Source organism: Hipposideros armiger, unplaced genomic scaffold (assembly GCF_001890085.2).
Source record: "Hipposideros armiger isolate ML-2016 unplaced genomic scaffold, ASM189008v1 scaffold_27, whole genome shotgun sequence".
Classification (NCBI taxonomy): domain Eukaryota; kingdom Metazoa; phylum Chordata; class Mammalia; order Chiroptera; family Hipposideridae; genus Hipposideros; species Hipposideros armiger.
The window spans coordinates 4,509,058-4,653,236 of NW_017731377.1; the positions used below are offsets into that span (position 1 = coordinate 4,509,058).

Below are 144,179 nucleotides of genomic sequence, written 5' to 3' on the forward strand. Positions count from 1 at the left end.
TAGGGGATGTTGACCACGGGGGAGGCTCTGCTTGTATAGGAGTATATGGGAAATCTCTGTACTTCCTTCTCAAATGTGTCATAAGCCTAAAACTGCTCAAAAAAGTAGTTTTAAAAGAAGCCTTTTTCACACATAGCAATGGCATACATTGTCAAATGCTACTTGAAGGTTATAGAGGACACAGGACAAAAAGATTGTTTGGGCTTGGCCTGCCAGAAGTCATTGTCTTCCTAGTAAAAAGAGTTTCCCTCAATGGAGAGAAAGGAAGCCAAACTGTAATCAGCTGAGGAGTGCATGGGAATGAAAGTGGGCACATCAAGCGTGACTATGCGCTTAAGAAATGTGATCATGAAGAAAAGGAAAGACACAGGAACTTGATGGATAGTTGGATCAGGAGAAATTGGCGGTTGTTGTTTGAGGATAAGAGGGACTTTCAGCTTATTTGGAGGCAAACACCAGTAGAAAGAAAAGATCCAAAATTCTTAAAATTAGATAGAACTGATCAAGGAGGGCCCATAAGATAGCAGAAAGTATTGAGATGCCAGCCAGAGAATGCTCCTTTTTCTACTCTCTTCCACATAAATGATAGCTAAATTGTTGTCATTAAGGATACTTTTTGATTGAGGAGTGTGGGATGTGAATGTTGGTTTACAAGTTAAGTTGCAGCTCACCTCTTTATTATTATTATTATTATTATTATTATTATTTTAGTTAAAGTTTATTGGGGTGATAATTGTTAGTAAATTTACATAGGTTTCAGGTGTACAATTCTGTAATACATCATCTATATATCACATTGTGTGTTCACCACCCAGAGTCAGTTTTCCTTCCATCACCATATATTTGATCCCTTTTACCCTCATCTACCACCCAACTCCCCCGTTACCCTCTGGTAACCACTAAACTATTGTCTGTGTTTATAAGTTTTTGTTTTTTTCATTTGTTCGTCTTGTTCCTTTGTTGTTTTCAGTGCCAAGACATGGAAACAACCAAAGTGTCCTTCGATAAATGATTGGATAAAGAAGATGTGGTATATATACACAATGGAATACTATTCTGCCATAAGATAAGATGAAATAATGCCATTTACAACAACATGGAAGGATCTTGAGATTATTATGCTAAGCAAACTAAGTCAGACCTCTTTATTTATTTATTTTTTAAATCAACCTAATTTCGATTTCCAAGCCCTATCCCATTGGGCAACTGTGAAACCTATCAGTCCTTCTGTGAGAGCCTGTCCCTGCCCAACTCAGAGTTGTGCTCTGGTCCTGGGGTCCCATGAAACGACATCAGGGCTTCCGCCCATCTGCAACCATCCTTGCAATTACCAGTGTTCCTTTGACCCTGTTATTATGGCTCCTTCAGCTGTGGCAGATGTGCTTACGCCTCCTTAGGAATCTACTGTGACATTGTGTAAGGGCCCGGTGCCAGCGGCTCTGCCATGGCCCCCCTTTGGGAGCCCTTCCAGCTTTCCAGGCACTGCCACTGAGGATGCAGATCTCGCTGCTCCTCTGATCAGCAAGCGCCTCCTTCTCTCCCTCGGCTTTGGGACCCTCTGCGCAGTCTGGAGGAACGATTGTTCCTTGACGGTTTTCCAAGGCACTCTAGCTCTGTCTTTAAATTACACTGCCCCTCCCCCCTCCCCTTTTCCTGCTTTCTTCAAAACCTAAATCCTCTGAAGGTTTGAGGCTTTGAAGAAATAAAAGAACGATATTCAAGCCAGTTCCACTTTCTGTCCTGCCCCTGAATTGCTTGAAAGGTTGGGTCTGGGGGACAGAAAGGAAGCAGAAAATATGGGGTGGTGGGGGGGCTACTCATACACACACATGCATCCAAATACATCATGTGCCGCATGTCTACCACTCGTTTTATATGTACTGACTCATTTAATCCTCATATAACCACACAAGAGAGGTAATATTATCTTCATTTTATAAGTGAGAAAGCAGAGGCTTAGGGAGATTAGATTATTTGTCCAGGTATTAAAAAATAGTACAAAGGATAACTAAGAATCTAACTAAAAAAATAAGCTTACCCCCAATCTATCCAATTTATCACTCTACTAACCTCTGCTTAACGATAAGCTTTCTAAAGATAAAATTATATGGACCTCTGCACAGACCCACTGAAACAACAAGGATCTTCACAAAGGTCTGACATTTATGTACAATTGTGTAGATTTTCAAGACATGATTTAGCCCTATTTCCTAGAGAAATGTAACAAAATGAACTTTATTTACCGTGAACATAACGCCAAATGTTTATTTGAAAATTGCTGTATTAATTTTAGGCGTCTTGAGGACACGGTTAAGGCTTCAATCTCCCCCCATAATGCCTAACACATTTCCTATAAAGAGTAAATAATACATAGGAATTTATACCCCCACCTATAAATAGATCTGGTGAGTTGCTCAATGAGGCTCATACAGTGCTTGGTTGCAGGGGCAGGGGTGAGGGGCTAGATGCTGACGTGGAGAAAGTGTCCTGGGAAAGCAGGGTCCTTAGACATTGCCAGGAAACGTGCTTATCTTGAGACGCTAGAACTTTTTTATGTTCGGGGCACTCTCAACTGTTGTGCTGAGCCATAGTATACTGGGTAGGCAGCCTGGTGCTTCCCCCAAGGAAACACAGCGATATAGTGGGAAAGCAAAGAAAATTGTGATGACCTTTTAGAAAAGGAATTTGAATATATGTACCAGATTTTTTTGTAATTCATTCTTGTTGACTCAGTAATTCTACTTCTGAAAATTTAACCCTGATTGCCTTTTGATGAGCCCACTTGGCTAAACTACAGTTCTGTTATTCACAAACATTTATGTCGGTGTTGCTGTGAAGGTATTTTTTTAGATGTGATTAAAGTCCATAATCAATTGACTGCAGGTCAAGATTATCCTACTGAATAAGAGTGGGCCTTATTCAATCAGTGAAAAGGCCTGGCATGCAGCTGAGTCTTCTTAGAAGAAGAAATCCTGCTGGAGAACAGCAGCTTCAGCCCGTTCCAGAGAGTTCTGGCTGGTCCTTTCTAGCACTCTTCCCAACAGATTTCACACTTGCCCAGCTGCCCCCAGAATCAGGTGAGCCCGTTCTTTGCAATGAATCTCTTACTGTGTATCTCCTCGGAGTTCCCCTTCTCTGGTTGAACCCTGACTGATACTTTAAGTAAAAGAAATAATCTGAGATTTGTGCAAGTTTCATAAGGTGTTCACAAGAGCATTTTTATAACAGCAAACAAATGAACAACATCGTGGTGTTAACTAAAGTAGTTATACATAGTCGGTTGGATTTTTTAATTACATGCATGAAATTTTGGTAATATTCTAGGAAAAACTTATGTTTGATTGTAAGTTTAAAATCAGGATATAAACTGTATAGAGTATGGTCACAGTTAAGTAAAAATGCATCGCAAGAAATCCTAGACAAGAACTTGTATTAAAAGATGTTGTCTTTGGGAGGTAAAACTATTTATTATATTTTAAACTGGGAAAAAATAAAGTAAATTTTAATCTTTAAAAAAAAATCCAGTCGTGTATATTAATGCTACACATTCCTTCAGGATTTAAGAACACTTCCAAATATACATAACTTAAAATTTACTGCTTCTAAATTCACTGATTTTTCAAAGAAATCTTGTGTTTTAAGATTTTATGCAATAATATATTCCTACATCATACATAAACTTGAATAACTGTATTGCAATCCTAGTGAGCTACTTGATTATAGAACCAATGGCATGAATGAGATAAAACCAGAAATCATCATAAAGGAAGAAATGAGCACTTAAGATTTTCAAATACTTTTGGTACTAAACCCTAACAACTTGTCTTTATTCTAGTCACATGTTGTGATACATGACAGAGTTCAAGTAAATGTTTACTATAACTAGCACAATCAATCAGAAAAATAAGTACATAAAAAGCACAGATAAAATAGTTATGATTGTTTGGTGAACAGCTGCCTGGAATTAAATTTTGAGTTGGACATTTTTTATCAAAATTAGCTATAATTTTATCAGCGATTAAAATAGGCATATGTTTTAACTCATATATCTGATTCTATGCAAAATAATAATAATTACGGGTGCTTCTCACAACTCCACCCCTCCTTCACCATCACCACTCCCCTCACACCCGCCATCTGTGTGTGTTCTGGCAGTTCTATGCATATGTATCTGAACATATATTCCCTCTGTTCAGCTGTCTTTGTAAATCAACAGTTTTTGTCAGAGAAAACAAGGTGGAATCAGGGCTAGAGAACACGAGATTATTTAAATAGTTAAATCAATCTTATGTGTGTGCAGAAATAAGATACATAGTGAATGCTGTGTCTTCTAGGATTTGTCCAATGAGGTAAAAACTCAGTACTATATTTTAGTCCTACCTGTCACATTCAGTTATTTACCATCTAACCTATTACTGTTTCTTAAACATTTTATATGTATATTTAAACAGATATTAAATTGAAAGCAAATGTCTCCAGAGCAGAAACCATCGTTCTATGTTATTTTATGTGCTTTATATTGTAGAAGAACCCATCTTTCCTCATGTGTCATGAATACCTTTATTGTGTGTATGTTTATTCATAGCAATATTGATATTTCAATTTTTAAAAATATATCTTAAAGGCACAAGAATGTGGACACCAAATACAGGGTCAGTGGATATCCTTTTCTGCTCGCCTTGTGTCTCTGGATCATGGAAACATTCCAGATTTTCAGATTTGAAAGGAGTCAAACTTTGGAAGATTCTGAGATCACACAGCAGAGGTTAGGCTAGTAATGTCCTCGAATGCATGTGTGCCTCCCTCCCCCAGCACCCCTGGGGGTACCAGCTCCTTTGAAAAAACATCCTGGGAAGGCGTGCTCTCTAGTCAGTAATCCTGAACTCTATGAGATCATCATCATAATTTCATACAGAAATTTTGGAAGAAGTCAATAAACTTTGGCAATGTGCTGTGGGCATATGAGCTAGTTAGAGAAAACATGTAGTGATCATGAAGAGTTGATGACAATTCTGGATCCTCTTCTTTGAGGCATCTGTTTTCATTTATATTCAGTTGTTCATCTGCTATTCATTCAGGAAGGTTTATTAGTAGCTTAGACATAGTTAAGCAGTTGAATAGTTGAATCTACATAGTAAGCTGATAATATAGTCAATAGTCAGAAAAGATTAAGACAGACTTTGTTATATGTATACATATATGTGTGTGTATATTATATACAAACTACAATAGCAATTGCCCTCTTAATTGTAGCCTTATTGCTTTTATTTGTACTGGAATCATTATGAATAATAATGTTAGTTTCTAAGGCAAGTGGCCATTCAATATTATGATTCCCAACCTAGAGTTCTTATGTTCTAAAAGTTTACAGCCCTGTGCCATGAAATCCATGTGGGTTTTTATCCTGGCACATCAGATAAATTCACCTCTCTGTAAATCATTATATTTTATGTTAAGGTAAGGATGGTTATTTTGTTAAATCGAATGCAAGATTTGTTTTTAAACAAAACATTTGGACCACTTCAGGCTATACCTTTAAACTGCTAGAGCTACACTTTAACTCTTCTCAACCACTTCGCATTCACTCATTCAACCTTAAACAGAGCACCAAGTGCACAAGACATAAAAGAAAATAATTGGTAAATTGGACTTCATTAAAATGAAAAACGTTTGTTCTTTGAAAAAATGCCATCAAGAGGACGAAAACGCAAGCCAAGAACTGGGAGAAAATATGCACAACACATATGTCAGATGAAAAACTTGCATCCAGAATATATAAAGAACTCTTAAAATTTGATAATAAGAAGACAACTCAAAAAATGTCCAACTGTTCTCCAAGGTAGCTGTGCCATCTACCAGCAGTGTGTGAGAGTCTAGTTGCTTATTAACTGTGTGAACTTTGGGAAATCAGGACACCTCTCTCCACCTCAGAAACAATGCAAAAATAGTCACAATTGAAGTCCTTCCAAGAAGCTATTTCCCACCCTTTGAAACCTGGCAGGCCTGGTGACTTTCTTGACCAACAGAATGCACTAGCACTAGAAAAGAGGTTGCTGTGCTAGTTCCAAGCCTGGGCCTCTAGAGGTCTTGCAGATTCCACCCTGGAGCTTTTGGAACCCAAGGTGACCATGTGAACAAGCCTGAGCTAGTAAGTAGGCTGGGTAATGAGAAACTTTGTAGAGAGGCCCTGTTGCCTCAGCTAAAGCCTTTATAAACCAGTAAGGCTCCAGCTGACTCACCAGCTGATCACAAGCTCATAGAGCTCAGCCAGATCACCTAAACCTGGTCAAGAGCAAGAACCAGCCAGCAAAGTCCCCCCTCAAATCACTACCCAGAGTCTGAGTTCAATTCAGGGTTGATATTATAAGCCACTAATTTTGGAGGTAGATTGTTAATCACAATAGAAAATTGATATAGAAATCTCATCAGTACCATAGGATAACACAAGTATCTACCTAATGAAATTGTTGGAAGATTTAAATGAGATAATATGTGTAATGATAATATATGTAATCCAATCTGCCCAGTCAGAGTAAGTACTCAAATGTTAGCAATGATTAGTATTATTGTTATTATTGATAAAGATTATCTTGTCTCCACAAGAAGGGGCTTTTTCAAAAGTCTGGCACTTCCTGTGGCTAATGTATTATCTCATAGCCTATGAAATTTCCCATTTTGAAAAACATATGTACATCACCAGCTACACTGCTGCACTCCTGCTACAAGGGCCAAAAATTACTCTTCCTGACAAGATGGAGGCGCCTCTCCAGATGATCGGTGTTAAATGTAAATATATGTTGCTGGTAAAGAGAGGAAGAAACTTTATTGTCCTTTGCCCTAGTCATCTATCAGTTAATTGTCTATCAAATTAAGTAAGCTTTTTGTCTTGTGTGGCATCAAGTTGGACCAAATAGATGTGAGGGAGGCCAGGAGGAGAGTGTGGAAATAATAGTGCTAAGAAGCCAGGGCTTCCAAGAGGACATAGAGCAAGCTTGAGCAGGATATCTTCTTGATTATTGTTTTAACATTAATAGGACTCAACATTCTATTAAGTTTTACTACAAATAGTGATGTTCATTTGAATATAATATTTAGAATTTTATTCCAATGCATCTTCACTTCGTGCTCTCAAGCCACAAAATATAAAAGATATATTTCTAAGAAATATTCTAAAAAATATATTCCTATAAAGGCTGATCAGACATTAATCCTTTTTAATCTTCCCTGTCTTTTTTTTTTGCATCATTTTCAAATTTTTTTACAAAATCTTTCTCAACAATGCATTAATGTTACACTAACAAGTGTTAATGTAGTTCCTGTCTTTCCCCGAAAGGACTATAAAACTGTAGGCTTTTAGGATTTAAGGCATGGATATAAATATTCAACCCAGGTGTTTCTAAATCACCTTCCACAATCTCAAACGATGCTACACTTAAATAGCTCTGGCAAAACGTCTTAAGAGTGTCGTCTGTGTTTGTATCAAGTTATGTTACATTCAGAATAAATGCATAAAATAAAGCAAAGCCTGCTGACATATTTATTTTCAGGATAGTTCTGTCATATGAACTTTATAATCATATTTGAAAATCCAGCTGTGGAAAGGTATGCATACTAGATAAATGGCTATTGGGCATTTGCCAGACCACAAAAATTGAACCATGTATAGTAAAGAAAAATTCTAAACCAATGTTAAAGCAATTCATCTTTTTAAGTTAAAATCATCAATTAACCACCTAATTTCTGTCAATATCAATATGACAATCCTCTTTATGCCTATTAAAAATAAAAAAGATTACATTTTTCTGAAATCCCCCTAAAAGTGATTTCTGGCTTTTAAAAGTCTTATCTTATCTAAAGTGTTTCTAGGAATACGCATATAAATGTCTTCTGTGCCCAGTGTAATCAATTTTCCATTTTCAGTAAATTCCAAGGAACTCTGTCCTCCAGAAGAAGTCCTGGCTCAATATCCTGGTGGATTGTTTCTATTAGCAAGTGTGTTTGTTAGAGAGGCATGTCTGTCTACATGTGTTCTGGATTTCAGTTCCAGGAAGGCAACAGGTTCCAGTCTAAGCATTATTTCCCTGCAATTAGGAACAAAATTGTGTTTATTACTCCAAAAATGCATTGCTTGAGCCACCATGTATGGATATGCTCAACTCGAATAAGTTTCTTTAGGCTAACGCCCTTTATATTGAGCAAACATCTGAACCAGAACAGTAAGTGGTTGTGATTAATGATTACATTGCTTGAGATCTTTGGCAGTTCGCATGTGAAGCACATAAAATCTCTGCCATTTGGAGACCCAGACCATTTGGGGAGATATTTTCTGTTTTAAATATGGTCATAAAAATTAGAGTGAACTTTATTTGATGAAAATGATGTAAAAAAAATTATATGCTAGCAATTTGAGGAGTCAATAAATGCAGTGAATGGAGCCAAGGCCTATTACATATGGTCTATGGAAATGTGTTTATAATATGTGGTTGATGCAATTAATAGAATGAATCTAGAGTGTTGCCAATGTTGCATGTTCAAAGAATAAGCAAATGCTATCCCATCATTTTGCCTTTTTTTCCATTGCCACTGCTTTCTCTTACTCCACTGAAATGAATGGCGTGGTTTAGCTTAGACTGTATAGTCAACACAGAAGTATGGATCTTAGATACAAGGGACTTAATTTATTTTCTCCTTATTGTCCCAGTTTATATGGAACATTGTGCCTTTAGACTACCAAACCTACAAAAAATTATCTCATTCACCCTGCCCGCCTTTTCCCTGATGCTTTCACTGTTGAGCTATGTCTTCATTCCTTCCTCCTTCTGCCCATATTTGTCCCTTTCACTATGCTGGATATACAACACTTCACCTATATGGGGACTTACTAGGCAATGGGGTAAAGCAAGGATGGGCTACTTTGGTACTTCTGTAATGTTTGAATTTTTCTCTAGTGATTTTGACTAACTTTTTCTTTTTCCCTAATGTCAAAATATTTAAGTTAATGAAGCGGGTTTTCTATTTCAAGAAAACATATATTTTCTCACCTCCATAGCCCCCATTTATGACAATAAAGGAATATGAAAGCTATAAGCCCACATGAAGAGTATGGGCTACAAGCAGAGGTTTTAAAAAATGTCTCAAAAATGGAAATCAGATAGACAAGTATTGTCTATGCAGGAGAAAGGAAAAGGCCACAGGTTAGGATATACGACAGAAAGAGCTGGAACTGAGGAGGGAGCCACCTTTCCAGGCAGAATGCTGGAGACCCTCTGGACTAAGTGAATAAGCTCCACTAAAATATCAGCAACAAAAGGAAGACATGGACTCCAAGAAATAAAAGACTAAGTACAGGGAAAAGGCCAAGGAAACTTCTATGATGAATGGTATGGAGTAGGCTTAGAGAGCAGGCAGCCCAGGTTGGAACAGAGGATGGAGTCCTCCATGTGGGAAGATTCTAGGAGGGAAACACAAAATGATAGACTAAAATATGGTATAAACATATTGGTGGGATGGGAAGATAGAAATTTCTGTGCTATTTCTTCCTCTTCCATAATACGTAGTCGAAAGATAATGCCTAAAGTAGACCAAACAAAAACTATAACCACATTACTTAGAAATCCATAGGTAGATACCAGGAGAAACAGTTAAAATGATCCAAGTTTTTTCCTCTGGGGTGTGGGGCTCAGATAAAGAGCTATGGAGATAAAAAACACCTTTGCAACTGTCCTACTTTAATTAAAAATTAGTAATAAATATAATGATGATATAATTCATGAACTAATTAAATTTTAAAAATGAAAATATTCACATGTAATAAGTGTATATTTCAACAAAAATCCCTATAGAAGAGTAAAACTTTTACAGACATAAAGCCACAAATAGATACTAATTACATTAATCACTGCATACACTAAGATAATATCCTAAGGAAATAATATCATCAAAGATTTACATGTAGAAATGTTTTCTACCATGGCACTTTTTATATTTAGGAACTTTATAAATCAGCAAAATAAATAAGAGAGGAATTATTTAAAAGATTATGGTGTTAATGCCTGGCACATTATAGGTCAAATGTTTGTTAAACTTCTAGGGGAGAATATTTTGTAGCTATTAAAATCCAGATTTTGCATTTAAAAACATTTAATGACATGGAAAATGCTCATGAGTTCCATGAAAAAAATGAAAATAATATCTAAAATAGAATCTCCATTTTAAAATAACCCACACAACCCACATAAATACACACATAGAAAAAGGTAAACAATGAGATGCACCAAAATATTAACAAAACTTATTTCTGGGCACAATTTGCTCTTTGAACTTAAAAAAATTTTCAAAACAAAAATAAAATAAATGTATTACTTTAAATATGTTAAAAAATGAATGTGTTATATGTTCAAAATAAAAACAAAACGACTATATATACTTTTATAGTTATTTTAATAGGGAGTATGAAAGCTGAAACTATAATAAGAATTCTTATCTAAAAAATTCGAGTTTACATAGTCTTTTAGACCTAAGGGTAGAGGATGTTATTTGCAACTCATCCAAACTCATGTTTAAAAATTTAACAAGACAGTTCAGTAGTCTATTTTTACCATTAATCTATCTTGAGCAAGAATGTTGATAACCTGAGGTTAACATATATTCATTAGCATTTTTTTTTTTACTAAATCAGAGAACAACATAATCCAAACAGTCTAATCCAAACAGTCTTATCCGTTTTCTAAACTCCCCCCCATCCCCCCCCCCCCCAAAAAAAAGCTGTGGACTACCTTTTGAACTTTTTCCCTTCAGTTTCTCATAGCATTAGATTTTTAGTTCCCATGAGTAAAGTACATTCTTAAACCTATAAAGTGTGAGAACATTCTCCTGGAAGCAAAATGTTATTGTTAAACTACCAAATATATTTTAACATTGACTACTTTATAACTTTTATAACTTTGAAGATATATCAGAACAATTTAATAACACATGTCTCCTTTAACTTTAGCTTTTACAACTTAAAATCAGTTAAAACTGTACTAAGAGGGGAAGGGCTGACAACATTTCAAAAATTCTTATGACTAACTGGTTAAAATGTGGATTTTTTTTGCATTTGAGTAAAGTGCTGTTCTGTGTATTTTTCTACTCATCCTGATTCACCTTCCTAATAAAATGGGGAAGTATAATTGTCATTACTTTTTATTTCCTAATCTTAAATGGTAATGGTTTGTGGTAAATGTTTCTATGTAACTTTATGTAACAGATTTAAAAGGCCATTTTAATTTATATTGTTAAAGAACACTTTGGGTCTGGAAAGTTAAGAGCAATTGATACCTACTATGTAGAATTTAACTAGTTTGAGTTGTATAATAACAATACCTTTACTTGTATCAAAATATTATGGTTAAAAAATCATATCTGTTGAATAGTTCTTTGCCATGAGAAAAGAATGAAAGAAATGTTTGATTTTTTTTTCTAAAAAGTACACACAATTTTCTGGATGTATCATTATATCCTTAAGGCCTCTAATAATAACAGCAGTATATTGGTTCATGCTAATGAAGGCTTTGGAAGAAACTTCCTCCAGCATTTCAAACACTGACTTACCGTTGTAGATATTGGCTTCCTCTTTGGTCTCCGTGTGGTAGCTTTTCACTAAGGCACAAATAACTGTGTCGACCCCAGGCCCACATCCTCATGCTATACTATATGGAGAGAGAGTCTCCTCTGGTCAGCTACTGTGGAAAAGGAAAGAAGTTTCTCTTTCCCAGAATACCAAGCTTCTAGCCTAAGTTGCTGCTCACCTGTCAATCAGTGCCTGGGAATAAGTATTACGTGAGTGGGCCTACACCTGAATGCACTCCATTTAAAACTACATGGCTCAGAAAGGGAAGGCATTGCCGCCCATTAAGAACTGTGGGTAAATTCCCCAAAGGAAGGGAAGTGTTTGAGTAGACAGAAAAAATAAAGTGTCTGTTATATCAATCACAATTATAGACGTTATTCCTTATTAAAAAGTATTATGCATTCTCACTGAAAACAACCAAGAGAAAAAAAAACAATTCTAGTCTTTAATTCAATGAGCAAAATGAACAATGTAACATACTTTTGCCTTGAAGGTAGGTCCCAGTTGATGAATCCACAAAGTCTACCTTTTAATATCTTTGAGAGAATGGAGGAGACAGGAATAGTTCCATGACGTATCAGAGATCATCTTAGGTAGTATTAAGAAAAAGAGTTGTGTTTGAGCCCCTTAGGAGAACTTTGTGAAACTACTGCCAGAAAATTATCATTTAAACTATGCAGAAAGTAAATCATTGTTTGGGGTAGACATTGTATTTAATTCATATCCATCATACAGAGGGTGCCAAAAAATGTATACACATTTTAAGAAAGAAAAAAAAAGCTGCATTAAAATGGTAATACTCAATATATACCAATAACAAAAGATGAGTACAAGTCATCTATATACATTTTTTTGGCACCCCCGGTATATAAACAGTCTATCCAACAAGTCAATGTATTTATTTAATTATTTGGAATTACAGGTTGGAGGTTATTTATCCTATTGGACCCATTTGAAGATAAGGTTCTTCAAAAGTGATTTTTCACGGGACCTCTGTAAATATTTTTTGGTGATTATCATCCATTCAAGACAGAAACACCCTCTCTTTTCCTTTCCTTATCCAGTCAGCCAACAATTCTTTGATTCTGTCTCTGTAGTATTTCTCTTTTCTGTCTCCCCTTTATTTCCAATGCTATTTCTTTACCTTGAGCCCCATTTCTCTTCAGAATACTGTAATGGTTCCCTAATGGCCTTCTTGCTTTTTCCTCTTCTAATTCCCCTTCTAAAACACCACCAGAGTAATCTTTATAAAATGAAATTCTGGTCTCTATGGCTTCCCATTGTTTTGCCAGGTAGAGTTCCTTAGGATGATATACAAAAGTCTCCCTCTCCAGTCTCATATGTCATCAATAGCCATTGCCAATTTTTTGGCAATTTCATGCAATGCTATTATGAAGACTATGGATATTCTTATATATATATTGTTAAGTACTTGTGAGGGAATTTATCTAAGGTATAATCCACAGTGTATATTGCCAATTCTTAGAATATGGACATCTTCACCTTTGTGAGATTTCCCCAAATTGTAGACAAAGAAGTTGTACTGATTGCACTCCCACCAGAAGTATTTAAAACTTCCTGTTGCCTACAACCTAAAGGAACTTAATATTCTTGACTTTTTAAATTTTAAAAATTGAGTGGGTATCTCATCAGTACATATTTTCACGTGCATATTGGGTTCCTTTTCTCGGTAATTCCTAATATCTTTTCTACTCTTCTATTGGATTATTCTTATTTATAGGTGTTCTTCATATATTCTGAATACTAACCTGTTGATTATTTCTATTGGAAACACTTGATCTCTGCTTTATCATCTCACATTTTCTTTTGATGAACAGAAATATTTTCAAGGGATTCTCAAATTTTTATTTCAGTGATGAAATCACATGGGAATAAATCACATGAACATAAAATTTACAAATGGAGAATGAGGTATCAGCTGGAAGTCATGGGGAATAAATGTCCTAGTCCCTGGGGTTCCTTTTGGAACTTCCACGTTTTCTACCAAAGCCCTCCAGCAACTTCTAGAAACCTCCAAAGGTTCCATGGTGCCTAGCTTGAGAGCTAGTGCCCTGGGCCAAATTTCCCCATACAAGGGAAGAAACCAAGGCTCAGAGAGGTTCAGCTACTTGCCCAGGAACCCTGGTAGTAGCCCCCTCCACCACTGCCATCAGGAATGGAAAGGGTGGGAACATATGCTGGAGTGGTGGTGGTGGGGGGGGATCAGATGGTGGTCTCAATCTTAGAGACCTTATTCTCCTCCAACAAGGCCATTTCAGTAGTTTAGTGCCACAAATGTGCAAATTGAGGGCTTCATTCAGTATTTTCTCACACTTGACCTTGTACCCTTGGCATCCAGACTGCCAGCTGACCTCCTGAATCTTGTTGACTTCACTGTGGATATAAATGACCTCAAAGAAGAAATATGAACACTGGAACCATTCTCTTCATGTGTTTTATTGGGGGGAAACCAGGGCTGGCAGAGAAGATAGTGTAGATCAGGGCAGTGCAGGAAATGCATGGATGAGGAATAATCTGGACATTCTTCAGGACTGGCTGTTTGATCTTTTGCTAGTTGAGGCAGAAAAGGCTTTCCAGGTTTCAGGTGGAAAAGGAGACCACCTCCACTTCATACAAAGCAGCGGAACAGCTCTCTGGAGTTGGAGGTCAGGTTTGACAGCCAAGCCAAGCCAAGCCATAACCAGCAGCACTAACTCATGCCTCTTGCTGATCCTGTGTTTTCCCATATGAACATCTAAATCATCTTTTGAGAGGCCAAAACGTGTTGTTTTGGGAGCTGCTTAACCTCTCTAACATTGACAACATTTTCTCAAACAGGTCCAGACAGTTGTCCCTCAGCGCACATACCTGGACTTTGTGGGCAGGTGTCCAGTGGAATGGCAGGGTGGTGGTGGGGCAGTCAGGAGCCCAAGCTGCACCTCCTTCACACAGGATGATGGCTGCCCACAGTGGCCTTAGCCCCAGGGCCCCATTCTCATAGCCTTCACAATTAGAATTTCCACATGGTCACAACTCAGCTGTTTTCTCCTCTTCCACCTCGGTAATATTTCTGGTCTCTGCCATGTCTATGGTTCCCTTTACTTATCAAATTGATGAGCCAGTACATTCCCTTTCATTCTTAAGCCAGTCTAAGTTAAGCTATTTATGCAATAGGTGGAGGATGCTGAGGATATCTCCAATCACCTTCCAACCTGACATATTTGCAGGGCTACTTTCTGTGTGAACAACCAATCCTCCAGGAAGCCACCATCGTTCCAGCCAGTACATGTAACTGAAACATTTCATTTTAATGCCTAATTTCTTTTTTTTAAAAGGTTTTATTGGGGAGTTGGGGAAGGGGAACAGACGGATTGCTGTCCTTTTTGCTCTTCAGTGTTGGTATTATCATTGCGCTCTTCCTGGTGGGGCAGATTGGTCTTGGCCACTGGACGGCCAATCACGGCGGCTCTTGGCAGCTCACACTGGCTGCCAGCCACTCACAGTAGCTTACCGCAGCCCACTACAGCCTCACTGCAGCCCAGCTCCAGGTTGAGCTGTTGTTCACCATCTTAGCTGTAGAGGGCAGTGTCACTGTCCCTAATGGGAGATCTGAACTGGGGCCCTGCTGCACAGAGCTGGCATCCCAAGCCAACTTCTAACCAACGCGCCACTCAGCCGGCCCTCGTTTTTTATTTTTATGGCTTGTACATTTTGTGTTTTAAGAACTATTTTCCCTTCCCAATGTTATAATCTCCTATACCAGTGCTTCTCTAACTGTAATATGCATATTCTTAAAATGTAGATTTAGCTCACAGGTGATGTTAATACTGCTACTCACAGACCTCATTTTCATATTTATGTCCTTAATCTATCTAAATATGATTGTGCATGGTGTCAAATGAGGCTCTAAAGCAGCGGTTCTCAACCTGTGGGTCGCGACCCCTTTGGGGGTCAAATGACCCTTTCACAGGGGTCACCTAAGACCATCAGAAAACAAAAAGATATTTACATTACGATTCATAACAGTAGCAAAATTACAGTTATGGAGTAGCAATGAAAATAATTTTATGGTTGGGGGTCACCACATTAGGAAGGTTGAGAACCGCTGCTCTAAAGTCATTTTCCCCCATATTGACAGCCAGGTATTCTAGACTAGTTACTGAACAACCCTTCCTTTCCCCACTAAACAGTAATGCAGTGTTTATCGTACATCTTGTTGTACAGAGTCTGTTTGGGGGTTCTCTGCTCTGCTCAGATAGCCTCTTTGTCTGCCCTACACTGCTATGTTTAACAATTCTAGTTACTGTTATAATTATTACAGTTTTATAATAAATTTAAATATCTTATAGGATAAGTCCTCACTTGTTTTTCTTCTTCAAAATTGTCTTAGTGAACTTTGAGATGTTTCATTTTTTAAATCTTTACAATATTAAGTTCTAAGGGGGAAAACTGTCAAGACATTGATTGGAATTAATTGTAATGAAATTATAAACCGAGTGAGAATGAACAATCTTTATTGAATCTTCCTAACATGAAGATGGCATGTATTGGCACTAATTTAGGTTTCATGTTTTTATTTTACTTTATTTTATATTTTATATTTACTTTATTTTATAATTTTCTACACGGGGCTCACATCACATACACCTTTTATTACACTTGGTCCTATAGACCATTTATTATGTTTCCTTTTACATATATCTTTTTTTAAAGTAAATCTCTATTCATGGCTCCTCTATAAAATTAAATTGATTTCATATATTGATGTCATATTGAAAAATCCACCAAATTCTATTAATTCTAAAACTTTGTATGCAGTTTGATTCTTCTAGATAGCACTTCCCATTGTTGCTATGAACATTAGAATACAAGTCTTTGAACATTCATTTTTACTTTTCTTGGGTAAATCTAGGAGTGGGGTGGCTAGGTCACCTGATAAGGTTATGTTTAACTTTATGAGAACTGCTGAACTCATTAAATTATGCACTGAAGTTGGTGAAATTTTATTGTGTGTAAATTATTCCACGATAAGCCTGATGAAAAACACGAGGGAAAAAACTCGCAAGGCCTGAGTTTCCTACTTCAGCACATTACTTCAGGGAAGTTGTCGATTCAAGCTAACATAACACTGAATTTCTGCTTCCTCTTTTGTCTCTTAGGATTATCTTTTAACTTCTTGTGATAAATATTTATTGTATTTTCTCTAGAATATTTGATGATTTGTTGCGGGAATTTTGTTTTGTTTCTATAAGCAGGAATCTCGTTTTCTCTAAAAAGTAGTCTTTTAATGCTTTAAGTGAAACCTAGGTACTTTTTTGTGTAAATTTTTACCAATATAGTATTTCATAAAATTTCCTCACCTTTTTTATTGCAAGAAAGTCATTGTATTAGGGCTCAAAAATATTAATGCTTTAAGTATGGAAAACGATTTTTAAAATGACCAACTTGGGAATTAATGTTGCAAATTATAGTCCACATTTAAATATATTAGCATATACAGAAATCTAATAGAACATCCAAATAAATTGTTGATAAAGACACTGAATTTAGAAATCAGTAAACGTTGTCTACAAAATTCAAATTATATAGTAATAATAGGGGTTGTAGGGGGTCTTAAGTCTTCATCTATCCAACCAGAAAGTGAATTTAGAATGTCCTGTGTACCAGACATTGTGCTAAGCATGGAAGATACACAGTCAACAAAACTCAGGATCTCTTCTCATGTGAAGTTTACAGTAGCAAGGAGGACAGACCTTATACAACTGCAAATAATGTATAAATTGAAATGAAGAAAAATTACAGGGGATTTTAATAGTATGTTAACAGGGAGACTAAACTATGCTAGGGAATTGGGGGATATGACCTGGAGGAACTTAGGTTTAATCTGAAACCCATGGGATGAGTAGAAGTTAGCTAGATGTGCTACAGAGGACAGGAAATGAAGAGCAGGGAATAACAAGCATTTCAGGTAGATGGTAGAGTATTGATAAAATCACGGAAAGTCTAGCACATCCAAAAACTGAAAAAGTACAGAATATGAAGGGGGTAAGTGGAAGAGAACACAGTGATTCAAAAAATGTTGCAAAATCTTCAGATGTGGGTTTTTTTCTCTTTTTTTTAGTTTTCTAGTTTGAATATCAATGGGCTAACAATTATCAGAATTAATAAACACAAATCAGATTCTACTAAGTTCAGACCAATACGCCCAGGCTTAAACAGAAGACAAGGCCGACGGAGGGCATCAACTGTGTAAAACTTTTGAACTCTAGCGCTTTCTGCCTTCCTTTCCTTTCACTCTCCTCAGACCCAATCCGTCTACTGACACTGCTTCTTAAATATTTTTTCTTAAATTTGGGATGCATTGTATCCTCCCACATTTTTACACTTCTCAAACTGGACTGTACTTAACAAATTTTTTTTTCCAAAGTTAGGACCATATATCAGATCATTGAATTTTAATCTAAATGTGAAATATGGATCCCTAAGAATAACTTTCCATGTCTTCAAAAGGTGACTCTGTGACACAATATTAAGAGGTCACATGTGTGCAGAAGATTGCCCGTTACACTTTGGGCAGCATAATTAAGGTTAAACAAACAAACAAACAAAAAAACTAGGAAATTTCTCAGCACACACAGAGATATTTCAAAGATGGAAGATATTGGTATGACCTGTGCATGCTTAGCAAAGGATAATTAAGGATGAGACATAAAATACTAATTTGTGCAAAGTTTACACCTAATTTTGGAGAAAGGATGTTTTAACTCAGTTATATATAATTCGAGTAAAAAAATAATTTAAATGCATTCAAATCCCTAAAACTATCCATATTGAACATGGATTATAAAAAGTCATATTTAGATGAAAGCAATTCAAAAGAGTCTGAATTTGAAGGCATAGACTCAAGTGTTGATTGTGATAGTGAAGCAAGAGGTATATAAATGTAAAATAGTGCTTCAGAACCTTAAGTTACCTACAAATTACTCTGAGATTTTGCTGCAATGCAGAATCTGATTCTGTCAGGAGATGGGCTCAAGATTTTGTATTTCAAATAAGATTTCAGTCCAGGACCAATTAGGCAAGGTATTAGACCAAACAGTAGTGTAGTATCTTCCCCATCCCCAATGCAGATACTAAATCAAAGATTGTCCTTAAACTGATCTCATTTAAGAAGATAGTCTTAAATTGGAAGAGATAGATTATCTTTAAAATCCCATTATTTCCCTCCATCTCCACTGCCATCTTAATCTGAGTCACCCTGGCTATCTTGTTCTTGGGTTGCTGTTAATAGCCTCCTAAATGTTTTTTTTTTGTGTTGTCTTGCCACCTCTTAATTCTCTGCACTAAAGCACTAAAATAAATCCTTCAAAAACTCAATCTGGTTATATTGTGCTGCTTAAAATTTTCAGTGAATAAAATACAAACTGCTTCTGGGCCTGTATAAACTGACCTCTAGCCTCTGTCTCTCTCTCACACACACACACACACACACACACAGTGAATTTCTTTCAAATGATCTTTCTCTCAAGCCTTTGTTCATGCTGTTGCAGTTAGTCCTTTTGCTTAAGCCTTCTTCCCTGGCTGCCATTCATCCTTCAGGATTTAGATTCATATCATTTCCTCTTAAAAGCCTTCCCTCCACTCCAGATTAGTGAGATGCATCATACTCCCTTTTGTACTTGTTAGACATTGTTATTGCTTATTTAATTGTCTTTCCTGCACTGAGAACAGGAACCATGTTTGTCTTGTTCTCTGGCTCTGACCAGGGCCTGGCACACTGACTCACACTTAGTTAACTTTCTATTAACTTTCAGTCTAAATCCATTTACTAACATACTGACAAAGTATGATGACTCTTTTCAAGTTTCAGAGACAGCAAAATAATGAAAGTAGAAACACTGTCCACTGAGGAACCAGAAAAAAAGAATCCACTCAGGGTAAATTTAACTGGTAAACTACAAAAGTGAAAAGTAAGAGGTGGGAGTAGATATGGGAACTTATGGTCCAATCAATAGGGACAACCAAAAGGTTTTTAAGAAACAGGTATGGTATAGAATAATTCTGGTGCGTATCCACAAGTGTCTTACAAGATTTCAACACCAAATCAATTGAAGAGCTAGACCCAATCATTTAATAAGTTGATTGTGCTCCAAATCCATATCAACTTAAGTGAACTGAAAGATTAAATATACAAACTAGGACTTATTTCATAATATTCAGCCTTCTCATTGCTCTAATTCCCACTATTCAACTTTCTGTAATTAATATTGTCATTCTCCCTTTTTTCTTTTCTTCTTAACATCCATCTATAACAAAAATGCAAATACTTTGTACATTTGGGATACTTATTAAAGTCCATTTTAGAATGTTGAGTTCAACATTTTGCATTTAAAACAATTAAAAATTTCTATTAATGATTTAGTAAATTTCAGAGAAAACTAAGACACACACACTAGCTAGTCCCCATTCCTACAAGTATTAGATAGAAATAAAAATCATGATAAAGTGAACATGGACTTAAAAATGTGCCCTCTTCCCAAAATAAAGCTGCATGTTCTGAGTGTTGTCAGTGCTATTGGACCGGTTTTCCAGTTTTCTTTACTTTTTGAGTAGTATAAGAAACCTGCCGTTTTCACTGGAAACATTAAAGCTCAAGTAACACAACAATTAAAGTTTTGATTTTGCAGTTTAACATTCAAGTTTCACACTACCCCCACCTCTCCACCCTCTCCACATCCTTCAGCTTGAAAGAAAGAGGACAAACCTGGGGGTTGTTAAAAAGTAAAAATGAAATCTATAATGTTATTTGAGCTCAAAAAGTGTTGTAGTTTGTAAAATTGACAAGGTTCTTTTACTTTTTAATGCTTCCCCAAGTGCCTGTCAACTATATAAAGTGGAGAGTAATGAATGGCATAAAACACAGTTCCAAAGTCTTTAAGTCTTTATTTTTTAGGGAATGTAGTACATGTTAAAACATTACATGTTAGAGTAAAACAAACAAAAAAATATAGAACCACTTTTTCCCACTTATTAGTCCTTAACAGGAGCATTTGAGATCTTGCTACCCAGCATATGTCGTCAGTTTGGCTCAAATAAACTCTTATAAAATTTTTTTTTAAAAGTAGTCCTTAGCTTTCCCTAGAATTTTCTGATAATTTTTAATCTGTTCTGACTAGTATCTTAGCTTATGCATTCTTTTTTTTTTTTTTTTTAGTTTCAGGTGTACAAATCAATGTAATAGTTATCCTTTTCACCCCTTACAAAGTGACAACCCCCCTCCCCCATCCACTGCCCTCCCACCCCCGATATCATACATATCTATTGCAATTCCCTTGACTCCATTCCCACACTATACTCCACATCTCATGATTATATATGTATTAAATTATAGTTGACATATAATATTATTCAACAGCAGCTTCAGATTACAGTGCAGCGGTCAGGCCTCTACGACTGGATTAAGAAACTGTGGTACATTTACACAATGGAGTATTACTCAGCTATAAAGAAGAAAGAAATCGTACCATCTGCAACGATATGGATGGACCTAGAGGACATTATGTTAAATGAAATAAGTCAGTCAGAGAAAGACAAATACGTCATGCACTCTTTATGGTGTTCCTATATGATCTTGATCCAGACCTACTCAGAGTATAGGACAATAGGGCGGCATGAGCTGCTGATGTCTTTGTTGTTAGTATAATAAATACCTTTCATCCAGCTTATGACAGAATTAAGGGGATGGAGTTAGTGAAAACCCAGCTAACTAAGGGTTTAATTATGTAGCCCCAAATAATCTCTCCAGGAATCTCCTCCCTCACTTTCTCAAGAACTTAATTAATCAAAAGGGGCTGGTTTATGATTACAAGGTACCGTATTTGCCGGCGTATAAGACGATTTTTTGGCCCTGAAAAATATGCCTCCAAGTGGGGGGTCGTCTTATACGCCAGGTACACTTCAGATAGACTGCCCATAGTGCTTGCCCCGTGCCATAGTGGCCTCCCGATGCCCGCCCACTTCATTCCACATACCGTTCAGGCATCAGCAGCGCTGCTGGGTGTATGCTCAGCTGTTATGCGATTTTACCACACTCACAAAATCGCACACAGCCGACCATACACCCAGTATGATAGCGCAAAATCGCGAATCGCGATTTATGTATATGTTTGATTACATACAGCCTTGTGACAGTTTTCCTGCATGTCATAAACATTTGAATATAAATATAAATGTTGAAATCAAATCTGATATTGTTTTACCTTTTATTTGGTGTGTGGAAGGTGTGCGGAAGAGGGGGTAGTCTTATACGCCCAGTCGTCTTATACGCCCAGTCGTCTTATACGCCGGCAAATACGGTACTTACCAAATTGCCAAAGAGGGAAAACTTAACTTTTTCTACAATTTCTACAAAAGGTAGAATAATAAATCATTTGGCTATCTCTTCATTAATTTCAACAAAGTAAACTTTGCTTTCTTTTTTCCAAAGATTATGCTGCCAAAGTAGTAAAGGTCTTTGTTAAGTGTAAATGTATGGTGTTACTATGAGCTGATTTCATTAGCTCTTGTTTAAGTTGTTATATGAAAGTATAATAAAATTTGGATTCTAAATTTCCACTTGATAATGTAAGACATTTTGTACTATATTTTCAGTTGATATTTATAATTTGCACACTACATGTAAATTAGGAGACTAAAAATGTTTCAAATCATATAACTGTGTGTATATGCACACTACATAAGGAAAAAAGGAAATAGAATGTCAACTATAATTGAAAAAAAAATTTTTTAAAGAGGGAGGAAAGGAAAACAGAGATAAGGAGACTTACTTTTTCTCCTGTCTTGCACAAAACTTCAAAAATGTTTCTTTTTAAACAAAATTGAATTGAATTTTGAATTGAGTTTTTCAAAAAGGAAAATATGACCTTTGTTTTATAGGAAATCTTTTGTTTTAATAAAAGATAAAATACTTTTTGTGGCAACGAACCACAAGGTGGTGCTATAATCCCACGCTAGCACTAATATTTTTAGAAGTTAATTGATATAATAGTGTTTACTTTTATAACTTAGCTCTTGATTTTTTATAAATATTTTGTAATTGAAAATATGAAACTAATTGGATTCGTTCTAGAAATATTAACTGAAATGCTACTAAATTCAAGATTGTATATTAATTTGAAATTTTCATAAGTTTCAAGAAATGACGTAAGCATGTATTAGAATACTAAAAATGCTTTAAGTTATTTTACTTAGAATCTCAACTTAATGTTTCATATGCGACAAATTTCAAATTATACATATATATAATATAAACAGATGAATAAATAAAATATAATCGAATGTACTAAATAACAATTTGAAAAAAAAAAAAAACTTTCCTTTTTCCCTCCAAAATAATAGAATCAATTTTCTTGAAGATTACCCAGGACAATTATTACATTTTTTATTTATCAAGTTAAAAAAAGTAATTTATCTAGTAATTTAAAGTGAATTTCATTTTTCTCTTGATTTATTTAACTTCATCTAAGACTTTTTCTCTCACCAGAAAAATCTATTACTTCCCATCACTTAAAAAGAAAAAAAACCTCACTGTGTATCTTGTAATACTGGACAGCCACCATCTGTGTCTGTGCTGCTGGTCTTAAAATGTGTTACAGAATAGAGCACTAAAATACTCAACACATTTTTCACAGTGAACTTTCCGGCCTGCTTCTTGATACAAAAAGAGAATCATACCCTTACTTTTTCAATGTGAACTGAAAATGTGTTGCTGTTTTTTGACTAAGCATAAGATTGCTGTATTTTTGTTTTATGTAATTTTCAATGAGCATTTTAAACTTTTCATTACAACATATTCATCAGTACAGATGGCAAGATGGTATGTACGACAGCCTCCTGGGTACAATATGCAAGTCGTAGTTGGAGTGTTTCCAACAGGATGTAAACTATGGTCCCGAAGCCTGTACTTTGAAAAACATATTACTTAGCACACTGCCAACAAATGTCAACACAAAAATACAGTGCTGTAATGACTTCACTCAGTAAAAGAAATGTACTGGCACATAAGTTTTCCTGCGGAAAGTAAAACAGAGTAAAGCCGTATAATCATAGTGCAAAAATATTTAAATATTTATTCACTATTGAATGAAAAAGCTCAGATTAAAAATGGAATTAAAATTCTTAATAAAAATATTGCTGTATATTAAAATTCGAAGAGAATTCTTAAAATATACAACATGTATAGTAGCCAAAGTCCTAGAGAAGTTCATGTAGAAAATTCTATAATTAGTGATTTGGACCTTTCAGTAACTCTGCAGTTTCTTCAAACCTGAAAAATAATAAATAATAAATTAATTAAATAAATATCATAATGAGGAATAGGATTTAAGTTGTTGAAATAATGCTTTTGAGCCTAAAATAAATTTCAGTATTTCTATTATTTGTAGGTATAGTTATTAAAAAATTAAGCATACTACAGCCAGAGGAAAGGACTATAAATAAAGTACAATCAGATAAACTAAATAATAATTTAAAAAAAAAACTTTCCTTTTTCCTTCCAAATAATGGAATCAATTTTCTTGAAGATTCAGGGTGATTATTATATTTTTTATTTATAAAGTTAAAAAAAGATAATTTATTTAGTAATTTAAAGTAAATTTCGTTTTTCTCTTGATTTAACTTCATCTAAGGCTTTTAATCTCTCCAGAAAAATACGTTACTCCCCATCACTTGAAAAGAAAAAAAGCCTCACTGTGTATCTTGTAATACTGGACAGCCACCATCTGTGTCTGTGCTGCTGGTCTTAAAATGTGTTAAGTCAATTAGGAGTCTTTATTTCTTGGGCATAAGTTATTTCAGTACTTCTCAAATTTCAAAAAATATTATAGTTTTTTAAAGTAGTAGGCTGCATAATAATTTAAATACAAATTGCCTATTTCCTTTCAACTGCTCTTTAGATAGAAGTATCATTTTTAGTATTACCTTACCAATAACTTTCTGAAAAGGCTAGCAATACTTTAACAATGCTTAAAATGTCTCCAAAGCATCCATCTACATACATTTGGTAAACCAGTTATCAAAAATAGATAATACTCTTGATTAACTATCAACCAAAAATATCTCTGCACTCTTTAATCTGCAATTAATTCCATTAACAATGTTTCACATCACTTGTTGGAAACCAAAACAGTGACTCATCTCACAAACACATAACTGTAGGTGGATTTATTATCCACTTGAGTCCTGAAGGAAATTCCACACCTGATCGAGAGACCTTTAAGGTTTGAAACACACATGCACATTCTATATATACTGTAATCCAATACAATTCCCCATAGAGAAATGAATTTCTGTTGCCCCTTTCTGTTACTTACATTTTTTTCATCCTTTCCATTTTCTGGATTGTTGATTCCTTTAATTTAAAAAGCAACAAATTTAGGCGATTTCTCAAAGTAAACCATCATCAAAGATGGACTGTGAACATATAGAACACAGTCTAAAACATTGCATTAAATACTGTTTACTCATCACAAAGAATTTTTATGAGAGATTAAGATTTACACGGCTTCACTATTTTTCTACAACTACATCTAATGCTTGCTTGTTCTCCTGACCTTAGAAAGGAAATCACCTAATCAGCTGCCAGTTTTTCTTACCTCTGAAACATCTTTCAAACCACAGTAATTAATAGTTGAGGTTCTGGGAGTTGAATCTACTGATGCTGTATTAGGAGCAGAGGACGGAGGAATGCTTGCTTCTCTCTCTTTGCTTTTTCTGTCTGTAGAGAAATTAATTTTTAGGTTATCTTTTCCTTTCACAGTGGAGTCAAATATCTAAAAATTTTATGTATATATGAAAGAAAAACAAACATTATTTTAATATAAGTGGTTACTGGTATAGATACAGATGAGTTTTTAATATTCTTCTAAGATAATGACCTGTATATAAAGATCTAGATGTTAAAAATTGGCCAATAATAATTACAAAAGGCAATATTATCTTTATCATGATAGCAATGAATTGAACAAATAGGCAAGTTAATAAATTATTCTTAAATATAAGCTACTGACTCATGTATATTCTTTTCTTAAAATGGTGGCAACTATTACTAAAACCGACTATATAAAGTTTTTAAAAATCAAGAAACATTCTATCCTGAGTTGATGTGTGTGTGAAAAAAATAATGCTTAACATTCAGGATTCACAGATTTCTTTTCCTAAAGTACTGAAAGCTTTCCACTTCCAGTGTCACTTATTCAACAAAATGATGGCAAATCTTTTCTACAACTGAATTATAGAACATCACAGATAAGACATGCTCCTGTTGAATCAATCAACAGGCTTGAGGACCATTTGGCTGCAAAAACAAGGCCAAAAAAAAATTAGACACCCACTTAAACTGGTTTACAGAGACAGTTTTACTGTAAGCCTACACAGACAACCTCAATTAGGGAACAAAGTATTACCACATGAGGACTGAAACAACCAGAAAGACTTCTACTTTCATCTCTTTTGTTTACTTCTCTTGCCTATTTGCTCCATTCCTCTGCTTACTCATCTACATGAACTTGGAAAAAATGGCCAGCCCAGACCAACCTCAACATCATTTGATTGACTTATGCTTGGTGTCCTAATTCCAAATTCCCAAGGAAGACAGAATTATTTGGCTCAACACCTTTTGTACTGCTATTCCCTGGATTAGGTGTCTAATCTTGATCGAATTATCTGAGCTCAGGGGTCAAGATCACATGGAACGACTTTGAAGACTAGCTACATCTAACTCTTAGCTGACTGCAGGCTGTTTCCAGGTTACTGTCAAATGCATTTCCTTACCTGTTAGTTACTTATATAAAAGCTACTGTTTAAGTTTAAATGAGAAACTTTGCAGGTCCATTTTTATTATTCTATAGCATTTAGCAATTAAAAGGGTAAAACATCTGTAAAAGTTTGGAATTTTGTACATTAGAATTCATTCAACCACTATGTCATGAAAAATATGTGAGCTGGCTTCTTTAGCAATTCTTGACTTCAGTAGTCTGTAAGTTCAATATTTTCTTTGTTCCTAGGTAGGAGCTTTGTAGTTTCTAAAATATAAGGCTTGGGAATATTAAAATTAATGAATACCTATAAAAATCATTTTTCCAAACTCCTAACTATACCACCAATACTAATACCATAAGAACTTACCAGATTTCAGAATATCCACATCACTACTAGAAGCACAGTCTTCCTGTATTTCATTAAACTCTATGTATTCATCATTCTGGAATAATATAGTGTAGTAGTTAGAATGAAATGAAAAGAAAAATGTTCTCATTTTATATTCTTACTAATAAGCATAAAATATAAAGATGACATGATAAATGTTTAAATATTCAAATATTTCATTTATTGAGCAATTAATATTCCTATGTATAAGACAAACTCCTTAAATGTAGAATCAGAGAATAACCTTCTTGACTCTAATAACTTTATTATTTATGAAGGAAAGATAGACTAGGGCCAGAAATTGAAATCCTGAGTAAATAAGGAAACGAATTCCTCAGATTTGATAAGGCAAGGCAAATTCGGTAACTATATCTATGACATTTACAATTTGGTTGAAGTAAATGAGTGAGAAAAGGGAATTCTAATTTTCTTCACCCTGTAAAATAGGCCATTTGTACTATTATAGGATATAAAATAATTTCAAGCTTTTCATAAGCAAAATGAAACATTTTACCTCATTTTAAATACTTCAAGTATTAACAGCTCTAAAAGCTCAATTTAAAGGTTTGTCAGGTTATTTTACTCAAGGAAGAGAAAAGCAGTAGCCACTATAATAGCAACAAAACAGGCTATGTCTAAACAGGACTTCATTCCCACTAAATATTTTTCCATTGCTTAAATATTCCCTTATTAAGCATTTCCAAAAGAATACACATACAACGAGTAAAAACTTCATTGTATCTGAAGTATCCTATAAATGGTAAGGAAAGAAAATACCTTTTTGGACAAAAGCAATTCTGTTTCGAGAAGAGTGACACGACTTAGAAGATTAGTCCAAGTTTTTTCATTTACCATCACTTTTCCTTTCATTTTTTCTTCCAAAGAGTCTAATCTACTCTCTATCCAAGGCAGTTTCTTAAGCTTTTCTTGGCATTCAGCAAGCATAGTCTGTAGTGCAGTAATCTCAGAATTAACTTCTATATCCTAAAATGATTAGAAGGATTAAAAATATTTTCACACAAACTGAAATTCCTTTCACAGTCAACGTATTCCCATTTCCACTGTGTTATTTCAATAGCTACAATAGGCAGTACAGCACGGAGGCAGACTTCTTTATGGGCACTGAATACTAGCTCGTCGAAGATGTATGACCTCGATGCCTCAACTTCCTCATTTAAAAAAACAACAACAGTACCTACTTCATATGGTTCTTGTGAGGATGAAATAAGTTAATAAGGCTCTTAGAACAACGCCGAGTAGTACAATAAAACTATCACTAACTAGCTTCTCATAACAACACCTAGTCCAAAGCTAAGAGGAAATGACCAAGAAATGACAGTGCATTGAAACTGTTCAGTTTGCTATAAGCAGGAAATAAGTCGAATGGCCATCTGGTAGTTCTTATAAATGTCAACTGTATACTGAGATGTATGAAAGTCACAAAACATAGAAGAAAGGTAGAAAATGGAGTTCTAGTAGAAGCAGTCAAGATTAGACAGTACAATAGGGTCTATGGCAATAAAGCAATAGAAAAGGTACTACTCTAAGAGAGAAAAGAACAGCAAGGGCCCAGAAAGGAAAAGGAGAAAGCAGCAGCGTACCAGTTCTTTGCCATTCATCAATATAGGGAATAGGTGGTAGAGAACCTTCTCCGTACAGAGTAGTGTATCTCTGTCTCATTAAACTGTAAATTCCTCGAAGCCAAGTACTATGTCTTATTCGTCTTTGAATTACCCATAACACCTAGCCCAGTATCCAAGCCTGTGTCGCAAATAATATCGATTCAACTATATCCAGCAAGACTTACTTGTTACTAAGTAATGGAAACACAGGTAATGTGTCATGATTAGTAATTCAAAAGGCTAGAGATACTCTCAAGTTTAGATGCTGAAGTCATCATGCGCATCAAAGAAAAAAACATTGGCATCCATTAAAGAAATGCAAAACTCTTACTTGTTGCTCAGACTTGATTTCAGGGAGCTTTTCTTCGGGAACCTTTATTTCAGTATCCTTTAAGTTACCCACATCAAATGCTTCATTAACATCTGTTACTGTACTTAACGTATCTTCAGGAATGCTAACACCATCTTCATTATACAGGTGACGAATCACCACAGCTTTCTTCTGAATAGAGAAAAATATGTCAGAGCTGCTTCAATGTTCCCCTACACAATTATTTTAAATACACGCATAGTAGCTTTGCAAAAGAACATCCGATCTTCCCTTTAAGATTTACAAAAGTTTAAATTACCACACATAACATCTATATCAAACATTAATTAATGTTGTTAATATTTTATATGTGATGATGACATTGTGGTCGTGGTTTTTTTTAAATTTTTTTATTCTTTACAGCAGATGGGTAATGTACTGATGTCATAACAAGATTTGAGGGGGGTACATCTCATCCAAGAGCACAAAACCAATCATCATGCATATGAAATAGAAAAGGATTGGGTCATGATTTTTTTAAAGCATTCTTACATATTAGAAAGAATACTGAAATATCTCTTCAGTGATGTCTGGGATTTGTTTCAGATTTGGGGGCAAAGATGTTGGGAAGAGCAGTTACAATAAAGACGAAACAAGATTAGCAGAGTTGATAAATTGCTGAAACTGGGAATAGACTATGCTCATAGGTGTGTGAAATGTTCCATTATAAAACGTTATTCTAAAAAGTTACCACATAATTCACATATAAATAATGAAGAACTGGCTCTGTGAATAGGATTCATTACAATTTTGTTTTCTATTAAACTACAAAATATCAGACCTTCAGTTAACAATTCAAACTTCATAATGACAAAGGTTAAGTCCTGAGAGTAAGGCATTAGGTTAAACTATGCTATCACACAGGGCTCATTCAGCCACAGGTGCTCAAAGCAGACAAGGACAGGGAAGATACCTATCAACAAAGAGAAAATATTCGGAACACTAGATCATAGGTTTAGGAACAGTCAAGCATTGAATACTTCACATTCCTGGCAGAGAAATACGAACAGAGGTAAATGAATCATCATAACCTACATCTAATGGTATGCTTTTCAAATGTTCCCACATTTTAGGAAGACTAGATACATCATTAGGAGTCAATGTTCATGACTACATAATGTAACCTTCCTAAATCATTGCTATTCTATCTGGGAAACACAGCAGAAATAGGAATGAAAAATATAAAGAGGAAACTTGTCCAAGTCTATATTTCTACCCTCTTATAACTTTAGAATGTTCCCCAGATAATACACAGTATGCATTGTTAAAAATCCTTATAGTTTAATATTGGACTAGAATGTTTTACCAGTTACTAGTTTGAAAAGTGAATCTTGTACATTGGGTTAATTAGGTAGGTAACTCTTAACACAATGACACATTTTCTTTGTGTTTTGCTACCTTTCCTGAAGTCATAAACCTGCCACTGATGTCAATGCCAACAGGTTCTGTAGATGTCTTCTCACTGCTTGAAGAAGGTTCTGACTTAACAGAACTGATTTTCTTTTTCTGTTGTGATGATGAAGTCTAAAAAAAAAGTATTAAGATGTAAAAAATTTTGTGTGAAAGCATGTGTGTATATTTAAATTCTATTAAAATTCTCATATGAAATATGACTCTCAAATAATGAGTGTCTAATGAAACTACACATCTTTTGAAAACTAAGAAGCGATGAAAACGTACTGTGTTTGAACTGTTAGTTTAAGACTAGTAGCTCCAAGTCACAAATATGTAAAAACAAGTGACTAGTATTTAAAGCAAACATCAGGTCTTATAAGGTTACCCAAATCTATGAATAATGCAGTAATTGTACCATGTATTAATTTGCTGTCTAGTAGGGTATTGGTTTTACACACTAAAACACAGCAACTGATTAATAGCATAAGTTAAAATCTATTAAGAAAATTACCTTCTCAAGACTACTCAACTCTTTGTGCTTTTTCATCACACAATTCAAAATATCACAAATAATTTTGATTTTCCATTCTGCAAATCCACACTGGAGAAACTGCTTTTTTGTCAAGATTGGTTTATAATTAAAGTGATCACGAAGAAGCTGTAAAGCGGGAATAGATCAATGTAAAATTGGAAGCAATTTCTTTCGAAAATCCAAAATCATAAATGGCCACTTGGTCAGGGATATAAGCCATCTTTGAGAGGAGGAGGAGGATCAAGCCATTAAGTAAAGGGTACTAAAGAGATTGTAGGGATGGTGTGTAAGTCATGACCAGGTAGAAGTAGCCAAGTAGAAAACAGGTAGCAGGGGATGTACCGGACAATAGATGACTGTCCAGAGAGAGTAGCCATAACACATGGTTCCACATTTCTCTCCAATTTCCACTAGCATGCCAAATTTTACTAAAGTTTGATATAGAAGGGCCAATTGATGACCAATGACAAATGCTTAGCAGTTGTCATATTTAATAGAGTATAAAACATAAAGCAAGCCTGAATTACATCTTGATTATAATAAAGACTGCATTTAAATGAGATAAATGCATAGGAAAATATGGTCAACTGTCCATGCTCATGTATTTAAGGAGTTATTATAAAAACATTTTAAGATTTTTTTTTAAGATTTTAAAAAACCATCACTGACTTCTAAAGCAATCATTGTTTTATAAATTCAAAAATACCTTATAGACAGTATCTATAAAGCGCAAGTCATTCTTTGCTATGAGCTCTAGATTGGATTCCATCAAAAGTTCTGCTACATAAGGTGAATATGAGGTAAGGGAATAGCTGATGATGGGCAAAGATGCTGCTACATCTCCCTTTACCAAACTGTTGGGGAAAAAAGAAAAAGAATTTTAATGAGCATAATTCCACAAACTTGGATAATCAAGAAAATACACGAATTATTGTCAATAATTAGTAACTTAACATTATAGTCATAATAATTGATGCAGACCCTTTAGATTCCATTCCCTACTCTAAATCAGTGTAGCCAAATTATTATGAAATTCTATTATTCATTTCTTCAAACAGTTGCAATAGCTCTTTGGTACTGACAGTCTATTTACCATAGTATTTACTGATTTTCCAAAGTTTAGCCTTACTCAATCTAGTCCATTTTCTAATAAAACAAATGTGCCATTACAGTGCTCAAGTACAATTCACACTTTTGAAAACACTTGTTATGTTAACTCATTTGCTTTTTACCATAAACCTGCAAAGGTAAAATATTATGAATTCTAAATTACAGATGAGGAAAACAGGGCAGGCATTTATGGCAACTAGGCTGATCAGTTTACTATCTTCCACCTTGTCAGTCTCCTTTGAAATCTGCATCTTATTAGATTATGCTAATTTCTCCAGTCTAGAAAGGTATCCCACTCTTCTCTGCCTAGCTGTTGTTCATACTTTATGAATCATTTGTCAAATCTCAAGCTTTCCATGAAGTCATCTTCAACATTTGATCTGCATTTATCTCTTCCAGAATGATTTCCGGGTATTCAGTATCTGATGCCTCATGCTGTCTTGTATTGTTTTCTAATTGTCTACATATGGGTCTTATTTTCTCAATACCCTCTCAGTACCTTCACAGATTCTCCCACAATAAAGTACAGAAGAGATTTGTTCAATTAGCCAGTTACATTTGTTCAACTAAAGCAATAATGCACTTACATAAAACATTTGTTTTCCACAAAATTCAAGACGCACATAAATCTCCCTATCCCCACCCAAATTTTTTTAATAAGGCAGAGAAAAAGACAGCATTACATTCTGTTTTTCAGGACAAATATAAATTGTTCCTCTTTTATGTTTATGGGTATAATAATATTTTACCCAATGAAAAAGTTGCTCTAGCAACCTTATCTACCTGTAAGACAGTTCAAAAAAAGAATATGAAAAAAAATACTTTGGAACAGCAAAATCTGTCCCATTTTATGCACATTATGAATAGAAGACAGCCAGGTCTGCATTTAACATCTCTTATATAAAACAACCTCAAAAATCTCGGTTATCTAGTTTCTAAGGACTTTGATTAGAAACAGTAAGACAAGCAGATATTATAAAACCAAAATTAAAAAAACAGCCGGCCGAGTAGCTCAGTTGGTTAAGAGCTCACTCAAGAGTGCAAACTGAGTAACAGCGTTGCCGGTTTGATTTCTGGGCCGAGCTGAGCTGTCGCTGAGCTGCCTGATGGCTCAGCTAAAAACAAACAAACAAACAAAAAAACAGCAGATCACAAGAAAAATTTTTAAATGGGAAAAAGTAGAAAGAATCAAAATAAGTGTGTGGGGGGCTGTGTGTGTATATGCGTATGTGTTGGGGGGCGAATCTGAAGAGAAAGCAGCAAGTAGCGTTACCTATCTCAACAGACCTTGCATTACTGTTATGACACTTTACTGTTTTTAATGACACTCTTGGGTCAATAAGAAAATCAAATGTTTAAATGCTGTACTCAGAAGAAAGGAAAATAAGCATTAGAATTATTCCCATCCAAAATGTCTTTTAAAATGCTTATGCTTAAAGTGGTAAGAAAAAAACTTGGCTACTCAAACCGGTTAAGTCCTGGCAAGACTAGACAGACATTTCCGTTAGGAGGCAACCTATGATTGGTACATACTATGGAATACCTTCAGCTTCTCACTTATAATTCCTGTAGCAACAGTCAGTAGAGCCCAACTTTCTCCTTATTCTTACTATCCTTTCATTTGCAGTCATCTCTTGGTGTTAGCTCTCCCTAGTATATAACCAGAACATCCATTTTTATATGGAAAGCCCATTATTTGGGGTTCTACTTTGTAGTTGGTTTAACCAAGATTCACTCTACTACTTAAACATATACCTAAGCTGGACTTGTCCCTTGACACTTACTCATTGACTAAATACCTAATTAGCTTCTAACAGGTACCAGGCATTATTCTAGATGTGGACATACTGCAATGAACAAAACAAAGTACTAGACTTCGGTTTACACTCTAGGGGGGAAAGATTTAATCAATAATCCCAGGTAAGAAGAAAAAAAAGTATTAAGGGATAGAGGATAACAGGAGTACCATATTAGATTGGCATGGATATAGAAGAAATGTATGTTGCTACATTTTACAAAAGCAAGTAAGTCATATTTGGAAAGTGGAAACTAAGTGAAAGATTAAAAGTGGAATCTGTCAAGTGAGTTAGCTTAATAACAATCTTCAGGCATGGCATAAGTTGTCATGAGAAATTTATTAACTATTATTATCTATTATCTTCCAAATCAAAAAGAAATACCACCCAACTGAATGTAAGAGGGTGGTAAATTATATAACTAATGAAATTCATTATATTTCTATGAGTTTAAAAGTCATAAAGAGACCATACTTTATATTGACATATATTGTGCTTCTATTTCTAAAAGGTGTTTTAAATCTCGTGTTGAATTTTTTTCATTAATTTATACTTTGAAACAAACTCCTGTAATTCCCTGCTTTCTAAAATATTTTAATCATTTCAAGGAAAATTTTTAAAATACCCAGATAAAATCTGTCTTTATTTAAATACTCCTCTCATGTCAAATATTATCCCAAATCATTACAAAAAAAAATACAAATAAGTTTGATATTATAGCATACCCTACACAATCCACCTCTTGAGGATAATTTAGCGAGCGGAGAACTTGTTCTAGGTTCCGTAAGCTTCTCTTTAAGTCACCTGTTGCCATTATTTAACATTACATTCAGCTTCAGCTTTTGAAATAACCTAATTTTCACCTAAAAGTAAGAAATCCATAAAACACTGGTTAAGTGTGTATATTTTTGAAGCTTCTCTAGTCTATTTTGTTCATATCTCCTATAGGTACTTACCATTTTTTATCTTATTGTAGCTATTTCTCCCCTAATTTATCTTCCCTATTGGTCCAATACTGTCAAGTACCATTTGGGAAGAAACATCAACCTCAAATAATCTCATCAATGACTATTTTAGATGCTTATATAGGCCACATAATAAAATCAGTAAAAAATGAAGACAAAGACATTTAGCACAGATTGAGCCATTATACCCAGGCTTCTGACCTCATGCAGTTGCCAATTGGATGCTTTGCTTAAAAAATAAAAATAGATGAGTTTAAAAAAAATATATATATATATATATTCAGAGTTCAGCTGGTACAATACAGCAGATCAAATGCATGTTATCTTCATTCCCGTTTTCTAAACATCAGTAAAACCACATATACTAACCAGGGCAAACAGAACTAGAAGGGATTCCACTTGACAGAAAAGGTATCAACAAAATTTTAGGAGATAGAAAGCAGAAGGATGAGTGATAACCAATCTAGCAGAGCAGAGATAGGCCAGTCCCATTTGCCTATTTAGGAGGAAACCAACAGCAACAAGATAGGTTAAAAAATGAGGGGTCCCTAGCAGTTCTGACAGGCTGAGGAGTAAGTCCATGGGGACTGAAATAAGGATGATTATTTGAAAGTTCATACAAGGAGCTGCTAAACCCTCGATTTTTACTTTTCCTCCCCATCCCACACACAACGCAGCTGGACAACTACCTCTCTGCTTCCCTGGATTTACCAGTGAGTTTTTAGGTAATATCAGAGCATAATTTGTGAATTAAAAAATTAACAAGTTGTACTTCATTAAAATTAAAAATGTCTGTTCTACAAAAGCCACTGTTAAGAGAGTGAAAAGACAGGGAGAGAATATTTAAACCCTCTACTGAATAAAAGACTTGTTTCCAAAATATACAAAGAACTTTTAAATTTAAGAGTAAGAAAACAAACTACCCTATTAAAAATGGGCAAAATATCTGCACATACATCTCACCAAAGAAGATGTATATATGGCAAACAAACATGCAAGAAAAGATGCTCGACACCATGCATCAATAGGCATTTGCAAATTAAAATAAAACAAAAAAAACAAAACAATGATACCACTACACAACTATTATAATAGCTAGAATCCAAAAAACTGACGATACTAAATGCTTATGAGGATTTAGAGCAACAGGAACTTTCATTTACTGCTGGTGGGAATGCAAACGGTCTAGCCATTTTGGAAGACAGCCTGGCAGAGGTCAAACCATTTTGTATGATACTGCAATGGTAGCCATATGACATTACGCATTTCTCAAAACCTATAAAACCGTAGAGCACAAAAAGTGTATGCAAAATTTTAAAAAGCCATTTAGGAAGCTGGCAAATCCTAGGAAGAAATGCAGAGTGTGATGAGAGAGTCGAACTGTATTACTGATTAATGTATGAAACCACCTCATAGTAAGGGATGAGTAGAAAAGGTGCTAAGTAACTCTGGAAATGAGTGGACCCTGTGAGACTAATGGCAAAATAACTGCACGTAAACACTGCTCTCTAGTTTATAAAGTTGTTTCCCATGTATATGTGACTTCATTCTGATACTTTCATACATATATACTGGAATTGAACTATTAAGGAAACTGATGGCTAAACAGTAGGAACCAGGTTTCTCACTGCTGGAGTGGGACTTGACAGATAAGCACGGGGAGGAGCATAGAAAGAACCATGCCTAATGGATTAGAATTAGAGGCATCAGTATGAATTCATGTTTAGCTTAATATAGATACAGAGAGTTTCATACTGAAATATTTATTGATTTGTGCATACAGACAGCTTGGTATACATACATATATTTCCTTTCTCTCCCAACTGAAAGTGACTAAAAGCAACAACGCCCCAGTAGCAGAGAGCACACCTGGCATCCAGATCTTGGTGTGTAATGCTATTCTCCAATAAAAGAAACCAGGGCTCCCTGGAGAAATGGCCAAATCTAGGACTGGAGCAGGAAGCATACAAGATGAACCTGAAGCACTGTGCAGTTCCAGAAAGCAAGAAAGTGCACACAAAACAAACAAACCGATCCCACAATGATGGGGGTATGTCAAAAGGACCCAGGAGCCAAATGAAACCGCTCCCAATGGTCCAAGCTAAAACAATGTGAACATCAAAATTAATAAAATACGATCAAATTATAACCCAACAAAAAATCAGTATAATTCAATACATTAACATTGGTTAAGAGAAAAAATCTTATAATCATTTTAATACATGCATAATAGGCATTTGATAAAATTCAACATTCATTCATTACATAATTCTTAGGACATTAGGAATAGAAGGAAACTGCCTGTATATTTGATAAAGGATATCTACAAAAAAAAATCTAGTGCAAACATCATACTTAATAGTGAAGTATTAAAAGCTTTCTTCCTGAGATTAGGAATGAGGCAAGTTTATAGACTCTCATCATTTGTATTCAACATTGTACTAGAGGTGGTAGCCAGTACAAAAATGAAAGAAAAAGAAATAAATGGAATAAAGACTATAAAGGAAGAAATAAAAATGTCATTATTCACAGCTAACATAATTGTATATGAAAAAATCCAAAAGAAATACATGAATTTAGCAAGGTTGCTGGATAGAAGGCCAATGTAGAAAAATCAATTGTATTTCTCTTTATTCTAAAGATAATTAGAGAATATGTTTAAAAATTATATATGTACAAATAATTCACTATAACCTCAATATGTATCATAAACATGTGAATAAATCTGAAAAGTGTAAGACCTCAAAACAAAAAACCATAAAACTTGACTGAGATATATTAAAGAAGCCCTAAATAGAAGAGGTATACACCTTGATCAAGGATTGACACAATATATTAATCCATAGATTTAATGCATTCCTTCCCCACCCCACGCCCACCCCCCAAAATCCTGCGTTTTTCTTAGGTCAACATTGACAAGTTGAGTCTAAAATTTATATAGAAATGAAAAAGATAAAGGATAACTATCAAGATCAAAATTGGAGGACTTAACCACTGGATATTAGGACTCATTATCAAGTCAAATTTGGAATTAATGAAAAGATGTACAAACAGAACACTGGAACAAAATAGAGTCCAGAAATAGATCATGCATATACTAATACTAGATTTATGACAAAGTTGATAATGAGTATCCCTGGAGAAAGAATGGTCTTTTTCCATAAATAGTACTGTGTCAACCGAATATCCAGATGGAATAAATAAATCTTGAACCCCTGATGTAAAGGGTACCCCATATCCTTCACAAAATTAATTCCAGGTCTGTTGAAGACCTAAACGCAAAATGTAAGACAATCAGGTTTTCTGGAGAATAATATTCTCTTCAGAATACAATAATCTTTATGAGCTTCAGGTACAGAAAGATTTCTTAACTTATGACTGATAAAATGAAACACATTAAAATTAGTAATTTCTGTTCATCAAAAGACACCTTTAAGAGAGTAGAAAGATAAGCCATTGAGTGGAAGATGATGCTGTCAATATATATATAACCAACAAAAAATTCATATCTAGAGTATGTAAAGAAATTCCCACAAAGCAATAACAAAAAGAAAGACAACTCAATAGAAAAATGAGACAGAGGCCTAAAATGGAGTGTCACAAAAAAGTAAACATGTGAAAAGATACTCAAACTCATTAATTATTAGCAAATTGCACAGTAAATTGAAAATGTGAGGCTGTAGAAGATCTGACACACACAATGCTGTGAAAGGGTCAATTAGCACCAAATTCCTTTGGAAAATTTACTGGTGATATGTACTAAAGCTGACATACATAGGACCTGAGAGACAAAAACACAACTCCAAAGAACACACATAACAGAACGTGTATGTGTGTGCACCAAAAGACACAAAAAATATTTGAGATTTTAAATTAAATGGTTCATTTTTTTAAATCCCAAAGAAAATAATACCATGGAATTATATTTTTAAATGACTCTTTGTATTTCATGGGATAGTGACTTTGTTAAATTCTCAAAAAAAAAAGGTTATTTCCTAAGGAAGTTAATAAAATAACTTAATAAACACATATTGTACTTAAGAACCTTTGCTAGAAAGAGATGAAAGACTTTTAAACTATAACTCTAGTCAAGCAGGAAGGCAAAAATCAATAACACACTTAAAAATATCTATTTGTAACTGTCCATAGACACTTCATAAATGGAAAATATACCTTGAGCAATGAAACCTCTGGGGATGAAGCTCCTTTAAAATTAAGTCACTGACATTAAAAACAAAACACAACAATTCATAAATCAGGTAAAGTTGGATTAGTATGATCTTTTCCCCCTACTCAGCTTTCCAGCAGTTGCTCAGGGTACAAATCATCTCCTTACACACCTCTGTATCTGTACTTACTACCTAACGGCAATAAGGCTAGCAATTTGAAAAATCCTATATTTAGTAAGTTTGCTAGTTTAAGCCTCTAGCCATCCAATTCTGTACCCTTTCCCCATCTTTGGGAACACAGTATCTTCCTGTTCCAAATGTCCTCTCCTTTATCAAAATGGTAAAGAGCAGGTTATTGAATATACTTTTATACACTCATGCATAGGTTTTAGTCAGTATTTTTCAGCCATTCAATTATTTCAACTAAACGTTTACATTTTTAGGCAGAGGGAATTTCAGGTACTGTCAAATGGGAGAGAACTAGAAAAAAATGAAGTGATCCTAAAATCACATTATACAAAATACTGTCCAAAAAGGTAAACCTTATTTAACATCGGTTAGGATGACTGGCGGATAGATGGACATATGGAAGCAATAAGAGAGATGACCTCCCATAACCAGCCTTTACTTTCCTGGGAAGGATGAAGTGGGAACTTATCTGGCTGTAAACTGCAAAGTATAAATATTCCTAGGTATTGTCATTGGCCAGTATAGTAGGTCTCAGTTTGTTTTAAGTTCCAGATTCATCTACCTTAATACAATTCTTCTAGGGTACCTTTTCCCCTAAGACATTCTATAACTTTAATATAGATTGTATCTCTTCCCACAGACTTCCTTTAATCATTCCAGTTGTATATTCCATCTTTCCAGTACATGTAATTTTGTTTTTACACTTTACGGTATCTTTCCATCTTTCCTTTCTCTGAAGTCCTGGAACATATATCAACATCTCATATTATTTCTACCTCTGGTAATGGAATTTCTGACAACAAAGTATGTCCCTGGAACACACACTCTTTAGTATCAGCAAAACAAACATTTTGAAGAAGAGTAATATACAAGTACAGCTTGGATCTGTAGGTAAAGGAGATGTGATAAAACAGGATAGAATAAACAAAGGGATAAAAAAATGTATTATAGAAAAAAATTACAGTTACTGTTCTACATTTTTCATGAAAGGCTTTATTTACTGTCTATTACAATAATGAAAAACACTAAAATTAAGATATTAAAGGAAGTCAATCTATGGCTTATGCACATTTTAAGTTTCAGAGACAAAAATAGCTTGTTACATTTAAAAATTAATATTTTGACTTTATAATTCTTATCAAGGGAAATGAAAAGGAGATAATACTCAGCTTGTAGCATAATCCTTAAGATCTCAATATTGTTTCTTCCAGAGAGCTGTCTCTACTCGTCATCTGTGCCCAACTGAATTCATTACCCAAGATGTTGTGAAAGCAGTATACAATAGAAGTTTATGATTTTTAATCTAGCTCGATTTCATTGCCGTTAGAGGTCATTAAATGATGCCTCCCAAAGGAATGCCACTGAACTCAAGAGTGATTTTTGTTCAAAATGAAGCCACTACACTGACTGTAACCATTACTATGGTGGATGACTAAGAGTTTGTGACAAAGCTCATAACTCTAGATACTATCTAAAAACCATGTGTATGAAAAATAAAGAGAGGAGTAGAAATGAGGAAAAATTAAGTTTATGAAACTTTCAGCAAAAGATATTTGAGAAATACTGCTCTAAGAAATAGGGAGAAAGATCTGGGAAAGAAAAAACATTGGGAAAATTAGGGAAAAAACAAAGAGGAATAGGGACAGTATAGAGTTCAGCAGGACTGCTGTGTTCACATAAAACTGTTAAAAGGTTTGTAGATAATTTTAGAAAAAGTGTCGTACAGCTATAATTCCAGAATTAAAATGTCAAGATTGATGTTTTTCATAGTGAGGGAAAAATCAATAGTTGTCTAGGAAAGTGGAGAAATACTAAAACACCAGGGGAACGCAAGCAAGGAAAACATCCACTACTTTCATCTCTCCCTTCTATTTCCGATGAAGCTGAATCGCTCCTCAGCTCAGGGGATCCAATAAGAGGAAATAGATTATAACTTCCCAATCATAAATCACAACCTAATCTCAGAGGATGAGCTGCCACGATTTTTTCTACTTCGTTGTTACAAAAGGATGTACCAGTTGGGTATTTAGGAAATGTATACCTAGGGCTCCCCTCCTTCCATTTGATTTAAAAGGATGAAAAGGTAGACCTGGTCATTAGCTCCCGCCGGGGTCTCGGTACGGGCAGCGGAGAGAGGAGCCCCCAGCCCAGTCTAAGGTGGAGCTCCCCCCGGCTCACCCAGCAGCCGGCGAGCAAAAGAGCGGGCTCCGAAAGCCTCTGGCCCCGCACAACTGGGAGATGGGGCGGTAGCATAGAGCCACAGGAGCCCAGCCTCCAGCAACTAGTCCCTGCGGCCCCACGCCTGCGCCCGGGCACGATTCTCGCGCCGACCGTTTGTATTCGGAACAGCGGGTGGAAGCCCGCCACGCACCGCGGCAAGATCTTCAAAGCTGCCCGCTCCCCAGAGCTCCACGATTCCTCGCTGCAGATTCCACACCGCGATCGACCAGACTCCTGAGGAGACTGGCTCTGCTAAGACCCTCCTCAATGGCCAGTCGGACCCCAGGCTGCAGATTAGAAGTTTGCCTAATTTTGATGTTCAGAGTGGCGAGGTTCTGCCAACCGAGACGCTCGGAACCTACAGCGAATCGTATACAGCGGGGATAAAAATGCTGTTTCTTTATGGCTCAGACTCGCAACGTCACTTCCGGCAACAATAGGAAACGTCAAAACTCGGGCAGGCGGCAGCCCTGGCTGCTGCTGCTTTGAGGTACCCTGAGTTCGGAGTGGGCCAGGGCTGCTTCAGGGATTCTCGCCGCTGTCACCTCCACCGGCGTGAACAAGTAAAGTTTGATCCGACTTCTCCATGGCCTGGGCACCAGTTCCCGGCTGAGCCATTTTCTTTTTGGCTAAAAGCCCCCGCCCGGAGGCCGATTCGTCGCGGCGGCGGTGGAGATCGCAGGTCGCTCAGGTAAGAGCATCCGGCTAGATATTTCAGAACTCTTGCCTGTTTTCCCTGTACACTCCTACTTTTCTTCTTGGAAATAAAGACAACCGGTGCTTGCCAGTTGGCAGAAACTTGCCAACCAGCTAGACTTTAGGGCCAATGACAGTGCAAAGCATCCTGAATGACAGCGGTGATGGCTTATTAAAATGAGGAATCGGTGTCAGGAGGCGGGAGTAGGTGTGTCCCTTGTGTTTCTAGGCCATTGGGGTACAGGTCAGTTTGGGACCCCACGAAGTGACCCGGCTCCATTCTGTAATAAAGCCGAGAACGGCAATGATGACTTTCCTAGCCTAAGTGGTGCTTTTCAAGTAGAGTGTGTGTGGGGGTGGGGTGGGGGGGCAGTTTTCAGTTCTTTACATACAGTTAAGGTCACGATGGATTGCCAGTTGCTTCAGTTGTCAAACTTTGGTTATAAATTTGGCAGATTCTTAATTTGTTCCGTCTTGTTTGTTTCTCTGTGACTGGGCTCTAGTGTTTTTACATGGTGGATGCTCAATTAAATATTATTAATTGGATGAAATTACATAAATGAATCCTAATCCTCAGTCATTTAAGTTTTTTGTTGTTTTATTTTTAGGTTCTTTATGTATTTAGTAATTTGATAATTGAGTCGACTTGTTTCAACAAATGGAATTTTTATTTTCAAAGATCCTAGGTGTTTCTTTCCAAATCAATATATCATGAACTTTATTACTGCAAGGTGAAGCTAATTTATGTTTTCCATTTTAGCTTTTCTTCATTTAATATTTGGAGTTTGTTAACCACATATTTGAGGTAGAAGAGTTCCCCTCCCCCTAAGAAAATGGTTTACAAAATTGAGCAAAATGAAGAATAAATTTTATTCTATTTTTCTGGTTGAGTAGGAAGCGTCCCATTTTTATCCAGTTAACTTGACAATTTGTCTGATGAGATATTGTATTAGTTATCTATTGCTAAGTAACAAATTGTTCCAAAATTTAACAGCTTAAAATCACAAACATTATTTCAAAGTTTCTGTGGGTCAGAAATTCGGGCACAGCTTAGCAGAGCACCTCTGACTGGTGGTCAAGCTGTATCTGGAGGGCTGAGATCTCACCTGAAGACTCCATTGAGAGGTAGAAGAATCCACTTTCAAGCGCACTCACCTGTGTTGGCAGGCCTATGTTCTCCTGCCAGGAAATCCTTCATGGATTTCCCCATAGGGCGGCCTCACAATATGGCAGCTGGCTTCCCCTGAGGTGAGCTATCCAAGAGAGAGCACTCAAGACTCTTTTGTAACTCTATCTCAGAAGTGGTATCCCTTCACTACTGCCATATTGTATTTGTTAGAAGTGAGTCAGTAAGTCCAACTCAAAATCATTGTAGAGAGGATTACATAAGGATGCAAGAGTCTTTGAGAGCCATCTTAGAGGCTGCCTAACAAAGATACCCTGGCTGATAACTTTTAGGAGTTAGTAGGTGGGAATAACTGAGTAAAAATGCAGTCAGACAAGGAGAAATGCCAAACTGTAAAAAATAAACTTGTTCAAGCCATATCTCTCTTGGAAAAGTTTTTTGTGTCATCTAATTATCTGAAGAGAGGCTTAGTATTTTGCTTGAGAAACTTTGCCTGAGGGAATGATGTGTGTGAGAGGAATGTTTGTGATTTTTAGGGTCGACATGAGCAGAGCATATCACAGGTGGAGATTTGTATTCTTTACCCATTGCTGTTTTATATGGTTGAAATTGTATCAAAACAGACATGAGCAAAGATAGCTTTTAAGGGGAAAAGAAGTTAGGAAAGAGTAGAGGAAAGCCTTCCAGTGTAGAAAGAATGCAGGTGAGTGGCAGTCTTTATGATGGTACGAGATCAAATAGGGAAGGGAGAGGTGTATCTTAACAATAGAAATGTGTCTTGGATGTCTGTTTTTAAACATTATTAGGTGGCAGGTACCACCTTTTTCAGCATTACCTGGATACACATTACCAGCACAACTTTTGTCAATGAACCATATAAATTTATCGGAAATTAAAGGTATAGGCTTCAGGGATTTTTTTTGTTTGTTTTTTGTTTCTGTGTGTGTGTGTGTGTGTGTGTGTGTGTGTGAGAGAGAGAGAGAGAGAGAGAGAGACAGACAGACAGACAGACAGACAGACACTATTTGGCTGTGACCCATTGTAAAATTGCCTGTTTCCAGGCTTGAAAGATGTTGTAAATCCTTATCTGTTAGCAAAATATTCAAGTTTATTTTTTATACCTCAGGGGCTTAATACCAGCCTCATTGTGTCAATTCTCAGAATGTAAATTTGGCTTTTAAATTGAGGCTCCTTATCAGCTTAACATACTTCATTTATAGTTGTTTTGGGCCCTTAGATATCTGCAAAATTTTAAACAGATGCTTGCGAAAATTACACAGTTGAAATACTTCCATCCACAAAATATCTTATGATAATAACTTATAGATAAGCTAAAAAAACATGCATTGAAATGTATTGTATATGATCAGTTTAATAAGTAATGTTTTGTGTGTTTATTGTGCTTTTGTGTTGATTAAAACATTGAATTGCCAAGAGATGATCTTTCCTTTGATCACAGTAGATTGAAATTAGTCATTCCAATTTATGATTTTATAGTTCATTGCTTAAGCAACTGCTATGTACAGCTATCTATTTTTTTCCTCTATCTTGATTCAAATTTGGAAACTTAGGCTAATTCCTTAGCTGGCCTGTGACAATGTATCAAAATCATTAATACTGAAAGTCTATGAAATATATATCTTAACTCATGATGTTTTTCATTGAATTATTTTACTTAATGTTTTAAAAAAAATGAATGAAATACATTTACTTCTAGAAATTTGTGTTTGCTATATCTTTATTTTTTCTCATAATTTTGTTACTCTGACAAATTTATGACATAGAGTCTACAATAAAACTAAAACATCCTGATTTGAATACATTTATATCATATTAGGGGCAAGTACTTTTGTGGTGTAGAGATGCAAAAAAATACTGTGGTTTCAAGTTTAAACAGCAGATTTAGGGAGTTTAGCTCTGTGATCAGCAGTTTGTATGTTCTTCAAGAATAGATTGCATAGCATTTCATAAGCTATTTGAAAGAAGGAACAGGATTTTAGCAAGTGAGCCATGCTTGGAGAGCCCCTATCTGCTCATACTGAGTAGTGGTTTATAGAAGTCATGAACATGGGGAAAAGGAGAGATGGAAAGGACAGATGCTAAATACAGACAGACACACACACACACACACACACACACACACATCCATCTCCATCACCTCTTCATTTTACTTTTATTTTAAAAATTGTTTCTCATTTTATTTTTATAGAATCATAGAATTTTATAGTTTAAAGAGACCCTAGAGATCAACTTCAAAACCCTTATATTACAGGTAAGGAAACAGACTTCAAAATTTGAATGATTCGACCAATATTCACAACTAGTTAAAGTGGGAGCCTGAATCAAATCCATATTTTGTGTAGATCCTTTTTCATTATTATATGTTTTCTCATCTCATTTATGATTTTCCTCCTATTTTGAGCTGCCCTGCCCTCGATATTTGTTTATTTTAATACCTTGTTTTATGTGTATAAAAGCAGTTAAGTGAGAATTACAATTTTTGTTTTCTTTTGTTTTTGAATTCCACAACTCTCATAGGAATGGCCATTGTGGTTAGTGGGCATGGAGTGTGGTATGACCCCGAGGAGGGGAGTTTGGATATGCTGCCATGGCAGCTGCTGATTATAATTAGGCTGAGTAAATAGTGCAGTTAAGTAAGAACCAGCGTAATTAAAAGTAATGCAGATGAGAAGTATGATAAATTTTTTATTGAAAAGTTAAAACAGACTGGAACATTTCTTGCAAAAGAAATTAAAGAAATTAAATAAGTGAAATTAAATAGGCCCAGAATTCTGAGCTGTTACATTTAAACAACTTATCTTAATTTTTATATTTGTTTAAATTCAAGAACAGGAAAAAAACTTTCAGAAAACAAAGTAATATTGTAAATCTTTGTGAATTAAAAAAAAGTACAAATGGTATGCCTTTTAGTAACAAAAACTGCTCTTGCAGGAACAGATCTTTAAATTTAATGAGTGGGTTTTTTTTTATGTGTTTAATGTACCCTGTGACCTCTTTGTACTGAGCTATTTCCCTTTTCTCCTTAGAAAGAGCTCCTTGTGGACTTACCCTTCCTTCATTTCTCTACAGTTGTTGCCTTTCAATTTTAGAGGTGTGATTGGTTATCAGGTTTTTTCTTTTAATTCCTTTCCTTTTTTTTTTTTTTTTTAATTCCCTACTCACTCTCTTCTAAACTACTTTGGTGGTCTGTTCTTTTGGAAGTAGAGAAATAAATGCTGGGGTGCCAGATTGATTCTAAATGTCTCATAGAAAATGTTTTCTCACAGAATCTCCATGTTCTTATGCTGTTGAGTAATATCACATGATATCACTTAAAGATTTTTAAAACCTAAAATAACCAAAGATCCAGTTGTTACTTTCTACTAGGAAAACATTGAAAATTTCCAGAAAGATATAAATAAGTGACTATCCTCATCTTGAAGTCTTAATAGAAATTGTGTTTTAGAGATAACTCTTGGTACACACTTTAGATCTTTATCTGAGATAGAAAATTTCTTATTTATAAATTCCACTATTTAGACGTTTAAGAAATATTGAAGAAAACTAACCATTTATAATGAGTATTTATAAACAAGATTATTTGTGGCAAGCATCATAAGCCAGTGATTTCACCCCGTTTGCTCAGGAAGAGACTTAGGGATTCAGTTCGCTTCAAACAGAAGTACTTAAAGCAAAGTACTTTTCTGTGACCTCTGGATTTCTTTGTGTTCTTCCCATCTTCCACTGTTATTCTCCACCTGAATAGTATATAAACCATTATTTATTACTTGTAGTTGTCTCCACAGCATGTGCTATTTGAATGTTTAGTGCCGTGGAATTACTAAAAGCATTAATTAGTACAGTTACCTTTTTCTTATAGAATAGCGCTTTATTTGATGTTTAACTGTTACAAAGAGATATTTGATATTAAGCTACTTAATAGTTTAAAGATAGGCTTTGTATTAGATATACCAACAGCTATTAATGAAATTATTTGTTATTCTTTTGTAGAAATACTCTTTTGAAAAAAGACAATACATTACAAATACAGTTAAAAACACTATCCCTTTTAGAAATACAGCCATCTACTGGAAGTAAATAGAAAAATATTATTGTTCTTAAAAACTTTAATAAATTAGTAACTCATATAGTTGATGGTAATTAATCTAATTTGCACTGCCTTCTAAGTAGAAGTTCATTTATGCTGTTATAACAAATTCTTTTAAGCTAAAACTTTACTTCTTTTTTTTAAAAAAAATGAGAAAGTACATCTGAAATCACGACAGAAAGTACGTATAGCTGTTTCTCAGATTGCATTAGAAAAAAAGAAAGTGAGGTAGAATTGACATACTGCTTTACCAATTAAAAGATGTTCTTATATGTGTTTTCTTAGTTAAGGCTCATAGCAAGCCTATAAAATAGATAGTGAATTATACCATTTTATAGGAAACAGAAGTTTAGAAACCTTGCTTGAAGTATTTAAGATCATACAGCATGTAACATAATTGAAGCTCCAACTTTAAATTCACCCTCCAGAGTAAAAAACCTCTACACAACATTCTTCTCAAATGTGCACCAATATCTTATTTCAATTGTTAAGCTATGTTATATATTTTTAAATCTCTCCTAGAAAAAAATATGTATAGCATTTCACTCTAGATTACTCTGATATTCAAAGCTAAAAGAATGCCTAAAATAGATAACAGGATAGCACATTACACTCATTAAAAAAAAAAAAGGAAGAAAGAAAAAGAAAAAAGAAAACCTCTACACATTTCTCTCAGTCATGCATTAGCATATCAATAGTGATTAAAAATGATGGTAGTACTTAAAGCCAAAATGGTATATCTCTTATCACTGACTGATGACTAAATACTTGACCTTATTTGTCAAGCTTTGTTTTTATAGATAGTGTATCAATCTAAGCAAAGTTAGTTTCTACTTACTTTATATATTTACTAGTTACTTTTTTCTCCTAGCAAAGGTAATTGGTATCTCTCCAAATTTCATAGATCTTAAATTAATGAAATCTAGAACCAGGATTATGACGACTCAGGTATTTAAATCCAAAATAATCATGGGTACTCTGAAATGGAAGAACCAAAGTAAGAGTTATCATTTCAAAAGGGTTAAGGGGTGGCTACAAAACTACCTCTTCTTGTAAACTACCTACTATGGTTCTAAGTTCTCTAAGTCCCATTGGATAAGAATTATCCATCATTTTACTGATGAGGAAAATGAGGACCACAGGCTCATCATATTCTGTGTTGGAGTTTAAACTGGATCTTTTTTTCACATCAAAGCCTATGTGTTTTCTATGAGAACAGTAGTAGCTTGAGAGAGAAGCTTCAGCTGGGAACAAGAATGGAGGTAAATAAGCAGTGACAGAGGTAAAAGATGTGAGCCAGTGATGAAGAAACATGGTAGACTATTGCTGTTGCCATGTAGGTCCAAACAGCTTGGGGCATGTGGTTTGGTGGTTAAGAATAAAAGCTTTGGACTCAGACCTGAGTTTGAATCCTTGCCAGGTTACTTCTCTGGGTCACTGTTTTCTCAACTATAAAATTAGAATAATAATATCTACCTCTTAGAGTTATTGGGAGGATTAAAATGAGATATACATAAAAACTTTCAGAGTTCTTGGCACAGAGTAAAAAATAGTGGTTTATAGTACTAAAACAATATTGTTTAATACTTATGTTATTAGATGGTATGTAAATAAATATTATGTACATAATATTATGTACAAAAGGAGGGAACACAGCCAGGAATTCCAAGCCTTAGTCTACACACACACACACACACACACACACACACACACACACACACAGAGTTAGTCAGAGGGGTGTTTTTTCTACTTTCTTTAAAACTTTTTTTCCATCCTTTAAAATAAAAATTTCTATCAAAAATGGCAAAAATAATTCTTACTATTTTGATGTTTTCCTTGACAGGGGTCTCCTACTACTTTTAAGCCATGATGCTGAGCATTTATATCCTGTTATTGGTTTTCAGTCTGTATGACACTAAGCCCTTGGGCAGTAATTCTTAAACTAAGTACACATTAAATTCAAAAGAGTTTTTTCAAATATATTACCTGGATCCCACAACCAGGAGATGTTTGTTTACAGAAAGGTTTTAAGATGAATTAAAAACAGTTTTCAACATTGCTGTATCATTTTCTCTATACAGAGATAGACGTTAAACTGTTGTTCTGAACCATTTGAGAGCCTTAACACTAAAGTGTGTTTCCTAAGAACAAAAATATACTCTTACATAGCCACTGTACAATGATCAAATTCAGGAAATTTAACACTGATGCAATATTTTTATCCACTCTTCAGCCTATATGTCTACTTTTTCAATTATCTCGTGTCCTTTATAGCAATTTTTTATTTCCTGTGTAAGACCCAGCCCACATATTGCAGCTAAATGTCATGTTTTTTAGTGTCCTAATCTGGAACTGTTCCTCGGCCTTTCTTTGGCTTTCCAGCTTTGGCATTTTTGAAGAAGAAAAATTCTGTCATTTTGCAGACTTCATTTGGGTTTCTCTGATATTCCTCATTATTAGATTAAGGTTATACATTTCTTGCCTGGAATACCGTATAATTGATGTTGTAGCCTCAGAGTATCATGCCCAGAGGCTCACAATGTCCATTTGTGTATTATAGATAAATGTTAAATTTGATCAAATGCAGCCTGATTCCTTAATTTCTTTTTGTAATTAATGACTAATATGTGGGGAGATACTTTGAGATTATAAATACCCCATTCTTTATCAAACTCAACTCCACATCCATTGATAATTCTTGCCTGAATTATTTTTTCTATGTTGTCAAATGATTTTTCTGACTCTATTATTTTAGCTTTATTTGTCAGCATTTTACTGTAAGGGAGAGCTTTCCTTCTTCATTTATATATGTATTCATTGATCATCAACGTAGACTCATGGATTCTATTTTTGTATAATGGATTATAATCCATTACCGTTCTTATTTTTATTTTGATGCCCAAATTGTCCCATGTTTGGCCAATAGGAAAGTCTTCAAATTAGCTCCTATTGTTCCTTTTAACATTATCCCATTGCTTTTGTTTTGTTTTGATTTGATTTTAGCTCACTGGACATTCATAATCCATATTTAAGAAACACTGCCTTAGGAGTTTCCCGGTAGCCCTTAAGGGGGTCCCAAGTGGACTGGGAGAAAGATGTACTTTTTACCATATTCATATATAGCAGAGCTTCAGTGGGTTCCTAGTCGAGGCAAACTCTCAAAATATGTAATATGTACAGTATATGATTTGTAACTATGTCTATTAGATTAAAATTAAAGTTAATTTTACTGAAGAGTCACTGGATAAAATCGGGAAAAAATAAACCAAGTGATTGTTATGTTAGTGTTTCAGCCATATTTTAATGATTGCACATTGGATCTTTGAGACAATAAAAAGCTGATTTGTAAATGTATGCATCTGTATAAGGGTGCCCTTGCTTTTGAGTGATTGGTCTGATAGCCATTATGCTGAGCCACATGTAAATACTAATAGGAAAGGAAGGGAGTCTTTTCTCTAGGACCATTCAATTTCTTTAGTGAAAATGCTTCTTCATTTTACCTTGGTAAGAAAAGGGGTTGAAGTAGATGTCGAAACATTCTAGACCTGTGTAGGGGGATAGGTTGTGATCTATTGTTCCATATATGCATATTTAATTCAATTCTCACAAAAACTGTAAAGGGGAATTTTTTTCCTTATTGTGTAAGTAAGGAAACAGTGACCCAGAGAAGTTAATCCGCCGATTTTTGTTCCTCATTTTACTCTGTTACTCCCATACTTATACTGTGTTTTGGACCCCCAAAAGCCTGTTGAGGTTCTGCAGGGTAGATAAGCTTCTGCTTCTCTCTCTGCGCTGTTCCAGACCACCCCCTTCCTCTTCAATAGGAACCACCCCTCCTTCCACTTAATGTGGTACAGAAATCTGTGGAACTCTCATGCCCACTCAACATCCTGTTTTCTTTCTCTTACAGGCTTATTTCTACCTTTCTTATTCCTTGTCTCTCATTTTAATAGGAGGGGAAGGTAATAAATATATGTGCTCCATCTTACATCTTTACCAAGAAACCAAGAGTTGACTATAGAAGATTTTTCCAAAAGTGGGTTAGAACATCCTTCTTCTATTTACTGTCCCATTGCTATCTTATGTCATAAATCATATTAATGAGATATATTTATCTTGGTCTTGGCTTAAAACCTATTCCTAAAACTATGTTAGCACTAATCAAAATAATTTTAGAGTTCAGAATGTTAAAATTATGCTATGTAATACCAAAAGAGCTTTTTTAGAAGGGAAAACACCAATGATGCATAATAACCCTGTGTGTAACCCAAAATGTTGACAGGAAGGGGTACAACAGATCATTTAAAAGTGATAGTGGCTGTTTACTCCATGAGTGGATCTTATCTAAGTAAGAAGCTTTATGTACTCTTCTTGGTAAATATTTTTCAAAGACTTTATTTGTGAAAAATGCTGGAATCTTCCTAAAATCATGTTAATTTATATTTATGTCATCCTAGTTAATGGGCCATAGCAGCTTAGGACTTCAGGAACAGAAAGTTAAATTTGAAATGTAAGAGATGATAACAAACACCACAATATGAAATTTATATACATGAGATTAAAATAAAACATCCATCTACTTTTCAGCTGATGTGGCACATTTATGTGCAGTACCACTGAGTATTCAAGGTCACTCAGTTTGGTGACCAATCCCTGTTCAATAGCCATTAGCGCCAGGCTTTTGAATCTCTTGTCCACTATGGAGTGCATTGATGGGTAGTGTAAAACTGAGCATGAATATTTGGCTCTTAAATCAAACAGTATATAAAAGCTCTGAGACAAAGACAGCATTGTTTGACCACTGTATTAAAATGATCAGGATTACATAACATTGATAGTCATGTTTGCATAATTCTAGGAAAAGGTAAATTCTTGAATAATATTCATTTGCCTATTTGGTCATTGCTTCATTTGATAATTCATCCAATTTAAAAAGGTGTTCTGGTTGTATCATATTTTCATATTTGCATTAACCATTTCCTGTGAAGAATTTAAACCTACTGAAGAGTATCTAAATCGTTGTTTATAGTATTGATTTTATTACCATTCTGAAAAATGAGAAAATACAGTATCCTAATTACCTTGAATTTTTTCCATAATTTTTTTTCTCCTCTGAAAGGAAGAATTTCAAGTTTGAAATCTTCCAGAGAATTTTTTGTTAGTATAATTTCTCCTCCGTAACCTAAGTAATTATGAAATTGTTGCTTATTTCCATTAAATGATAAATAATGGAGTACTGTTTTTACTTTTGGAGACCAAGAGAAAATATCTTTGGTTTTATTTTAAAACTCTAGAATTTCATAGAGACTCTGAACATAAAGAAACTTCAAATAAATTCAAAATTTGAAGAAAATGCATAGGACATGTTGAATTATATTAATTTATAGTTCTCATTACTTGTAGATTTTGTATTTGTGAGTTTGCCTATTCACTGAATTTTATTTTTTTATCCTCAAATCCATATCCGTGGCACTTTTCCAGTTATTCTTGGATATGTGCAGAGCTGCAAAAAATTTGCATCTGTGGAGGCGCACATTCCCAGCCAAGTTTGAACAAGGCAATGCTCTGCCTTCTTGTTTTATTCAATAGTTCTTCTCCTTTTGTAAACAAGTCTTTTTAGTGGTCTATTTAGTGCCATATTTTTTCCATTTGTGCTGTTCGTTGATGATTTTGTGATTTAAAATGTCCCCCAAGCATAGTCCCAAAGAGGTTCCTAAGTGCAAGAAGGCTGTGATGGTGCTTTATAGAGAAATACCTATGCTCCATAAGCTTCTTTCAGGATTGGTGGGTTCTGTATTACTGAATCAACAGACGCACACATAAAATAAGGTTATGTATTGATCAGCCGGCAAATCTGTTCTGTCCAGAGGCTCCCAGGAACCTGACCCTGTGTTTCCCTTAGGGGCAATAGTTCAGTATTTGCTAATTCAGTGTTTGCAGACTTTATAGAACTATAAGAATTCACTCTGTTTCTTTTATTTGTACATGAAATAGATTATGTTCTTATAAGAATAACGTTTCCAAGAAATAAATACCTATTTCCTCGACCTATTTTGAGTGAACAAATAAATTATCAGCAGTGGATTCATCACAACTATTTATTTCAAATACAAAATCTTCTTTTGTGTTTATTTTTTTTTCAGTTTGAAACTTTTTGCCTATTCAGTGATTCCACTCTGTAGCTTAATTTTTTTACCAAATAACTGGCACAAATGACAGACTTCAAGAATTTAAAGCTATGCAAGTACCCAGCATCAAATTGCATCATATTTTATATCTTTCTTAGAGCCAGATGTTGACAGCTTCCTAATGATAACACAAGGACCGCTTCTTGCCATTTCTGTTGGTTGGCACTATCGTAAAACATGCTGACTTTTGAAATTTTTCTGTGAAATGTAGCACAGGATTTTTTGTTTTTTACGGTTTTTTTTTTAATTTGGTCATTGATATAAAAGAATTGCATTTATGAGAAAAAAATAATCATGGCTAAAAAATCAGATCACTATAGGAGATGAAGTATTACAATATGTATTACAAGCCTTACAAAGCTATACAAGTATCCACATGAACAAATGAGTTTATTTGGCAGGCAGAACATCAGGACAATTGAAGTATCATTAAATATGTTTTACCAAAGTGCTCACGACTTTCACTTTTTGAAAATATTATTTTGTCAAAACAAATTAATAGATAACATTTTATTGATTATTAGCTGTGGAATTAAACTTTATATGCATGATCTCATTTAATACAACAGCGTTTTGAGCTATCAGTATTATTATTTTCCACATTACATGTGAAAAAACTAAAACGTAGAATAGTCACATAAATTCCCAAGGTCCTGTAAGTAATAACCAGTGGAGTGAGGATTTCACCTCCAGTCTGTTCACTTTCAGAGTCCACAACACTACTGCCTCCATGACTTGCTTCACAATGTCTGCAATGGATTTCATGTCCTTTTGAGAGTTTTATCACTTTTCTGACAGTTCCACTCACATTCCACATCCTTGTACCCTAAGGAAGATTGGGAGTGGGTGGAACCCTATAGATACCCTTTCCTTTCTCCAAAGGATAAACTTATGATATTAATCTTCCTCAAGTGGTTTATCCTACTTTGTTCTTGCCCAGTATCAACAACTGCTTTAAATGGAAAATGGAGTCGCAAAAGGGCAATTTGCAGTATTATTTAACAGTAGGAGAGTAGAAAATGCAGTTTTCTTTGTCTGAATTATATGTATATGAGCCTGGACTTCCACCCTCCCCATCAAGGTTTTGTTTTGTTTTTTCTTTAAGAACCAGCTGCTGGCTTTACCTCTTTCTACCTGCTGGATGCTTTCTGAATCACATTCAGCACTCAATTTAAGTGATCCCCATTAAAGTCCAGAGCCTAGGGAAATCACCCTGAATCTGTGTTCCCTAGCAACACTCCTGAGAGTAACAACTGCTTAACCATATGCCACTAGAAAGATGCTGTAGGGGAAATACACAGGAATTGATATTAAATGCCTTAAATCTTGAGATTTCAAATACCATAGTTACCATGCATGTTTCATTATTTACCTTTAGTGGTGCTAAAGCAAAAGAGAAGAATAAGTGTGAGTATCTAAAATGACAACTGATAGGCTAGATGAGCTTAGCAATGTGATTTCTAGATATTTTCTTGCTGAGATAAACACAGAAATAGCCATGACGAAATAAAATACCTTTCTTTATGATTGCGAGTTTTAAAATATTAAATTTGTATCAAAATCAAATTGCACACATATTGTAATATGATGTGGCATACTTAAACATTCAGCAAACTTAAAAATCCTTACAAATTTTTGTGGATGCTCTATATTTTTTCTGTGTTAATTATATTATTCTCTCTGTTGTTTTGCCTTTTTTCAGAATGTCATTTAATTAAAATCACATTATGTAGCCTTTTCAGATTGGCTTCTTTCACTTAGTAATATGCATTTAAATTTCTTTCATGTTTCTTTATGGCTTGATAGCTCATTTCCATTTAGTGCTAAATATTTCATTTTCTGGATGTACCACAGTTTTATCTATGCTCCTACTGAAGAACATCTTAGTTGCTTATAAGTTTGAGTACTTATGACTAAAACTGCTGTAAACACTCACGTGCAGGGACATAAATTTTCAGCTTATTTAGGAAAATACAAAGGAGTATCAATGCTGGATCATATGGTAAAGGCATGTTTAGTTTTGTGAGAAACTGCCAAACTGTCTTCCAAAGTGACTGTGCCGTTTTGCATTCCCACATCCTTGCCAGCATTTGGCGTTGTCAGTTGTTTGGATTTCAGTCATTCTAATAGTAGTATCTCATTGTTGTTTTAATTTGTGATTGCCTAATAACATGTGAGATTGAGCATCGTTTCATATGTGTATTTGCTATCTGTATGTGTGGTGAAGCATCTCTAGAGATCTTGCTCATTTTTTAAGTGGGTAATTTGGATTGGGGTTTTTTTTGCTGTTGAGTTTTAAGAGTTTGCTTGTTTATTTTGGATACCAGTCCTTTGTCAGATAAGTGTTTTGCAAAGATTTTCTCCCAGTTTGTGGCTTGTCTTTTTATTATCTTAAGATTCTGTATTTAAAAAATAATTATTATAGCTTAACCACAAATTTACAAACTGCTACCATTGTTGTGTTGTAGGGAGGAAAGGTTATCTTTTGTGGTTTCTTTACAAAAACAAATTTCCCCACATTTAAAAATCATTAATATATTTATTTTCTGTGAATCCCCATCCCTTTACAGCTTAAGTTTCTATAACTCTAAGCAGTTCATTATAAGGAAGAAGAGTGAAAAATTATTTTGGACTCTTTTTTTCTGTTTTGATCAACAAGTGACCATTATAGTGACAGTTATCCAAATAATAGCCAGTAGCTCAGGGAGGCATGTGAATCATACCTTTATAGATATTGAAAAAAATAATCTTTCACATTCTTTGAAGTTCTACTTAATTTTCAAATTGTTCCTAATAATTTTCAAAATTTCTGGTGACCAGTGGGTTTTGTTTCTTGTTTGTGTTTCTGTTGGTCCTTATTGTAAACAGCTACTTAAAACAATCCCATATTTTAAGGTCAGGTTATGCTATGAAATTTAGTTTGATGATTTTATACAAAAAATCACTTTTTCTCCAAATTTTTGAGATACACACACGTTAGTAGCCAACTTGGGTTTATGAAAAAAGAATATTTTGTTTGGAAAAGAGGTCATGAAAGTAATTATTTATATTAGTTAAAAGCTCTTTCTGATTTCATTTTTCTCAATGAATTTATTTGCCCAGGAAAAGTTACTTATTTTAAAGCCAAGATCAAATAGGAAGTCTAGGCCAGTAGTTTTCTCTATATATCATCTACGAGGAAGTCCAAGATTTGTAAAAGAGAAAGAAATGTGGAGCTGCTCTGGTTGGAGGTCACATGGATGGAGGAGGAGGAGACTGGATGGAGCAGAGCTTGCTCCTTCTCCTGCCTTTTCTCAGGGACCTCTGAGGCATCTGGAAGGCTACATGGAGAAGAACTGGAAAATTCGTCTAAATTATGATTTTTATTTAAAGTAACGACAAAACCAAATAGTCATTACTGAGCTATTAATCATGGAGTTCTAGGTGTCTAATTTATAAGGTTTCTGAATTAGACTTCAGGGCCTATGTTACGTTTTATTACAGTCTACAACATGAGTGTAGACTGGCAAGAATTAAACTAAAAGCCTGTTTCACAGCTGTTATGCATCTGGGAGTTGGGTTAAAAGGAGCTAGCTTAGCTTAGCCTGAGTTGTGATAAAAAGCAGGATCTAGAGGCCTTTTAAATCAAGTCCTGTGCTCTGATCAGAGCTCTAGTTAATACTAGCCCATAAGTCCACATAATTATAATTTGTAAGAGTCTTTAGGACATCAGTAACTTTTAAATCTCACCATGTGAAAAATGATTATGTCACCTGTGGACTTTTAAAGTAGTTAGCAAACTGGGATAAAGGTGATAAACCAAACATTTCTGAAAGTTTCTCTGTCCAAGTCTTGTACTTACGATGTTCCAGCTATTCTTTGTAATATATTACTCCTTTTAATATGCTTTAATGAGGAATGTTAATTCTGATAAATGAATACTTCATGTCAGAGTTGTTGTACCACTGGGAAAGGCAGTTTCCTTTTTCATGTAACCTTTCATTCTGGCTTGCTCCCAGGCTTGCAGATGGGTCAGGGGCTGTGGAGAGTGGCCAGAAATCAGCAGCTACAGCAGGAAGGGTACAGTGAACAAGGCTACCTCAGCAGAGAGCAGAGCAGGAGGATGGCTGCCAGCAGCATCTCTAACAGCAGTCATCGTAAACAAGTCCAAGGAGGCATCGACATATATCATCTTTTGAAGGCCAGGAAATCTAAAGAACAGGAAGGATTCATTAATTTGGAAATGTTGCCTCCCGAGCTAAGCTTTACCATCTTGTCCTACCTGAATGCAACTGACCTCTGCTTAGCTTCATGTGTTTGGCAGGACCTCGCTAATGATGAACTTCTCTGGCAAGGGTAAGTTCAACCCGCCATGTTTGATTCTGTATCTCTAAACATAATCATCTTAAGTGTTCTTTTTATAATAGATACGTGCACTATGAAATATTTCTTTTTAACCTGGGCTTGTATTTTGAGTTGCTTTTTATTAAAACCTGGAAATATAAAGATACAGTTATCATTATGTGAAATTTGATATTGGGAAAAGAAAGGAAGTATAAAAGAAAATAATGACTACAGTTAGAATAGAGGCTACCAATCAAGAAGTGTCCATTTATTATAAATCAGAAATTGTCAATTCATTCTAAAAATACAACAGGTTGCTAAGTGAGAGTTTATAATCCAAAATTTAGAGTGCTCACACCCCTGGTGTAGTTTGTGCTTCCTATATGAAGACTAGGCATACTTAAAAATCAACAAATATTCCCCAAATCTTATTGTTTTCATTGGTTACAGATAGAGTATGTGTGTGTTTGTCTTCTTATTCCTATATTTCTTTTTATCAGATGTGCTTGTAAGCATAAACTTTAATTGGTGAATATTTCATCTATTTTTTTTTCTAACCACCGTTTCATATGAAGTAGGCAAATATTAGAAAGCAAGGAGACAATCTGCTTGCTGAACTGAATATAGTAGATTTTAGAAGTATAAGCAGCTATTATGGCAGTTTAAATATAAGCTATAAACCTAAGAATGTTTGGTGGAGTAGAATCTATTTTATTAAATTAATCCTTAAAGAGCACCATATACTTGAGTTGAGAAAATGTTACCAAACGTAGGAGAATCATTGGTTTTCTAGTTACCAAAACTTATTTGTCTCATTATTTTAAAAAGGGACTTCATAATGATATAAAACATATCTAACAACAAAAGTCTTTTTGAGACTTTAAATAATTTCTAAATGAAAATCTAATTGAGAGAATGAATAAATTATCTAAATAGCCAATCTTTAGTCAAAATGTATTACCAACAATGGCATTCCTCACTTAGGCTTCCTGATGCTACAGAATTACAGTATTAATTATATAGTTCATTTCTCAGCCTCTAAATAGATAAAAATCATCAGTATTGTCTTGACATTCTCACATTGTCTTGTCATAGTAAAGGCACTATGGAAGTAAGAGGAAATTCTATTAAGTAATGTTTAAAATAAATTATAGTTATTAATTTTTTAATGATTTAGTATGAGGAAATGAAAATACTTTAAAACTGGCTCATTTTATTTCTAATCTCTTTTCTACATTTTAGTATTTCCAGCAAACTTATGTTCTTATATTTGAACTTTGAAAAAAAAGTTTATATTTAAGCTCATCTGAATGAACTCAACCAGAATGTATTTTTCATTTGGGATTTATATCTGGATTGTTTGTTTCTAAAAGAAATGCTTCCTTTTTGTTTACCACATAATTATGCCTATTTTTGTGACACTTGGATTTTTTTCTTAGTGATAAGTTACTTCTATTTTAAATTAAATGCTGCCTTCGTTTTTATTTTAACTTTGGATGTGTTGAATACTTAACTAATGTTGGGAGGTTTTATTGCTTAGTAATAAAAATCAAAAGCTATGGCACTAGGTTAAAGAGACTATTAAAATGTTGATAACTTTCTAAACAAGTTACTAAACTTACTGATTTTAAGAAATATTTTTGTATTTCCAATTGCAGTGGACATTCAATATTATATTAGTTTCAGGTGTACAACGTCGTGTGTGGTTAGACATTTATATAACTTACAAAGTGATCCCCTCAATAAGTCTAGTACCCACTGGACAACATACATACTTATTACAATATTATTGTCTATATTCCTTATGCTGCACTAAACTGATTTAGAATCAATTATTTCATTTGGTAAAAATAATGCAAGGATACAAATGAACTATTAAAAAGTTATTCTCATATTCAATTAAATATTTTATCCATTGTCATCACAATTTTTTACATTATAGGCTGAGACAATAACTTTTTCTTGTTTTTCTATATATGAGTGAAAAGAAGGAAGATTGAACCAAAAATCAATAATGAATATCAGAAAGTGAAACTGCTTTCATGTTTATAAGTAGGTGTTTTTGAACACACACAAGAATCAGACCATTTTGAGACAGTCATTAAAAAATGTACATATAGTTTCGGGACATGGAGTGGAGAGCGGGAACGGATTCAATGGAATTGTGGTGGATGGGCATGATATCGGGGGTGGGGGGCGGTGGATGGGGGGAAGGGGGTTGTTGCCTGGTGAGGGTGAAAAGGGTGACTATTGTATTGTTCTGTACACCTGAAACTAACAATAAAAAAATAAATTTAAAAAAATGTATCAAAAAATAATTTCAGTACTCTCAATGTCTCTGGAGTAATGCATTTATATTTCATGATCTGTGGTATATTTCCAGAATTTCTAGGCATTGTAATAAGATAAATCTTCAGCTTTCAAATAATAACCAGTAGCAATGGCTCTGTACAGAGTTTGAGACAACTGACCCCATCTGCAGAGAGAATGCGTTTTGAGATATGAACTGTTAGCATTTTACTTTTTGTAGAATTTTTAAACAATCATGTATCACTGTGATAGTAAAAAAGCCAGTGTTTTAGAAGCAATATCTTAAAAACAGCTTTGCTTAATGTCACAGCTTTTGATGTATGTATTGAGTTACAGCATTACAATTTCTGTATTTAGTTTGCCTGTTGTTAATATATATAGTTTAAAAAAAACAAAGTTGTCTCCCTGCCCAACAATCTTCCCCCAACCCCATTCAGTTTTATGTCACAATAGAGCAAGTAGTTTACTTAATCTGCTTAGCTTCTTCGTTAAGATTGCAAGCTCTAGAGTAAGACCCTTGGGTTCAAATTCTGCCTCTACACAAATTTGCTGCACAACCATGGGCAACTTTTTTATCATGTCTGTGTTTCTTTACCTATAGCACCGACATCATAGGATTGCTGTAAAGATTAAGCAAGTTAATGCTGTGACAATGCTTCAAATAGTGCCTGGCATTTAGTAAGCACTCAGTAATGTTAGCTATCATCATCATTATTATTAGTTTTTATTTAACTTCAGATAGCACTCACAAATTTTATTAATCTTTGTAACTCACATTTACTAAGTGCTATCAAAATTGCTAAATTGAAGGCATTTGTCTATCATACTCTAGTGAACAAAAATATAAAATTAAACATTTAAACTTTAGAGCAGTGGTTCTCAACCTGTGGGTCGCGACCCCTTTGGGGGTCCAACGACCCTTTCACAGGGGTCGCCTAAGACCATCGGAAAACAAAAAGATATTTATATTATGATTCATAACAGTAGCAAAATTACAGTTATAGAGTAGCAACGAAAATAATTTTATGGTTGGGGGTCACCACAACATGAGGAACTATATTAAGGGGTCGTGGCATTAGGAAGGTTGAGAACCACTACCTAGAGCTGTAAAATCTAATTTTGTATCATTTCATGTTATTATCTTATCATGTGTATACACGTTTAACTTGGGAAATTAAATGTGGTAATGTTTTCTTGTCTGATTTTATCTTTTATAGGTTGTGTAAATCTACTTGGGGTCACTGTTCCATATACAATAAGAACCCACCTATAGGGTTTTCTTTTAGAAAATTGTACATGCAGCTGGATGAAGGGAGCCTCACATTTAATGCCAACCCAGACGAGGTAAGAGAAAAGCTTGAATATCTGTAACATTTGAACTTTATTACTGTCTTGCTGCAGCCTTCCAATATAATAAACTTGCAAATAACAAGTCACTGAACATGCCTTTTCAATCACTAGGAAGCCCAGTATTTTGAGTTATTGCTGTATGATGCAGTCATTTCTTTTTACCTTACCACGTCATATTCTCATCTTTCTAGCTGCCCACTTTGTATGGCAGCTTCCATAACACACGTGCCGTCCTCTACTGGACCTGATTGAGATATTGCTGCACTATAAGAGGAGAGCATAAAATATGTTCATCAAATTTTATCTGCAGCATTGTCTTCCTGTTTTATTGTTGGTATTTAGCAATGATGCCACTTTTATCAGATAATCACAAAAGAGGTTGTTCTGGTTTGCAACACATCAAAATGTTGTCTAAATAATGCTTTTAACAATCTAGTTTCATGTTGACATAGACACTGCTTATAGATTCTGTTATAAGATGGAATAATTTTGTGTGCATTATGTAATTCTCTTTTGTAAAGACAACAAACATAAGCAGAAAAAAAGAAGAGGGGGCAAAGCAAGAATAACTGCTTAATAATTAATTATTTAACTCTTTCTTAACATAATGTGTAAGAATGAACAAAATGTGAAGACAGTTCTTTCACTGGCTTTATTTTCCCAATTCTCATTTTAAAATCTCCCGGAAAGTTTCAAATTTTCAGATAGGTGTTTAAATATCTACTAGATTTATTAGAAATCTAATGGAAATTATACAACACTTAACTGTTACTTCTGGGTTTATTCTGTGGACATATTTAACTGGCAATTATTTTAATTTACTTAATTTTCAAAATCCAACTTTTTTTTTCATTTATTGTGGAGGTATTAAGGACTGTTTAAATCATACAGTCAAATATTTAAAAAAATATTTTAACTTCTGCTACATTATGATTAAAGAAATGTTTCTCCCATGCAAAATATTTGAATATTAAACAGACATACTGATTTTTTAAATACTCATATAATAATACAAATGACATCATTTTAAAGATAGATTGATTTTTGCTTGTTACATACGATTTTTTTTCTTTGTTAAATTTTTCTGTACATGAATGAAAAATGAAATCTAACACCACTGCAAAGGCTTACTCATACCTACACATTATATATTTGAAATTAAATATTTGAAACCAGTATGATACTAATTTTTAGAAATTAACAATAATTCTTTAGAAGACAAATGAAGGGATAAACTATCCTAAATTTAAGTCTTGTAACTTGTCACTTTATTACAAATTTTTTCTGATGCATTCCTTTATCATAAAATACACTTGTTTTTACATTATTTTTGATCAAATCTAAGTTCTCTTCCTTCTAAATATATAGCATACTCAGTAAGCATGTCATGTTTTTGACCTTGCACTATGGCATACCTACTCTGTACAAGAGATTAAGCTACACTTGTGTATTTATTTGACGAATGAAATGGTTTCAGGGACTTCATTATTCTTGTTTATCAGAATTAGACATTCCTTGTTGTTAACAAGTTCATATGACAAACTTTGATAATGAGAAATATATTTTGCATCAATCTTTTGAGTTAATTGAATGATGATTACTGGAGAAGAACTGAAATAGAATAATGCAATGTTTTACTCAAATACATAAGAATCAGGAAAGGCAGCTATTACAAACCCCAGTCATATTATGCTCAACTTAGCAAGGCATACTGGCTCCTGTCATTAATTATACTGATGTTGAGTAAAACTGTCATCTTCAATCCATATCACTTGCAAACATTACATTCTAAGGAAGATTTAACTTGGTAAGTACTGAGTTGTAGATTTACAAAGTCAGAAAAGTTGGATGCAGCTGCTGATATTGATTATGGTAAGTAGTCATTTCTTGCTAAAGGAATACCAATTTTTAAACAAATTATAAAGCCATTATTTTTATGCAAAGATGAAAATGTAGATAGGCCCTCATATACTATAATATAATATTGATAGCTTGAAATGTCTAAATTGGAAAAGCTAGATATCGAAATATGTTTCCATCTTTGCAGCTACATATGTCAGACTATAGGTTCTTGTTATACCTCCTCTAGAGTATTTGGAGTGGGGGCAGAGAAAAGAGGTAAAGTTAAAGTCTTCTTTTTATCTAACAAAAGTTTTTAAAAATTTTTAAGTCAAATGTGTGCTAAGCAAGGGGATTGAAGTTATTAATTAAAATAAGATTTTTAGATCTTCAGAATTACATATCCATCCTACCTCCCATTGTTATTGAGAGTTGGCTGTATTTGCTTTTTCTTCACTCCCTGGCCTGATTTAAAGATATCCTGGAGCATTCCAGAAGTATTGAATTCACTGTCCTGAAAGGAGCATATAGCGCTGCCAAGAGGCATAGAGCTGAACCATTCAAAGTGACTTGTGGTTCCAGGATTCTGATTCTATGCTTTTATGAACATCAGTAACTTAGGAGGTGTCACCGAATAGCAGAATAGAACTTTACCAGAATGAACTTAGGATATAAATAGGCAAAGAAGGATATTGAGATACAGTGTAGGTGCAGAGAAATGAGGGGAAGTATTTTAATGACTATATGCTATACTTTCTTTCATTGACTAATATAAATAATCAATGTCAATTTGGTTGTTTATCCAAGTCAAGCCTTCAAAATTGAAGTCGTGACTGAGAGATATTCTAATAGATGTTTTTATGTAGAACTTCTCTGTATGAGTCATACTTCAGCCAGGTCTTAGAATGACTATTGGTGCATTTTTTAAGTGCTAGAAATCAGTAAGTACTTTTTGGAGATTGATTTGTTTTTTTCTCCTCACTGGAGCACTGTCATCAGATATGTTATTTTGGGTCAATTTAAGGCTGAGAAGTGGATTAGTTTTAATGCTATGTTTAAATGTAAGTGGTGTTTATTGTATCTGAGATGTTTATAATTGTTCAGTATTGTAAAAAGCCTACTTTTTTCATAACTTCTAGTTCTGTACTTAACATTTTGATAGCAAGCATCATTAAAATATTATAAAAATAAGAATACTTGCAGCCACAGGGAACAAGATTCTCCAAAGGACCTCGTTCATGTCACGGATATGGGTAACCAAACTCCATAGCAACTGCTGGCAGTGGCTCATGGGGTGGGGGAGAACATCTGCACAGTTTGTGGTACGATTATCTAGCACGCTGTTGTTATATGCATGACATTGTGATCTCAGCTGTATGTAAAGTCTTGACCTGTGCATGAGCTTGTGTACTTCGTGGCAGGTGACCACATTCTAGTAAAGGAATGTGCTAAAAACCATGTTTCATTAGGCTGTATTTCCCCTGCATGTACAAGTTACGTGTGTTGATTTTATTCCACGAGCAGTATTATAATAAAGCAATTTTACCGATCATCCATTAAGCTATGTTCCTTGTGCTCCACTTAGTATTAAATATTTTCTTGACATAGTTATTTTTAAATTTAGAGTCAGAAAAGTTGATAGTGAACATGGTTTAATTTTATTATAGTTTTATTTTTGTTTGTGTAAATACGGTTTTTAAAAGCTTTTTAAAATGATGTCCTCACTGGAGTCAGGTAAAAGAAGTCTTTTTTTTTTTAACTATATAAGCACATTTTTCCTGTGTCCATACAAAAAGACCCACATGCATACATTTGTATGGATTTTATTAGATTGATCTGGGATAGAATCTGTTATGGGAAATATTTTAAATTTGGGCTGTGTACATGTTTTAGATGGAAATGCAGATGCAAATTATTTTCAAGATAACATATTCTTTTTGTTGTTGGACCAGCTAGAATATAAACAGGAAATTTGTAGTTCTCCATTATAGAAAGGAACTCAGGCATTTATACTCAATCCTTATGAATAATATCTCAGATATTAAATCTTACTAACATTTTGCTTCAACATACAGCAGCAAAATATTCATTACTATTACTGCATAGCAACAGTGATGAAAAGTAACTTTTATTTTTATTGCTAGAGATAGAAAAATTGGTATCATCAGAATGTACAGATAAGCATTTCCCAAATGTATTCTTTGGAATAATTATTCCACAGGATAATGAACACAGTCAGAGGGGTTCCCAAGTCTAATAAATTTGACCACATTAGGTATGATTAGTTGGCTCATTTACAGAATAACTTTTCAAAGCCCCTAATACATTGATGCACATTGTAAGAATCCAAGAGGAGGATGTTGTTGCAGTGTTATCCAAGCTTGTATGACATAGCATCTTTTGAGAGGTGAGGGGGGTTAAAATAATATTCCAGGGAACACATTCTCAAATATGCTAGTATAGATTATCTGTAATCTTACTATGTGTAAATAATATGTATATGTAAATAGAAAGACACCTAGATTGAATGATTGAAATACCATGTGATTCACTGACAGCTATCTGATGTTTATTTTACCTGTAATCTTTTCTTATTGAAAGTCTATGGATCTATAATTATGTGTTCTTTTTCCTTTAGTCTGATAGTTTTGTTTTGTTTTGTTTTGTAATTAACATTGAGAGTTGAGTCTTGACAAACTGAGCGATTTGTCCATGGTCTATATTTTGTTTGTTATCTAATATGATAAGGAAAGTGTTGGTTTGGAAAACAAAGGTAGAACAACATGATAGCAATATTGAATTCCTGTAACTGCCTGCAGACATGGATATGTGTATCAATGTCAAATAGTTTGCAACAGACCATTCATCATTATATTCTGCTCTACACTTACTCTATTAAATCTTAATATATCCTGCAACACAGGGGTATTTCCAGTGAAGGTTGACAGGCCACTAAAAATGCTTTTTAATTTAGCAAATGTACTGCCTTTTGAGGTTTTATCCTTATTTCTAGAAATTGGACTTTTATCTTTCCGCTGAAAGTGGATCAGTATCTCAGGAATAAACTTACGTTATAGGTAGTAAAACCTGAATTGTGTTGACAGTAAGATGGATGTACTTTGAATAATGCTTGATAGCATAAAGAAAGAAAAGGAAACTAGAATTCCTAAATTCTTAGCTTATGTTACAAACTATACCTAGAATATACCTAGGAATTGTTGGGTCTCACCACCCTTCCCTTTGCTGCTCCATTCAGCCAGTACCACATTTTATGATCTGCTACCTGCAGTAGCCACTCTTCCCTGTATGTATCAGCTAGGGTTTGGGGGCTCAAAGGAACAGAGAACCTAACTAATAATGGCTTAAACCATATACATTTATTTACTCCAAATGACACTCAGAGATGGGTACCCCAGGGTTATCTCAGTGATACGGTCATGGACTCTCAATGTGTGCACTTTTGTCCTTTCCTGATAACAACATGGTTACCCCCTGCTCAAAATACCACTTTCTATTATGAAAGTATCCTCAGCACAGAGAGGGCAGACAAAGGAACTCCTCAAACACCTTATGCGTATTAGGGAGAAAAAAGTCTTTTTCAGGGACCTTCAGTATACTCATGCTCATTTCTTATGAACAGAACTGAATCAAGTGATCACCAGAGAACAACAGAGAACAAAATAGAAAGGATTGCATCAATGACTAAACTTAACATGATTTGTAACTGGCTGAGATGCTAGAAGCAATGAAAAGAGCAAAATGGCCTTTGGGCAGGCATCCGAACATCTGCAACACTATTTTTACTGGTGAGCCACTTGCAAAATCTGTGATTCTGCTTCCCTTATTTCTGGGCTCTGCTGATGTAGAGGCCTTAATACCCAAAGGGGGAATATTGACACCGGAGGCACAACAATTCACATTGGCTGTGACACTACCTTCTTGCCATTTTAGGTCCCCCTGCCACTGGAAAAACAGACCAAAACAAAACAAAACAAAAGGGTATGAAGGTAGGTAATTATGGTGTGGTTGAGGTGATTAAACCTAATTACCAGAAGGAAATAGTTACTGCCACACAGTGGGGAAAAATAAAAGGATATAGGTGAAACTCAGGATATCTCTTAGAGTTACTTCTAATACCACTATATCCTATAGTAAAAGTAATTTCCACAAAACAGTCATAGTAGCCCTATATAGGCAACATTTAAATCCCATCCCTTAGATTTGTCACTATAAAGCAGCTGAGAGGCTGATTCCATTTCTAGCGTCGAGAGTTGAATATAGATTATTCCCAGCTAATAATGTTAATTCTCTTCCCCTTGGCTTCCATGACATCCATGTAATCCAGTTCTGACCTGTGAAATTGGAGGAGATTGCATGGAGAAGGATTGTTTAGGTTTTAAAAAGAGAAAAGGAAGTAGTACTCTGTGTGTGTGTGTGTGTGTGTGTGTGTGTGTGTGTGTGTGTATACACATGTACATGCACACTTCTGGGTATTGGTTTATTAGGATGTAATGACAGAAACACCTGTTGCTATGAGGATATTAACAACATAGTGATAATGGCACATTGGAAAGAAAGAATGGGTCCATGATACCATATGTGAGCCTAACAACCTTGGATAATAAATCCCTTTCCTTTGGGGTTCCTGTTGTTTGCAGTAAAAAACACCCTAATGCTGTATCATCATCATCATTACTATTACTGCTATTACCCAAACTCATAGGAGTTTGATATATAACCCTGAACACGTTATTTTTATAAAAATAAACATTGCTTGTATGGATGATGTATTGTAGAGGTGTGCACTTGAAACCTTTATAATTTTACTAACCAGTGTCACCCAATACATTTAATAAATGAATAAAAAATGTTTTAAAAAGTAAACATTACTATTTCTCATTAGCAGATTAATTAATTTTATCCCCAGATTTGTTGATGAGAATTTAATCAGAGCAAAAGGAGCTAGTTGACAGTGAGAAGAATCCCCCACCAAATAGAGCTCCTCCTGTTTACCACGAAGAGCTAAAATGCTCAGGGTCATTGGCAAAGTACCTTTCCTTCGATCAGTATTAGAGTCAAAGTGCAAAACTATGCCTCTCAGACTACACATATTATCCTCTGACTAGATAAATTAATCCCTTCAATCTGGTTACAACTAGTCAAGTTATTCACTTATTTGAGAGCAACATGGTGTGTGTGTATGGGTATGTATGTGTGTATCTTGTATCTATCCATCTGCCTCTTTTCTATCTCAGCCATCATGTGTTGATTTTATGGTTAAGAATGCAATTTTATCCAGTGTTATTAAGATAAAGATTTATTTTACTTATTTTTATTTAATTTGATTTTACATTCTTGCCCAGACCATACTATGTCACAGCCACCCTCTCTCCCCCTCTAGTCTCCAAGAGTCATTTCTAGCATGTAGTTTATGTATTTATTTTTTAAGATTTTTATTGGGTAATTGGGGGGATGGGAACAGTGCTGGGGAATTGGGGGAAGGGGAACAGACAAGTTGCTGTCGTTTTGTTCTTCAATCTAGTTGTNCTGTCGTTTTGTTCTTCAATCTAGTTGTGGAGGACGCTGCTTCACTGGCCCAAGTTGGCACCATCATTGCGCTCTTCCCGGGCGAGGCAGATCAATCGCTGGCTTCTGGACCGCCGCTCACTGCGGCTGCTGGCCACTCACGCAGGCTGCTGGCTACCTACGGTAGCCCATGGCAACCCACTGCCACAGGGACTGCAGCCTACGCCGTTGCCAGCAACTCACTGCAGCCCAGCTCCAGGTTGAACTGTTGTTCAGCATCTTAGCTGTAGAGGGCAGTGTCACTGGCCCTCATATTTTGGATCCGAACCGGGGCCCTCTGGCGTCCCAAGCCAGTTCTTAACCATCACGCCACTTGGCCGGCCCTCTAGCATGTAGTTTAGAATCAGTCCACAGAAGGATGTTTGTAGACTCAGAGTGAATCTTTCAGAAGCTTCGAACACAATCAGATTTCCCAGGCCCTTTTACAGCCTTAGTCTAATTGAAACAAAGATTTAGGCCTAGTTTATTCATCAGTCAAACTACCTCATACATTTTGCTTTTGTCTTCCTCAGTGTGCCATAGGAGATACTAATTTTTTAGCGCATTTGGTGTGAACTGACTGGGTAGAGCTAAACTGAAATTCATGGACGATGTAGTGATCTAGGACTTTGAACTAGAGGAAAGAATAAAATTAGAACATTTTCATTAGAATACTTTAGCACCATAACACTCATACTGCAAATGTAAAACTGAAATGCTAAAATGAGCAAGATTTTTTCCTTCTTTGTTTGAATTTTGTTACCCATTTTAGATAAATGTACTAGAGGCTTTGTAATATTGTATTAATATTTTAAGTACATTTCAAAGAAAAGTCGGTTTGCTTTTATTTCCTTATAATACCCTATTTGACCACCTTGACACCTCTAAAATGTTCTTCCTTATCTGATTTGACTAGTCTCAGTGAAATTTGACATCACTTTCCAGATTTAAGTTCTCAGCTTTAATGTCCAAGGTAACTGTCTCTCCAGCATGTCTTTCCTGAATTTAGGAGTTGCCGCTACAATGTCACAGCAGATGTCATTTCAAAATATAAGTGTTTTATCAGAAATCTAAAGGACAATATTTTCTCAATTCTTGAATGTCATCAGTTTTACAGTATCCATCAATTTAATTGCAGCTTTTGAAATATGGGAATATGAAGGAAAACACTACATCAAATGCAAATTTTTAAACCAACATTTATCCATGATTATATAATTTTCTTCTTTCATATCATTTAGAGACACTTTCTTTATAATCAAAGTCTTAAGACCTTTGTGAACCAATTTCGGCCATTAGCAGTTAAATCTACCATCATAATGCCATGTTGGTTTTTATTATTTGGACTGGTGACTCTGACCTTTGAGAGTTTATAATTTAAGGCATTTCTCAGTATACTTGAGTTTTGGTCCAACTCATCAGTTTTTGTTGTTGTTATTTTATTATTTTCTTTTTTCCCCTTTAGCTGAATTATATAATCTTTAAAAGTTTAAGGTTCTCTTGAAAGTCACCTGGAACTTTTGTATAGATAAACTCTTCAACAAATATTAATTATCTCTCCATTTGCTAGTTATATGACTTTGACCTTGAGCAAATGATTTAAACTGTGCTTCAATTTCCCCATCTATAAAATGGGGAAATAATAGTACCTATTATCATTTTGGTGTTTTGAAGATTAAGTGAAATGTTTAGTGCTTCTAAGTGCTCACCAAAATGTAGCTTTAAATGTATACTAAAGGTCAGCTGCAACAACTTATGCTACCAAGAGCCTTTGGGTTTCTTCCTCTGCTGGAATTTTTGGATTCTAGAAGATAAATATTCGACACCTAGTATCGATCCTTCAGGAAGCATGTATTGTCACACCAACATCTCCTACTCTAGATGGTGATACTCTTTGCCTTTCGTTTCATTTCCTGGCATGTGATGAACAATCTTCTGCATATACAGTAAATTTTTGTCTCAGTGGTGCTGCTTAATTTAATCTTTTTGCAGACATTTTAAGCAATAATTAGGGGTCCAAAATTATGTTCAAATTAAACATGTATCTTGGCTGAAATGGTGGTAGGTTGGAGATACTTTAATTGCATGAATAAATATACACATGTGCTGGCAGTGAAACTACCATTTAAATCCCAACTTGTTTCTTTGCTTGTCTGCTATTAAGATTTGAGGGGGTTTTTTAAGTGTTTATTTCAAAATTGTTTTAGAGTTGTTAAAATATATTTATGGTAAATTTTTTTTTGGTTTTTTTTTTTGTTTTTTTAGCTGAGCTGTCCTGCCACTTGTAGGCAGCTCAGCGGCAGTTCAGCTCGGGCCGGGACTTGAACCACTGTTGCTCAGGGCTCGCACGCTTGAGCGAGCTCTTAACCAACTGAGCCACTCGGCCAGCCTTAAATGTATTTATGAATGTACATATTAGAATCTGGATAATATGATAAAACTTTAAGCAGTGTTCATCATTTAAATAGTTATATATATATATATATATATATATATAGTTATATATATATATATAGTTATATATATATATAGTTATATATAGTTATACACACACACACACACACACACATTGCAAATGCAATTTTTGTGTGTGATTTTTATACAGTAGCAATTTTAAATTAGCTAGTATTGGTGTTCAAATGTGTCACTTTCTTATTATACCTTAACCTAATGGAGCATCATCTCCATATTTTGATTAGAATGCTTTCTTTTTCTAATTTACAGACGTATTAGAGATAGAAGGGACTTTTTTAAGAAGCTTACCTCAGCTACCAGCAACCTTGTCAATAATAATTACAATAATGATTGCTGTATTTAATTATTAGTAGTAATTTATCAATTAGGAAGTACCTTCATATTCATTACCTTATGTTGCTCTATGCCAATCATGGGTGTGACCCTTTGGGGACTGTTAGAACTAGTTAATAGGATTTTTTGTTGTTATCTAAAACCTTAGATACTGAGGTGTATATTATTTTGTCTATATATTGCTTTCTCGCTCATGAAAAAGAAGTAGAAAGATCTGTCTGACACCTCTTTTCTGTTTTTCTTGGATTCCATTAGAGGGGATTTTCCATTTTTCTTTTGATTTTCTTTGAACTCGCCCTCCTTTATGTGAGATTTCCTATTGACATTTTCTGGCTACAAGTAATTTAGGGTGTATATGTGACTTTTCAGCAATTCCTGAGCATTGTGCGCTTAATGTACTATAGAGTTCATAAATCACTCTTGCAAACTGAAATCCTTGTCAATTCAAACAAGGTACATAAATAAACTAATTTCATTCTATATTCCATACTCAAAACTGAACGTATGACTCTTTACTATCCTCCAGAGAATATGTGATGTTCTGAACAATTTCAGTAACTGAATTAGAGGGAACTGGCCACTGGATATTGGCACGCTCTTTTCTCTTCACAGTTGTCACTTCTCCCACGGTATGGACCATGTGTGCTCTCTCTTCTTCCTGGAGAAGACACAAGACTTGAACCTGGAGCACAGATTTCCAGCTGAGATCAAATTTACCTTCCCATTTATTTCCCAAACCTCATTACCCCTTTTCCTCTGAGTTATAAGTCACACAGAGCCTTCCAATGAATAGCCTAGTTATGAGTACCTCAATAAAAGGAAAACATTACTTATTACTCTTATAAAATAATGTTTCTACATAGGATAACTTTAAAGACCAGGACATAGTTTTTACTGTCATCTTTGAATCTAGTGACTAGGTTGAGAATAACAATTATATGTATGAGTAGCTTAAATTACCATGAATAAAAGGATTGTGTGACATTTCTGAAATAAGTGATAAAGTTGGTGTTATACGTAGGAGCGAGGCTTGAAAACTTAAAGAAGGGAAGAAATATGACAAAAGTTAGTAGGTAGAGAAATTAAATGACAGGATAAAATAATAGATACCTAGTCTTAAACTTAACCATTTAGAAATCTTCTGCATTTATTTCGCTTCAGCTAAAAACCAAGGTGTTGATTTTTATTTGCTGATTACATGTCCCTAGATGAATTATACCTCTTCAAGTTCTATGTGGTTTATTTTCCTTAACTATAGAGCACATGTTCTATGATTAAATAGGGAGAATGAGAACTGCTAGACTGAATAAAAATTAATAGATTTAAAATTTTTCATTGCAATTCTGAAAGCATTCCCATGTGATCTGTGGAGGGCTGTCCTCTGATGTGCTGATTATTTATTAGAAATAATTAAGAAAGTAAAAATTTTCATAACATATTGTTATTCTAATTTTTACATTACTTGTGGTGTGAAATTGTTACATTCAGTTGTTCATTTCACTGTGGTTAAAATGTATGCTTGAATATTAATATAGTAGTCTCATTATTGAAAGAAAAATTAGAAATACAGATTGAACTGTTTTGTTTTATAAATATTGTTAACATTTAAGGCTTGTTATTTTAAAAGTCTTCAATTTTCCTTTTAAAAAGAAAATTATATACAGTGTCCAGTTTGCTTTCTATTATATAGTGCTAGTATAAACAGGTTTACTACCTGAAAAATAGTAGCCACAGTACTGTATTTTTACATTGTATACAATGGCAAATTTGAACAAAACTAGCTATATCAAAATTTTTACTAAATTTATTTTCTAAGCTGTTCTTTAGGAAAACAAATTAAGGATACAACCTAGTATGCCACAGCTTTGTTTTATTAGTGATATATTTTATTGACAAAGTGTTACACAATATTTTTACCAAGTTCTTGTGCCAATAGCCAGTACTTTGAGTACCAACAGTCAGCACTTTTTGTTTTTAATTAAGACTTTAATTTTTTTTTTAGAGTAGTTTTAGGTTGATAGCAACATTCTGCACTTTTCCATTTGGCTTTGTATACCTAGTTTTCTAGAGTTCACTATGTTCCCACATATATATTTTCTGGTTCTGAACATATGTATGGTAGATTTTGCTTTTGAGGCACACTGGATAAGAGTGGTTTGATTTCTTTTTAAATAAGCTTTATTAAAAGAAGGGAGGAAAACATGGGTACTTATGTAATAGAAGGAAACAAAGTAGCTATATCGTAAAACATGAATTCTGTGGAAAGAGCCATTCTTACAGGAATTAATAAACAGAGGGATGCGTTATATAGGTGACTCTCCAACACATCTTTTTCTTCATTCTAAATTCCTTTTTAATATTAGTTTTAGCTATTTGTTTATGTTTTTTTTTAATTATGTGTTTGTCACCTTACAAACACAAATTACATCAGAACAGCTCAGCACTCTGATTTGATTGTATAAATCTTGGTTCTCTCATTTGCATAACAGATTTTAGTGGCACACTCTATGGAAAGTACTTTACAAAATTTCTTGATTTTATTTTCTTGAGTCACTGAAAATATCTGTTCTGATAAAGAAAACCTTAACCTGAAATGGGATGAATTCACAATAACTTCACCTGGGTTCTCATTGCTGCTTGGCACTCCTTTTGTTTATTCCTTGTGGATTCCTTATGAAAGATAGAAATCTTTACCATTTTGCTTGAAGATCCAACTTCTTTGCTCTCTTTTCCAACTCTCCAGAATCTAGAGTCTAGATAGTGTGTCCTAAGGAGAAAGTCAACGTGCACTCTGCTTTCTACTTTTATCACTCTCTTAACACACCTGTCTCTGAACCATTAGTGCTGTCCTGCTCTCCAGGCTTAGAAAGCACTATAAACTCACCTTCCCTGCTCCCCTTTTCTCTACCTTGCTGCTCACATTATCTCCTCTTTCTCTTGCACTTCAGTCTTTTTCTCTCTCCATTGATGTTCTTTCTTTTGTTTTCTGACATGCACAAGTCAAAATTATGTTGGGAAAAAATTTATTTTATCTTTTTGCCCGTTAATTTTGCCATTTTTTTCCTCCTTGGTACTAATACATTTTTCAGTTGAGTAGTCTATGCTCAGTTTCCTTACCTTGAGCTCTTTCCTTAGCTTTCTGCATGGATTTGTGAGTCCCCATGACTCTCTGGAAAGAGACCTCTGGAAAGTCACTATTTGTTTTTCTCCCAATCATCAAATCCAGTGTCCTCTTTTCCCATTTTTGTCTCCTTGAGCTATCTAAAAGACACAGGAAACTAGCTATGTTCTATGCTAGGCACTTTTGTATCTTCACAGTAGCCTTCTAAGATTTTTACTGATTAGAATATTAAGGCTTAAAAAGGTTGAGTAAATTGTTTATGTTCAGATCATCAGTAAGAGGCAGAGCCATGATTTCCTCCCTCTCCTGAAAATTATGCTCCTTCAACTATATTCTGTAATTGCATTGTCTGCTTTTCTTTAAATTTAGAAGGCTCCTAGCCTCAGGGGGCAATATTCTATGCCTGTCCTCTTCCTTACTGCTCCCTTACTGATTCTTATTCGAGATCCTTAATCTGTACCTTTAATCCTCACTTTTTTCTTTTTATCTGATTACATGTGCCTTTCGAATTGTATCTATCATCACCTGAAATTCAACATTTCTGAGACCAAACACATTGCTGTTTTCTTCAACTCAATGCATAACCTCTCTAAGCTGGGATTTTTTTCTGTCAGTCATTTCTTTCTGCATCTAAGCCAGAAACATCCATTATCTTTATCTTTCATTTTTGATTATTCCTTGGTTTGATAGCCAGCATATTAACCACTGTTCTTTGTTTTCTTAAGTGTAGCGTATGAGGTTTTCTTCATGTTTTTAGAATAGATTATTTGCTTTACATTTCTATTGCTTTTCCACATGTTCAAGCCTGGACAAGTTAGGTTAGATACTAAATTCTCAAAACATGTATTCCATAAAAAAAAGAGAATGGCCAACAGTGTACTTTTATAATACTTACATGATGCAAGTATTAATGTTCATTTATAACCAAGGAGCATCAAATGATATTAAAATGGCATATATCATGTAATTAGAGATTTACGTACTATTTAATGTATCATATTTATGGTTTTTATATTATATAATTTTTAAAAAGTCAATTAGAATTAGTCTCATATCTCTTAAATATTGATTTATAAGTAAGTGTGAATAAAGAACCTATTATATAATATTTAATTGACACCCCTTTGTTTTTGAATCACTTGGATTAAAATTAAGCACTTCTGATATATTGTCATTCTTTTAAAGGCAGGAATTTTAGAAAAAATCAAACCTGACTTAATTTTTGCTGAGTAGACCAGTTAAATATACAGTCAACTCTCGATTATTCAAACAAATGGAGGAAAGGATGGAACAAGCATTCCTATAGCTCTAGTCCCTGCCCCCCTCAGACAGCTGCTGAGAGCCTCATTCCAAACAAGCTCTTTGGCTCTCCATCTTGATCATGTTACATTTTCTAGCCTGATATCCAGGATGCAACCTGAAATACAGCTTACAATTGAGTTGACAAGAAGTTTCATGATATCACATTCTGTTCTTTACATACATTTTTAAAATCAGCGCTTTAGGATTGCTTTTGTGTGATTAAAATTCACATGAGCATTTGATAACACTGCTATTAGGATGTTATCCTGATGGCTCATACAATTTTCTATAAAATATCTTATCTTTGAAATACAACTTACAGATAATTATAACCTTTCAAAAGCATTACCTCATGGTACCAAATTGCTTTTAAAATTTTTTTAATATAAAAATTTTATGAGAGAGTTTTAAGAGTCTTTTATAAAAATTCTTACAACTTTTTTGAATTCTTAATGTGTGCAATATTTCTGAGTACTATGTAAGTGTTTGTAAAGGGAAGAAATGCTAAAGGAATTTATGTGTGAAAACAGTTTGTTGGATGTATATAATATGTCATTTTCTTTACCAATTAACTGCACACAGTGTGCTATTATCCAGACATAAGCATTCATGGGAATGCATTTATCTGGATAACTGTGAGTTGAAATAAACACACCTGCCCTTTATTTCAATAACTGCACATTCAAATCCACGTAAGGCATTTATTTGAATGTGACCTTCATATACATGAGAAAACATTGGTTTCAGTGTTTGATTTTTTTGTTGATGTTTTGTTGTTGATTTAAATCTAAAGTAGGTACAAATTTATGGGTAGTGCTTCTCTGGAAAACTTTGCATGCAGAAAAAAGGAAATTCAAAGATAAATCCTATGAAAAACATTGAAATTGTTTTGTCTCATGTTTTGCCTCAATGTGTATTTGGAGCTAAATTCTTGTAGAATATAGCAATGCTTAAAGCCAGAGTATGTACAACCCATAAACTGGCCAGGAATTGTGCCCACTTTAAGTTGAATAATTTAATTATTTTTTTCAGAATAAAGTTGTTAGTCTTTCATTTGGAGAGTCTTTTTTTCTCAATAACTTCTTTCCTTGAAAAGTGTATTAGAATGTGTATCTGAGCTTTAAGAAATCATGTTTCTGTTAGGCAGCAGGAATATTTGTTGTAAGGCTTATTTTAATGTCTATATAGTAGTTTCTCCCTCCACTCTCCAACTCCTGCCTCCCATTTAGGCGTTATTTCTGCATAGTTTTAACTGCCATGAATTAGAAATTTGAAGTAGGATTTCTTTAGGAGTCTTAACTTTGAATTTCCTACTTTTCATTGCATGTAAACTATCAACTACAAATAATAGTTTCAGTTCAAGTTCTAGCTTGTATTTTGCATGTTAAAGCTATAAAAAGTCTATTAATGCTGGAAAGAATTTATGGCTATTGTTCTGCTGTTGCCTAATTGTTAAATTTATAAATAAAAACTGATTTTATTTATGAGATTTGTCTTTCTGTCTTAGGGAGTGAACTACTTTATGTCCAAGGGTATCCTAGATGATTCACCAAAGGAAATAGCAAAGTTTATCTTCTGTACAAGAACACTAAATTGGAAAAAACTAAGAATCTATCTTGATGAAAGGTAAAAAAAAATTTGAGTTTTCATTAGTAATGCCTTTAAGGACATAATTTTTACTTTAAAAACTATACTACATAGCACTTAATCTAGTTGCAAAATTGAGTAAAGACAGGGAAAGGATTCCTGTATTTACAAATTATTATTATTATTTTTTTGCGAGCTTTAATTTGCTGGTAATGAAGTTACTATTATAGAAGTTTAAAAAAAACCCCACACACACATGCAAAATGGAAGCCCAACGTCTTTGTAATAGCAAACCAAAACCAAATCTTTTTGAGGAAGCTGCAAGCCCTTTTTCTTAATAACTAGCCATAAAATCTAAGTGTTTGGGTAACTAAAGGTTCTGAATTCTGAAATTCTCCATATAAAAAACAAATAGACAAATTGTAATTATAAACTCACAAATCCTGGAGATATGTGTGTATTTGTATATAGATATTACACAAAAATGTCATGTAGAACTTTGAAAATTCTGGAAATGTGTCATTTAATAGTATGTTTTACACAGATAGACATGATGCCTTGTATGCTGTTCTGACTTGATTGTCATTCATTTGTAGTTTAATTATGGTTATCAATGGACATGAAAGTATTGGGACAACATTTTGATGTGACATTACTGAACTACCATTTTTTAAATTATTGCTTTCATACTAATTTAATGAATGGCTTAAAAATGTGTTTGCCTTTTTATTATAATTTTCAGTCTTTCTTATTTCTCAGGATTTTTCAACAGCAATCTGTGTTCATATTCTAGGAACTTTGCTAGAGAGTAGGAGTATGCAGTTGATTAAAACATAATCCCTGTTTTTAAGGAATTTACAGTGTAACATACTGGTTATTCAAGGAAATCTCTTACATAAAGATGGTGTCATTAAGTCTTTTTATCTTTATATGCTGGGTACCTAGGAATCAGCAGTTTTACTATAAAGAACCAGATCTTTCTGTAAATATTTTAGGGTTTACAGGCTGTATGATCTTTTGACAGCTATTTATAACTCTGCCATTGTGTCATTCAAGTAGTCTATTTGTCTGTCATTCAAGTCTGTCTATTTGTTTATAGACAGTCATAAACAAATGAGAATGTCTGTGTCCTAATAAAACTTTATTTACAAAAGCAAGCAGTGGGCCATATTTGCTCCACTAGCTACAGTTTACCTCTCCCTTCTATAAGCAACTGGTAGAAATTAAAGATTATAATCATATAATCATGGTTTAGTTTAGTAAGGATTGAAGCATTTATAACAAAGTATGACCATTTGTTAGAATGCTGTTGATTACACACACACACACACACACACACACACACACACACATTCATAAATATTTATATAATTATAAATAACCTTTATGTGTATCATTAAAATTATTACACCCGTAAGATGGAATACTGTGAAGCCATTAAAAAGAATGATGAGTTAGATCTTTGTATAAAGACATAGAAAGGTGTTCACAATATACTATGTGAAATAAGCAAAAGAAAATTCTAGAACATTATATAGTATATGTAGATATTTTTAAAAGTCTGCATAAACAGTCAACTCTGGTGATGTGGATTGGTATGGAAAGTAAAGACTCATTTTCACAATTAAAAAAAAAAAGAATTCTGTTTCTTATTTGAATTTAGCCAAGTCATTTAAAAAGAAGGTGCCCTTCTTTATACTGAAAAGTTCATTATTTTCATTTTATAATTAGAATTACTAGTTTCATCTTGTTTATTCTATTCATGAAATATTTTTAAATTGTTTAATTCCTTACATAATCATATTTGGGGTTTTTCTTATTTTAAGAATTATGTGTACTTTATAGGATTAGCTGATCTGGTAATCAATAATAAAGTGTTTTTACCCAAAAAATGACAATTAATAGAGAAAAGTTAACTAAACCTGTGTGTTTTTCTTTTTCTAATAGGAGAGATGTCTTGGATGACCTTGTAACACTGCATAATTTTAGAAATCAATTCTTACCCAATGCACTGAGAGAATTTTTTCGTCATATCCATGCCCCTGAAGAGCGTGGGGAATATCTTGAAACTCTTATAACAAAGTTTTCACATAGATTCTGTGCTTGTAACCCTGATTTAATGAGAGAACTTGGCCTTAGTCCTGGTAAGAATATATGTAGTGAATTCTTCATTTCCTTCTTCCACTCCCACCTCTAGGTAAAAATAGTACTTTATGAGACATTTTTCTCACCATGGGGAAAAATTACAAATACTTGTTTTACTGCTAGTAGCAGTGACTACTTTAGTTTATCATAGCTATCATTTATATATGGTTAATATACTGTATTAGGAGGAAAGTTAGACTTAGCTCTATAAATTCTTTAAAATTATTCTTGTTTGAGCATTGGATATTTTTACTAGTCTAACTAAAAACTTGATAAATTATTTTTAAAGCTTTTAATAATCTACATATTACATAACACCTAGAATTTTTCTACCCAAATGTGTTTTAATACAACTAGTGCTCATTGTTTGTTGTTTGTGTATATATGTGATTGTATATATGTGTGTGTAATATAGTCTGAATCACATGTTTTTTCATGTGGTGTAGCTTTATCCCTTCATATAAAAAATTTTATTGTGTTTATTTTACGATGCAGAGATTATAAAACATTTACCTATCATACAAAATTTGTTGAACGTGCTTTTATAAGACATAATGGTTAATTAGCTTTATTAAGACTGCAAGATTCTGAAATATAAACATGATAGTAGTAGCAAGCAGTTGTAGCAAGTATCTTGAGTTTTGTTACTATTTCAATAATAAACATCAACTATTGCCTTGAGTATATATATAAAGAAATTTTGTTATTAAATGTATTGAGGTGACATTGGTTAGGAAAATTATATAGGTTTCAAATGTACATTTCTGTAATACATCATCTATATATCGCACTGTGTGTTCACCACCCAGAGTCAGTTCTCCTTCTATCACTGTATATTTGACCCCCTTTACCCTCATCTACCACCCATTCCCTTACCCTCTGGTAACCACTAAACTGTTGTCTGTGTGTGAATTTTTGTTTCTTTGTCTGTCTGTCTGTCTTGTTTATTTGTTTGTTGTTTTCAGTTTTATATGAGTGAAGTCATATAGTTCTCGACTTTTTCTGTTTGAATTATTTTGCTCAGCATGATAACCTCAAGATCTATCCATGTTGTCACAAATGGCAGTATTTCATCTTTGTGTATGGCTGAGTAATATTCCATTATATATACCGGGGGTACCAAAAAATGCATACACACGACTTGTATTCATATTTTGTTATTGGTATATATTGAGTATTACAGTTTTAATAATTTTTTCCTTTCTTAAAATGTGTGTCCATTTTGGGGGGCACCTTCTGTATATACCACATCTTCTTTATCATCTATCAAAGGACACTTTAGTTGTTTCCATGCCTTGGCCATCGTTTATAATGCTGCAGTGAACATAGGGGTACATATATCTTTAAGGATAAATGTTTTCAGATTTTTGGGGTAGATACCCACAAAAGGAATTTCTGGGTCATATGGTAATTCTATTCTTAATTTTTTGAGGAACCTCAGTACTGTTTTCCATAGTGGCTATAACAATTTACATTCCTACTTGCAGTGTATGAGGGTTCCTTTTTCTCGACAGCATCTCCAACACTTGTTATTACTTGTCTTATTGATAATAGCCATTCTAATCTTATGAGACATCATTAAAAGAAATTGAAGAAGACACAAAGAAATGGAAAGATATTCCGTGTTCATGGATTAGAAGAATAAACATAGTTAAAATGGCCATTTTACCCAAAGTAATATACAGATTTAATGCAATCCGCATCAAAATCCAAATGGTATTTTTTATCAAGAAATAGAACAAAAAGCATTAGATTTGTGTGGGATCACAAAAGACCCCAAATAACCAAAGCAATCCTAAGAAAAAAGAACAAGGCTGGAGGTGTCACACTCCCTGACTTCAGTTTATACTACAAAGTGACAGTAATCAAAACAGCATAGTATTTGCAGAAAAACAAACACAGAGACCAATGGAATAGAATTGAGAACCCAGAAATAAACCCACATATATATGGGCAGATAATTTTCGACAAAGGAGCCAAAAACATAAAATGGAGAAAAAGAAGCCTCTTCAACAAATGGTACTGGGAAAATTGAAACACCACATGCAAAAGAATAAAACTAGACTATCTGTCACTGTGTACCAAAATTAACTCAAAATGAATCAAAGACCTAAACATAAGACCTGAAACAATAATTGCATAGAAGAAAACAAGTACTAAACTTATGAACCTTGGATTCAGAGAAGATTTTAAGAAGAAATATTTCTGTTGCTGCATGATGCTCAACTTGAGCAATTTTTTTCCTAGCAATTTACTTTGGAGATTAGTATATAAATTCCACAGACGTTTAAAATAAATATCTCAAATAATATTAATTTAATAATTTTTTAAAAGATTTTTATTGGGGAATTGGGGGGATGGGAACAGTGCTGGGGAATTGGGGGAAGGGGAACAGACAAGTTGCTGTCGTTTTGTTCTTCAGTCTAGTTGTGGAGGACGTTGCTCCACTGGCCCAAGTTGGCACCATCATTGTGCTCTTCCCAGGTGAGGCAGATCAGTCGTCAGCTTCTGGATGGCCACTCACTGCGATTGCTGGCCGCTCATGCTGGCTGCTGGCTCACGCTGGCTGCTGGCTGCATACGGTAGCCCATGGCAATCCACTGCCACAGGGGCTGCAGCCTACGCCGTCGCCAGTGACTCATGGCAGCCCAGCTCCAGGTTGAGCTGTTGTTCAGCATCCTAGCTGTGGAGGGCAGTGTCACTGGCCCTCATATGTGGGATCCGAACCAGGGCCCTCTGGTGTCCCAAGCCAGTTCTTAACCATCGCGCCACTCGGCCGGCCCCTAATTTAATAATTTTATGAGTTGTTTACCTTTTATTTTCTAGTACCAAGTTAATACATTTTCTTTGTCATTAAAGATGTTTTCAAATTAAATTAGGGTTTTGTAAAATCATGCGTAAATAAATATGTGACTTTTCAATGGGAAGATAGATATACTGACAGTACAAATGGTTTTTATGGAGATCTGAATGGGGATATCACATTTGAAAGCAAGATGAAAATAAAGCCAATTATAAAATTTTAAAATTTTGAATGAGTTTTCACTATACAATCCTGAACTAAAGTTCTTTTGAATTGAAGAAAATGCTCGCTGAATTGGTGTTCAGTTAGGATGATCAACCATATCCCTGTTTGCCGGACTAGGGAGTTCCCCAGGACACGGACCTTTCAATGCTGAAACTAGGAAAGGCCCATGCAAACTGGGATGGATTGATCATCGTATGTTTAGTTATGGTTTAATCTTGGTACCTTGAAATTATGAACATTTTTGCATGATAAAATGCATTTTTTGAAGTATTTCTTTTTCCTTCCAGATGCTGTCTATGTACTGTGCTACTCTCTGATTCTACTTTCCATTGACCTCACTAGCCCTCATGTGAAGAATAAAATGTCAAAGCGAGAATTTATTCGAAACACCCGTCGCGCTGCTCAAAACATTAGTGAAGATTTTGTAGGGCACCTTTATGACAACATCTACCTTATTGGCCATGTGGCTGCGTAAAAGCACAATTGTTAAGACTTCAACTTTTAACTTCAAACTAAAGCTACCCAAGGACTTGTTTAGCAGATATGGGGGTTACATTAGTGCTGGTCATTCTAGCCTCTGTATACAATCAAGCTTGAGTGTACAACATTGTTCTCTTTTACTGGTTTTTTTAGTATAACAATTTCCTTGAGGAACTAAAGAATTTTTCTTAATTTTACTTATCATGTTTTGCACAAAGCAGAGCCATTGTCTGACACAGCTGTTTAAGAATGTTAAACTGACATTATACTCTAAAAGATGGTATATTTGTGCATTAGATTTGCCTGAAAAACTTTATTCATTTCCATTCTTTTTAAAAATACCATGTAATGTGTACATATTTAACTAAAGAGATTTATAATCATAATTATTTTATTGTAAAGATTTTAACTAAAGCCTTTCCTTTTTCTCTCAAACTGAGTTCTGAAATTTATTTGATTCTGAACTGAGATTATTACTGTCTTTGTAAAAGTTGGATCTGACTTTGACAGAAACCAATACCAGCTTCTCTTTCCTTTGAACTTTGAAAAGAGTATTGATTTGTTACTATGCAAAAGAGACACTTCTTTTTATAATATAAGTGAATCACTTGACTTCTCATTTTTTTTTTAATTAAAGTTTACTGGGGTGACAATAGTTTGTAAAGTTACATAGGTTTCAGGTGTACAATTCTGTAATATATCATCTGTATATCACATTGTGTGTTCACCACCCAGAGTCAGTTTTCCTTCCATCACCATATATTTGACCCCCTTTACCCTCATGTACCATCCCCCCCTTACCCTCTGGTAACCACTAAATTATTGTCTGTGTCTATGAGTTTTTGTTTCTTCATGTGTTTGTCTTGTTCCTTTGTTTCAGTTTTGTACACCACATATCAGTAACTTCTCATTTTTATACTTCTAGGTTAGTCTCAATAAGTCAGTTAAGAGAGCAAAATATGTTACAATTAAGATTTCCACTTTTAGAACTTACATCTGAACTAATTAGTCAAAACTTACTATTCTAATCTTGATGATATCTGTTCAAAATCCGTTGAGAAAGGTATATTGTGAATGATAGTAAACATTATTCATTCAGTAAATATTTATCAAGGGTCTTCCACATGCTTAGAAATGCTAGGTACTAGTGATACCTAGACATGGGCTCTGCCTTCACAGATGTTACATGAGTGGGTAATGAGAGGATAAATACTGCTTTATGGAGAGCAAATGTATAAATATATCTTAATTAACAGTTATTTAATAATTATGACACAACGTTGGAATGATAAACAACAATATATTTACATGGTAAGTCAGAAGTTCCCTGGCAATACCTCTAAATGAAAAGCATTAGCTTTGGAGTGATGCACTATGTGATGGGTAGAGCTGCTAGTTTACTAGGAGGAATTGGAGGAGTAGAAACTCCTACTAGAAGTGTGGAACCCTGGCTTCCTTCCAGATCTTGCCCTAAATCAATATTACAACTGAATGATGTACTACAGAATTCTCAAGGGCAAAACAGAAGATAAACAACTTTTGAAAGTCAAAGGGACTTTTACTGATAGTAAACAATTTCTAAGATTCTGAAGCAAATATTATAATAATTTTCACCAGTAAATACTTTTGAATTCCATGACAAAATAATTTTAATTTTTAACTTCAAGACTAATTTATTAACTTCAAAACTAGCATATGAAATTTCCAAAAGACAAAGAGTAGTGATAACATATTATTTATTATCGTTCCTGTTTTTCCAGTGAATGACACTTTGCCTTCTCGCTGTATTTCTCTCTTTCTATCTTTTCTTCTTTGTTTTTTCCTTTACTGTCTTTCCCTTACCATTTGGTTTTCTCAGCCTCTGTTTTAGTTTGACTATATATATATATTTATTTTTTGTATCTTCCTTTTCTCAATTTTTTCTTCATGTTTTATTTTTTCACCCTGATCTGATTATAAATATAGATGGGCAGTATTATTTTTTCAACATTTTCTTCTGAAAATTTTCAAACATAGTTAAAATATTTTACAGAGAATGCCTGTATACTCCTAACTAGGTTCTACAATTAAAATTTTACTGCATTGACTTTACCACATATTTACCCATCTCTCTATCCATCAATCAACCCGTCTTACTGTTTTGATACAAGTCAAAATAAGTTTCAGACAGCAATACACTTCATTCCTGAAGACTTCAACTTGCATATCATTAGCTAGAGATCAATTTTGTAGTGTTTTTTTCTTTTTAGGTAATATGTATATTTAATAAAATGCATAAATCTTAAGTGTACTAGTTAATGAGTCTTCGCAAATGCATATACACCTGTGTAAACCAAACCCATATCCAGATATGCAACTCCACAAAGCCTCTTTATAGTTACTATTGCACCGCTACACATAAAATATAAACGCTTCGTAACCAAATAGCCATGTTTACCCCATTACTCTACTTGTTATCTTATAGTTGTCATATATCTTACATATTGCATATGTTATAAACTCCACAATAAAATGGTATAGTTTGCTTGAACCATCATATATATTTTAAATAAATTAAGAAAAAAATACTTATATTCACCCACACTATCATTTCTAATGCTCTTATTCCTTCCTGAAGTTCCAAGTTTCCTTATAATAGTATTCATTGAAGCCTGAAAAGCTTTGATATCTACTACAGTTCAGGTCTTCTGGCAATTAGTTAGGTATCATAGTTTTTGTTATATAAAAATGTCTTTATTTTATTTTCCTTCTTGAAGAATATTTTTGCTGAATATATAATTCTGTGTTAACAGTTCCCCCCTTCCCCTTTGGCACTTTAAAGACATTTTCCCACTGTTTCTGGTCTCCATGGCTTCCTATGAGAAGTCAGAAGTTTTCATATTGTCTCCCCTACCCACCATGCATAATAATGTCATTTTCCTCTAACTGCTTTATTTTGTCATAGTTTTTCAGCCTAATTTTCTTTCTTCCTTCATTATACATATGCTAGACCTTTTGATGTCGTCTCACGGGTTTGTAAGGCTCTGTTGATATTTTCAATAATTTTTTTCCTTTTTTTTCAATTGGATTCTTTCTCTTGATCTTTATTCCAGTTCACTAAATCCCTGGTAATCATTCTTTTAAACCCATTCCAAGAACTTTTTTTTTCCAATTACTGTATTTTGTGGTTCTAGAAATTCCACTTAGTTTTTATAACATATTCTGTGCTGAGACTTCCTATCTTTTTATTCATTACAAGGACATTTTCCCTTCCAATCTTGAGCATAGTTATAAAACTTTAAACTCATTTTCTGCTCATGTCAATATCTAGATCATCTCAGTGGCAGTCTTTGATTGTCTTTTCTTTTGTAAATATTTTCTGGCTTCTTCATATGTTAGTAATTTAGATGTTGTGCTGCACATGGTGAATAAAATGTAGAAACCCTGGATTCTGATAATTTACTCTGAAGACTGTTCATTACGTTGGCAGTTGATTTGGCTGAACTCCCATTGCAAGCTCTTGCTCCTCTGCAGTTGGTGGTAGCTCAGTCCTCAGTTCAGTTCTTCAACCTGGCTGCTTTACTGGGAATCTTTCCTGTGCATTAATGCTGCAAGCCAAGAGTTTGGGGCAGAATTCATACACAGAATTTAGGGCTTGGTCACCGGTTCTTTCCTTGCCATTATTTCTCTATTTTCAGCAGCTTCCATTGTCCCAAACTCTATCCTGTGGTTCATATGCTCCCATGATGCAGAATGGGGACTGCCCTCAGGCTAAGAACTATAAAAATGGAAAACTCACCCAATGCTATTTTCTTCTTCCAAGTGTTCTTTCCCGGCAGTATCAGCCCATTTGGGGTTGTTTTTCATTACTTTCAGGTAGTTGATTTTTATATTTCGTCCAGAGTTTGTGATTTCATCTGTTGGAGGGTTGGTCTGAAAGGGCTACCTGGCCATCACTCGAAGTGGAACCCTCTCCAATTGGGCAGTATTTTTTTTTTTACTACTTCCCGAGCTTACTGAATAAGGATTTGTTCCTGGTTATTTTTAATACTAGGTGAGGAAAATTTTTTAAATGATCTGTCTATGAAAAAAATAATAAATGTTTACTAAAAATTGACTAAATTAGCAATTCATTGTTTCCCAATAGGCATCCCACTGGCTTTTGGGGAAGGATGGTCTTCACTTTGGGAAACTGCTCCATGCAGTAAGAACATAAATATGCTTGGATTTCCCCTTCTAGATGCCAGTAGGATCCCTCAGTCATTGTGACATACAAATAATGTCCCCAGTGTTCCCAGGTGCCTGCTGAGGAGGCATATCTAAAGTTGGGAACTATTGGAACTCCTTTCAGATATAGCAAATTTATCTTTCTAAAATGGAAACTCCTGATGGCACATCACTTAAAGCCTCCCTCCTCTCTCCAAAATTAAGTATAGCCTCCTTACCCTGGCATATAAGACCCTTCACAATCTGGTCTTAGCTTTTCTTTAAAGCCTCATTTCCAACAACACTTCTCAACTGTGGTCTGGTCTGTTTTAGCCTTTCATAAGCTGTACTTTCTGTGATATCCTTGTCTCCCTTCTGTATCAAAAGTTCCCCTACTCATCATCTAAGATCCATCTCAAACATAATTTCTTCATCAAAGCTATCAAAGACTGTCTGTATCATACATACCACTGGTCTTAATTGCTTTTTCCTTTGTGATCCATACTTTGTAAGTACTTTGTAAATATATTTATATTATAATTATACTGTAATTGTCTGCATGTCCAACTCCTTTATCAGAATGTGATCTCCCTAAGGTCAAAGATTGTCCCCAGCTTGTCAAGTTTTATTATAAGGACTGAATTAGGCAAGTGGCAGAGGATTTGGAGAGGAGGAATGAATTAAAGTTTAAATAGCACTGGAAATTTATAGGATTTAGTGATTTTGGACAAAGTTTTCTAATATGAGGACCTGGTTGACTTATTTCAAAGGTAGCTACTAGGAGAAGCAACTAGTGGAGAGAAACAGAAAAGATAATGATCCCAATTTTGGGATATTTTGAATGTGAAAGTATCAATAGACCATAGACTGCAGCTGGAGAATAAAACTAGAATTCAAAAACAATTGGGGCTGGATATATAGTGTAAGGGTCATATTAATATTTAAAGTGTGTTATATGAAGTGAAGCATGGGAAAAGAACACTCTTCTAGGGAATGCTGAGTAAAAAAGAAATGATTGGGAAACACAGCATGTTACATTTTGGTAGAGTAAAAGAAGTCAGAAAAAGAGAGTTTGCTAAAACCGGAGAAGGACCAGAGAGGAACAGTAGGTGTCTCAAGAGCTACAGAAGGAGAATTTCAAGATTGCTGAGCTTTGCAATGTGCTAAAGCCCAAGTAAATAGTTTTTTTTCCCCATCTGCACTCAGGTCTTTTTGAATCTATCTTTTCCAGTTGGAGCTGAGTTCTTTGAGGTTAGAAAATCACAATAGTGCTAATGGCTTTTATATTGCCTCTGACCAAATACTCCCTTACTCGCTGTGTAATCTGAGCTGTGCTGAAACCCACAAGAGTATTTATGGTCCACTGCAACTCAGGCCTGTCTACACCTTCGTTCCTTACTAAGGCCTGTTTCAAGCCCAGAACACACCATACCACCTGGGCACTGCTGGTGCATTTTTCCCATACACGATTGTCACTTATGTTTTCTAACATACAGATCATAGTATTTTTTTAAGAAAAGGAAAGGAAAGGAAAGTGGAAAAATGCTTAAAAACTTTTAGAGTCCTCCAAATTTATCAACTGGACTTTTCCTATTATATTCTGTTAAATTTAACACTCTAATCTTCATTGGTTCTGCTTTCTCGTATGGAAAATGTGTAAGCCCTTTCCCAATTTACCTGTTGAAAGGTTATTTGTCCTTCAAAATCTTCTCAGATTCTTTTGCCTTCAGGGCAACTTTCTCAATTCTTGCAGGTAGAAATTACGTTCTTCCATCTCCCTTAGTATCTAACACAAACCTTTGCCCAGAGCAGTTACTCATTAAATCCAGTTGAATTATTTGAGCCCTAGTTCAGTTTCTACAGAACCATATAGAAAGATGGCTTTACTATTTGTGTTTTAAAAAAAAAAAAATCCAGATTTGTACAACATCCTAATTTGTATAAAAGTTGCAAATTAGAGCATATTAGAGTTAATTTTTAAAAATATTAATACAGATTCAACCTATGTATTATTCTAGATATAAATTCACCCCTCTAGAACTTCTAATTTTATATTTGGATGAATTACTGCTACTTTAAGATGGTCCTTTTTTTAAAATTTTTTGAGGTGACAATGGTTAGTAAAATTACGTAGGTTTCAAGTGTACAATTCTGTAATTCGTCATCATATATCACATTGTGTGTTGTCCTTTTTTTTTTAATTTTAAGAGTTTAAGTCATTGATCTTGCTACTTCTCCAAATTGATCTTTTACATTTTTGACAATATTATTAATATGGTGCTCAATGAAAGTACACTTGTTCAGAAGTCTTAATGTTTAAAATACTAACCTGTTTATTCTAATTGGAGTCTGTTTTCCTGTGTTTAAAGTAAACTTTTTCTTACAGGTCACTATTAATAACACAACTGCCCACAGTTTCTTTTCAAGCGTTTGTAAGTGACTCTGTCTGCTTTGGGAAGCCATCCTATGGAAATAATCCAAAATAGAGGAAAGGCAGTAAGTACACCTTAATCATATCATTGTTCTTAATTAAAGAAAAAAAAAGATGGAAACAACTGGAAAGCTCAGAACTTGGGTCTTTTCTAACAAATAACCAACAAATATTTGAATACGTACTATGTACTCAGCACTATGTCAAGCACTGGGGAAGTAGGCCAAAATACATCCTCATAGCTTACTCTAAAGCTATGATGTTTATAAATAACATGAGAAAACAGTTATAAAACAGTGATAACTATTAAAAAGGATATTAAATTCTACATATATACATTACAATTAATATGTAAAACAGGAAAAAAACTAGGAATGGAAAGAAGACAATAAAATATACCAAAATATTATGGATAATGGATATTTTTCTAATTTCATATTTCAAATAATTATTAAGGATCATATATTTCAGATAGAACAAAATAAATCCATTGAACTAAGCAGAAAATAAAGATGAATGATGTCCTTAATTTAAGTAGTGTAGTTTCCCCTCAGAATGTTTCCATGTATTTTTGTTCAAATTTTGTTTTATTTTTAAAAGACACTTGGTTGATCTGTTAAATCATATCTGGACAAATGTTTTGTTTGCAAGCTTAGAAAAGTGGATTGTTTTATTTTATTTTTGTCTAATCGAATTAAAGACCAACCAGAGAAAGATACCAAATCTTTACTGAGGAAATTTTCATTTGTTAAAAAGAAAAAAAAATGGCTTTCTTCTTGGCATGGTTGGACAGGAAGGTTGGATTTAATTTAGAATGATTAATGAGATTTTGTCAGGCTCCTTGACTTTCCACCACTGCAGTTTGTCAGTGCAACAACCTGGGAAACCTGGACGCCACTCTGTCGCCCAAAACCACTCTCCAGGGAAAAAATTAACTGGCAGGACTAGTGCCAGGTACACGTCAATGGCATTGTCTCTCGGGTATTGACAGTTTAAACGTCTGAATAAAAAATATGTATGTTTGGGGGACACACATACCTAGCGTATTGTTTTCAGTCTCTTTACAAGTGGTTAACCAATTCAGAACTATTTAAGTTGGTGTTTTTCCAAAGGAAACTATTTAAAGACAAAATCTTTACAAAGCCCCTTCTCCCTAATTTATTTTAAAAATTTAACAAACAAGGAACAGTAGGATCTCAAATTACTTTTTTTTTTCACTTAAAGAACTAAGATGAAGCTTTTCTTAAAAAGTGGAACCACTTTTCACTTTTGAAAACATTTTTTTGAACCATTAGCATGACCTAATTTTATAATCAAGTTTTTCAATTAAGCTGTAAGGTTGTGATCTAACTGAATATACCCTTTTTTACTTACTCGTGTACTTTTGTTTAAAAATAATCAATGGTATGATTAGCCAAAACCAAATCACTGAACATGGCTAGTTATTAGATGGTATATACAATATATATTTCTCTTTGGTGTTTAATTAATTGTAAGAAACCAATATTTATCAGCTGAATTAAAAACCTGTCCAAAAGAGTTCGGGCAAAAGGGATTTCTTCCAACAAACACATAGAGAAGGTCTGAAGGGTGGTAGACAACCAAGGACTACCTTTGTAGAAATTTAGTATAATGCATATTTGCCAACTTATATTAAAAAAAAAAAGCGAAGAATGCTTTCATATGAAACAATTTGGGGGTAGCTGTCTCTTCTGAGCTGCACGAATATATGCAACCTGAGGAGAGATACCCTCTGCCAGAGCCAGACCCCCGGTGAATATCTGCTTGTGCTCCTGTAGTAGACAATCAGAAAAGCACAGAGAAGTGGAGAGGCCTAGGAAAGCTTGTGAAGGCTGCTTCTCTTATTGAAAGGACAAAAAAAGGAGCAAAATAAAATAGCTGTGTGTCTGTATACCAGCGCAACTGTCATCCATCACATTGCCCTGCAATGTGTTTTTTCCAAAGCAAAATGTCATTTTCAATCCAGAGGCCATGGAATAATTCATTGTATTTCTCAAATTCTGAGAATTTATATAGAATATTTTCAATATCCATGAATTTTAGTATGACTGCAATTTAGATGCTCCATTACACATTTTTTCCCTGAAAATGGATTGCAAAATCGAGAGTAGGCCATTGTATTTAGGAAAGAATTCAGTTATTCATTTTATTTCACTTTGGAGATTTTATTTTTAACTGAATTAATAAAAACATATATAGTTCTCTCCTTCCCTTAATCTGGGAACAAAGAAAATAATACGTAGTATTTTCCAGAATGCCATCCAAAAAAAGATTACAGCCATTGTCGATAATAAGCCAGAGAAATGAAAAACTCTTGAATGAGGCCAAGCTCGCATTGGATTAGGCAAAATGCAAGTCTCCGTAATAGCTCTCCCATGATAGTATTTATTACCATTATGTAGCTGTGTTGGTTCTGGGTCTGCTTATCAGCCTCAGAAATCTGGTTTTGTTAACACACCTCAAGCAAATGTATTTTTTATAGCATTGATTTTTAAAATCCAGAACTAAAGGAAATGTTACAGTGATAAATTAGAAATCTGATCAGCACATTCTCTTTCTCAGCCCACAGAAAGTTGACTAGTTACGGAATCAGAGCAAGGAAAGTTACCTGAATCAAATGCCTTGTGTTTTGTATCATACTGAAAGAGCACAATGCATCTCTCTCTCAATAGAGATGATTTCACACATTTAGAATTTGGTAGCTAAAGTCGCATTCTAATAGATGTCGCCAATTTTGCTTCCGTGTCCTCTTTATACTATTAAATTGAACAATGTTTTGTCCTCCCCCTAACCAATTTCCATTATCATTGGCTCAGAATGTTTCTAAAGTTTACTATTATTATATCGATTTATTTAAAACCTTAACGTAGCCAATCACATTATAGCCATGGCCTGCTCTCCTGAAGTCATTCTGATGAACTTTGTGCTTTTCTCACTATTTCAGGAAAAATTCATTTCTCACATGTTCAAGTTCACAATAGCCCCCAAGTACCTATAACATACGATAAATTTAGAGCATTAGTTTACATTACAGGGAAGTTTGAATTTAAATATTTAAACAAGCATTTAAAGATGGCTCTTTTTGCACAAGGAATGAATTTTAACTAGGTGCTGTGCAAGAGACAAAAATGAAGAAAACTGTTCCCTGTCGTCAGGAGCTTCAGTGGGAGGCAGACAACCATAATCACATACGCTTCTATAATACTTTATATATATCACTACACCTTAGCGGAGGTCTGGAGAAGTTATGTGACTTTTGGAGGTTCACATGACCACTTATAGAGATTAAGACAGGCAGACTCCCACGTACATTTTGTATAGTACTCACCTTAATGAACAGCAGAAGAAAAATGTGTTAAAAGATCTTTTTTTTAAAAGTGTTTTAGAAAGAGAAGAGTGAGGAATTAATACCGACTAGCTGAGTGTGAAAGGATGAATGTTATTTCAGTAAGTGTATTACTTGGTGGGAAGAGGGCCTGATCAAAGGCATGGAAATGTAAACACGTGTGAGGGTCATGGAATAGCGAGTACTCTGCGGGCATTCAAGGGTAAGGTATGAGCAGTGATGTGGTGGAAGAAAAAGCTGGAAACTATAGGTGAGGATAAGAGTATGCTAAACTAGAGAGTGGGTGCTTTACTTTTTGTGGGCAACTGGAGACTTTCATGAAGAAAGGTTTCATTTCTGATCTGTGATTTAGGAAGATTTTTCTAAAGCCAATCTAAAATATGAAATTGAAATGCAGCAGAATGTAGTATAAGGAAATCAGAGGAAGGGCTACTGTAATTACGCGAGTGAAATATGGTGGAAATCTGAACGTTAGCGTTGTTATTGGGACTGGATATGATAGAGGAAAGATAGGAATGACATCTTGGAAGGAAACCATCTTGGCGAATTACTAGCTGTTGGACATACAGATGAAAGAGTTAAAATTACATCAAATAATCTGAAGATGGTGTTGCCATTGTAAATAGAGGGAACACAAGTGAAGGACAAGTTTTCTTGGGTTGGGAGTAAAATGACAAGAGAGACGATATGACTGGGAGAATGAATTCCCCTTTGGTCTGTTAGATTTAAAGTACAGATAGGACAGTCATGTGAAGAGACTTAGCAGTTAGTTTGGAAGTATAATATAGGGAAGAGATCGGAGATAAACTCTAAGATAACATTCTGGGAGATCTTCAGCATAAAAACAGATGATAGAATAAGCCACAGGAATAGATATGTATATTGACAATGTTGTGATCACTTAGTACAGTGCATGTCAAACAGTAAGGTCTAAATAAGCATTTGTTGAATGAAGAGATTGATATCGACAAGGGTTCTCAAACCAAATATTCAAAAATCTCAAAGTACTTTAATAACATGCCTTGGATATAAAAATATACCATCTTGTTTCAACTTAACGAATCTTTCACAATACAACTTTAAAAGTAAATAAACAAGGTACTCTCTGTTCAGAAAAATATCCTCTTGCCAGTCCAATGTCTTGACCAGGACATGGGTGTCCTACTTATCAAATGTTCTTTTTTAATGGATAGACTGTAATTGACTCTATAATTGGAGTACCCAAAACTAAAATTATGCTATACTAAATAACCTTGCTCTAATGATTAAGACATATGCAAAAATATCCCCATCTCCTACCCAAATGTTTCTCAGAGTCCTTAAGAAACCAGATTTAATTGTTTTCATTACTCACTGAGGTTTAGGGTTGCAAAGCATCTTCTGGGTTAAGTCTCATTGCCCTCAATTCTTTGACCAGGATGCTGTTCCCTAATATACTTATTACAATGAAAGCTCTGAAAGAGCCCACAGTATATGGTGATGGAAGAAGAACTGGCTCTGGGTGGTGAATACACAATGTGAGATAGATATTATATATATATATATATCATATAATATATATATATTGTATTATATATTATATGATATATATTATATGATGTATTATATATATGATGTATTATAGAAATGTACACTTGAAACCTATGTAATTTTACTAACGATTGTCACCCCAATAAATTTAATTTTAAAAAAAGAAAAAAAAGAGCCACAGGGGTACTCTTCTCTGCAGCCTTCACTGTCGTAGAATATAATGTGTCATGGATTCTAAAAAACTGAATAAATGAGAAATATAAACAGAAATAGTCTCAGAGACACAGAGGAAGAACTGAGGGTTGCTAGTTGGGAGGGGGTGGGGATGAAGGAGAAGGGGAAGGGATGAGACAATACAAATTGGTAACTACAATATGGCCTCAGGGATAGACAAGACAGTCTGGGGAATATAATCAATAATGTTGTAAATATTTCTTAGGGGGCCAGATGGACTCATGTCTTGTTAGGGAGACCACTTCATCATAGACGGTGTAGAGGCGTGACCACTGCACTGTAGTTCTGAAGCTGATGTTGAATAATAATGTATGTCAACTATAATTATATATACATATAGTCATGGAACATGGAGTAGAGAGTGGGAATGGAGTCAATGGAATTGTAATAGATAAGCATGATATCAGGGGTGGGAGGGCAGTAGATGGGGGAGGGGGGTTGTTTCTGTGTGAAGGGTGAAAAGGATAACTATTGCATTGTTCTGTACACCTGAAACTAACAATAAAAATAAATAAATAAATAAATAAAATTAAAAAAAAAAAAAGAAAAGAAACGGTAAGAGGAACTCTGTCTCACGGGGTGTAGCCATAGTCTTTGAGGCCCTCCTGACTTTCCTCCACCAATTCTGCATTTAGCCGTCAGCACTTAAGTTTCCCCTCAAAGCCCTTCTCTGCATACAAATCAACCAGTCAGTTCTGGGTCACCAGACTCACCAATTTCTCACACAGGCCCACCCTCAGCTTAGGACCACCCCAGCGCTCCACAGCCTCTCCATCCAGGCACCTGCCTCATAACTTGCGGGACTATAGAGTTTATTGTCTAAACCAGGACACTTTTGAGAGTGCTAAAATGCTAAACCAGATGGTGCTTCAAGACAACAGGCGTAAACTAGGAAGTACGGTCACCCTACCCTTGGCTATAACACCATGTGATAAATGCAATAATAAAAGTTTAAACACTTTGCAGTGGGAACATTTTAAATGGAATGCACCAAAGGGTCAAAATTTGTTTCCAATCAAAAACATCTCTAAATTATTTTCCAATTGGCATCCATGATAAAAACCATACTGTTAAGCTGAGGATATTTGTATCATGCTGCACAGTGGAGCTCTGGCTCTGGGAGGAAATAATCTTTCAGCATCTTGGAAATGGATTTTATAACTTAGGATTCCTGTAGATGAGCTCATTTTGTAGCTTGGTCAACAGCATAAGGAACTGTCTCAGAAATCCCTGGAAAGATTGTGGAGCTATTTAATTGATAATGATAATAAAGTCAAAATTGTAGATAACATTTATCTTACTTTTCCATGACACTGACTCTGCTAAGGGCTTTGTATTCCTTAACTCATTCAGTCTTCACAAGTACACTCTGACGAGATAAACTTGACTTTATTTCGAGGTCACTGGCTAGTGGGTCCTGGATATACTGGCCATAGGGATAAATATGTATATATATCCATCTTCTTAGGCCATGGGTCAAAAACAAGTTTGGTCCATGTACACCAGAATGTAAGCTTCATGAGGAAGACACTGTTTTAGTCAATTCTCTATTCCAAGCACTTTAAAAGCGTCATTGAAACAAGAAAAAGTCAGTAAATATTTGAGGAATGTGTGAATGAATGAATGAATGATGAAACCCATAAAAGGAGGTGGATTTAGCGAAGGCAGAGGTCATCTCTTGTAGGGCCTGATGGTGGTAGTAAGGAATTTGGAAAAATCTCAAATTTAACATATAAACCACGTTACAAGTATTTCTACATCCTGTATAAATCATTTTCTAAGAAGGGAAGATTTTTTTTAAGTCTTTTTGGGAGTTCTAAAGATGACTAAACGCCCAATTTTATTTGTGAATACTATCTTCTGTTCCAAAGAAAAGACCTGAATAAATGAAATAATTTTATTTTTTCAATGTTAAGTGTAAGGTCTCACTTAAGAGGTCTCCGGAAACAAAAATATATGCATGATTGCATGTATGTATATATTGGCATATGTATTTGACTACTTGTTCACATGGATGTTATTCTCAGATGTGTTTTGGACTATATGAGCAAATCACAATGTGATACCTAAATTTATGTAAATTTGAATACAATTGACCCAAGGTTTTGTGAGGCCCTATGCAAAACCAGATGTTCAGACCTTTACGCAAATTTACATCATCCACACACATGGAGGCATAGAGAAATATGGGGAGCAAAAAAGCAAAATTTCTTAAGACAAACTTGGGGGCTTGTAGACAGGCCCCTGGGGAAGGCAGCCGACTCCTTTTTTGGAAGAGATAAGCCCCTAGCAAGGAATGCTTTATAAAGCTGAACATGAGAGGCATTATGACCATTAGCTATTAATTGTGGTGCTCAAAAAGAGACATTTTGAACAAAATATGGTGGAAATTTTCATAGAAATATGCAATTCTTTGCACCAAATTTTGGTCCATACTAAGCCCTCAGTTTTGCCCACTTTGCCACCTAGTGGATAACCTGATAACTACAGGAGTTTTTGTTGTTTTTCCCTAATGATTAATTTCCATACTTTCCAAAAAGAATTGCCCTAACTCCACAGAGGGCAAGGATTTTGTTTTATTCATTGGTGTTCCTAGAACAGTGCCTGGCTCTTAGTAGATCATCAATACATAGCTGATAAATGATGAATTATTACTGGAGTTCTACCCTATTTGAAGACTTACTATGGAGCATGTAATTGAAAATATAATCACCATATGCTGGGGAAACATGTTTCCTAACTGAAATCAAAGTTCCAAATTATTTTAAAAGTAAGTGGTGGGTCTATATTTTCGGGTTAGAAATACATCTACAAAGTTCATTAGGAACAGAAGATGTCATTATTGCTCTGTGTAAATAATGCAGATAGTTTAATTAGTGAGAGCCTAACTCTCCTCCACTGCAGCTTCTCCAACTAAAACTAAATGTACCCTGGAAAATGCCCTTTCTCTTTTGCCTAAAAACCATGAATTTATTCTTGGTTTGGGTTGTGATGTTTGCTATTCCCTTTTTCTGCTGCCAAAAATTATGAAGCCCTTTTAGCCCTCTTTTAAAAGAAGAGTATGTATGCATGTGTATGAATATATATTATTCCCTTTCAAAATAACATGCCATGCTTCTACTTCAGTGAGCCTAAAGACTCAATGACTCTTAAACATATTTTTCCTTGGATAAAGATTAGTGATTTAAAAAGGAAAAAAAACCAGAATAATGATTATAATGTTTAAATAGAATATTCCTCTAATGTCTTTGATTTTTGAAACTTTCTTTTGGAAATATCTTAAAAAGCAAAACATATGCTTTTGTTTTAGCACCTCAAAATTTGGGCTGGAAAAAATTCATTTGGTAATCCACCTCAAATTTCAAAAAAAATCAGGAGGATTAGTTTCCATTCTAAAATCAGTAAAATATGTATGTATGTAACATACAACAGTATACTAGTAGTTCATTAAAAGCACTTACTCATTCTATTTTAAAATCTAGCTGATCTTAGATTGGCAATATCCTAATACATTTTCATGATATATTGTTGAGATATAATTTGGTTTATTTAAGCTGAAACTGTATATATTCATTCCATAAAACTCATTTATGTTGCATAAAATTAAAACTCTTTTCAGAGTTCACAGTTTGAAACAAATATACACACATCTAAATAAATATTAAATCCAAAGTAAACAATGACTTTATTTTGACAGTCTATAGGAAATGCAACCTTATATACATAACTTACCAAACAACAGAATATTTTTAAATGCCAGCTTTGAAAAAGCCTAAAATTTTTTTAGGGTGAGAAAGATACATTACAAATTAAAATATGCATGTTTCAAAGATTTTGAAAGTGGAAGCTGCTTCTGAGGTGATTTATGCTGCTCTGAAATAAAGCAGTTTAAGTAACATTTTTGTCATCATTTCTTACATATCTGTTATTGCATGTAATTTTCATATGTTCATACAAAATAACATGCACAAGAAAAACAAAATTGAGAATAACATTTTATTTTTTGATGTATGTGACATAATTTGTTTTTCTCCACTATATCCCTGGGTCAAGGTCTATAGCATTTATTTGAACCAGCTATCTATCTCATTTTCATAAGGGTCCCAGGAGGCAATAGTCATACATTGTTACTTCAGCCTTCACAAAGTCAAAACAGTACAGAGCCCTGTACTATAATAGACAACACAGAACAGTCCCAATTTCAGTTCCTGTTACATTGACAAGACTCCTTCAGGTAAGAGATTAAAACATTCTTTTATCATTATAAGGTTAGTGACCATTTTAATGGAATAAAAGGATTATTTCTGCTGCATTGGGGATAGGAAGTTTGGGAAGTGAATATGTAGGAAAGATGTCTTTTCCCTTTTATGCATGTGTTATTCAGAAGTTCTCTTTAATTGGACTAAAGCTAGCTATATAATCTCATTAATATTTATGATAAACACTATGGAGGAAACAGATTATATAGAGCCTAACCAAAGAACTCAACGTACTTTTTTTTTAATCAAGAAAAGGTAGGTGGGTGATTTTCACAGGCTAAAAGGTTTTGCCTTTTAACATCAACAACATTGTGCCATATTTGCTCTATCATTGCGAGTAAAAGAAATACTAAATTTTCTCACCTCACACCAACTGTAACATTTTAAAAATAAATAAGTTTCAAAATTAATTTTTCTTGCCTAATATGCATGACTTATGTGGGAAAAGATAGTGACGGTCACACAAATATATATTCAGACATGTAAATTATGGAAATTAGAGAGGAAAACAACCAATAGAATCTCTAAAGTTGTCAAAAACTTTCAAATATCTAATTCCTTCAGATTTTATATTTTGATATAATTTGCTGTTTAAACAAAAAGACCCCTCATGTAGGAGAAGGGCTTTTAAAAGATAAAAATAAATCAAGGTAAGTGATATTACAATATGTGCTTAAACTAAACAATAAGGCTTCCCCTTTGCTACAAAATACATAAAAGTGAATTATGTTTCATAAAAGTGTAAAATTTTTAAATGACATTTCATATGGTCAGGTATGAAATGTAAGTTATGTTTTACTAGGAAGAATATAGAGCATTTTATTCTTGATTTTTAATGAATTTTTGCAAATATTCATTTATTACTTTCCAATCCACATCTAGAGATTAAGAAGAAAAAAATATTTAACCCAAAGATTTAGTTGTTCTTTCTTGATTTAAGTGGGGGTAAATTCTGATTTCATAGAAGGAAATGCATTATAATAATTTGTAAAATATAACCATGGTGTTTTGTGTATGTGCCAGGTAGTTAAAAACATTTTGTTTCAAAATGACTGCGTGTGTTTAAAAGCCAAATATATTATTTGCTGCCGAGGCGTTCAATAATTTGATAGGGGAGCAATAATTTTTCTCCAAAGTTAAGTTTTACAATCAAACGTCATCAATTTAGAACAGTTGTGCAAACTTCTAAAATAACTAAATTTTATTAAATTGGAATGTAGTTTCTTCATTGTAACTGTTCTCATAAATATTTTGTATACGTTTTGTATATGGCTATTTTAAATGTTCTGTGTGTTCTTTTAAAAACTCTTCGTTCCTCTTTTCCTTTCACTTTAACAGTGTTCTGGCACGTGACTAGCACAAACCATACCGACCTCTTTCAGCACCTTAGGTGTACCACCAGAGATTTCCATAAGGAATAAAAATGACTTAAAGTCTTTAACATATTTGGAGAAATGTTTATGAATAAGGGAGAGTTGCGTCCTTCTGAGCTTTGTTGCACCGGACAGTTGATTTGCCGTCTCATTGGCATCTTCTGTGACTTCCACTAGAGCTAAGCAACTCGCGTGGCTTTAAGAGATCCTGATCGCCTGGGGGTTGGAAGGGATGGAGTGTCTTCTCCAGCTATCTCCCGCATCCACTCCCTCCAGGTGTGTGTTGAAAGAAGGGGGAGGGGGGAGGCGCGGGGGCGCGGGATGGTGTGATATAAACAGAAGCAAAGTAGGGAAGCCAGGCGAAATTCCTCCAAGATTCCGGGACCTTATCTCCGCGGAGCACTTAAGGCCCCACTATCGCATCCTTTATCTCACGGTCTCCCCGCTGCCGGGCCTGGTGCCCAGAGATTGGCGGCTCTGCATCAATGGCGGGGAGGGGGGTGCCGATGGGGTTCGGGGACTTCCAACTGGAGAGGGAGAGGAACAGCTCGTTCCGCCCTATTCTGTTTCAAGACAGTGTCCGCGTCGCTCTCTGGAACCAAGTCGACCACAAAGTTTGAAGAAATAGACTGAATTGTAAAGGGGGGTAGGTCCCTCCCTTCCCCGGTCTCAAGGGAAAATCTTTCCAAAACGTTGGTGCTTGACTTCAGTTAAATTCTTTGCCATCTTTCTTGGTCATCTGTTTTTGTTTGCGATACTTGCAAAATAAATTTTCGAACTGCTCGGTTGAGAAAAGAACTGGGAAGAAACCCAGAAGGCTCAAGTCAGCACCCACCGACGGTATTAGGAGTCCGGCGGCCCCCACCCGAGGCCTGCCGGGCGGAGGCCTGCGCTGCGCCAAGTCTGTGGAGGCTGTCGCAAGCTTGGGTGAGACAGCCTGCTGAGAATTGTGAATGGAGAGAGAAACGCTTCAAGGTCGGCTTGCTTTTAAAAAGAAAAAAAAAAAAGAAAAAGAAAAGAGAAGTATATTTGTAACCGGATGGAACCAGTCTCGCTTTTTCATAGAGAGCACAGTTTGGCCCCTTGCCTGGCACTGAGGCTATGGCCACAGCAGCTGCTGGGTTCTGGAGGAATTCACGTCTTAAAATAAATGATCAAGGAGAATTCATTCCCCAGGCAAACGGCCGCCCCCCCCCCTCCTACCCCCACCACCAAGGCGATGCACGTTGAACTCGAGGGCGGGTCGTTCCCACCGTCAGCTCGCCCGGTTGGGCGCGCGGTGGCCTCGCAGCCGCCTGCGCCCCCGAGCTCTGCGGGGCGCGTGGCCGCCAGGACCCGCACTGGACTCAGCTTAGAGCCCCGAGGGTCCTGCTTTCAGTTAACCAAGGGGTTTTAAATTGAATCCAACGAAGCAGGAAAAGCTGAAATCTCCACGCCCTGGGGCTGTAGAGCTGCGGGTGGAGAGGCTGGGGAAAGGCGTGCGGGATGGAGGATCGGTCCGCTGGGCTCACCAGTCCTGCGTTAACTCCGCCGCAGCTCCAAAATACAGTCTAACAATTCAGGTTTACTGTCGGCTTGTGTCACCAGCGCATAAATCAGTGTCAGCTGGGACAGCGAGGGCAGAGCGATCCCGTGCGCCCTGGCCACGTCGGCCCTAGGCAGGAGGATAACAGCCCTGGCTCGGCGCGAAATTTCCCGACCTGGTGTATTTGCCCGGAATCTTTTCACCCGAGTCTCCGTGGCTCCAAATACGCGCTTGCACGTTACTTTAACAGACACGCAAAGGGCGCTGGGGGAGAAGTTTCAAGGAATCTACTGCGTTTGCTCGCGCCGACCTGACTATTGACCAACAGTCAGAGAATGCAAGAGCACTTCGTCGGGTCTTATTTTGTGCGTGGGGAGCCCTGAGCCCATCAAGGTTAAAGTGTCATTCTCAAGGTCACAGAAAGCTCTAGGAAAACTGCTGCTTGAGCCTATGCCTCTAGATTCCCGCTCGCATTACCTGCCCCCTTCCACCGTCCCGCATCTCAGATCCATCCTGTTTTAGTGATATCGGGAACTAAGGATATCTGTAGAGAAGGATTCACTATTTGCTGTCATAGCAATTTATCGGTACAATTTTCAACATGATATTTCCAGTTATCGGCCCAGGAGTGTACTACAGGTCTTCTTTCTCATCCTACCTCACAAATTCAGATAAGAGGAATCTCAGGCAATCTCAGACAGATGTCAGCGTGCTGGACACCCTGCTCGCCTCCCAGCCGGTAACCCACCGCCCATCCGAGTCCGGGAAAGGAATTCCGCGCAGAGCCAGGGACTGGGGCAGATGGGGGACGAGGGGGGTGGGCGCAGGCTTAGAGAAATGCCACAGCAAGGCAAGTGGTCAGGCAATCAACTTTCACCTTCTCGTTCGCTGCTATTAGAAAAGGGACTGGTTTTCGTCCAGCAAACTCTCCCCTCGGGCGTTCAGGGCTTGACGTTATCGTGATTATTTCTCACTATTCACATCAATTCTTTTAGGAACACACACACACACACACACACACACACACACACACACACACACACACACCCTCCACACTTTGAGTAAAGGCGCTCAAGTCATTTCAGATTCTCTTTGTCCTTGTAGTTTATTTAGTTTTTGAAACCTGGGTTAGAAAGTTGGTAGCTCCCCAAAGCATTTATTTCTAAAGAGGCCACAAAATATTGATGCATTGCCTTTTATTCTCATTTAAGTTCTCGTTCTCTCTCTCCCTCCCTCTCTCTCTCTCTCTCTCCCCCCCTCCCCCGTTTTAGTCCAAAAGTAGAAAAGAGAGAAACCCCAACCTTCAACTGTCAACTGTTTTCCAAACACCAGATTAATGTTCCCCAGGACTCGGTAGTAACGTGACCTTTCTGTTTTCAGATGTGTTTTTCAACATGTAATCGTTTGTTTGTTATGTCTCTCAGTATGGAAAGCTGGGGGAAGGGGTGGGTGCCTGTTGCCAGAGGGAGGGAAAAAAATGGATTTGGAGCCTGTTTTTTTCCCTCCTCAACACAGGAAAGCTCAAAGCATTTTATTTTTATTTTCCAGAAGATAATTACCGGGGTGGGGTGGGGGGGGGAACAAATCCACGATATTGGTATTGAAAAGTAATCTGAGCACTTGATGAAGAACTATTTAAAAACAACACACCCCCAAACAAAAATCTAATGAATGGTTTGTTGTTTTTTGTTTGTTTGTTTGTTTGTTTTTAGTCAAGGGGAGTTCTGGGGCTTTGGTAATGCTGTTTTCTTGATCTAGGTAGTTACATGAGAAGTATTATTTTACTTACCTATTAAGCTTTTACCTATGATTTGTGTTCATTGTTGGATTGTTATATTTCTATAAAGATTTTTAAAATCTAAGAAACAGGAAAACTCAGATGTGTGTGTATGTCACTAGAGCTTCTAAAACTCATTCATTATAATTTTTCAAACCAAAATATTTGTTAAACTATATTTAAGAAATTTATCAATAACTTGATTTCTAGGTAATAGGCTCTGAATCAAATTGACAATATACTTGAATTAGTTATTAGGAAACCAGCATAAATATCGGATCACTGTCAAATATACTAAAATATCAAATAAGCAATGAGAGTTTAAACCTTGTCTCAAAAATACCTAAGGAAGCAAAACAGCTCTTTGGTTAAAAAACAAAAACAAAAAACCCACCGGGGGAGCATTCAAGATCTTGCTCCCAGCATATGTCCTCAGTTTGGCTCAAATAAAGTTCGCTAACAATTCAAACAAAAAACAAACTTCATACTTTAAAACGGTATTTAATTGTTTACAACTAACTCCTATTAGGAAATATTTTGTTCCAAATGAGAATTTTAAAAAGAATCTCACCCATACTCAAAGTGAATCTCTACTACTAGAAAGATGTCGGTTTTAACCTTGTTTTCCCTCCATAAAATATTATTAGGCTGCTTTCATGGTTGGTGACTAAGTATTTCACCAAGAACCAGAGACTAAATTGATTTCCCCGTTTAATCAATAGATTTTATTGATGGTATCAACGTGGGTAATGATCCACTGCCACCCTCCACTCATTTTTTCCTTTCTCTCATCGTCCCCTTCCAACTCACCCCAAATTTTCTACTACCCTGTTCAATTTAGAGAAATCATGATTCCTAATCTAGGAAATGATTTTCTGACAAATCGCGTTGACTCCCACCCCTTTCCCTTTCTCTCTCTACTGTACCCTTTATCGCCGAGAACAATTGCTAAACCCGCACTGCCCACATGGAGGCTTCACTGCTGCTTTATTTTATAGGCCCTTCCGCGGTTTTATGATTGGTTGCTGTGGTTGGAATGTTTATAGATAATAAACAACTAATCCATTTCTTGCCTAATGAATTGCCCCACCCGCCTACCAGTTTAACACCCGTAACTAGCTCCAGGATCAATCTGAGCCAGTGCGTATGGGGACCGAGACTACCCAACTGCGCTGCCGCTTCATATCAAAGTCGAATCCCCCAAGGTCAGCAGAAGCTTACTTCCCATTCCGCCCTCCCACCCNCACCCCCCGCAGCCTCCCACCCTGGACTCAGGCACTGCACCACCCGCTCCTCCTCCCATCGGGGGATGGATGAATTCCAAAGGTGCTTTTCTCGGCGTCTAAAAATAGCGAGAGGGCGGACCCCGAGCCTGGGAGCGTTGAGCTTTGAGATTAGCTCACCCACCCGGACCGGGCACTCCCAGGTGGCAGGCCAAAGCTGGTGTCCGCCGAAACTTCTACTCTGGCCGGACCAGCCTCTCCAGCCCCGGGCATCACAGAACCTAGGGGAAGTCTGAATCGTCCTAGTTCTGAAAGAGGTCCTGCGGGAACATTTCCAAAGCCTGACGTTTGCAGGGGTGCATGCTCCTGCGCGCCCTAGGGCAGAAAAAGTAGAGCTCCGGGCTGGGAAGAGGATAAGTAATAGAAGTACACAAATTAGTTAACACTTTGGAATCTAGTCTGAAATAAAGAAAATGTATGTTCAGACTCCCAAGGGACCTGGAAAACGTGGAGGATCTGCCAAAAGCATTCCAAGAACAGTGGAAATCAACATCAGAGAGAGGTTATTTTACACACGTGATGGCAACAGCCGTACATGGCCTCGGGCAGTTGCTGGGGGCAGGGGGTGTGATGACGGTGATTGGGCGCCGTGAGGGGGCAGCAGGAACCGAACACCGGGATCTCCTAGATGTTGAGTTGAGGGAGTCCACTGTCTAGGCTAGTCTCTGAGCGACTGAGAGAACGCTGGTGCTCTCCATGGGGCAGTCCCTTTCCATAAGGATCCAGAGCAGGGAAGCCTAATAAGAACCTCAAGCTGAAGGTCCCCGAGCAACAGTTCTCTAACTATAGTCGTTTCCCAAACCCTTGGAACAGTGAGCTGAAGTTTGCATCCATAGGCTTTCTTTCCTTAGAGAGCAGTTTCAAAGTTCTACACTTAGGGGGTTCTAAATTTAATTTTACAAAGCCAATGTTTGTGCCACCTTCCATTTGAGCCCACAGCTCCCCAGGATCTCTTCTCTCTGAGAAGTCGAGGAAGGGTCCTTAGGAGCACTCACTCCCCCCCAACCCCCCAACCCCAATCCACATGTGATTTTGGTTCCCTTTACTATACAGAGCAGGTGACAATGTTGTTGAGTCAGAATTAATTTGCCTGGGTGGCCAGTTCTCCAAACTGTGGGTAGAGAGCACTTCAGTCTCTGCCCCCCCCCCTTTTCCACTAGCCTGGGTTTGTACCTCCCATTGTTTCATGGTGGAAGGAGACGTCTAACGTTCTTTCATTCAATGAATACATATTTATTTAATGCCTACTGGTCTAGAGGTTGGAGATGCAGCCATTGGGGGGAAAAAAAAAAAAGAAAAGAAGAAGAAAACCTTTCCTGAAACTTCCACTGTAGAGGGAAGGATCAAGTTGACCTTGGACTCACTCTGGGCTGGGAACTGAGAGGATGTGGTTGTTTATAGAAGCACAAGGCACAGTCCCAGCCACCTGGATGAAATCTCTCTGTCACCTAAGACATTTCTTTATTATGTGTAGTTTAAACCACACTGCTTTCCTTTTCTGAGTCTTTACATAATGTACCTAAATAGCAGGTAACAATACCCTCCACCTCTTTCCCCTCCCAGAGCCCATGCGCATGCAAGTGGGGAGATGGGTACAGAACGCCTCTCTAGTGTTGGTCATTATTCACCTCGTGGAGTTGAGTCAATATTTTTAGTGTCATCCAAGGAATCTTGGTCCCATGGATCTTCAGTGACACTCTGCCAACTTCAAAACAAAACCCAGGCCATGTCCGTCAGCGATAGAGGGGTTTTCTCCCGGTGGCAGGGCTGTATTTGGGTCTTCTACCTACTTGGGATCTCACTGCCTGGCTCTCGGGGGACACAGGTGTTGCCTGGGGAAGAATTAGCAGCTCTTCACTGGCAGCCAGGATTGGCGGGGTTTCTCCGGGAAATGACCGATTTTGCTGGAAGGTCTTTCAATCCCTCTCTCTTTCTCAACAGAAAATTTCCTGGTCCTCAGTGGGGAGGGCAGTTGCCCATTTAACAGCGGGGCAAGCAAGCCTTCATACAGGGCCACAGCGGTTTGTCCGCACTCGTGCTGCGCGCGAGGATGCGCTCTCATTGCCCCTTGATAAAGAGAATGAAAAAGATCCGCCAAGGAAAACTCGAATTAAAACAAAAGCACAAAGCCCACCGTGGGCTGTTTGATTATTTTCTCTGGCTTTGCCATTTGATTTGAACCTGCCTCGTCAGAAATAAAAATAAATAAGAACACAAAACGTTGACTGGTTCTACAGCACTGAATGTGTGCATGGTTGATACAAAGAGAAAAGAAAATAAATCCTGGTTGCTTAATGAAAGGAAGAAGTAATTTGTGTAAATAGAGCTTTAGAAAAAGGAACGCAGAACGCGCAGGAAAAGACTGTGGAGGCCATCGGTACCTTGGCAGACGAGCGGGGACTGGGACCCCAGGAGTGAGTGAGTCATCGCGGACGCCCCCGGTTCCCGGCAGGTCTAAGAACCTGGACGCAGCCGCACATCAAACAGCCGGCAGCAGGCTGGATTTTATTTGATCATCAAAGGAATGGCTAAATCAGCAAGGCATCCAAGTCTGCATCCAAGGTTAGCGCTGAGAGCTTCAGAAGGGTGTTTGCGCCTCGGACTGGCTTCTACTGAAGGTGACGGACAGTAGACCGCAGAAGAGAAAGCTCTTACCTGCAGAAAGCTCAGCTGTTCCTTCTGTCTTGGCACGCACCAAGAGTGTGAGCGCGAACACAGGCACCGTCCTGGGAACTGGGTACCAAGGGGCTCACCAGCGGGGTCCCATCCCAGAGATGTGGTGCCTGAAGAGTGCTGGGGTCCGGAGGGCCATCCTTTAGCCTTAAGTAGCATCCTGGATGACTCTGATGGGCTCGAGAGTGCTCAGGGATCACAGCCTGCAGAAAAGAGAAAACGCACGTGAAAGCACTTTGTCAACTAGAAAAGTTTAGGTGGCAGTGTTACTATGTGTATCTGAAAATTTCATAGACAACTGTGGGGACAACTGGTAAGAAACTTCTTGGTTGAGTTCTGGTTTCATTTCAATAAATTTCTGACTCCTTCAGCTACCACTCTCATCTGAAGTTGACATTTACTGAAATGAAACTTTACACACTATTTCTAAAATACAGCCTTGGTGCTGTCTTCCTTTGTCAAGTTAAGCTGCCTGCAAACTTGGCTTTAGAATTAACCAGGGATCACTCTCAATTCAGAAGCACAAAACCACTGAGTGTATGGAGGTATACTTAAAGGAAACTTCCTCCAGTGCAGGCCTAGAGATGTGGAATAATAATTTGCACACACTGAGTCAGAGCTATAACTCAATTTTACTTATCACTTTAATGCAATGTAGAAACTAGACCCAGTTGGCCTTTATCCCCTTCATTTTACAAATTGTGGGAGTTAAATAAATACTCTGCCCATATCTTGCTGCAGGGAGAATATAATTAGGGAATTTATGGTATTACATTTTACCTTTGTACCCTAGATGAGTGACTTCCTATGTAAAAAATAGGGGCACTAAGAAGTCAATGGGTAACAAATTTTGTGCATAGATTTGAGAACTTTCTTGCCTGAATTTGGGGAAGCATGGACATGTTTTATGAAAGAGACAGACTCAGGATAAATATATATACATTAGGCATTATTATTGGTATCAGTGACAGCAGAAGCCTTGTAGAGTAACATTTAATTAAAACAAAAATCTTCTGACATGATCAGAAGAATACAGTGCTCATATCAGAAAAGAAAATCTCTGTTGATTTGGACGCAGGAGCTCTGCTGACCAAGGGGGAAGTCAGATGAGGACTGTCCTCCACCCTTTACTAAGTACGAGCGCTTCGCTCTCATGGCTCCATTTTCACAGCCCTGGTTTTTGTTCCTTTTTATCACTGCCCTCTACTGCTCAGGGTTCCGTATCTTTTCTTCTTGTCCTCTCCACTCCCCAATGACAGAGTAACTTACAGCTTCCTCAAGTGGTGACCTAGGAAACATGTCTCTATCTCCCCCACCACCAAAACTTACTAGATTTTCTCCAGGCCCAAGAGTTAACAGATAAACTTATTCATATGGAAGTGCTAATGATGGCTTAATGTGTACTCCTGTCCAATCTATTATAGTTCTCTTAAAACTGATGTTTTCAATGCCTTAAAAAGAGGTGGGACTTGAAGTGGACATTCTAGGCAGCTTTACCACCGGGGCAGATATTTTAGGGGAGGTGGCTAATAAGGACCCTTTCAGCTATAATAATATTTTGTCGGTCTATGGGCTGAACTGGCCTGGGGCCTCCTCTAGTAGTTAGTGAATTCAGTTATCCTTAAAATGAGTAGTGTCACCTGTATTTCAGATGGAATTTTACCTGGAAATCCATTGTCTGAACTGCCCTGGTTGAAAGGAGTGTGAAGGGTCTGTAACCAGAGAAGTAGGCCAGTAGCAGCTCACCACCCTCGTCATTTTTACTTCTTCTCCCTGGGCTCTAGAGAGTACAATTTGAAAATTGTGATTTTGTATGGGGTCCATATGGAAGATATAGATATCATTGTGGCCATAGGAAACAACTGGTTGGAAGGAGAGAGAAATTGTGTATGATTAGAAGCATCATCATGACCATGAATGAGACCCATCCTACATTTTGTAATGTGAATAGAATTTATAGATCCCATATTCATAGATTTACAAATACATTTATAAACAATGATTACTGGAAAGGGTTCACTTTTACGTCTTTCTTGAACCAAAGGTCTAGTAATGTCACCATCTGTGTTGAAGAATGTACACTAGATAATCGCAATGCGAGGTCTGGGAAGAGAACCACAGGAATGAAATGTGAAAGTCGTGGAGATATTTTTTCTGTTATCCCCATTTGCAAACAGGTCAGACTGCACTGATAACAGCTGCAGAAACAATTGGGGACCTTATTCATAAAATCAAAGGCACAATGCCAGATGGCAGCAAACCAAAGGAATTGAAGATGGAGAGGATTACAAAATGCTGGTGAAACAGGGAACACATCTCTTGGGGAATAAACATCTCTGTGTTTTTGTTAAAATATAGAAATCAAATATTTGTGTGTGCAAAATCACAATCAATGCAGGATAAAATAAAAACAATAAGTGTTTGTTAACTGGAAAGTTTATCCATGGAGAAAAACAATTTTCTTAGTAGAAAGTTTGATGGGCTGTTCAGGCTGCTCTGTCATTTTTCTTGTCTCTCTTCATAATCTCTATGTAATCCAGAAACAACCAGTAAAAGAAGAGAATCTCTGCTCCTTTAATTACTTCCTGTAAATTTGACAACTTCTACCTTAGTCTTATTGGCTAGTCTACTAATAAAGAGGCCACTCTTTCAAAGACAGTGTAATTATTTGGGTACACTTACTTCCCTAGCTATATATCATGCCTATCACAACTAAGTGCTTCCAACCTACCTTAACAGTGTCTTAACACCTCACTTGAGCAGTATGTTTAAATATTAAATGTTACTTAATTTCTTAGCTGGTAAACATTTAAACCACTGATGATAATATATACCCAAAGTCTGAAATAAAACCCCAAACAAAACTCATCAAAATTGAGCATAAAAAAATAAACCCAACCTATGTAATGAATTGGAATTATTGCATCCTACTTTATCTCACTCACACCTGAATATTTTGTAATTTACTATGAATTTTATATTTATGGGACTCTTCTAGGTGGAATACCCTTAGGACTAAAAGTAAACTTATGAAAATATTGTTTGTGTGTGTGTTTAGTAGGAAAGGAAATATGCCATTAAGAAAAATAGCGTAAGCCAGAACTTTGTTACAATCCTGGTGATTTAATGAGTTACTAAAATTCTTAAGCTTAAAATAATAGTATTTTCCAGTGAGTTGTGAGAAAAAAATTCTAATTCTTAGAAGTATCAATGCTAGTATAGATAAAAATAACCTAGATTAACTTTTTGAAACTAGAATTTTATTTATTGGTTCAAGATAATTTTTCCTAAGAAAAATTGGACCTTTATAGTTAATATTTAAACCCTGGACATTGATTTAAATACAAGATTAATCAGAAAGAATATCCTAATTCAAGGGTCCTGCATGGGTTATAAATTAAGGTTCTGTTTCATAATATGAAGTTATGGGAATATCTGGCACCTATCTAGTAAGTTCGATCTATTAAAAACAGCCAATTTACTAGTTAAAGACCCTTTAACTAATGGATTTTGAAGGGTTCTGGCTTATCAGCTTTGGTTGTCTATTGACCAAATAAACCATTTGATTACAAACATGTACTTTACTATGTACTGGTAATGTTTTACTGCTAGGTCCAATGTTTAACTATTAATGAAACTTACTTTGATTCCAATGCTTGATTCCTAGATATTATTTATAACTTGAAATAAAAAATATTTTGGGGCTTTATCATTTCACAGTTTGGTATTTACGTTTAAAATAATTGTAGGGAATTATAGGGCATTTAGGTGGCAGTGATAAGGTGGATGGGATCTCATGTCATTTCTAATATGTATAAGGTGAAATGGAGATGGGCATTAATGAAACAAAAATTTCAGGGCAAACATACATTCAGTGAATTTGGAATGCTGCAGAAATGGGAGATTTCTAAAATGAAACAGAATCATCCATTACAAATCAGTGATTCTGTTAATCTTTGTATCAGCACCAAAGGAAATATGGTAATATGGGCTTGTATCTGGAACACATTAAGCCATTGCAGAAAAACAATGCACATCTGCATATGTGATTAGTCGTGCTTTAATTTTCCTTTAATGGCTGTGTATGGGGAAGAGTTTGAAAAAACCTGCTGCTTACATTTTTATCCTTCTTAATTAAGGCGGAAGGTGGTGGAGATTCAGTCTTACCATTGAGTAGGCTATTCCAAACTTGAAAGAAAAAAATTGCACAGTCAGCCAAGAAATATTTGTGGCAGACATTTTTATAAAGAAGCCACGGCACACAGCCTTCATAAATGGGAAGATCATATGTAAGTACATGACGTGTTAAATGTCTATAAAGGGGATAAATTAGATATATATTTGTTTGATACAAAATGTTAAATGTATTAAAAAGCAGTAAATTTTATTTGCTTCTAATAAAATATCTCTAGAAGGATACACATTGGTTGCTTCCAAGAAGGAAGCTAGTTGGGATAGAGATATTTTTGTGTGTGTGTATACTATTGTACCCCTTTCATTTGGAACACTGAGAATGTATTACAAAGTTATTCCCAAACCAACAAAAATAAAAGAAAATAAATAATTGAAGTACATGGTTGGATTCAAGAATAATGGTTAAGGACAATGTTATACTTGGAATTCCTTGTTGGGCCTTAATGAAGAGAGAGTCATCTGGACTGACTATTAAATGGATAATATTTGGATGGACCTGAAAAGAGGGAGAAGCATTCTAGGCAGAGCAACTGACATTAAGCAAAAGCCCTAGGGAAGGAAATATAAGACATCTGTGGAATTCGTAAGTAGATTGGGCTGACTATAAGTAATTTGGGAGGTATGGCTGGAGAGATTAAGGTACTGATTATGAAGGGCCTTGAATGCCAGGAAGGAGTTAAAGTTTAATAACACAAGCAGTGAGAAGCTTTGTAAATTTTCGAACAGGGAAACTTGCCTCCTAATGACGGTCAGTGTGGGTTGAAATGGGAGAGATTGTAGTCTAATACAACGTAACAGGCTAGGAGGTTGGGGTGTAGGTAGTGGGGTTGGTTTGTAAAGGTCGGGGAGTGAGACTAAGAAAAAGTCTCAGTGACGGGACTGGGCGGAGAGCTAGTTGGCTGGAGGGTCCCCCAAAGAAGGTGTCTCATCAGCATCAGATTATTAAGGGTCAAAAGAGTGACGGCTGAGAAAAATGTGATTTGATTTATTGATTTGTAAGTAATTATTGAGACAGTATAAACCATACATTTTTTTTTTTGATGAGTGTACCTTTTCATGAGAGTGGAGGATGGAAACCAGAGTTTTAGGAGTTATGGTGGAAGTGGTAAGAAAAACAAAAAAAGCAGCACTTATTAAAATAATACAATATAGTTGATAATTTTTGAATGCTTACTATGTGCTAGGAATTGTATTAGACATTGAGGATCTAGCCTGGAACAAGACAACTTAATCTCTTTATGGGGTTTATAGCTCTCTTGGGAAGATAGACATGAAACAAGTAATTAATGACGTGTGGATTATGTGGCATACAAGGAGAAGAATGAGTGTTTGGGAAGTTTATAACAAGGAAAAGAAGGCTAGAAATGGAAAAATAGCTGGCAGAATGTGGTAGGGGCACATGAAGTAAATTCTTTTCCCCCAACTGGACCCATGTGTCTTTGAAGACATATGGTAAGGAGTCCATGGCGAGGACAAGAGCAGGTAACTGATGATGCGAAGTGCTTGGGGAGGCAAGAGGAAACGGAGGGAAGCGCAGGTGGAGGGGCTTACTTGTGAAAGAGGAGGACATTGATTTGGTGAGGCAAGAAGGAAGAAGAGAAAACTGTCGTGCAGAGATAATGCTGTTTAGCATGTGGGAGAAAGAAAGCTGGCAGCATTCAGGCCGTAGCGTCAGGTTGGGGCTTCAGGGCTGTGGGTTTGGAGAAGCCATTGGGAGAGTATGTGAAGCTTGATTGGCTTCATTCTGTTTCAAGGTTATAGGCTGCACCGTTAATCCCATGTCAACTCAAGGCAGAGGAGTGGCCAATGTATGGCCTGGTTCCACAGAGCCTGGGTGGTGACACAGTTTGATATACATCAACACAAATCTATCACCATAATTTGAAAACCCTCACAAAGCAAGCCCTAAGTGGAAACCTTTAAAATCAATAGGAATGTAGAAGAGGGATTTTATTTCTTTTTCATATTATATGAAGCTAGGATATATTATTTGCTTATATATTATAATGTACAGGACTCACACACTAAACAGTGGTTAAAAAAAAAGAACAATAATTTAAAAAACGATTGATTGAGTCAACATAGAGATTTTCAGCTGGTTTGGGAATCTCCCTAAATGTGTATGATAGAATCATCAGATTCCATTGGCCACAGGCCTCTTGATGAAAGGGTATATTTAAGAATCCACTGAGTGGCTTAGGTGTTTTGGAAGAAGAAAAAATCAGAAGATGGAGTAATTTGGGGCATTAGTCGTGGGGCTGAGTCCATAGATTTCGATTCCCAGTTCCAGTTTCAGATAAAAGCACCTGGAAAAGGGAAAAAGCCTTTGTGACTGATGTTCCCCTGTGATAAACAAGACTGAAGGGCCACCAAGTGTCAGCTCTCAGGCAGCCGGGTAAGGAAGAGAGCAGAGGAGAGGCCAGGTTACCCCCTGTCTGCTGCCCAAGGGCGCCTCCCTCACAGCTGGTCGCTCCTGACCAGGGGAGCCTCTTTACTCTTTATGTCAGCCAAGGAAGAAAGCCCGCCTCTCAACAGGACTGGGAGGATGAAGGTACGAGTCCAACCTGTGCAGATGATAATCAGGATTTATACCAGTACATTTAACGCACTTAATAGGTTTGGGAGTGTAATCCAGATTTCAGTATCCAGAAAACGGCTAACTTCTGGCTAGAGGCTGGACGGTATAAATCAAGCAGCTCACTGGAATTACAGTGTTGATAGGGCCACTGCAATTCACGAATAGGTATTTGAATGAGAAAAAACTACATGTTACGTTGTCATACACTCCCTGCAAAAAATATCTCTTTGCCATTTACCTGTGAATGCATTCCTACTTTATGAAACAGTGCTGCCTATCGTTTTATATCATGCGATAAACTGCAGCTAAGTATAAAGAGTTATTGCAATTAAGACATTGATATAATTATGTTATTGCCATATTTTACAGGGCATCAGAAGTCAGTCTGTCCTCATTATTTTTTTTTAATTAAGTCTATCTATCAGATAACCTAAGCCTTTAAAGCCATATATCCTATTTTAATTAAAAAAAAATTCTGGCTGTGATCATTGTACAGAATTAAAATCCCATGTAAAATATGGGAAGAAGGGAGGTAAGGGGAGGTCATATAGTGTTACCTGATAAAAGGAGACAGTAATATTTAAAATGAGGTAAGTGTTGCACCGATTTATGATGTATTTTATCTTCAGGAGAAACCATAGTTTATCGTCGTGTCATTCAGCTTGAATCATCAGCTGTATATCTTTGACTTTCTGAATGTAACTGTTGAGAGGGAAAGACTTTCAGAGATGGGAGCTATGAGATAGACCAAAAGTTTAAAGCAATTTTGCTTTGCTAGTTCAAATATCTTTACTGCAGCATATTTTGCTGTCATGCATGCATAAATATGTGTAACAATAGCTAAAGAGGGTGAGTCCCAAAGTAGCTGGGTGTTGTTAACAGAAAGGCAAGTAAGAATTAAAATATCCTTATAACTTCTATAATCTCAATGTTTTTGCTCTTTATACTTTCCTTTTTCAACATCTAATCTTGCAGTAGCCATGCTTGTCCATAGGTAATCCTTATCGCAGAAAATAGAAATAAATTCATGATGTTAGATTCACAGACTAAAGTTAACAGTAAATTTAAGGAACATAAATCCTTATGAAATAACAGCAAACACTAATTAGTGTCTTAGGAAGTTGATAAGAGCTCTGCGTCCTACGTGAGCCATTATACTTACTCTGTACTGTGAGTTTTTGTTTTTTAATTTATTTTTGTCATTATGTTTATATTTCTTTGTTGCTTTCAATTCATGAAACAAAGTGTGTTAACAGTCAATACTTTGATAATAACTTGTTAACTTCACTTAGATCTATTTTTTTTTAACTTTAGCTTCAGATTTTCTCTTGATTTAACATTTCTTTCCCTTTGTACTTTTAAAAAGCATGAATAATATTTTTTCTTTAACTGGTGGAAAAGATTTTTATAATTTTAATGTTTCCTTTTTCAGGAGTCGATTTTAGATTAGAATTAAATAATAAAAATAAACTATTAAAAAGGGTCATTAGAGTTTGTAGAAATTGGGTTGAACTAGCAATACTACAGTCTGAAGACAGGAAGGAATTTATGTTTTTTAAAGTCTTTGTGGAAATCAATCCCAAAGGATGGAAATGATTTGATTCAAAACTATTCATTAGAAAATATGGGGGAGAACAAGAAGAGATACTCTGTGTTCTACACTTTAAAAATCTATTGTCTTTTCATTTTAGTTTTTAAAACACTACGGGTTAATAAAGTAATGAGAGGTTAGCTGGCTTTTCTGTGTCCCCTTTACCAGCGTCTTAAGAACATTCTCATGTTCATGTCATCTTTAGCACCCTCCACAGAGCTAAGGATTTGAGGTTTAAGAAGGAAAAAAATTAAAAAAAAGAGAGAATTAGGGCTCAGAAGTGACATGTGCTGACCCTTTTCTCCAGAAATATGGGCATCCTATAAAATATAGACTTTTCACTGCTGTGTTCCCACCTCTCAGGAGAGTGGAAGAATAACACAGGTTTTCTTAAAAGAATTTTTTAAATGATGAAACAAAAGAAAAGGAAAGAAGAAGATGAAGCAGCCTAGTGTTTTGAGTTGGTGTTACAATTTCTACATGGAAGTTGGAGACTTCCATACAATTCTTAGTATTATTTAGAGAACAGCAGCTTGAAGGGTTCTGATGCCTTGTATATCTTACCCAGACTTTATTAGAATGTTTACAAAAGGACTCACTTCATAACTCACATCCTTTCTCAAAGCAGTAACTATAAAGCAGCAAACATATGACAGATGTGTGTCTGTGTGTCTTTTCTGCCTTGTTTAGGCTTTATAGAAATTTCTTTTTAAAAAAAGAAAGAAAATCATTAGTGCAGGATCATTTCACATTAACATGCATTCTTTTGTTTGATTCTTTTTTCAAGCTTGCTCAAAAACTGAATTTTCATTAGGTCCATCAGAGAAAATATTGTATACGTTTCTGTATTTAATTTAGGTCACTCTGTGCTAAATTCACATTTACTACAGCTTATGGTAATAAAATACCTTTCAACATTTTCACCATATTTTATACTTGGCTTGTTCAAAGACTTTTTTTCAAAGTCTCTTTGTCTTTTCTTTTTTTGGGGGGGGGGAGTAACTTGAGCAAGGTGAACATCTGACTGAAGAGTTTTTGAAAATCAGAAAACGTCTTATGAAAATTTTTGAAAAAAAACTTGAAAAAATGGATCCCAGAATTTTTATTATTATTATTATTATTATTATTATTATTATTATTATTATTATTATTATTAAAGTTTATTGGGGTGACAACAGTTAGTAAAACAATGCATGAGGATAGAGTGAGAAAACAAGTACTGAATATTAGACTTTGTATACACATACAAAATCCACTGAATAAGAACATATTTATTTAGTCATGATATTTTGTAAACAGTTTGTAAATATCTGTTATGTGGCAGTTGTTGTATTACTTAAATTTTACGATCTAAACTACACTATCAGCTATTTTGATTTCATGTTTTTCAGAAAAGGATTGAATATACTACATATGATAAAAAATAGCACTAATTCATAGTCCTCTCATTTATCTAATGGTTGGTTTAAGTGGTAATTAATTAGTTTGACTAATTAACACTGTTAATGAAATTAGTAACAATTCAGAGCAAAAATAAATTGATTAAAATAATTAAAGTATTAAAAAATCCCTTTATTTTGTGAAAATGGTTGAATCTCTAGTGCAAAGAAAGGAATAGAAATTTTAAAATAAGAGGTTTCTACAGTTGGGATATAGCATACGTCTTTCCCTGTAAAAGCTTTTCTGTTAATTATATTGGTATGTGTTAAATTCAAATGACTATAATGTTTCATTATAGTATAATTATGACATAGCATCATTATACTGTTTCATCATATATTTCAATATATTAATCTAATTAGACTTATTAACAATTCTTAACATTGTAAATTTCAATAGATACTGTATTTTGGAATCGTAAACAACCATTTCTTAAAACATGATACAATTGACTTAAGCCAATTCAACTGATGTTTCTTGCTCTGCATCCTTCACCAGACCAATTTTTTCCTTTCTATTTCTGCATTCTCTGTTTTCTAGGAAAGAAATTTTTTATCATTTTAATCATTTTGGTTTCATTTATAAGGCTTTCGCTTCTCAGATATACTTCAAGGTTTTCTCTCAGTAAACTCTTCCTGGATATTAAAGTACCAGTTTATATTCTACTTTTGGAGCTGCTTATTGTTTTAGGAAGCAGTTTTTCTAAATTTTCCTAACAAGTTCATTAAGTACCTTCCAATGAACTAAGTCCTGCAGACATATGATAATTCTTTAGCATTTCCTAGATGACCTCATTTACAACAAACAAACATTTTAAATAGGGAATTTTGTTAACACAAATAATAAAATGATTACAATGATTTTAATGATCACATTAATATGTTTCATTACCAATTTATAATTATCTTATAAAGTATATTTCTTAAAAATTTCAGTTGCAGTTATTTGAGACATATAATTTTGTGATAGCATATGCACTGTTACAAGAATTTCACTGATGGATTTACTTCTAAGGGTTTTTTTGTAATTAAAGAAAGAAAAGTTCATCAACAAAAGTGATTTCTCATTTCTCCCAATAGATGCTTTGTGAATAATCAAAATAAAAAAAGAAATAACAATAAACTGAACCAAAAAGATGAATCTTCAAAAAATGTTTTTAAGCACATCTGATTCTGGAGAATATCCTCCAATATGTCTTCTGTTTAACGGTTTTAAAGTTTGTAGTCATTATATTCTAAAACTAAACAAAAACAATGAAACATTCCCATCTTTATCAATAGCTATCACCTATATCCATCTATCCATCCATTCATTCATCCATCCATCACCCACCTCTCTATCAAAATGAATCATTTGCTAATAGGAAAGAGCTATTCATGTCTTCCTAATGTCCTGAAACCTGACTTTATTATTTGCATTTCACTTCAGTAATGCTACATTTGAGAGAAATGTCACTATGCCCTCATGACTCAAAAACATTAAAAGAAGTAAAAAATGCTTCTATTTTAAATCATATTATGTATAAAATATTTGCAATAACTAAGCATGGTTCCAAATAAATTATTATTAGATTTATAGTTAGTCCCTGATGTTAAAGTAAAATTTCAAATTTAAATGGCACAAAAGGAAAAATTACCTGAAACTTAACCAATTGATTATTATGGGGCTTACCGTCTTTTCCTAGAAGCCAAAGCCATCATGCTGACTATATTATCATTATGTATATTTTTTTACCATTAAACATAGATGCTTTATAAAGAATGACATCTTATGAATTGAAATGAGTCATTGGTAAAAGGTAAACAGCATTGTCCACTTTGTCTATTTAAAAGCTGAAATCAATTGTAAAAATGTACTATCATTTTGAATTTTGATCATGTGCGTTTTTGGTTTTTTTTTTTTGCTGTAAAAAGACTAAGCCTTTCTGCCTGTTACATTGCTACAATTCTTCCGTCAGAAGACAGGACTGTGAAAATCTGCAATAGCCTTCAATGTGACTTGATGAATAGCAAGAGAGCTTAGTGGAAATGTTGAACTCCTTCATGATTAAAAAGCAAACCTTTAATGTAGTTTTTGTTTACCATGTCATAAGTGCAGCGTTGGAAGTTACTGCCAAAGAGTCATTGGAACAGGCATCAGTAAGGCAATGTCAGCCAGCCAATGCTTTGAAAATGATTCAGTTCCTCTAGCCTTATGACTAAAATAATATCCAGTGGCTCCAGCCCCAAGCCTGGTTAATGCATCTGTCCAGAACACATAATTACTCGGTCATAACATTCCCCCGGCCACCAGCCAACAAACCAATCAGCATTTCTTCCTAACTCACCAGAATTTTTGCTGTGTCAAACTGTTTGATCTCTAGGTAGTAAAAATGCAAAAAATGGAAGGACACTGCACTGGAAGGTTTTAATTTAGAATAGTTTCTCATGGAAATTAAATTTGAAGAGAAACATGTTTTTGTTGTCATGACTGAAGTTGAAATTTTAATTTGGTATCCCTTTGCATATTGTGTAGTTTATTTTTTTTTTATTATAAGCTAACATTTTTTAGTCATTTCAGTGAGGAAATAGTCTAACAATAAAATAATGGTAAATATATCTACAGTTATTATTAAAAATGATTTTGTTTTCCAAACATTAACAAATGTAGTGGTGTAACTTTTTGGTTAACATAAATATTGTATGCGCCTATGTTTATGTACATGTGTGTATATAGAATTCCTCATATCATCTTCAGAGAGCAATTATGAAAGTATATATGTATTCATGTATATGGATGTGTGTTATACACATCCGTCAAGGTTTTTACACAAGCTCCTTACATTTGAATGATTGTTAATGAGATCCTTGAAATTATTCTAGATTAATTTACATTATTTTCTCATGTTTCCACAGGCTTATCTAAAAATGTTTTAAAATGGATTTCAAAAATCATTTTGTTGAGGTGAAGTTTCACTGAGCATGTGAAATTTGAGCTTAGTTATACAGAATAAATAGATGTAAGCAACCAGAAGAAGTAAGAACACTCTAGATAGAAGGGAAATCGTGTGGGAAGAAAGTGGCATGGTCAAGAAAGTACAAGCAAGTTGGTGTTTTTGGAGTGCGGAGGGCACGTGTGCGAGTAATGTGACATGAGGTTGTAACGGTGAGTCAGGCTATGCGTGACCTTAATACGCAAAATGGAAGTATAGGTATTACGACTGATCATTTGAAGAAATTGGAATATTTCAAGGTCTTAATTTATGGACACATGAGAATATTTTCTCAATGATTTATCTCCCCTCAACTTCTTCCTGTACGAAGTTTAGATGGCAATGGACCCACTGGATTGTATTCATGTTTGGTATGAATAGAAAGAAGTGTAAAACTGCTTTCTTCCCACAACAGTTGGTAAAATTTCTATAGCATCACTTTAAAAAAAATTTTTTTAATCTCAGACACACACTCACCTCCAAGGGGGCAGAACCTGGCATGAGGATAAAAGATAGTATTATGGAACAAATTTGGCCTTTTAAAGAGTTGCTTACAGAGCACGCTGGAGGAAGAGCACAGAAGATGTCCTTTCAAATTCAAGAGGGGAGAATCATGCATCTACACAATATACAGACACCTACATCGATGCCCATAATGCTTTCTGCCTAGTTTCTCTGTATTTTTATACCCAATCCTATTCTTACAAATAGATCTAGTCTGCAAAGTACTCTTGTTTCAAGGATGGATGTAACTCTTATAGTGATAAATAAATTTAAGAAATTACTTTATCTTAAGAGCAGCAGACATAGAGTTCATGAATTACTGTTGTCTCTGCTGTAAGTAAACTGTTTACAGTGATTTCAGAGTGTATATATGAGTGTATATCATAAATATGGTCGCTTCTATTTTAAGACAATGAAATTCATACTCTAAGGCAGCACTACCCGATAAAAATAGCATAAGAGCCGCAGATGTCATTTTGAAATTTGTAGTGGTTCAATAGCCACATTAGAACAAGTAACAAGAAACAGATGAAATTAATTTTAATAACACTTTACCCAATTCAATATACCCATATTATTCCAATATTTAATCAATATAAAATATTAATATATTTATATATATTTTAGAAATTAAGTTCTCTAAATCTAGTGTTTATTGGATATTTAAGACATATCTAAGTTTAGACTAGCCATATTTCAAGTGTTCAATAACTACAAGTGGCTAGTGGCTGTCATATTAGACAGCAGAGATCTAAAGTGAGAGAGCTGAACTTATGATTATGGTATGCTAGCTTGGAGGCACACTTGAATTGATGCATACGTCTGTGTTTTAATCTTTGGAGAGCAACATCATAAAGACATTCACCACTGCAGAATTTTATCAGATACTTAATTCATTTAGAAATATCCACATATTTATCATGTTTTTCATTCTTTATTTCTCCTTGAATTTCTGAGTTTCCCTCAGGGGTAAGTTTTATTCAGCTTGAATAAGTATTCTACATGCAACTTGGTTGGAGATGAATTTTCCCAGGTTTTGCTTGTCTGAAAAGTCAGTTTCATCTTTATTTTTGGAGGATATTTTTGCTATGCATGAATTCAAATTTAGATTGTTATTTTATTTATATACTTTAAATATAGTATTGTTTTGTTTTTGCTTATGTTGTTTCTGTTAACGAGTTAGTCATCAGTCTAATTGTTGCTCTCTTAAAGTAATCTGTTCTTTTTTCTTTAATTGCTTTTGAGATTTTTCTTTTTGGGTTGGTTTTCAGCATAGTTTTCAACATTAGTTTTACCATGATATGAGTAGGGTATTAATTTCTTTTGAGTTTTTTCTACTTCTGTTTTGCATGGCTTCTTGAATATTTGGCTTGATCTGTTCCATCAGTTTGGGAGCATTCTCAGCCATTTTATCTTTAAATATAAGTGCTGTTCCATCTCTTCCTGTTCTTCTCCTGGGATTTTCATTACAATTATGTTAGGCTTTTATACTATATCCCTTTATAATTCTTATTATCTTTTCTGTATTTTTTATTTTTTAGTCTCTCCATGCTTCATTCTGGAAATTTTCTTCTGACCTACATCTCAGTTCACTAACTCTCTCTTCAATCACCTTTAATTTACCATAAAACCCATTTGCTGAAATTTTAACTTTGGTAATTGTTTTATAGTTATTGTTGAAGAATTTCTATTTAAAATATTGATTTTAGTTCTCTGCTAAAATTTGAAGCTTATTTTTTATGTCCTTGAACAGAATAAACTTAACTCCAAATTTGGAGTTTTTGTAGGTGTGTTATATTGTTTATTTTTGCTAATTTTTAGTAGTGTTGTTTTTCTGTACCTGCTTCTCTCCCCTCCACTTCACCTCCCAACAATGTGTTTATAGATTGCTCTTTTAAAAATTCTGAGAAAATGGATAATGTTATAATTTCTAGGGAAGATTTACTTTCCCCTCCACCAGGCATCTGGGAGCACTAGCAAGGTGGGGATCATCTTAATCCAATTTCATATATTGATATGATTTAAGATGAGTTGTAGTCTCTGCAATTGCTGTACACTACACTTCACTCTTATCCTTACCCTTCACCCTTATCATCTGAAGGTGCATTCCTGTACAGTTCCAACAGAAAGTAAGGAGATTCAAATGGGAACTCCCTTTGGCAGGCTCTGAATTCTTTCTGTTCTCTCCGTCGAAAGCCCCACTTACTCTCTCACCTTTCCTCTCTCAAATTAAGAAAGAAAGAAGAGTGAAAAGTGGTCACAGAGCTGGGCTCACTTTCCTGGTTCTCTTTTGTACCTCAAGATCCTGAACCAGTAGTAATGCTTCACTAACATGTTAGCTCTCCCCTTGCCTTAAAACCAAATGTTTTGTCCAGCTTTTCTAGTACATAGCAGAGGACTATTCCAAATTATCTAGTCTACCACTCTCCCTTTAATTCTTTCTAATTCCTAAAACTGATGTTATTGTTGTCCATTTTATGATCAAACTTATCTCACTCCAGTGAGATACAATTTATCACCCTTTGGTTGAAACTGATCTAACAGACTAAAGCAGAACCCCTATAGGCTAAGCATTATGTTTGAATAATCTTCATATTTTTCTCCCCCAAACTTCTCTTTCCATTCATATTAAACCAGAATATACCTCAAAAGTTTGCCCATTATTTTACATTTTCTTTGAGATAAAGTGGATATTTTTCAGTTTATGAGATACCCTCAAATAGCTCTGGTTTGCATCTTGGGATCACAGTATCTCAGTAAAATATATGTCAAATATTAACTTGTACAGAAGCCCTAAAGATATTTTTGTGTAAATATTATTCAGTATGAGGAATTTTTAGCATAGTGTTTGAAAAACAATAATTGACACAGTTCTTTTCTTTATGTATTGCATCTTTTCTAACTGTACTGTTAGAAATTGTTTCAGCTAATTATTTTTGTTTGGGTTTGACTTTTGTTATTTTGCTCATCCACATGCCAGGGAATGAAATGATATTTGAAAAAAACTAAAGATCAATTACAGTAGTAGATTTCTTGGAGTCTAATGGAAATGCTCTTATAGAGTCCATTTGTGAGTGCTTCAGATATCCAGATTAACTTGATATATATCCCAGTCTCAGCTAATTTAGAAAAGAAAGAGATTTAATTTTTCTTGGAATCCTCATTCATAGTTCCCTTAACTCTGAGCTCCTTTAGCTAATGTGTACATCAGAGGCAGCTTATGTCCCACTTCAGATCCCTATACTTGCCTTACTCTCTGACAGGCGAGCTTCTATAGATGAATGGGCCCACTGTGACAGCTGCTCCCTGTTTCATCATGTTGGTCATGGGTATGCCCCTAAAGGATCAGCTAACCCTCCTCACTGAACCTATGGTTTCTCTGCTACTGAGAAGCAAGAAACCATGGCATCCGTTGGGAGCCCATGTTAAGTGCAGCCTGTAAGTGTTAATGACCTTTGAACAATGAGAGGGTTGGTTGGCAGGTAAATTCTACTCTCTTCTTCCATCATAAAAAGACTGTTTAGAGAATCAGTAGCTTCATTAGTGTGCACTGGAGATATGTATCTTGTAAAAATGAGTAACCAGCTCGTCATGAAGCTGTGTCTGGCAGATAGTAAATTCTCACTAAATCTTTGCTGTTATTACCATTTTAAACCTTAATTGCCTAAACATCTTTATCAAAATATCTTCTGGTAAATGTAAGTCTTTAAGCAATGTTCCACATGTGTTTACCAAGAGTCTACTAAGCTAGTAATATCACAGTCGTAAATATTCATTATGGTGCTGATACAGCTTATCTTAGTGTAATTTCCTAGAAACAGAGCCCCAGGCAAAAGCAAATGTGCTAACACTATGTTGAGGAATGCAATCCAGAAAAACACGCATAGGGGAAAAGTGAGGGAGATCAATACAAGTAATGCTGGACACAGCTTCATCCCCATGACTTATTTGTTTTATACCTAGAAATTTGGGCCTCTTATTCCCTTTCACCTCTGCCCCCCCTTTAAAAAATTTTCAATTACAGTTGAAATTCAATATTATTTTATGTTAATTTAAGGGGTACAGCATAGAGGTCAGACATTGATGTAATTGAAGAAGCGATCACCCTGATTAGTCTAGTACCTACCTGACACTATACATAGTTATTACAATATTATTGACTATATCCCTTATGCTATACCCTACATCCCCATGACTACTTTTTTTTTTTTTTTAAGATTTTATTGGGGAATTGAGGGAGGGAAACAGCGTTGGGGAATCAGGGAAGGGGAACAGACAAGTTGCTGTCCTTTTGTTCTTCAGTCTAGTTGTGGAGGACGTTGCTTCACTGGCCCATATTGGTATTATCATTGCGCTCTTCCTGGGTGAGGCAGTCGCTGGCCCGCCATTGGACAGCTGCTCACTGCGGTTGCCAGCCAGCCCCACTGTAGCCTATGCCGTCACCTGCGACTCATGGCAGCCCAGCTCCAGGTTGAGCTGTTGTTCACCATCTTAGCTGTCGAGGGCGCAGTGTCACTGGTCCTCATGTGGGAACTGAACCGGGGCTCTGCTGCTCAGAGCTGGTGTCCCAAGCCAACTACTAACCAACGCGCCACTCAGCCAGCCCCCCAACTACTTTTTGTTTTGTTTTGTTTTGTTTTTGTTTGTTTGTTTGTTTTTAGCTGAGCCATCCTGCTACCTGTTGGCAGCTCAGCGGCTGCTCAGCTTGGGCTGGACTCGGACTGCTGTTGCTCAGAGCTCAAACTCTTGAGCGAGCTCTTAACCAACTGAGCCACTCAGCCGCCCCCCCCAACTACTTTTTAACAACCAGTTTGTATTTCTTAATTCCTTCCCCTTTTTTCACCCACACCTCCACCTCCCTCCCATTTGGCAACCATCAAAATATTTTTTGTATCTATGAGTTTGTTTCTTTTTTTGTTTGTTTGTTTTGTTCTTTAGATTCCATATATAAGTGAAATCACACTGCATTTGTCTTTCTGTCTGACACACTCCACTCAGCACAGTACCCTCCAGGTCCATCCATGCTGCCATAGATGGCAAGAACCATTCCCTTCCACGGCCAAGCAATATTCCATTGTATGTAGTATGTACCACTTCCTTTGTAACTACTCATCCATTGATGCCAGGCTGTTTCCACACCTTTACCATTGTAAATAATGCTGCAATGAATATATGGATGTACAGGTTCCCTCAAAGTAGTGTTTTGGGTTTCTTCAGATAAATACCCAGAAGTGGGGATTACTGGGGTCCTTCTTTGTCTCTTGTTATAGCCTTTGTTTTAAAGCCTATTTTGTCTGGCTTAAGTATTGCTACTTCAGCTTTTTGTTTCTTTGTTTCTATTTTTATGAAATAGCTTTATCCATCCCTTTACTTTCCATCTGTGTGTGCCTTACAACCTGAAGTGAATCTCTTGCATACATATGTAAGGGTTTTGTTTTTTTCTTGTCCATTCAGCTCTCCTATGTCTATTGATTGGAGCATTTAATTTATTTACATCAAAAGTAATTGTTGATAGATATGTAGCTATTGCCATTTTATTATTCATAATTTTGTTTTTTTTTTCATCTTAAATAAGTCCCCCTAACATTCCTGTAATACTGGTTTGGTGGTGATGAACTCCTTTAGCTTTTTCTTGTCTGGGAAGCTCCTTATCTGTCCTTAAATTTTAAATGATAGCCTTGCTGTATAGAGTCCCCTTGACTGTAGGTGCTTGCTTTTCATCACGTTGAATATTTTGTGCCAGTCCCTTCTGGCCTGCAGAGTTTCTGTTGATGAATCAGATGACAAGCTTATGGAGGCTCCCCTCTAAGTTACTAGTTGCCTTTCTCTTGCTGATTTTAGGATTCTCTCTTTGTCTTTAACTTCTGCCATTTTAATTATAAAATGTCTTGGTGTCGGCCTCTTTGGGTTCATCTTGTTTGGGACTCTGTGCTTCATGGACTTGTATGTCTATTTCCTTTACCAGGTCAGGAGGGTTTTCAGTCATCATTTCTTCAAGTAGGTGCTCAATCCCTTGCTTTCTCTCTTCTTCTGGCATGCCTATTATGCAAATGTTGTTACGCTTGATCTTATTTATCCCAGAGGGCCCTTAAACTATCCTCATTGTTTTGGATTCTTTTTTCTTTTTGCTGTTCCATTTGGGTGTTTTCTGCTACCTTATCTTCCAAAGCACTGATTCAATCCTCTGCTTTATCTAGTCTGTTGGTGATTTCTTTTAGTGCATTCTTCATTTCAGTTATTGTGTTCTTCGCTTCTGACTGGTTCTTTTTTATGGTTTCTATGTCCTTTTATATGCTTGTTATCTCTGCTGAAGTTCTCACTAAGTTCCTTGAGCATCCTTATAACCATTGTTTTGAATGTTGTTTCTGGTAGGTTGCTTGCCTCCATTTCATTCATTTCATTTAGTTCTTTTTTCTGGAGTTTTCTCCTGTTTCTGTTTTTTTTTTTTTGGGGGGGGGATGTAGTTCTTTGTTTCCTCATTTTGGCTGCCCCCTGTGTTTGTTTCTATGTATTTGTTAGATTTTCTATGTCTCCCAGTGTTGGCCCAGTAGCCTTATGAAGTAGGTGCCCTGTGATGCCCTGGCACAATCTCTCCGGTAACCTGCTCCAGGTGCTGCAGGAATGTCCCTTGTGTGGGCTGTGTGTGCCCTCCTATTATAGTTGAGCCTTGATTGCTATTGGCATGTCAGTGGGTGGCACTGGCCCTCAGGCTGATTGCCTGTGGGGTTTGGCCATATCCACAGCTTACAGGCTGCTATGCAGAGGGCTTACCTGACTGAGTGGGATTCGCCCCAGTGAGCTCAGGTGCCTGTTGAGACTACCCTTTTAGTGTGCTGCTTGTGGGGCTAATTGGGCAGTGCTCTGCTGTGGTCTGAAGCCAACCTCCAAGTATATTGGTTCTGGGGTCTTCTGAGAGGGGCTCTGGTGCAGGCTTAGGTCACCACTGCCTGTGACTGACTGGAGACTACCTGGTAGGAGCTGCAAAGCAATTTGCAGTTGTTCGCTGCCTGTGCTAAAGTTGGAGCCATGTGGGAAAGGCCACATTGTGAACTGAGGATGGCTGCCACCAGTATTGGGCCTAGAGTAGCTCCACAAAAAGCCAGGACATCCCAAGGCCTGCTGCCACCTGCTGGCACCCTTAAGGTTCAACCACTGATAAAGCCTCCTGAGGTATGAAAGTTCGGTGAGGTAGGGTCTCGGGGCATCACTAGAATGAGAAGAGTTGTGGTCACCAGGTTAAAGTAGACTCTGGTTTGGTACCAGTGTTGAACCCGGAGCTACTCAGCAAAAGTCTCAGATAACACCGAGGCCAGTCGCCACTTGCCTGAGGCCCACAGACTCCGGTAGTTTTCCAAGAATGCAATCAGGGCTGGGCTGGCTGCTTGGGAGAAAGTGCCTCTTGCTGTGCGCAAGTTGGGTGGGGCGGGGTCTCAGTGAGTCAGCAGGGTGAAGCAGCAGAGCTCACTGGGCCAATCAGGTTCAGATTTGGCCATGTGGGGGAAGGCTCAACCCAGGAAAGATGGTGCTAGCCTGCTGGCTGCAATGAAGAAGGATCTCACACAGGGAAAACAGTGACTGTCCTCCAGCTCTCTCTTGGAGGCCAAACACCTTGATCTTCCTCCAACACACCCTGAGTCACCATCTCTCTGCTGGAGCCCAAGGTGAGTGCCTGCGAGTGAGTCTGTTTATGGACCTTTTAAGAGGACGTCTGGATTTCCTGCAGCCTTCCATCCCATGCAGATGGCTAGAATCCCCACTGTTTTTGACAGCCAGGTGTTCTGGGAGTTTTTCTTCCCAGCACCAGTACTCTGGGCTGGGCAACCTGGTGTGGGGCTGGGGTCCCTCACTTCTCAGTGTGGTGGTGAGCCTCTATAGCTGAGGTATCCTTCCTGATTCTCAACTACTACACTCAGATTTTGGGCCAGCTGTTTCTCATCTTCACCCCTCCTACCAGACTCAAAGTGGCTTCTTCTTTATATTTTTAGCTATAAAACTTCTGTTCAGCTAGACTTCAGATGGTTCTTCAGGTTGATTGTTCTATAATTTGGTTGAATTTTATGTGTTCATGGAAGGAAGCAAGCACAGCGTTTATCTACTCTGCCATCTTGGATCTCCCCATTCCTGTCCCCATATAGCATTGCTTTTTTCAAAGTGTTAGCAATGTCATCCTCATCTTTAAAATTAAAATAAAAATAAAGTTTGTAGGTGTTTCTGTGGGTAATGAAGAAACAAAAGAAATAAATCAGTATCTAAAAAATTGTACAGTTGAAATTTGAGTTGTAAATCCCATGTTGTGATTTGGCTCTTTTACTAAGAAATTATGGAAAGCTTAAAAAAAACCTATCTATTCATATATTAAACATTTGAGAAGAGATCAGAAATGATAAATATTGTTTCTACAACTAATAAATATGACATCTGTTAATTCAGATTAATTATCAAAATCAATAAACTTGTTTTCCTGTGCAGGAAAATGTGAGCAAATAAAAAAAAAGTGTATATATATATATATATATATATATATATATATGTTTGTCTGGAACAATAAAAGCAGTATAGTCATATTGACTTTATTTTATTCTTTTTTCTTTTACTTAGAAATATTATTTAAAATGACATTATCTTTAGCAAAATGCCTCTAAACAAGGAAATGGATGATACTAAAATCACAGGTGGGAATTATTTTTTGGAATCCATTTGACCAAAATGGATTCTAAGTAGGTAGGCATGCATTAGGAAACCTGACAAATCAAATATTTTCATAAACAAAAATATCCGACAAGTATCTATTTTGTGCTTACTATCTGTTAGGCACAATTTTATGTGCTAAGAATATAAAAGTAAAAAAGACAAAATCCCTGCTTTCATTAAGCCAATATTCTGCTGAGGAAATAATAAAAAACATATAATATATTTTCAGATTGAGGTAAGTACTATGAGAAATAGTAAATCAGTGTGGGATGATGACAGCCCTTGAAGACATGGTGGTGAGGACCAGCAATTTTAGCCAAGGGGATCATTTTAAAAGTCCAGATTCTCAAGTACAGAATGTTATTGATGATGAGGATCTGAAGATTTACTCTTAAGTGCCCTAAACTTCTGCAGGTGTAGATCAACATGGACTCACACAAGTGGAAAGGTCCTCATAACACACCTTGTCTAACCCCTTCATGTCAGACGACATTGAGAGTGGGAATTCTAGTTGATTTTACCTGAGTTTACAAAAATGGTCAGGAGCAAGGCTGGTCCTCTAACCCAGGTTTCCTAGTTCTCAGCCAAGTATTCTTTAGCAATCTTTTATTCACTCTCTTTCTGTATGAATAAAAGAATATGATTCAGCTCCACATAGTCACAAAGCTTCTTCTAATCTTATATTCTTCACGTCTTTATTTCAACTTCTCAGTCTTTCCCTGTTGCTTTATTTAAAATTGAACCCTTACATGTTGGGAGATTATTCTCCACAAGTTGATTTCATTTTGGAACATCATGCAAGCGAGACACTGACTGCCTTTTGTTACAGATTATTTTTTCAAGGGTGCCCTTGAAAGGTTAAGACTGTGACACCTTCAGAACAAAGGTCAGAAAAAAGCCTTGACAGATAAAGATAGTGTCATGCTCTGGAGCAAAGGGCAGGTGTGCAGGTCCCTAAGCTCAGGGCTCCTCTCCTGTAACATAACATAACATGGCTACTACGTACTCTCTTTTAAAAGGCAGCTCTTAACTGGGATCTCATCAAAATGGAATGCCTGACCCGTGGAAGTCTTGTGACTCTGTAGCCTGATAGTTCAATTTTATGATGGGTCTACTTGAGTTTAATGACCGAAAAGCTGGGAAGAGCTTAATAAGCCTCACTTATCAAATGAAAATTGCATTTTGGAAATGCATCTATTTTGGCCCCAGTGGAATATTGACTTTATATGAAAAAGTGGCAGCTATTCTTTGGGAGGCCCTTTATCTTACATTCTACAACCAGAAACAAAGCTGCTGGCTCAATGGGACACTGGGTTCAGAGTTCTTCTAAGTGCCTAGGCTTGGTTCACTGATGGTTTGGCTAAGGTAGAAAGCTGATACTATCCATTGGGCTGCTGTGGCTGCTCAGTTTCAGCACCAGCTAAGTAGAACCTAAAGTGGACATGGTCAGTCTGTTCAGTGAGTAGAATGCAAGGCTGTTCTCACAGCTGTGGTCAATACCTTGATGAAGTTGCTTTTTTACCGACTCTTGGGTTGTTGCCACCAGCCTAGCTGTTTGGTCTGCTACTTGGAAAACTGGCTGATTAAATATCTTTCTTTGGGGACACAAACTCAGGAAACAAATCCTGACTGGATTTTCTGGGTCACTGGCATACATGACCACAGTAAGAGCCTGCTCTCTGATGATACTAACTTGCTTCCCTCTCCCAACAATGCTAAGTTGCATCACCAGGGTGATCATAAGTGACCTTCAGGAATTTAAAGAAACACCACCAGTAGATTGTATAGCTCTCAGATGACAGTGAAGATCTCTCCAAATGAGACTAATCTTTCTAGGGAGGTATCGTGGAAAGATAATTGACTTATTATGTGCACTCTGTGGGAAGTTATTCCTACACTGGGAATCATCTATTGAGAAAAGGTGGTATGAAATTGGTGCCTATCTTCCGCTAAAGTGATTAAGGACACCACCTTGGCCCTGGAGGCCATTCAGCTAGCTGAAACTCATGGGTCAGGGTGGTTATGCATTTATGCATGCTAGAATTGCCTTAGACTTCCCCTTTGTACCTGGCTTGATGCCTTGGGGAAAGTAGAGACATTAACAAAGAAGCTTTAGAAGAGATCCAGCTGACTTTCTTGGGTAGACCCTGATGGTTTATGGGATTTGTTTATATCAAGTGTTAACGGTTGGGTCTTGGGCACTGGGTGGCATGGTTGAGGTCAAGATTGACCTCATTTTGCTTCTTGCTATTCTGTTCGTAGTGGCCTTAGTAAAATGCTGGATGAGAGAAATGGAACAGACTTGGTAAAAGGAAGAGTTGATATTACTGGGACGCCATTCTTCATGTGTCTCTCATGTTTCTGTACATCCTGTGAGTGAAACACTGATAGCCTCTTATCCTGGAGCATCGTTTTAAGGATGTTTGTATAGCTAATAGCCATGTAAGATAAAAATAGTTTTGTCCCATACAGCAAAGGGAGACATGATTACTTCCAATATAAAAAAGGTAACGTACCCTCTGGAAGGAAGGTCAGGTAGGCTCACTGTTGTAAAAGATTTGGGTTCCCTAAGCTCAGAATTCCTCTCCTAGAATATAGTCCACTGCATGCGGAAGCATTAGCTGGCCTTCTTCTTATCGCCCTGTGGGAAGTCAGCCTTGAGAAAACGGCACAGTCTGATAGTCTGGCTGCTGCTTATTGTGAGTAATAAAGTCTTTAGTCTTTGACTAGTCTTATGTCTTCTGCTAACATCCATGAAACTATTCCAGATTAACATGCTAGCTTGTAAATAGGGTAAATTCTCAGACCCTTCACAGCTCTTGAGAGTACCCACGTCCCTGTTTTATTTTTCTTTTTAGCATACATCATCATCTAATATATCTTATGTTTGACTTATTAATCCTGTGTATTGTTTTTCTCTTCTAGCAAGGAATTTTGCCTGTTTTGTTCCCTGTGGTGGCCCTGGTGCCTAGAAGAGTGTGGGTGTCTAGAATAACTTGTAGATAGCTCATAAATATTTTTGAATAAATGAATTTGTTGTGTTGCATCTTCAGCATCCATGCAGGTAGAAAGTAGCCAAATGAATGATGCTGTGATTCAGCCCCATGATTAACATTGGTGATAATGTTTATGGGTGGACAGAGTCGTGTATATGGATGTGAGCTGATAGAATTTCAAGTATGCTGCACCATAGAGCATGAACTCTTTTGTATTCTCTTCATTCCTCCTAAATAATTTGTCTGTATAGCACTTGCCTTATCTTTTTTATTATGTTTTGTTGGAAGAAGTTGGCCGACTACTTGAAAGGTTAAACTTATCTGTGCTCTTGTCATCATCACTGCCTGCCTCCTCTGGGTTTCCCCCCCAATATTATTTCACACCGTCTGTCTTTTTCTTTTTAGCATTTTTTTTCCTGCATCCTACCAAATGCCCATTTGTCTCTTGTCCTTTGCTTTAAAACCATCTCTAATTTTCTCATCTTTTAGTTACCGCCTCAAACTTCTTTTTCACTGCTTTTGCTATTTGCCACTAATTTCTCTTTCTTTTTTTTTTTCTTTGTTTTTATCTTATTTTTTTTCTTTTTCTTGCTACTAATTTCTCAAAAGGATGATCTATGCTAGATGCCACTTCCTCTCTCAACATTGACTTCATTTTCAACCTTTGGTAGCTGATTTCTTCATTTACCACCATAGAAACTGTTCTGTAATTATCAATGATCTGAATTGACTAAATCCAGAAATCTCATTTCAGATTCTTCTTCCTAAAACACGTCATAGCTATCTCAATTCCTACCTAGCCACTTCTTACTAAAATTCCTTTTTCCTTTTGTTTCCACCACATAGGATGATCTTGTGTGTATTTTCCTACATAATGATTGCCCTTTTTTGGTATTTCTCTTCTTCTTTATTTAATATCCTAAATATAGATAGTGATTCATTAACTCAACAAATATTTGTTGAGTACTTCCTATGTTCTAAGAATTTAGGCTGCATTAGTGAACAGAATAGACAAAGATCATGAAGTTACATTCTAACAAGGGGAGTTGGGCAATAATAAGTATAACAAATAAATAAATATTGCATATTACCTTAAAAGTCAATAGAAAAAAAAGGAAATTCAAGTAGGATAGGGACATCCTGGGTGTGGGTGGGGGTACAGAAGGTTGGAAGCAGGAAGTATGTATTACCTATAAGATTAAACCTCATTGGGAAGACAGTCCACCCAAGTATTCATCTCTTTTTCCTCTGTACCATAACCCTTGGGAAAGTCATCCACTTTAAATTTTGCAACCAGCATCTCTATGCTGGTGATTTACCAGTCTTCACCTCTAATATGACCTCTCCTCTGAGGTGTGGTCCTGTTTAAATCTTAGCATCATTCATTGATTCAACAAAGTTTTACTCTGTGCCGAGATTACAAAAGTGATGCAAAGATGAACAAATCAACTCCCCACAATTCAATGAACTCATGTAGTAGGAGGTACTGTGATGTAGCAGCATCATTTTAGAAACACCAGTAAGAGCATTAATAGAAGTGTGGGAATACTCAGAATGGCCATGGGACTCAGTCTTGGGGAGGGCTTCTGTGATAACAAGGCTTCTGTGTGATCTGGCTATTGTAAATCGCAGGTTAGGTTTCTCTAGGCCAGATAAATGTCTAGGATGATTTGCATGGAAATCACCATGATTATATAGCCCTATTTCAACTGAGAAATTCCATGTCATGTGATAGTGGTCATTATTCACAGTAACTGAACATGAAGGTAATTCCATGCAGGCTTTACAAGTAGTAAGACATAAGTGACTCATCTCAGAGAAAAACACTTAGGCACAAGTAATTATATTAAAAGGTATATTTTATTTGCATAAGGATCTGTATAGAATGGCACATTACAAACAAACAACTAAAACTGTCACCAGCCAGCAGCACCTACGTATCACCTCCCTGTCATGAGGGCATGCATTCTGCTATGGAGGCGTGTCAAGTTGTCCTGAAGTAGGACTCCTGGGACTCACCCATGTCCTTATCCCTTTATTTCTGGCATGCTTGGATGTACATCAGGGATCACTGCAGCTGTCTGTACCTGAAGAGTACTAATGACCAGAGGTTTTTTCTTACTTTAGAGCCAGGAGCTCAGGAGTCTATATATCTCAATCATTAAGTTTTGATGAACTTAAGATGTTAGGGAAAGAGGCATACAATGATTTCTGTCACCATCTTGGTTTTTAGAAATCCATGTCATCTAGTGCCCTGAGTAAATTCTCAGTTCTTGAAGTGATGAAGAATATTTTTACTTCTTTAGTGTTGTTACCATGAAGTACCAGTCAGTGTAGAAATATTTTTAAAAATCAGAAAAATTTCTAGAGAGTGAAATTATCTGACATTAGAGAGCCAATGTAATGTTTATGATCTTTGGCTTTGGTTTGAGACAGAGCTGTATTGGAACCCCTAGCAGGCTACACACCAGCAGGGTGCTTTAGACAAGATGCTTCACTTCTATAAGCTTTAGTGTTCTCACCTGGGAAATGGGGGTATTAATAGGACCAACTTCATAAGGTTGTTTTGAGAATCATATAAAATGACACTGTTTTTAAAAATCATTATCTTCTAGACATTATATACAAAAATATTTATGGATGAAATCATAAGAAGATTAGGATTTACTTCAAAATAGGACAGATGAGAGGAAATGGGTGGGAGTATAGAAATAAGTTTGCCGTGGGTCATGAATTTGTAATTACAGAGGATGGGTTATGATGTACATGAGAATTCATTATACTGTTTTGTTTTTATATGTTATTGAACATTTCTATAGTAAAAAGTTTAAAAACATAAAATATGCAAGCAAAACTCAGCACAGTGTTTGGCACATAATATGTATTAAATTAATTATTGTAATGATAATCTTCACAAAGTAATGATTAGCATCATGGAAATGGTGAAATAAATATTGATGTAAGTATGTCATCTTTAAAATGAATAGTTCTGGGCCGGCTGAGTGGCTCAGTTGGTTAAGATCTCGCTCAAGAGTTTGAGCTCTGAGCAACAGCAGTTCAAGTCCGGCCTGAGATGAGCAGCTGCTGAGCTGCCAACAGGTGGCAGGATGGCTCAGCTACAAAAAAAGAAAAAAAATGAATAGTTCTAACTTTTACAATATATGCTTTTTAAAAATTATTATTATTATTATTATTATTATTATTATTATTATGATTTTTATTGGGGAATTGGGGGGATGGGAACAGGGCTGGGGAATTGGGAGAAGGGGAACAGACAAGTTGCTGTTCTTTTGTTCTTCAGTCTAGTTGTGGAGGACGTTGCTTCACTGGCCCAAGCTGGCACCATCATTGTGCTCTTCCCAGGCGAGGCAGATCAATTGCCGGTTTCTGGATGGCTGCTCACTGCGGCTGCTGGCCGCTCATGCTGGCTGCTGGCTACACACGGTAGCCCATGGCAACCCACTGCCACAGGGGCTGCAGCCTATGCCTTCGCCTGCAACTCATGGCAGCCCAGCTCCAGGTGGAGCTGTTGTTCAGCATCTTAGCTATAGAGGGCAGTGTCACTGGCCCTCATATGTGGGATCTGAACCGGGGCCATCTGGCGTCCCAAGCCAGCTCTTAACTATCGCGCCACTCGGCCAGCCCAATATATGCTTTTTAAAAAATTAGTTTCAGATGTAAAAAGCAATGTAATAAACATCTACACTCCTTACAAAGTGATAACCTCCCCCCTAATCTAGTGCCCCTCTGACATCGTATATAACTGTTACAATACCATTGACTCTGTTCCCTATGCTGTACTTTACATCCTATGACCATATATACCGGGGGTGCCAAAAATATATATACACATTTTAAGAAAGGAAAACTGTATTAAAATTGTAATACTCAGTATATACCAATAACAAAAGATGAATACTAGTCACATTTGACTTCTGCAATTACAAAAGGTGCTCAAAGTGGTTACCATCAGTGTCCAGACGCTTCTGATTATGGCGAACTACTGATTGAGCAACAAAAGTCCACTTGTAGACATTTTTTTGGCACCCCCGGTACATATTTATAGTTGGGATTCAGCATTATTCTACTTCAGCTTCAGTTGTATAGTACAGTGGTCAGGCATCTACATAGTCTATGAAATGATCCCCCTGATAAGTCCAGTACCCATCTGGCACCCTATATAATCTTTATATTATTGATTCCATTTCACATATTGTATTTTATATCCCCATGACTGTATTGTGACTTCTAATTTGTACTTCACCTTCTTCCCCATCCCCACCCACTGTCCATCTAGCAACGATCACTTTTTTTCCTGTATCTCTGAGTCTATTTCTGTTTTGTTTGCTCATTTATTCTGTTCTTTAAATTCCACATATAAATGAGATCACATGGTATTTGTCCTTCTCAGTCTGACTTATTTTACTTAGCATAATATTTTCAGGGTCAATATAGGCTTTAACAGGGTAACAATTAAATATATTCCTGCTATTTATAATTTTTTTTCCAGTTTTAATTGAATAAGATATAATGGTTTTACTATTTACCACAAACAAATAAAGGGCCTACTAATAACTATTCTTTTCATCTTGCCATAAGCAAGTCGACCAGAATGGATGAAAAGAAAAAAAAAAAAGCTAGACAATTTCTAAATGTTTTGTTATGTGATAGTAACAAAATTAAAAGCACCTACAAAATTCTAAGCAAATCAAGAACTACTTTTATTTGCTTAATTAAGACAAAGAAATGCAATAATTACATGATATGATTAATGGAATGATACTGAGATCTTGACATTGTTAACAGACACGTTAAAGTAATGTGCATTTCTTAAAATCCGTGTCTTCTTGTTCCAGTGGGGCTGCGTGCAGCTCCGTGCCTAAGCCAGAACCCTGTCACCTTTCGAGGCTGTTCAATATTGCAGGACAGGCTTTCCAGTCCCTCTCTGGATCCCAAGCTCTCCATATCCCTGGACTGACCTCTGAACCGAATGGTTCCCCGGCCCTCATAAAATTTCCTAACTTACAGGAGATTTCTCGTCCTCTAAGAAAAACAACTGTAAACCACATTTGTGTACTTCCTGTAGAATCTCACAAATCCTCCTTCTAGGAGATTTTGACTTTTTCTCACTGTCTGAAAGTCAAGCAAATCTCTGACACCCGTGTCCTCCAATGGGCCTGGCCCTTTCAGTGACTTCTGGAAATAATTATCTTTGCACTTCAGAGATGAAAGCTCGGTTAAATATGTGAGAGACCAAGCAGATGTGGCAGAACCGATTATGCTGCACATTGTCTCATGTCACAGCTGTACAGCTGATGAAGAGCTTGCCTGCGATGGTGTCATTTCAAGGCGTTAGGGAAGATGGTTATTCGGAGGAAGAAAATTAACATCACCATTATCGCATGATCTAATAGTGAAACCTAGGATACAGGCATCCACACGATGTGGGGCGATTTATTTTCTTTAAAAATTTATATAATTATGGCATGAATACATAATGAAGCAAAGTAGAAAATGGACAGTGAATGTTTAGAAAACTCCCCCCTTTTTTTTGTCCCCCTTCCTCCTGAATAAAACTTATCCCGTGTTAGATCAGGAGACTGAAGCCTTCCCCTTTTCCTGTCTTTTTATGTGCACATCCCCCATTTGAAGCTATTCATGTTTTCGGGTTCCTAGAAAACTCCCTTTTTTAATATCCGTAATCATACAGGAAGTTTATGTTTCTTATTTAATAAGAAACAAGCATGCCATTAGTTTAATAAAGAGTAGTATGTGCACATACCGTGCACATTTACTTCTCAATATCAGATTAGTTTATTTTTATTATTGAGCCTATGATATAGCTCAAAGTATATTTTTATACTTTTTAAAAAATTCTTTAAAGGAGAATTTTTATTCTTTGAAGAATTCTACAACTCAGTAATAACCTAAAACTAGATAATGCTTTACATTATTCAAATAATGTTATGCCTACTATGTTCCAAGAGGAATTTTAAAATATTTTTAAAAATGTGATACAGGATAAGGAAGTGTCCCCTGGTGTCCCATAGCACACATTGACCCTGCACTCAAATTCATAATTCATGATGGCTGACATGAATCTTTTGTTTTCTCAAGGCTGCAAAGAAGAAGTAAGAAACATATGTAGTTCTTGATCTCTAGATGAGAAGTCTCACTGTGTGGTTTGGGGATCTGGTGGCCACTGCTCTGGAGACATCAAAAGTTTGACTAAAATGGCCAATCCAGAATGCTGGAAGATGTTCATGATGGGCCTTCAGATGTTTGATGGAAGGAGGATAAAACTCCATTTCGATAGAAGATCATGTTGAAAAAGAAAAAAGATCAAACACGTGTGCTCGCGCATGCATGCGTGCGCACATGTGTGTAAATTGAAGGATGTAGGCATTATTTTTCAATATAGTGCATGGCATATGTTCATATATAATCTTGTTACCAAGCAATACATTTTTGGAAGTGCTTATTTCCTTTTGAATTCCATTTTCCTTAATGTCACGGACAACTTTGGGATGATAATAGAGCAGTTTTTATTTTCTCCGTTCTCTAGGTGAGACCCAGAGAGGCAAATAACTTTCCTCAAGTCCCTCAGTAAGTGGATGGCAGGAATCATATTAGAATTGTCTACTGACCCTAATCTGTTTTACTGTGTTCACATTAAAATGAACATTAGTTACTTCTCATGCTTGGTAGTTAAGCCAGAAACTTAGAAAGGGTTTATGTTTTATTGACTTTTATTTTAAATGATTGCTGCTGGGTGCTCCTACATTTAACGTGCATTTTTAGAAGAACCTCCCTTGCCACAGGCTTTGTCAGCATTTGAGGATTTTGTGATTGAGGGCATTTTGTATTTTCTAGATGGATAATTTCACATTCCCTTTCCCGCCTTTTCAGTTCTCTATGCCAGAAGTGGCCTGCTTTGCTCTTGAACACATCCTGACCATCCTGGGGGTCCAGGTAAACTGGCACCTGAATTATAAAATAATCTTGATGCCTTTCAGGCAAAATTTCTATGTTCCACTTTTGAGCTCATATAACTTTGTTTTTACTGTCCTTTATTTAGTTTCCTCCCTTATAATGGTCACTCATATCTTATTTTCATCTTTTCTGATGACTGTACACTATTATATCCTCCTACAGAATTTATTGTCACTTTAATTGGTGATCAACACATATTTGTTGCTTAGGTATAGTAGAGGGATTATTAATGTACTTGAAAAATTAACAGAAAGATCAACCTTGTCCCTTCTAGTCCTGTCAAACCATCATAAAAAGATCAGTAATCGATAACAAAAATAATATCTTAATTATTTCTGGAATTGAACAACATTTTTGGAAGCATTTTAATATCAAATCAATCTTTATCTTCCTTTAACAAGTTTAAATGAGAATTAAACCAAACTTTCCATGGAAGCTTCTTTATTGCATAGTATGTTATAGCTGCTCTGGAGTATTTCTTAGCACTGAGACATTTAACATATCCTACAAGTAAACAATTACGTTTTTAGTAAATGTTTTAATGTTCTACTATGATGAATACTGATAGCAACTTTTTGCTTTGGCTCGTGGTTTGTCAACAGTTTGGAATATCCCTTTCTGGAATCCTTGACCTTTTTCTTCAAAGAAGAGGAAGGAAACCTATGGGGAAATATAGAATAAGAGAGGAATAAACTTTAAAACTGAAAAATATGGAAATGATTAATTTCCATGACCCAATGTATCAGGAACTATATAAAATATTTTTAATTTTTCTTTCTAATTCCTTTCCTTGCTTTTTTTCCTTTTGCTGTCTTTGTATAGTCATTCCATTTTTAAAATGTAGAACAGTGTGTCTAATGAAAGACCTAAGAAGCAGCATCTAAAGATGAGATTACTAGGTAAGACTAAGAACTTGCATATTGTGTAACACATTCCTAAAATTTTATTCTATTCACTAATATCAAACCAACATACTTTATTAAAAAATACATAATTCTGTATAAAAGCAAAAACAAATATATCTTGAAATATTTGAGATTTCAGTGAACTAACATTAACTGAAACAAGAGTTGGTTTTGACCCACATTTGGCTTGACTGAACTTTTCAGTTAACTTTTAAAGCAATTTAATGGATGATTGTAACAGTTGTAGATATAACACCGGTAATTATAATAAAATGGGGGAAACCAAAAGCTACTATTTACAATTGAAATACATCTGCATGTTCTATTCTGAGATAACTATATATTATATTCTGTAAATTTAGCTTCTTTTAGGGTTGTTATGCGAATAAAATTTGGCCTGATAATTTTTAATGACTTTAGATATTCTGAAATATTTTCATTTCTTTCTGAGTAAATCACTAACGAGACATATATCTTATCATACAAAAATATCAAAGCTTAGCTGCACTAATGTTTGTTCATAAGTCACAATTAGGAAAGTAAAGAAAATCAGAGAGCCACTTAGGAAAATTTTCACAGTTTTTAATGCTTTAAGTATACCTGTTACACATGTACTTAATGTTATCTTTTTATATTTATTAATTACAGAAATAGTCATAGCTAGATAATAATTCTGAGGTATTGACAGATTTTCTTCCCTTACATTCACTGAGTTCAAACGTCTTGGCTCTGCCTACTCCCCCCACTCCCCAAAATAAGTAATGAATTCTACCTTCACTGCCATTGTCAGTTTTGAAAGAGATTCTTGAAGCCTGAGATACACACTCTCACTCTTTTTGTATTTGAAAACTTGGGTTTGGGTTAACAACAGCAGCTTTGAGGAGGTTAAATCTGAGCAAGTTTCTCTGCTTCTTAGTGTTGGGGTTGGGAGGCAGAGGAGAGTTCAGAGAGGGACTTAGCAAGTTAGATGCAGTGAAGGGCCCCTGTGCCCTTGGAAGTGAGTCCAGGGCAGAACATGATAGAACTCCCTCTGAGATTTAACAACTTGAGAAGAGAAAGACCTTGTCCTTCACTCTCCGGGAAAGACAGGAAGACAGAGTGCCTCACTGAAAAGGCCCTGCACCAGTTCTGCGACTTGGTGACTTACACATGAGAGGATAGGCTTGCTTGCTCAGTTTCGCACAGCTCCAGAGTAATCTAAGAAAGCACCTGCCTACCCTCGATTAGGACACAGAAGGAAGGCATGAAGAAGGAGGGCAGGAGGGAGGACGGGCGAGATTGTGCTCTGGGGATTTTTCTGCAGGTGGAGGCAGGACAAGCCTGCTGAGGATCACCTTGCCTGGAACTGGGTCAGTCACAGTTATGTCTTAACAGGTGCTAGTATCAAGGGGGGCCTACCTGTGTGATGGTCAGATGGGGCAAATGATGGAGAATGTCATCACAGAACAGGGGCATATGACACCTGAGAGGTAGAGGGTCACCTAGCTCCACCATAGGAGTGGCATTGGCTTAAACCACCTATCTGAAGAAGAAAAAGGAAGAGGGGGGTCTAGTCTCAATCAGTTCAAAATTAAACCTTAAATAATTGAAAAAAGTAACAAATTGCATTTCTTAAGAGTGACTACTAGATGACATTTTCTGCATCAGATAAAATAGGGCCTTGATTACTACAATAGTTACTTTTTCGTACTCTTAACTTTACAGGTATGTGGCTGCAATTCATACCAGTTTCATAGCTATACTTTATGGATCAGATCATCTTTTATTTTTTGCAAAGGTGGATGAAATGGAACTATGTTGACTCACACACAGAAAATAAAAGAACAATAGAAAACCACTGAAGCTAATTGATCAAAATAACTTTTTTTTTTTGACATATTGCATGTTAATTTGAAGTACAAAGCCTGCTTTGGTCCATAGAAGTTGTTAGACTAGAAATATTTTTCCTTCTTTGAATTTAATTTTATCAATTTGTCCTCTAAACACTGAAACTTTAAAATTAGTTGTATTTACTTTTCTCCATAAAGATGCATGCTTCTACTTACTGTGATTAATCTATGAATTGCTATAGTAATTATCATGGTTAATGGATAGCTATGATACCATCAAGGAATAACACCCATTTGGGTATAAAACCAGTTACTAAGAATGACAAAAACAGAAATAAGTTATTCAAGAGTTAAAAAACAAAACAGAGAATGACAAAGCAGAAATAAGTCATTCAAGTGCTGACAGTGATTTACATGTGTAATATATATTCGACTATATTTACACTATATATAAGTATTAATATAGTAGATATGTATATGTGTCTATGCAAATATACTGGGGGTGCCAAAAAATGTATACAAGTGGACACTTTGTCAGTATTACTCAAGCAATAGTTCACCATAATCAGAAGTGTCTGGACGCTGATGGTAACCACTTTGAGGACCTCTTGTAATTGCAGAAGTTAAACGTGACTTGTAGTCATCTTTTGTAAATGGTATATATTGAGTGTTACAATTTTAATAGATTTTTCCTTTCTTAGAATGTGTAAACATTTTTTGGCACTCTCTGTATATATAATATATATGTCATTATATTGATAATGGTAGTTATTTAGTTTGTGGAAGCTAGATTCTCAAAAATGTTAAAACTAAATGTTAAGGTTATAAAATTAAATCACAACTCTAATTGAAACAGCAAATATAAATTTATTAATGGCACCAAAGTTTTAATCATCAAAGTAGAAAAGCATAATTTCAGTGGTACTTTGCAGAGAATAGTACACTAAGAGCCTTGCTGATAAGTATCCAAAATAATATTCTTTTAAAAATTGAAGCATCAACAGAATAATATGATTAAAAATCACTTATATGACACTTCACCTATATAGATTTAGCTAAATGATGATGAAAAATAAAATTTGTACCTTAATTCTTAAAATGTGCAAAACAACTTGTAAGGAAAGTACTTTCTCCTTGATTGTTTAACCTAAGACCAATGTGGCTTCAAATTATATTACTTGAAAGGAAAATTATAATGACAGAGGCTAAAATCCTAGTTTTTAAACGTATTTCAAACTCATGTGCACAGCAGTTTTAACAATGGTGTTTCAAACCTGGATGTGAGTGTCCCATTTTCGCTTTTGTGCCAACTGGAAATATTTGTAGCTGCATCTGGAAGATGTAGCGAAGGTTGAGCCATTTGATTTATGAATCCTACAAGTGGAGTGTCTAGGGCAAGAGCTTTTAGTCCCCAGTAAAGTCTTTGAATTCATAAACATCTTGCAAAATCCTATTCATATACACAGAAAGTGTATTTAATCAACATTGGTTTACAGGAAGTAGAGCAGAGCAGAAGCAGTTATTGAATAATGAGGTCTCAAATACTCAGAATTGGGCAATGCTGTGAGGTTGTGATCTACTTACTGTATTTTCTTGTCTGAACTCTCTTTTGTTTGAATTTGCCTTAAATTTTAGCCGCAAACATCTAAGTTTGCTGAAGAGTTTCTTGGGGTATAAAATCTCATGGTCCT

General features: G+C 35.6%; 2 protein-coding genes and 1 long non-coding RNA gene across 6 annotated transcripts in view; 2 read left to right on the plus strand and 1 right to left on the minus strand.

Annotated features, from left to right (window-relative positions):
* Positions 1 to 1,004, plus strand: part of LOC109379529 (uncharacterized) — a 6,521-nt gene extending 5,517 nt beyond the window's left edge. Inside the window, exon 3 of the long non-coding RNA XR_002123221.1 lies at positions 971 to 1,004. This is a non-coding gene — a long non-coding RNA (uncharacterized LOC109379529). The remainder of the gene's footprint in view (positions 1 to 970) is intronic.
* A 20,912-nt stretch (positions 1,005 to 21,916) lies between these two features.
* On the minus strand, positions 21,917 to 41,218 carry CEP44 (centrosomal protein 44). Of its 4 annotated transcripts, none has more exons than XM_019636198.1 (11): positions 41,142 to 41,218; positions 34,366 to 34,503; positions 31,441 to 31,588; positions 30,714 to 30,860; positions 30,206 to 30,331; positions 28,769 to 28,939; positions 27,593 to 27,799; positions 26,795 to 26,870; positions 25,264 to 25,385; positions 24,982 to 25,019; positions 21,917 to 23,936 (listed from the first exon to the last, which is right to left on the minus strand). In XM_019636198.1, the coding sequence occupies exons 2-11, from the start codon at positions 34,452 to 34,454 to the stop codon at positions 23,894 to 23,896; spliced, it is 1,167 nt and encodes a 388-aa protein (XP_019491743.1). In that variant the 5' UTR covers positions 34,455 to 34,503; positions 41,142 to 41,218; the 3' UTR covers positions 21,917 to 23,893. The 4 variants fall into 4 exon arrangements, with proteins under 4 accessions (XP_019491743.1, XP_019491742.1, XP_019491744.1 ...); XM_019636197.1 differs by lacking the exon at positions 41,142 to 41,218 and adding an exon at positions 41,053 to 41,127; XM_019636199.1 differs by lacking the exon at positions 41,142 to 41,218 and adding an exon at positions 34,597 to 34,805.
* FBXO8 (F-box protein 8) lies at positions 41,028 to 83,594 on the plus strand. The gene is made up of 6 exons (XM_019636202.1): positions 41,028 to 41,874; positions 57,300 to 57,636; positions 61,152 to 61,278; positions 77,427 to 77,545; positions 79,454 to 79,650; positions 82,967 to 83,594. Exons 2-6 carry the CDS (start codon positions 57,308 to 57,310, stop codon positions 83,152 to 83,154), a joined length of 960 nt encoding a protein of 319 aa, XP_019491747.1. The 5' UTR covers positions 41,028 to 41,874; positions 57,300 to 57,307; the 3' UTR covers positions 83,155 to 83,594.
* The last annotated feature ends 60,585 nt before the right edge of the window (positions 83,595 to 144,179 follow it).

Bases quoted from the DNA above. Each gene is read 5' to 3' on its own strand.
- CEP44 (XM_019636198.1), bottom strand. From the start codon at position 34,454: ATGGCAACAGGTGACTTAAAGAGAAGCTTACGGAACCTAGAACAAGTT. The intron at 28,940-30,205 runs GTAGCAAAACAC...TTCTCTATTCAG, and splicing joins GGTTTATGACTTCAGGAAAG to AAGAAAGCTGTGGTGATTCG. The intron at 26,871-27,592 runs GTATTTTCTTTC...ATATTATTCCAG, and splicing joins AATTGCTTTTGTCCAAAAAG to AATGATGAATACATAGAGTT.
- FBXO8 (XM_019636202.1), top strand. From the start codon at position 57,308: ATGGGTCAGGGGCTGTGGAGAGTGGCCAGAAATCAGCAGCTACAGCAG. The intron at 61,279-77,426 runs GTAAGAGAAAAG...TTTCTGTCTTAG, and splicing joins TTAATGCCAACCCAGACGAG to GGAGTGAACTACTTTATGTC. The intron at 79,651-82,966 runs GTAAGAATATAT...TTTTCCTTCCAG, and splicing joins AGAACTTGGCCTTAGTCCTG to ATGCTGTCTATGTACTGTGC.